General features: G+C 31.1%; 1 pseudogene; it reads right to left on the reverse strand.

Annotated features, from left to right (window-relative positions):
• Nucleotides 1–39,623: 39,623 nt before the first annotated feature.
• Nucleotides 39,624–101,893, reverse strand: LOC142326530 (rapamycin-insensitive companion of mTOR-like; annotated as a pseudogene).
• Between the last annotated feature and the right edge of the window lie 42,286 nt (nucleotides 101,894–144,179).

Below are 144,179 nucleotides of genomic sequence, written 5' to 3' on the forward strand. Positions count from 1 at the left end.
AGTTAAATTATTATTAGTATTAGGTGACTTTACTGTGCCAGCTTTTGTATGGAAAACTTAAGAAATGTTTCTTTTGCTAAATGTTGCGATACAAATCTAAATATTAAAAATGCTGTTACTCACCATACAAATGGGTGTTGAAAACAACACTACCTTACAAGATAGTGTTGTTTTCTAAAAATTGTAAGCTTGTAAGATTGTAAACAATATTAATTTTTTTTATCGCAAAATAAGCATGAAACTAGTGCATGGAACATGGAAATGTCACTTTATAGTGTATGAAAAATGTCACACCTCATCAGGATTTGATATTGATCATGAATATAAATTTATTAATAAGAAGAGAGTTCCATAAGCTACAAAAACAATATAAATCTACTTTAATTAAAAATGAAATTCATACAGTGTGTGATAAGGAGGGAAAAATAATGTTGACAACTAAATTCATATTAGACTGTGTAGAATTAATATGGAAAGGAAAGAAAGCAATGGTTCTTAATGTTGTCAAAGGGTTATTAAATATATATGTATACCTTTTATTCCCTTAATGTGTATGTTGCAATTTGTTCAAGTAGTTAACAATAAAACTACCCTACCATGGGCCAATTAGATTAGAATGATATGTAAACAATGTGTAATCTAGTACACTCAAATCTCTGCTACAGAGGAATTATTTTTTATCAGTGTTTATTTTACTGGAGGTTTTGAACTGATTTATTGCAATTCATTCAGGAAACACACACGTGCGCACACACATACACATTAAGGAATTTATTAATCTCAATTATAAAAGTAAATTTCTACACATAGAAACTTTTTTTTGTTTTTCCACAATATTTATTTTTTGTTACATTGTACAAATTTACATATATTCAAAATATCTTTCTGGGTCAATCCATTTAATGTGACCCAAGGGTTGACACTAATTCAAAAAAAATTCAAACTCACCCACTTGTTTTCCACATGTCTCAGGACCTTAAAAAAAAGTCCTTTTTTTTTATTTAAGCAGTATACCTGTGGCGGCCATTTTTGTTATGGTACACACATCTATTTTTGTGATTGTAAGGGTTTATGAAAACAATCGTAACTAAAAAACTGTTAGTCCGGAAAGAATGAACCAAAAAGCAATATATTCATATTTTTTCAAGGTGAAAGAATGGACTAGCGGTTATTTACCTATCTCTCTTCTTTCTACGAGAAAATTAGCGATAAATTTGATCTTGAAAAACAGTGAAATTTTACTTTTGGTAATTTATTTTGATGAGGCGAGGATGCCAAACACAGTTTGAATTATTTTTTTACATGTAGGTATTGTTAGTAGTTTTACCACAAATAATATCAATAGTGATATAATACTTAACCCTACATTTTTGAAAACTAATCTTTTTTACATGATTTAAGTTATGGCTTCAAATAATTTTGATGGGCTGGTAATAAAAATTTCAAATTTGCACCGCTTGCAGTGTTTTTATAGATGTTTATGGAAAATAAAATAGTTTCTTGTGTACTGTACTAATAAAAAACATATAACCTCTCAAAAATCATGAAAAACTTGCTACAAGCAATACAATTTTAACTTAATAAAAGGGATTTCTTGTCTTCTTGGCGATTTAATATTTTTATACTTAATACTACAGTTGAAATAGACTTGTTTGAACCATTCAATTGCAGTGCTCATCTTATAACAGGCGCTTGAATTCATTTCGTCAACAGGAAAATTCATGATGCAACATACTCATTTATGCTTGTTGCATTTAGCTTCGCAGTTACAGACTGGTGTGTCTGACATTAGTCAGTGACCTGTTCACGTCTTTACCAAGTGTCGTAAATTTCATTCTGAAAGAACACATTTTTCCAAATTTAAATTTAGTACCTGGAAAGTCTTTTTCTGTTAACTGTTTCAAAAGTATTTTTTCTCAGCAGAACAAAGATCTACACGAATGTAAAAACCAAGAGCAATATATTGCCCCACATCACAAAATTGAACGATTGGATGTTGGTTGTAGCATTTTGGGTGTATCACTTCCATAAAAATTAAAGTATTAGAAGCTACAATAAATATGTTCTTGTGTCAGAAGGCATTGTAAGATGTTACTTTACTTCAGACTCCAAGGACTAAGATCATCTGGTGTCAAGTATTGCACCACTTTCACTTAGGGAAAAAGACTCTATTGCTTGTGTATATGACTATCAAGTGGTAGATATTAGCCTCGAAAATGATGATCTGCGGGTTCATTTTTCCAATAGAATTATTAAAAAAGATATCACAGCCAACCACACTAAATAATAAACTTTCATTTCTACAAAAACAGGCTATTTCATTGAAGAATAACAAAAATTTTGCTACAATTTAGTTTTTCTTTGTTAGAATTTACAAAAAAATACACCAATTAAAAATAAAGATGAATTCTTGAAAAAAGATGTGGGCTACTCATTGAAATCTCAGTTTGGGTAAGTTTTACAAATATTTTTAAATCAAAATTGTTTTAGGTTACTGTTATTGGTTAATTTATAATTAAATTACTAAAAAAACTATTACTATAACTAATGTAAGTAACAAAAAACAATTTTAAAAATATTGAAAACATTAACTTCAACAGCAAAGGCGCTAAATATAAAAATATATAAAAACTGTCAAGACTGTATAAACTAAATAACTTTCACTGTGAAGGAATATACGAAATACTCCTGATTTACTAAAAAAAATTTAAAAGAATACTTTTAAGATCCTGAGACATCTGGAACCAAGTGGGTAAGTTTCAATTTTTTTTTTTGAATTGGTCAAACCATCCTTGGCTCACATCAAATGGATTGACCCATCCCTCATTTTGAAATACATGATGGTAACTAAAATTGGCTGAATCCATTTAGTTAAAAAATAACTGCAGTTTCCAATAACACCTTCATTTATTGTGTGATTTTTTTTAACAGATATACAACAGTTTAAACGCAAGTAGCATCTTTCATGGCGACAACTACAGTAATACAGTAATATTGTTGAATGTCATGTACCAAAACTACTTATAAAAAAAAATTAATTTTCGAAGCAGTTCTCTAGTGAAATTATTAAGAATTATTTAAAAATAAATTGTATGCAATACTCTTTGTCAAAGATTTTTTTTTAAATTTGCTAATAAAAATGACAACAGCAGATCTTATCCATCTTGTACGCTTTTTGAAGTGAGTATGCTAATAAGGGCGCCAATATTATATAACCTTTTCGCTTAAAAATGTGAAAGTGTCTATATTAACGATTTTTCCTTAACTAAAATTACATTTAACTGTAACGATTCCTGCATTATTTTAACTGAGAATGATACTGAAAAGGCCATTTGAGTTAATGATAACTCTTTCATAGGCCCAGAATATAATCATCCTCTTTTAGTAGTGAAGAAACGCTCTGTCTTTTTTGTACAGTTTTTAACTAAGCTCTTCAATCATTCTTTCATATCTTGAATCATTTTATACTGATTTTCGTTGTGCCATTGGTGTAGTTAATATCAAATGACTCATTAAAAAACTTGCTGCGTGTGGATTTTATAATAAATTGTTGTCTTGGATATATCCATTTCGTACAAACAGAATTCCTTATGTTAAAATTGATAATTTTATCTCTAAGCCTATTTATGTTAGATATGGATTAAGACAAGGCATGCATTTGGGTTCTCAAATTTTCCTTGTATTTATAAATTACTGTTTATTCATATGCTATTCGCATTTTTTAATTTTTTGCAGATGATATATGAAATTGTTTAAGCCGATTACAAATCTAGTTGATATTCAATTACTTCCGATCAACTTGAACTGTGAGCAAAAATAGTATTTCTGCTAACTTTAAAAAAATTAATTTCATATTCAATTTGGAAGGTTTGAAAATGTTGATATAATTGTGCAGCTGAATAATATAAAATAATACTGCAATACAAAAGGTCTCTTCTATTAAAGACTTAGCTGTATGTTTTGATAGCAAGTTATCCTTCAATGAATAAACTGGTAATACTGTAAGTCACTAAAAATGATAAATTTTATTAAGAGACTCTACAAATTTTAGGTCATGCATTTATGAAGTACTAAATTAAAATTAATAAACTCTGTTGTATGGTGACCTTTTGCTGACTTGCAATTAAAATTACCTGAAATACCACATAGAATTTTTTTTACATGTGCTGCATATAAAATCAGTGATTCTATGCCAATTCTATGATTCTATTACCAATCATAACTTTATTCATATCTTTAATTTGTTAGAAATACCAAGAATTGAGAGATTTCTGATCAGGACACATTTAATATTTGCTACTAAAATTTTTAGTAATTATTTTGACTATCCTAATTTATTGCAGTTTTTTAACTTTCATATTAACTACATTGATTGGTATAATTTTCAAAATTTTCATGGTTACATAGATTATCTATTACTATGTCACCTATACTATGTAAAGTACACTTAATACCTTATGAATGATAATTTTGTTATGTAATTATGTTGGTTTTTTAATATGATTTTGTATTCATGGGTTTCATGCCTGTCTATATCAATTAAATAAATAAATACAATTTAAAATTTAACATACTTACCAAATAGCAATTGTACAGTCTTTGTTTTAGGGTAAAAATAGAAAATTAGGCCACAACAGCAAAGACAATTGCAAAATTCCAGCAAGTACTTTAAAAGATCATTAAACTACCAAGAAGCCAAGGTAACAATTCAATTCAAAATCTAGCAACTTGAACTGAAAAATCCAAACAAAATAATTAAATTAAAATATGCAAAATCAGCCAGAAATTAAATAACAAGGTAGCAAGGGTTAATTTTACTGCACCTTGCTATTTCTTATTAATATATTTACCTAACATTATTTCATGTGTTTTATTTAAATAATAAGTTAAAAAAAAAAAATAAGACATCATGAAAACTAGAACTAAAGATCTCCCAGTTATAAGATTTGAACACTCACTATACCACTTGGTTCCTGCGACTAAAAATATACAAATAACTTACTTATTTAATAAAAATGTTTAATTAAGTTTACTACAAAACATCACGAGTTGGAAGCTGCCATTTTGGATTTAATGGAGGAATCCCCAACCAAAAACTATACAAAAAGGTAATAATAAATTCCATAACAAGCTGAACCACCAACCCACACTCTTGTTATCTAAAAACTTTTTCTAATTTGTATGCCCCATTTTAGAATTATGTGTGTGTGTATGTATATATATATATATATATAAGGCCAACCTTTGTAGACGCGTTAACCACTAGACCAGACCAGTGGGTTAAAATTAGAACAATTTACATGACTGGTTAAAGTTCACACCAATAATTGATCAACACAAAAAATTCAAACTTAAATTCTATTGATTTATATTTGAATAGCATAACATTACTTACTTATTCAGATAAACAAAGTAAACTCAAAGTACACAATAAAATTACAACGTCTACTACACCTCTTCCTAACAACGCTTTCCCACAAATTGATCAGTGATGCCAACACATGCAATTGTATACTTTAATACATACGACCTCTGGATATAATCTTGGAAAATATATATATATATATACATACGTATAATATTGCACAACATACTTAAAAATAATCTTTCATTCACGGAAAAGTTAAGTGGTTTAATGTAAAAATAAAAAATGTACTGAAATTTTCATAAAATTCTTAGAAGCGATTGTAATTTATTAAAATAAAAAAAAATATTAAGCCAGCATTTAATAATAATAACAATGTTCTCATATACTTGTTAGGAGATGTTTATTGGTCCCAGATATCTTGAAACATGAACATCTTTGTACGCGCATCGCCGACAAAATACAGAATGCATCACCCTAAATCCGAAGTCAAATATCTAAATATCTCTTAAAGAAAATGATAGAGGCCTCCTCGACCTAAAATCACTTTGTAACAGACACACTGCTTCAATGAAGTGATATTTTCTCTCCAGATCTGAAACATCATCATTCGACAAAGCAGTAGTTGCATCTGACAAGGGTTACTCCCCTCTAAATCTGAATGTTGACAATTTCTACATAGTATCATTACAACTAGACATAGGATCCAAGCATGGAAATCTAAGGCGCTCCACGGTAGATTTGTCCATTCCCACGAAAATGCTAATAAGGTCGCATAAACGCGTTGGCTGAGGGACGGACTTCTATTTAGAGAAACTGAAGGTTTTTACATGCCATCCAGGATAAGGTCGTTGCGATGAACAATTACAAGCAGTTCATAGAAAATCAGTGATGAGTGCGGGATGTGTCACCAATTATCGGAGACAATTGATCATTTTATAACTGAGTGCGCCAGTCTGGCTGACAAGGAAATCTGCATCACCACGATCTTACATTAAACACTGTTCATCAGGCGTTGGCGTTGAAATTAGGACTCGTAGATGACAGGGATATCAGGGTGTCCTTGTTATGAATATAAGGCGAGGCCTGTGCTGGAAAATGAGCACTATAGACTGTGTTAGATCTCTCGGTAAATACTGATAAAATTATTGCTGCGAATAGGCCAGACGTGGTTCTCCACAACATTAAAGAAAAGACTGCTCTTCTCATTGATATCTGATCACAATATTATTAAGGCTGAGTAGATAAAATAACTAAGTACAACCCTCTGGCAATAGTGTATAAGGAAATTTACAGACTGAACTCAGTAAAGTCATTACCGTTGTGATAACAGCAACTTGATTGATTAATAAAAATTCGAAGAAGTGGATAGAAAAGTTTGACTTGGATCCTATACTCAACATTCCAAAAGAAAATTGTAAATTTTTCTTGTATAAAAAAAAGATTAAAAGTTTTGAAGAGCAACTTGTTTGTGTAATATTGCTTTAAATTTGGTAAATACTTATAGAACCTGATGAATTTAGATCTAAATTTACAAATGTCATTACAAATTATGCTGGGTTTTAAAATCTAGCTATCATGAGTGCTTCCAGACCATACGGCTTCGGTGCTGGATACTTTGTTGTCCACATTACATTTATTTACCCTTTGCTGAATTGTAAGATGGAGCACTGAATGTGAATATAGGAGGAGAAAAGATTATGAAGGTAGAAGAATTTTGTTATTTGGGAAGTAGAATTACTAAAGATGGACGAATCAGGAGCGATATAAAATGCAGAATAGCACAAGCGAAACGAGCCTTTCAGTAACAAATATAATTTGTTTACATCAAAAATTAATTTAAATGTCAGGAAAAGATTTTTGAAAGTATATGTTTGGAGTGTCGCTTTATATGGAAGTGAAACTTGGGCGATCGGAGTATCTGAGAAGAAAAGATTAGAAGCTTTTGAAATGCGGTGCTATAGGAGAATGTTAAAAATCAGATGGGTGGATAAAATGACAACTGAAGAGGTATTGCGGCAAATAGGTGAAGAAAGAAGCGTTTGGAAAAATATAGTTAAAAGAAGAGACAGACTTATAGGCCACAGACTAAGGCATCCTGGAATAGTCGCTTTAATATTGGAAGGACAGGTAGAAGGAAAAAATTGTGTAGGAAGGCCACGTTTGGAATATGTAAAACAAATTGTTAGGGATGTAGGATGTAGAGGGTATACTGAAATAAACGACTAGCACTAGATAGGGAATCTTGGAGAGCTGCATCAAACCAGTCAAATGACTGAAGACAAAATAAAATTATGAGCAGCTTACACTCAAATTCACTTCCATTTCATTATCACTCTTTTTTTAACACCAGGAAAGGCAGTTCATCAACTTTAATATCCAGTCTCCTCCCAACTGTATTAAATCTTTGAATATTTTCTATTGTCTTATATCACTTTGTATATTGATGAAACAGGATCCATTCCAGTTTGGCTTTTAATGTTCTATGATAGAATAACTACTTCAGGGAAGATGCTTTTAAAAAGATGATAAAAAGAATTATGTGTTATCCTCAATGACAGTTCTGCATTTGACAAGGTCATAACAGCCTACTGAGGAAATTAAAATAAATACTTCCACATTACTACAACTTGATTCTCATAGAACAATCCTTTATAGTATGTGTTATATAGTATATATATTATCTCATAGGTATGCTACTAAACTGACAAAGTCAACAAAACTTGAAAATGAGTTAAAAATGCCTAACTGTTCTAAAAATATGATATCTGTTTAAAAAAATAATTGACCACGTCAATATTTGTTGTACACCAATATCAAAATGACAAAGGATCAGGACACATAATCAGAATAGATAGAATTGATTAACTCCACATAGTCATTTTTATGTGTTAGCAAATTTCTTTAATAACAATTAACAACTAAATGTGACCATCTTCTTTCTTTTTCCTGTTTAGCCTCCAGGAATTACCGTTCAGGTATTACTTCAGAAGATGATATGTATGAGTGTAGTCTTGTACAGTCTCAGTTCAACCATTACTGATATGTGTGGTTAATTGAAACCCAACCACCAAACACCGGTATCCACGATCTAGTATTCAAATTCCTATAAAAGAACTGCATTTACTAAGACTTCAACTTCCAAACCAGCTTAAACAGTGAAACTATATTACAGCAGATTTCACCTGTCCATCAGATAATTTCTAGCAATTATAAGGTTATAAAATAACTAGAAAAGGGGAGTCCCCTTCTATAAAATTTTCTTTTCATCTGATTTCCACTTATTCACTTCAATTCCTAGTCTTGAAAGAAGTGACTGGACTTCTTCAAATAAGCTTGCATATTACATCTAGTAATTCTACATAATCCATATTTCTTGATTAAATATTAGTAAAAAAAAATAAATTATACGTGTGCTGTAATAATATTGTTACAAGTAAAATAGTACCCTACAATGGTAGGGTTTTTTTTTACGTGATGGTTTTTAATACTCGAGATGAAATATCAGAATAAAACAAACTACTAATCTAATGAAACTCGGGTTTATATTTTAAACTACATATTTATAACTATGAATAATGATTTAGTAATATTTGTACAAGATAAATAAGAAACAATGAAGAACCTTGTGATTCTGACAAAAAAAAACAGCTTATATTTTATCATCATTATATACATTCATAATTAAAAGATGTTCTGATGGGGCTTGTGACTGAAGGTAAAAAGTAATTTGAATTAACAAAATTAAGCGTTAATTAATGAAGAATATGACAGGACTTAAAAATTGTGTAACTCGCATAACTGCAATGCATCAATGATCACTGTTTTAGACAGCAGTTAAAATATTATTGGTTTTGTGAGTTGTGGTGCTAAATTTGCAAACGCAATAAAAATATTTTTTCTATGAAAAAGGCCACAAGATATGGGTCTGCATAACAAGTATCACTGATAATGGAATTAATGAAGCTGATATTCTTAGTAATTGAATAAAATTTTATAGCTATGAAATAGTTTACTAACAGAATTATTGTAATTCTAACACATCTGAACTTTTAGTTTAAGTTGAGCAAACAAAAAATTTGTAATTTAGATTTTAAATTCACACAACATAATATGCAAGATGTAACAGAATCTGATACTGTAATAAGCCATCAATACTTAAACTTGAATTCAGTACTGATAAGGAATTCATAGAATGATAATGTAAATACTTGAGGGTGACATTTGTTAGGCTAGGATCAACAACAAAACTTATTCACTTAAACAATAGATGAATAATAGTTCTAAATCCATTGCTATATTGTCAGTAAATGTGGAATGTATTAATATGTATGACCGATTGAAGTATTTTTCAATTACATCATTTCTGGTGTTATCATAACATTGCTTTGTAAGAATATACTTATGTAGTTTAATATGTATTAGTGATATTTTCAGAAAAAAACTTTAAGTTAGAGGGATCACTCATTTGTATAAAAAAAATAATATAACTAAAAAAAATCTACTTATGCCAGTTGATAGTTGGAGAATGTCCTCCTTCATCACCGTTTCTATTGTAGCGTAAATTCTTTGTCTTCAGCTATTCACTCCATACTAGACAATGATTATAGTACCATCTAAGTTGGAGAATTAAATTGTAACAATTCTCTTACAATTGTAGATATTATAAATAGTTAAAAAATTAATGGAATAAGAATTTTGATTCCTATCTCAACAGAACCTTACTTTCTGCATTGAAATCAACAGTTCTTAATATTTTGTAAAAATTTTATTGATTAATAATTTTGCTTTTAATACAATTATGTTTTATATCTATAACAATTATACTATAATTGTTTACATCTATTACACGTGCTTAAAACAAGTAAATCATAGAAATCTGGTGCTACTTTTCTAGTTATAAGATTTTTAAGTTAACTTTAGCAAGTAACGTGAGTAGTAACGTGTTATATTGACTATAAAGAGTTTACTTATAGCTTAATTTAGTAGATAATATTATTTTCAGAAATAATGTGAAGTTATAAACTGGTAGAAACTATTGATCAATAATTAATAGGATAAATAAGTTAGTTTAACAAGCACATGGCTAACCTTAAAATCGCCACGTGGTCAAGAACTTCCTAGTACATAAAGGTCTGCCACCTAGTTGCTTTTTTACCAACCAAATGGATCTGAAGCCTTCTTCAATCTCTTTGATCTGGCAGAAGATTCAAACCGATCGAAGTGGGACTTAGAAACTTTTCTAAGTCTCAGGAGGGATTTTCATAGGGAAACAGCTGTTTCCCTATTATGTAGTTGCTAGGCTCTCGGCCCCAAAATCCTTAGGGTTCCAGGCCAGATCCTCAAGGTAGCTCCACCTCACTTTCCCATTTTCACAGGCGATACCCCATCCCCCCCCAAAAAAATTATTTTTTCATCACTATCACCCCCCCATCAAAAGTTTTGCACTTTCATGCAATGTGTCTACAGACTCGCTAAGAAGTGTAGAACATTTTGACAGTTTAAGATCTCTGTAATAACAAAATGGAATAGGATAACTTATCAAACATATTGACGTGGAGGCCACACCTGCGAAGATCAGTACAGATGCAACGATGCCTGATCCTACATCTGACAGGCTGCCTGTCAGCCTGACAGGTTGTTAGGGTGGATGTTGTAAACTGCCCTCAGCGATGTTACAGCTGCCTTGAAGTTTGGCGTGTCTCAAGGAACTGCAAGAGTGCAGACAGGTCAGCTGCATGGTTTAACTGTGGAGCAGCTGGAACCCAGGCGGCAGACTGCAGCAGCATGCCAAAATGCCTTTCATGTAACGTCAAGGGGCATTGGACTGGCAGCGTAACATCCCCAAAGTGGTGAACAAATAAAGTAAAGGAGAACCGGAGGAGGAATGGACAGCAATCGACAAGCAGATGAAAGTAGTTCAACTAAACATGAACCACTGTGTGCTGGCACAGGATATGCTTGCCAGACACATAGTGGAGATGGACATGGACATAGCCGTAGTTTCAGAGCCATATGCACTGCAACGCCGTCCGAACTGGATTCTATCTGAGGATGGAGGTGCGGCACTGTGGAAGTGTGTCTCGTCCTACGCAGGACGTACATTAGGGAGTTGGCTTCGTGAGGGCGAGAGTGTTTACTGCATGTGCTATCTCTCCTCCAACATCTGCTGCCCACGTAGCAGAAGAGGCCGGTGACTGGAGTGGTTCATTCAGCCCTGTTGTATGGTGTAAAACTGTGGTTGGGAGTTTTATGATATGCAAAATAAAGAGGAAAAATTGTATTTGTCAATAGGAGGTGTTGCCTTCAGGTAATATCGGCTTATAGAACGGTCTCAAAGGAAGCAGTGGAGGTCCTACCTGGACTCCCGCTCATAGATCTCATCATTATGCAGTGCTGTAGGATAAAGGAACTGGGCCCGCTGCCTACAGATGAAAAGAAACATCAGACCCAGGAAATACAGGGCGAGATGACACAAATGCGGCAGGAGCGATGGAATCGGACCACGAATGGCAGGTGGCACACCAACATATAGGAGACATCAAGGGGTGGTGTTGTAGAGGGCATGGCTTGCTAGGATATGAACTAACACCGTTCCTGGCAGATCATGGAGGCTTCCGATCAAACCTACATCGATTTAGTGACCGCAATGACAACTGCCAGGAATGGGGAAAAGAAGGAAAATATACATGTTTTCTTTGTATGCCCTAGATTTGCTGATGCGTGAAATAAGATGCTGGACAGACTGAACCGAACATGTATGTTTCACCCTGACGAAACACAAAGGATGCTTCTGTAGGACAAGACATTGGAGGGTGGTGGAGGACTACACCAAAACTGTCATGCGAATGTTACATGTTTATGACGAGACCCGAAATAGAGCACGGCACCAGAGGGCATGTGTGAGGACAGGCTCTCGGCTGAGTGCTTTGTCCTGATTTTTTCATGTATGTTTGCTATTTTTACTTTCATATATTTTGTATGTACATGCATGCAATCTTTTCGTAGTAGCAATATTTTATTATGATCTTGCTGTGCTTTCTTTTATTAGTTTGAGATGTCTCCTGTATAATTTTGATATCTCTGTTGCATATATGATTGATATGTTCCTTTGACGTAATAATGTTGATATATTATGTTCCGGAACCTTGTTGTGATCTGTCTGGATGATCATGGGTTTTTGTACATATGATGACTTTGAAAGGGGCTGATTTAAATCGATTTGATATCCTTTGATGTACTGTCTGCAATTATGTTCTTTGCTCATATGGTGTTTGATGTGAACTAGTGTGAGTTTTCTTTGTTAGATTTGTTGCATATGTTTTGATTTGATCTGATTCTGTTTGATCACGATTTGTATTATTTGTCGTTGGATGTATTATTTGTTTGTGTACCGTTTGGATGGTGATGTATGAATGTGTAAGTGCATGCATCCACCCCCTTTCTGAAGTAATGCTTCTTTAAGCAATTCCAGGTAGTCAGGGGGTAGGTTTAGTCAGTCGGTAGTGCGCAGGTACACATATGCATTTAACATCATCTTGCGGCACCTGTTGGTGACCCAGATACTGCCATATGACATCTGTAAAATTGATTTCCCACCTCTACAAAGAAAAAAAGGTTAGCTAAAACGATGGCTTGGACGATGAAGTTGTAAAAGACGTAAATTTTCCAAAACATTCTGAAGCCATGGAAATGTTGAAGCAGTTGTTGTTACCTACTTTGAAAGACAAGAAAACAGGTCATCTAGCTAACTATTAATGTTTTAAGTGTTTGTGAGATTGTGCAGCCTGGAAGCACATATCTAAATTGAAACAGAAAACATTTGTGATTTTTTAAACTGAGCATTTTAAGAATATACTGATTACAGTACGTACTGTGTATTTTTTCAACATGTCAACAAAATTTTCTAAGTTTAGGGTTTTTTGCGATTTGTTATTAAATTACTACTATTCTGTACTGCATAAATATTTAAAATTACGTTAAGTAGAAATCAATTAACATTAGACAACAGTAATTTTAATACAGCTACATTTAATAATTCCTATAAGTTTAACAACACAGTAACTATAAATTTGATTGAAATATTGCCCTATGTTTTTGTAATTACTATAATTATAGTAATTATTCTTTACTATATGTACTAAGAAAAATTTGGTTAGCTATTCAAATAATGCAACTGTAAACAATGCATTGTTTACTGAAAATGGTTCTATATAATAAAAAAAACTACTTTTTAATTTACAATAATTTTCCCAAACTTTTCTAATGAATTATATTGAAAAATAAAAATGCACTGACAGATATTATCTAAAATAATGAGTAAGTAATATTTCAGACGTTTTTCTGTACAATAAAATTGGAAAAATTTATTATTTATTTTCTTATTCTATTTCAGTGAATAGATAAATCCCGACTGAATCTTACCTTCAAGAAAATTCCTACTGTATAAATAATTGTATTTAGCTACTAGAATAACTGCTGCGCGTTAGGATGGCCATACCTATCCATGCCCATCGTCTATCCATATGTTTATAACAATGATATACCATTAAATGTTAAAAATGAGATTTTTATAAATGAAACAACCTCATAGTAATCTACTTTTTTATGTGAGGCCACCGCATTTAAACCCCCATGGCTGGAAAACTTAAGACTATGCAGATTCACAATGTAGGTCGGGAAAAGAGGGTAGCTTTAATTTAGTTTTAATTATCTAACTGGTACAGGATAAATGCATCTGGTCATAATATAATACAACAAACTGTTCTTATGAAAAGGAATCATGTACATTTTAAATAAAAAAGCAATATGTTTTTTGTCGAACTTTATTTGATTAAAAAAATAAATAACTTTGAATGTACATATGAAAATTAATCAAAAACATAATTTTTAAATAATAAGAGTATATAAATATAGTTTAATCCACTTAAATATTTAAGTGGAAGATTAAGTTTTCATTTCACATACATATTGTAAAATCAGACTATATAATTCTGAAATCTTTTAATTTATGAACAAAATATTATTTCTTAACATCACATAATAATCGCAATTTATATATTATAAACATTTCTAAAACTGAAATATAATAAACTAATTTTTTTATTACAATAAAATACTCTATTTGATAAAGATATTTATTTTATAAAAAATTGAATACATATATAATTTAATAAAAAATATTATTTTGCGATAGTAAAATTTTAGTCAATAATTTTGAAAAACTGTTGAATCTGCTAAAAAATCCAGAAAAAAGCTCAACTATTTGTAACCAGTAACTAAACTAGAAAACTCAAGTCCCCCGAATAAACAAGAAATAAAGAATAATCTGATCTCAAAAAAATAATAAAGCATCCGGGTGAGGACCCAATAACTGTGTAATTTTTAAAATTATGATTATTAGCTAATTAATCAATGATCTATTACAGAAAATATTTGGAAGACAAAAAAAATCCTGCCAGAATGGCCACTCTGCCCCAACTCATCCTTGACACAAAAGAGGAGACAAAATTTACAGTGGAATGTCTCTCCTTTCAGGAACCTTTAAAATGTTATAAAACTTGTAGAGAATACAAAGAAGAGAACAGCACATCAATAAACAAATTGGGAAATATATCAGGGTGGGTTAGAAAGGGAAGATGATTCTGTGTGGAAAAAATAAATAGTAAAGAGGAGATTTTTTTGCCTTTACAAAAGATCGGGCAAGATTCAAATAGAAATGGTAAATGTAATTGCTGAAATATATTTCTTAAATTATATATTAAAAAATTTCTTAAAGAATGTATCGGAATATACCAGTAGCAACAAAGTATGATCTAATCTTAAAGATTCATAATTTTTTTAAGTGTTAAAAAAAAATGTAATTTTTTTTACATTTTCTGATATTATATATTTTGAAAAATATTTCCGTAAATTTACAAGCTTAAATTCAAAATAATTGCAAAGTTATACACATTTAACTCTTAATTGCTGTCATCTGGTCATTTTTAACCCGAGAGGTATATTTTTGTTGGCTATGTTGCAATGACAGTTGCTACTTCCCTTATTTCATTGTCCACTCTATTCAAGGGTGTTTCAAGGCCAGCTATAGTGCCATGTACAATGAAAACTTATTAGTTTATTTTTTACGAGAGTTCACAATCAAACCGATGATAGTAGCAATGTTACTTTTTTTTTTGGTAATAAAACCGTCATTGTATTTTTTACACTTTTAACAAATTATGAGTTTACTGAGTATAAGTACCTCTTGTGAAAGTAGTAAAAGCTTGAATGAAAATGAAATTGAAGATATCTTAATGAACTGATTATCTGTATGACCGTGAATATGATAGCGATATAATACTTAGTGAATATGATAGCGATAGTGAATGTGACATAGAAAGTCCTGACAATGTATGTGAAATTAAATACAAAAATGCGATGAGTGTATCCGATGAATTGTTGAAGAGGAAATTAGACGAAAGTATTTATGAAAAAAATTGTTATAAATTGAGTACTGAACTTATTAGTTCAAGAACTTAGGTTATTAGGACTCATCTTTCTCAAATAAAAGAAACTGCTAAAAACTTGAATCTCTATTAATTCAATTTATTATTGGGAATTACTGTTTAGTGATGAAATGTTATACATTATATTAGAACATAAAATTATTAAATTAACACTAAAACTACTGCTCTGCAAATTCCTTTGTTAATTACACTCATAATATTGAATTAAAAGCTTTAATGGACTACTGTATTTATTTGGTATATTTAATTCTAGTAAAGAAGATGTGAGGAATCTACAGAAAGTGATGGAACTGGAAGTGTTATATTCAGGGAAACCGTGTCCCTTCAGCGGTTTGTATTTCTGTTAGTTTTAACGGCACTAAAGTACACTCCAGTATACAAGATGGTGACAAAACTGCTCATATTTTCAAATTATTTAAAATGTTAATCTCAAATTGCAGGTCGAATTATTCTCCCTCCAAGTATCTAATTGTAGAAAAGATGCTTGTCAGTTTTCAGGATCTATGCACCTTTTGAATGTTCATGAAAAATAAGCCCTGAAAATATGGACACATATTTTAAGAAAATCACTTGCCTTAACTCATATGAGACGTTGACTTGAAGAATCCAGACTTTCAACATCGCTGACTTTATTATTAGAAATGTATTAAAAATTAAAAAAGGAAAAATCAAACCTGAATTGCTACAGAAAAAACACAGGCGATGTCATATGTGCCCATCAATCAATGACAACAAGCATCTCAACATCTGTAGTGAGTGTGAGACCATGTATGCAAGTACAAATAAAATCAGAAGAAATAGTTGCAAAAATGAAGATCTTGAATAAAATTAATAATTTTTTTCTTCATTTAAAATTTTTCAATACATATTTGTCTCCAGTTAGTTTTGAAATATCACAATTTATTGTTACAAATACATTTCATTCAAGAATCAGACATTTTCAAATTTCATGATACATAGAAGATTTTTCGATTATTTAATTTTTTAATTACTTTGTTTATTTTATAATACGGGTAAAAAACTTTTAATCTTTTTATCAAAAAACACGTTTGTAATTTTCATACATATATCACATATTTAGATCAAAGTAGTTTTATTAATTTATATATATTCTAAACATTATGTTGAATATTTTATTTCTTAAATGCAATGATAGATATTTGAAATAATGTATATTAAGTAGTAATATTATGTTTTACATGCTACAATCAGGTAATCTAATGAAATTTTATATAAAACCACTAAAAAGCCACCTTTGTATGTTTTTGCATTGCAAATACGGTCAATAATTTTGTCAACCAAAAAAAAAATTTAATATTGTGAGAATTTCAATTTTTGGGTCAGCTGTGAACCGACAATAGCATTAATATAATAATAGCAGTAAAGAGTTAAAGTGGTACAGAAGTAGATCGAATTTCAAAGTATGGTAAGAGACCTGGCATCTCAAGTCTCTGCCCTCTATTGTTTAACTTTGCAGCTCCTATACTTTTCAAAACCTTTTTCTATTGTGAATAGAATATATTTGAGAATATAATAGGAATATTAACAACGATTTGAGACATGTATTTCAAAATGTTAGTTTCTGTTTATATTCAAGGTTATGAGCACTTTTAACCATTTTAGTGTGTAAAACAAAGAGGAAAATAACTCACAACAAGGAGATAAGATAAGAAAAATTTTTTAAGAAATTGACACATGAAAGAGGCAGTCATTCTTTTACATGTTGATAAAAAATTAAAAATGAAGTTTTTGAGGTCAATAATGACAACAGGTTCAGGAATCCTCCTATTTGTTTTTAATATGCGAGTAAACTTAAATACAAAATCAGAATGAGGTTTTAAATTCATGCAAGATCAACGTTATTTGTGAAAATGAATTTGAGAAAAACACATGTAATGTGTGATTTGTATAAGTCTCACTTGTGAACTTCACAAATGTTTTTTCTGTACCACCTTTTCTGAAATGGTAGAATTTCTCAGCACCAACCAAGTTATCTGACTGGCATAATACGTGGTTCTGGGGTTAATATATTCATCATCACGTGCATATTATACTCTAGAGTAATACATAAATCTAAACTCTTTTTAGGTCGTCTGTAGCCTTGGAGTCAGTGGTAATGATTCAGTTTTCATCTACATGTCTTGGATTCAAATCCCGGTCAGGAATCGTATTTTTCACAAATACCATGGCTACAAAACTGCTATTTTACTTAATCCTCTGATGCAATACCTAATAGTGGCAGTGCTACTACAGTGGTAATAAAATTATTAAAAATGTACTTTGTAGCTATAACTAAGCCAAACGTTAATTTTTTGTTTACCTACCATAAAACTGTTCAAGTTTCGACTTCAGATAATTTCTTCAATAATTATCCCTTACCAAAGACCACAATGTTGAACAATACCTAAGGAAAACCAATTTTTCCTTATCTTTACCTGGATAAAATTTGTTATTGTTGTTTTAAATTATGCACACTTGAAAAAATTATATTCATTTTTTCCCATAATATATTTTCTTACTATAAGATTTTTAAAGGTCATAACAATTCTCTAATATGCTCTAATATGATACTAAGATATATTTTGAACTATAACTCATTGAAAGATTTTTGACAAAGGTTACAAACAGAAATTTTTCTAATTAGTTATGAATATTAAGATGTTTTTTTAAATTGCTTTTGTGATTAAATGACTTTTGACAAAAGTTACAAACATAATTCTTCTCTTTTGTATGAATATTAAGATGCATTTTTAAACTGCTTTTGTGATTAAATGACTTTTGACAAAAGTTACAAATATAATTCTTATCTTTTGTATGAATATTAAGATGTCTTTCTAAATTACTTTTGCGATTAAATGACTTTTGACAAAAGTTACAAATATAATTCTTCTCTTTTGTATGAATATTAAGATGTATTATTAAATTGCTTTTGTGATTAAATGACTTTTGACAAAAGTTACAAACATAATTTTTCTCTTCTTGTGCGTAATAAGTTGTGTTTTTAACTTATTTTTAAGAATAAGAGACTTTTGACAAGAGTAAGAATTATTTTCTTTCTCTTTAGCATGGAAGTTAATGTCCCTCTTTAAATAACATTTACATCTGAATCTTTCATTGCAATATTCACAAACCAATTTCTTTCCTTTCTGCTGAGGTAACTCATTTTCACTACTTATATCCTTGACTAAATTTTCTGTTCTTACATCGCCATTCGCACAATTACATTCACTGGATTTTTGTTTTATAATTCCATCATATACCGAATTATTTACACATCTCTTACAATTCTTAGTAATTCCAGTGATGGTTAATTTATCAATAATAACCTGTAAAATTAAAACAACAGTTAAAAAGTAATTATGAATTAATGTAAAATTATTTCCATTAAAATAACATTATTCTATTTTGTAAAAAGCCGCAAAATATGCATAAAAAACTGAATATTTTAAACATATATTCAAAATAAACATCGTTTGGAATATTTTTTAATGATTCACAAGTAAAGTTTAACGTAATAACAAACTTTACTTATCCTATTGCATATCTATACACATAGCTGAAACTTTACAGATTGTCTGGGCTAAAGGTATCCAAAATAAATGGCCTATATTTAGGAAATCAGTCCTAATTTCTTAGTAGACTCAAATTATAGCATAAATCTCCAAGAATTGTTCAGTGTACTTTCAAATTCAGTAGAATATGCATATGATGTGCAGACAGGCTGACTCCAATGCGATTGTAGTCCATCAAGATATGGATCCCACAAAAACCATTCAGTGCATGCTTTAGTTAATGGAGTTTCAATCATGTACACATGTTTAACAGCTTGTACAAACTGAATGGAATATCAATTCTTTTACGTCAAAGTTTAACGTCCTCAAAGGTATGACTTTAAGAGACAGAAATCATCAAAGGTTACAGTTGTGATGAGGCTATGGATCAAGTAAGCGACGCATTCACTGCCCGTCCCATTAACTTTATTAGGCGACCTAGTTATGGACTGCAAATATCTCTTTCTACTGTTCACAACATTACCATAAGCACTCAGTTTGCAAGAATACAAGTTACAACTCTTATTTATAGTTAGATATCTTATTTAGTGGTGAGACAACTTTTCATATGTGCAGGATAGTTAAAGACACTCTGTCAAATGTAATGTACTTCATGCAGTAAAAATAAAATAAATAGAATAAATTTACGCTATGTAACCTGGAAAGCCAATTTACATTACTGAGTGGATTTAAATCACGCTATTTATAAAAATCATGATTATTCCTTTATTTTATATAAAAATGTGCTGCCATCTGTTGCTGCTTTTATAAGTGTCATCTTCATATTCTGTCTGAAAGTTGATCAAGTAGGAATCTTTTGTATTTATGTTTAAATATCTGAAAAATGTCTAAACTTTACCTAGTATTATTTAAATTAAATTTCTTGATATTTTCACTACATGGAAATTTTAATATTAAAATTAACTATTTACAATATTTTAATTTTTTATTATGTTTGATATGTAATTTTATATAAATATATTATATACAGCTGATGATGCAGGATCCTGTAAAGGTGCTTTTGGAATAAAAAATAAGGTAAGTTTCATTTCATTTACTTTATAATTCTGTACTTGGGTTGTTCAAGTTGAATTTTTTATTAAAAAATACAACATATATATATGTTATCATATATCATGTATATATAATCAAACTGGAAAACATGATTTATAATGTATAATTTTATAATAAAATGTCTGATACGAGATAGTAATAGCGTATATAAGTAATTTAAGTGTTTATTGTGGCGATTTTGAAACCGGGATAAAGTTGTACATATTCATTATGCAGCATTTGTATGCTTTTTATATATTTTTTTTTTTTTTTGTCTTCAGTCATTTGACTGGTTTGATGCAGCTCTCCAAGATTCCCTATCTAGTGCTAGTCGTTTCATTTCAGTATACCCTCTACATCCTACATCCCCAACAATTTGTTTTACATACTCCAAACGTGGCCTGCCTACACAATTTTTCCCTTCTACCTGTCCTTCCAATATGAAAGCGACTATTCCAGGATGCCTTAGTATGTGGCCAATAAGTCTGTCTCTTCTTTTAACTATATTTTTCCAAATGCTTCTTTCTTCATCTATTTGCCGCAATACCTCTTCATTTGTCACTTTATCCACCCATCTCATTTTTAACATTCTCCTATAGCACCGCATTTCAAAAGCTTCTAATCTTTTCTTCTCAGATACTCCGATCGTCCAAGTTTCACTTCCATATAAAGCGACACTCCAAACATATACTTTCAAAAATCTTTTCCTGACATTTAAATTAATTTTTGATGTAAACAAATTATATTTCTTACTGAAGGCTCGTTTCGCTTGTGCTATTCGGCATTTTATATCACTCCTGCTTCGTCCATCTTTAGTAATTTTACTTCCCAAATAACAAAATTCTTCTACCTCCATAATCTTTTCTCCTCCTATTTTTACATTCAGCGGTCCATCTTTGTTATTTCTACTACATTTCATTACTTTTGTTTTGTTCTTGTTTATTTTCATGCGATAGTTCTTGCGTACGACTTCATCTATGCCGTTCATTGTTTCTTCTAAATCCTTTTTACTCTCGGCTAGAATTACTATATCATCAGCAAATCGTAGCATCTTTATATTTTCACCTTGTACTGTTACTCCGAATCTAAATTGTTCTTTAACATCATTAACTGCTAGTTCCATGTAAAGATTAAAAAGTAATGGAGATAGGGAACATCCTTGTCGGACTCCCTTTCTTATTAGGGCTTCTTTCTTATGTTCTTCAATTGTTACTGTTGCTGTTTGGTTCCCGTACATGTTAGCAATTGTTCTTCTATCTCTGTATTTGAACCCTAATTTTTTTTAAATGCTGAACATTTTATTCCAGTCTACGTTATCGAATGCCTTTTCTAGGTCTATAAACGCCAAGTATGTCGGTTTGTTTTTCTTTAATCTTTCTTCTACTATTAATCTGAGGCCTAAAATTGCTTCCCTTGTCCCTATACTTTTCCTGAAACCAAATCGGTCTTCTCCTAACACTTCTTCCACTCTCCTCTCAATTCTTCTGTATAAAATTCTAGTTAAGATTTTTGATGCATGACTAGTTAAACTAATTGTTCTGTATTCTTCACATTTATCTGCCCCTGCTTTCTTTGGTATCATAACTATAACACTTTTTTTGAAGTCTGATGGAAATTCCCCTTTTTCATAAATATTACACACCAGTTTGTATAATCTATCAATCGCTTCCTCACCTGCACTGCGCAGTAATTCTACAGGTATTCTGTCTATTCCAGGAGCCTTTCTGCCATTTAAATCTTTTAATGCTCTCTTAAATTCCGATCTCAGTATTGTTTCTCCCATTTCATCCTCCTCAACTTCCTCTTCTTCCTCTATAAAACCATTTTCTAATTCATTTCCTCCGTATAACTCTTCAATATATGCCACCCATCTATCGACTTTACCTTTCGTATTATATATTGGTGTACCATCTTTATTTAATACATTACTAGATTTTAATTTATGTACCCCAAAATTTAACTTTCCTGTATGCTCCGTCTATTTTACCATTGTTCATTTTACTTTCTTCAAAACTAGCATTCTTATATTTTCTACGTTCATCCATCAGCTGCAATATATCGTCTGAAACCCAAGGTTTTCTACTAGCTCTGTTTATTCCGCCTAAGTTTGCTTCTGCTGATTTAAGAATTTCCTTTTTAACATTCTCCCATTCTTCTTCTACATTTTCTACCTTATCTTTTCTTCTCAGACCTCTTGCGATGTCCTCCTCAAAAATCTTCTTTACCTCCTCTTCCTCAAGCTTCTCTAAATTCCACCGATTCATCTGACACCTTTTCTTCAGGTTTTTAAACCCCAATCTACATTTCATTATCACCAAATTATGGTCGCTATCAATGTCTGCTCTAGGGTAAGTTTTGCAGTCAACGAGTTGATTTCTAAATCTTTGCTTAACCATGATGTAATCTATCTTATACCTTGCAGTATCGCCTGGCTTTTTCCAAGTGTATATTCTTCTATTATGATTTTTAAATTGGGTGTTGGCAATTACTAAATTATACTTCGTGCAAAACTCTATAAGTCGGTCCCCTCTTTCATTCCTTTTGCCCAGCCCGTATTCACCCACTATATTTCCTTCCTTGCCTCTTCCAATGCTTGCATTCCAATCTCCAACTATTATTAAATTTTCATCTCCTTTTACGTGTTTAATTGCTTCATCAATCTTTTCGTATACACACTCTACCTCATCATCATCATGGGCGCTTGTAGGCATATAGACGTTAACAATCGTTGTCGGTTTAGGTTTTGATTTGTATAAAATTGTTATAATTGTATAAATTTAGATTTATAAATGTAAATCTAAATTTATAAATCTAAATAAATTTAGATTATAAATTTATCGAGTATACTCTAATACTCGAGGGCAAATTCAAAATTATCATAACCCTCTTTTAATGGATAAAATTTCTAACTGGTATTGACGGTATGTATTCCTATTGTGAAGGAGGACAACTTTGAGGCTTCTTTTGGAAAAATCTACTAACAGTCTCCAGTCAGTACTTTCATAAGGAATGTTAAATCGAGTCAAAAGTCCACATATATCGGTGCAGAAGACTACTTCTCTTTCTGAAAAATATGTAAGAAAATTTGTTTCTCTGTACCTTAACCAGAAAAATTAGGTGCCAGATGCTAGCAGGTTCTTTACTTTAAGCCTTCAACCAAGCAATTCTGAATTTTTTTTTGTCAGATGTGATTCTAGAACTAAATCGTTTAGTTCAGATTGTGAATAAAGCTCTAGTGCACAGTTATCTTCATTTAAATCTCTTGTGGAACTGCATATTTCAGGTAAAATTTCTGGTGGAAATGGCACTGATAGTAATGGACCATTAGGAACCAGACGTAAAGCGTATGGCACATTTAAATAGACGATTCTTTGTTTATTCTTCAAATTGAAACCGTGAACACCACTCGAACAAAAGTAACAATCATCGGTGTGATTTCACGGCTATCGTCACACAATTGAAACTCCAAATCTGAAGGTTTTGTTTCCTTTGACCACCGTCTAAGTCCTTCAACATATATGTAGTAAACTTATTGGGATGCCAAAGTTTTATCTTGATCTTCTATTTTCATTCTGAAATATGTGAGGTACACTTGTCGAACGAAACTTCTTATATTTCCTTTTTGCTTTCCCTCCATTAACTCACCACAGATGTAACAAAAAGAATCTACATCCTGTTGAAGCCATTTGAAAAACAGAAAGTTTGCTTTATGGCCTGAAAATATATTATCTACTGACAAAACACATCTGATCGCAGAAGATGGAAAAAGCTATTTACACATGCTGATGGTTGAAACAACACTGGTATTAGGTGCATGAGTGGTGCCGATAGCTGCCAATAAATGTTACATCTTGTTAAGTCTTATCATAACCTGTTGAACAAGCTCTCCCACCGTCTCATTTTCAAGCCAATACCCTCCCCCCCTGCCCATCTCTTCACACCACTCGATTGTTTTTGCTATAAGAATAAAGCCAAAAAAGTGAATATATTAATTTATAATACAAAAAGAATATTTTATGTCTATTTTAGAGTATCATATTTTAACTTTTTTTAAATTTTGAAATTTGCGAAAACTGCAGAAGCGATAGAAAAAAATGGTTATTTTCGGATTCGGCGAAAAAAAAACACGTAGGAATCGATTATCAAAAGTTAAAAACATTCCAAGTTACAAATTATGTAGGCCTGTATTATTATACAAATTGTTAGCATAGAAATACCCAATAATTTCTCAGTACAATGTTAAGTTTTAACAGATTTTCTTTTATGATGTTTCTGTAAAGTTTTAGGTAGATTTCATAAGAAAGCTACGTATTGTAAATGGGTACCATGATTCGACTTGCAAAAAATTTTGACATAGCTTCGTGTTTCACATCCCCCCAAACCCCAAAACTACCGTCAGCTCAAAAGTTCATATATACATTTATATATATATATATATTTCACTTTCTCATGGACTCGATAACTGCCGTAATTTTGCACCAATCAGTTTTAAATTATTTCTTAAAAATAACTTATCCGAAAATCTCAGTTGAGTTCGTTGGCCAAAAATAAGAACATAGAAGGTGGAGATGGGGGTTGGTTCTTTTTCGTAAAAAAACCATCGCTATAACTTTGTTATTAAATTATATCGAATTCGTTTCAAATTCCTACTATTCTTTGGATAAGGGCCTAAAGGTTTTTGATATCACCAACCATTAGCCCAGGGGGTGGAAAAAATGGGGTTTTGAAGACAAAAAAAAAATCATACCTCCATAATAGGCACAGTATAGAATCGGTTTACAGTGGTCGTTAGTCATCTGATCATTACCAAAAAATTTTGCTATACAATTTTTTATACAATCAACCCTTACGGTAAGGGATGACCGTTGCTGTAATTGTAAGATGGGACTTGTCATATGCTAAACACGTGAAAATGTTTTTCACATGCGATCATTATCGTATCGAGTAAATTTGAAGTTTTTCTTAACTTTAACGTGGAAATAATTTTTATCCCCTACTTAGCACCGGAGAAATATACCTGTCTCACAGATCTCCAACCCCTGACCTGTTTTTGATTTTTGGTCAACAACCTCTGAACCCATCAAGCACTAATTTTTCTAAAGCCAAGATAATGGTCGGTGATAGTGGATTGAGCACTCCCATACCTGTGCCCACTTCTGATGCGATTTCTTCAACAGTGAACTAGCGATCATGTTTGATAAGCTCAAACAGCACGGATGCATCGGTTGTGAGACTTGTCCTTGGGTGTCAACCCACGACTTTAGTTTTCTATACTTTTGCCGGTGCTTAATTGTTTGGTTCCCAGAATGCTTGGTTCTGGGGCAGTGTAGCGTTCCCAAACTGTACCTTTAAACAAATTAAAAATTTAATGCTGGTTTAATGCCTTCATTAGTTACAAAAGTTGTGCAAAAGACGACAGAATCGCTTGCTCACTCATGGCTGTACTGACGACAGAACAGAGCAGAGGAGCTAACCAAGCTAGTTCCCCTCTAACATACAAAAAACATTCACCCACCAGCCAGCTCCAGAACTGTTTGCTGCGTAGAATAGTAAAACTACCATTTAAATCTGATTCACCCTAATATATGGACAGATTTCATCGATTCAATTTTTATTTTATACATGTAGTTACTCTAATAGAGTATATCAGTTTCACTTTCAAACTTGACGACTTTTTTTTGATGGCCTTATAAAACACACATTATTCGAAATAATACAGTTTATTTGCTGTCGTAAGTCTTGCCATGTAACTTAAGCGATAGATTTTTTATATAAAAAATTAATTATATAGATATTAGATTTATCTCTTTAAATGAGAAAATTTGGAAAGCTTTGACTGTGTGGAATGAATACAATATTTCTTCATTAAATTATGCTTTAGCTCATACTTAGCGGTAGACATGTTTATATATACATCTTTTAGCGCATAACAAATTACCTTTATATCAAGACAAGTTTTTCACCCATAAATATTTTTAAAATTGTTAAACGATAAGAAAATAATATTTTTTCACACCTTCAAAAAATCAAAATTTAAATAATCGAGAAAGTAGTATTTTATAGATTTGTATTGTGAATTTTATAGCTTTGTAAATTTTTTTCTACATAGTTTATTACATAATTTTGTTCGTGCCTTTTTTGGGTACCATAATTTTTTACCGAACGTTCTGGGAAACAGAAAAAAAAAATCTTGTTGAAATTTTTCACGTAAAATAGTGTAATTATATTTGCTTCGTGGAACTAACAGTGCTGGAATATCAAAAAGGCTAGATTACTGAGCGGTGATGGATTTCGAAATGATGGGTGATTCAAGAAAAAAAAAATCAACCTTGTCTCTGTATATACCTTTTGAAATTTTCTAATAAAAACATTCAACAAAATACCATTTTTATGTTTATGAAAATGCTATATTTAAAAATTTTTTTTTATTTACTTTTTTATAAATTTATTTTCCTCATTTTTGGCTGACATAGTTATGATATGATCTATAACAGTTATTTTCAGTTTCTTCTTGTTTTGACTTTTCTGAATGTTACATGCGCGTGTGTTTTTTCCCTTATAAGGTGATGTAAGGCTTGAAGATAGGTGTGCAAAAAGCAAAAAAAATCTGCTTTCTAATGACACAGAATCAAGGTGAATTGATGACATTGCTGCAGATGTTTGCGATTAGATAATTCACAAAGTGAATTTTTTAGTATCCTATTTGATGAATTTACAAATGCGGCAAAAATTTTCCCGGTTCATATGTTTTGTGAGATATGAAAGCGATAGGGACTAATCAATCTTGTCACTATGTCATCGACATAGGGACAAGATATATTTCATTTATAACAACCTATATTTGTAGGTAGTATATTACATACGACCTAAAATGCCTATACATATTGTATATAAATTACAACATATATAGGGGACAAGAGACATTTCAAATTTTAAAGAAAATATGTTGTTTTGCAAATCAATATCTGGTCGTGCAACAGTACAATGTTTTTTTGTCGTTATTTATGAAGCTGCTAAAAACCATAACATAGACTAAACCAAATGTATTGCGGTTTGTAGAGATGGTGCAAAATCAATAACAAGAGATAACAGTGGATTTCTGAAAAAATTAAAGATCATCTTACACCAAGGGCAAAATGGTTAAACTGCTTCCTTCACAGACATGCTCTTACCGCAAAAATTATGCCGGAAAAATCTGAAATTCTTTGTAAAACTATATAAATGGTTAATCTGACTAAAAATCAACAATTGCAGAATACGCTGTTTGCTAAACTATGTGATGAAACGGGTGAAAAGAAAAGTTCTCTTCCGTACAGAAATCAGATTGTTATCGCAGGGAATATTATTAACCGGTTATTGGAATTGCAAGCTAGATGATATTTTTTTCAAGATACACAAATGCCATTCTCATTGCTTTTAAAGAATAACGACTCGACGTACTTAGATGAAGTATTTTCACATTTAAACAACTTGAATGTGAATTTACAAGGATATGATGATAAAAACATTTTATTAATGACAAACTTCACGCTTTCATTAAGAAGCTTGATGTCGGATTATTCATCTTCAAAGTAAAAATTCTGATATGTTTCCAATCGCTTCTGATTACATTGAGAACGTTTGGATGAATAAGAAAGACTATCCACCACAGTTTCGATAGCATGAACATGCATTTGTGCGAGCTTTCAGGAAATAATTTCCTGGAAGATAAAAATGTTTTCATGAAGAGACGGGTACTGAATCCATTTAGTGAAAACATTGTTGCTGCTGCTGCTAAGTTACTGGTTGAGATTCACAATCGGCTCATTGAAATGTGTGCCGGATAAAATGTTACGATAACAATTCATATCTGAAGATCTTTAGATACATCTTTGGCTTTCTCTGAAGTGAATATGAAAATTTAGTCACAGAGGCGTTAAAAATATTAATCCCTTTTGCCATCCTCTCTTTACTTAAAAATAATTTGCTTTTTTGTGTGTTTCTTACACATGTATGGAGAAACTTTTAAATGAAAAACAAATGTAACTGTCTCTTTACATGTGTACTTTTAAATTTAAAGATTTATAAATCTAGGTATAAATTTTATAATAATGATTTTTTTTTCTCACAAAATGATTTTATTATTTACATGTAGTCTAATTTCACGACCCCCCAGGTTGAGAAACACCGGTCTAGGTTATTAAAATGCTGCTGCATGTTGTTGTCTGCTGAAGGAAATTATGTAAACAAATTGTGGTTTATATTTGAATATCTCTCATAGAATAGGGCATTCTATTCCTTGTTAAATATAAGTCTATGTAATCAGTGAATTACAAATGGTTTTTGTAATGAAACTAACTAACTGAAACTAAGACCAAAGAATTTCATGCATTTTAAGCCAATGACAAAATGTTTGAGTAGACAGTTTAGAAATCAAATACCAAATCAACAGAACCAGGGCAGAATTTCAAACTTGATAGAGCACAGCCCTAGTACCTAGAACACATGCATGTTTTTTTTTTTTGTAACCTCATAGAGTGTATCAATTTTAATCTAGCAGCTAATGCATATATAATTACAATGAATCACATCTTTATTTTGTCAGTAATGATAGAAAAAATTGAACCTTACTACATTAAACACTGTCAAAAAATTGATGATACTCACAGTGAAACAATTTATAAAATTAAGAGGCTTTTGAGGGATGAAACTATTAGCAGATATACAAATTAAAGCTGTTATAACAATTTTAAAAACTGTCAAATTTCATTTGGAATGTCCGATGTACCAGTTGGCCATCAATATGCCAAAATCGAAATGTTATTAACAATAAGAACAGGTTGATAATGGTAAATCATCATCTTTTTGATAATTAAGAAGTTAAAGATGCCATTGAAAGCACTCACTATTTGACAGCCAGGATGATATTATAATGAAACAGACAGCATAGCTGGAAGCCATTCCAGAAGACTACAAAACTATTTCCAGCAGCAGTGGAACTGCTGGGTTAACAAAAATTGGGTCACAAGGGAATTTCAAAGGAGATTAGATTGGAAACCAAAAGCTAAAAGTATTTTTTTTCAAGTTCAAGAATTGAACTTTTTGAACACACCATGTATTCACTTACGACACTTGACTAATATTTATTACACGACTGCCCAAATACGAGTGTAATGTATTTGAGGGTGTTTGTATGTATGTTGGTTTTACCAAAGCAGTTCAACGGCTCAATCGGTTTAGATATATGACCCTGCATTGGAATTCTTGTTTCTGGGAGTGTCATATAAATATATATATATAAAATAAATTTAAAAAAAATTACACTACATACAAATAACACAGCAAGATCAATATATTCAATGAAATGAACAATGTCACTTCCAAGATACAGGCAACAGGAAGTTTATACCAGGTGGCATTTAACCAAGTTAGATATTTTAACAAAGTCATATCGGCATAAAGCCTTCATGGATCTAACAGCAATGGTCCAAAATTTAGGGGTTTCGCACTTCTATATTACACTGTTGTGTAATGATCTGCACTGATCATAGTACTGTCCTAATGATCAGACACCCTATTTTTTTTGGCTATCATGTTTTTTTTTCATTTTTAACAGATTTAAAACTTGTTTAAAATATAATAAAGTAGATAAAATGTAAATAATTGCAAAAATATTTTAACATTTAAAGTATTATAAATAACAGAGAATTAACTGATATATAGCAATCTGCACCATATTGCGCATAGAATTGCAGTGTAAACAGACCACATTTACCAAAACAAGCAGTACATCAGTGAACTATAATGGGGAAGAAACCAGTAATACCTTTTTTAAATATTACTGAATGCATACATGCAGGAAAAAATGAATAAAAGAAAAAAATTAATACCAGGATCGATATTAGAATCTGTCATTTGTCTATTGTATGTTTCTTTTGCAGCTGTTCTAGGTAAACGTGGTTCTTCATCATCATCTGGAAACAATTCTGCCAACCTCTGAGGTAAACAAATTCCCATATAACAAGGACCGCTCCATGCAGTATCATCATCTGGAGGTTAACAAAAATAAAATTAAAAGATTGAATATTTTAATATATTTCAAGAGAAGTTTTAATAAAGATTCTTTATTTATGAAAAAAAAAAAAGAATAAAATATAACTCTCTTGGCTAAATTAATACAAAAATAGATTCTTATTTCATAATTGAAACCAGAATTTCACATTACAAAAATGGCAGTTTCATATGTCAAAATAACAGAAATTTTTATGCTGCAGGTCCTTCCTTAAATTTTACAGGAAACATAAGTTGTTTGTATATATCATAAAAACCTAACCAGACATAACCTACGCTTGCACACCTTGCTAAATATGCAGATTAAATGATATTTAACATTAATTAGATGAGGTTGGTGAGCATAGGTTATGTTGATATACATACAATTTATCAGTACACGGGAGTCAACATAATCTGAAGTGTTTGTAATTTTTATTTTTCATTAAAAAATGTACTCTTTCTACTGTAAATAAATGTTACTAATCATTTTCTCATGAAATCTGAAGAAGTTGCATCAAAAGAAGTGAAAAAAAGTGGCAGTACAATAACAAGCAAGTACTATTTATTGTCCTCTGACTTACTCCAGTTAATATATTTTTTTTTTTCATTTCAAATTAATGTTCTATTCCTTTAGCAAAATATTTTGGTAGATAATAACTTAAACATATGAAAAGTTACATGACTTTTGTCAAAAATATTTTAAATAACTTTTTTAGAGTTCGTTTCTGGGTAATGAAGGTCATTCAAGTATAAACTGGAATTTTGCCATGCGGACTGAAAGCAGTATTGTAGTGGGGTGCTGCTGGTAGAGATGAATATGTGTGGCGGGGAACAACCAGCCAGCCACATTCAAAGGTCATGTTCCCACATCAGTAGCAGAATGTTTGAGCAGGAAGTATCATCATCTGTTGAGCAATGAATTATACTCAGATTTCTCATCAATGAAGGTGTCAAATCTTCTGAAATTTGTTGAGTTCCACGTATTTGGTTTGCTGAAAGAAGCTTCAGGAGGGGAAAGATTTGAAGATGATGTTGCAGTCGAAGATTACATGCACAATTGGTTGTTGGGGCAGCCTTCCTATTTTCTTGATGAGGGGATCAGGAAGCTGGGTATTTTCTGATGGAGAAAATTAATTTCTGCCGAAGGAAACTATGTAAACAAATTCTGGTTTATATCTGAATATCTCTCATAGAATGCCCTTCCTTGTTAAATATAAGTCTATGTATGTAATCAGTGAATTACAAATGGTTTTTGTGATTATCACTGAAACTAAGACCAAAGAATTTCATGCATTTTAAGCCAATGACAAAATGTTTGAGTAGACAGTTTAGAAATCAAATACCAAATCAACAGAACCAGGGCACAATTTCAAATTTGGATATCAATGTTATAAAATTTCTAAGAATTTGAATTAATCAGAATATTCATTTGCTTCCTGGTAAAATGAATGATGTAAATTACCAGAGAGAGCAAGTCAAGAAAAGGTAAATTTTTCAGGAACATCATTTATCAAGAAAACATAATTCCAAATGTAAAAGATGTCAACAGTACTAACAATCTAAGAAATAAAAGACATTTGTTTTCTCAACAATGAAGTCCAACTTTGTAAGGAAAATGTAACACAAAAACTACAGTGGAAACGTGATATCGGCTACTTCAGAAATTGCAAATGGCCAGGTTATGTCCTTTGCAGCTGAGCACTTTGGGCTTTCTTTCAGGAATCCTGTATTGCCTCTGATGATTACAAAATGCGTCAACTAGTACTGCCATAACTCTGCTATGGAATATCTTACAGCTATTTTTCCAGACGAAGTGATATGAGCTTTTGAAATCTTATACATTCATACCCTAAAAGAATACACTCTGTTCACACCTCATACTTAATGTAGATATAACCATTACTTTAACAATAATAGTCAAGTAAAATGCAGTAAGCATTCATTCCACGCAATGTTTTCTATTTAGTAAAAGATCCCTGGAAAAGTTGGTAGAGTACCTTTTGATTTTAACACGGCTGAATGTGTATGCCGCAACAGAATGATTGCTATACATTTCATTAATAAAACAGAGAAAAAGCTATTTATACATAATTATTTACCTGGAGTCGGTAGACCTGATGGACAAGTGATACAACTATGGCTGCTTTGATATGGAAGAGTAGGAGGTACTCCAACTTCACTTAATAGATGACCTAGCTTTACACTATGAGCTTCAAACTCAGACATCCTGAACAAAAAATAAATGCATAAAAAAAGAATACATATACAAGGGATGTTTGACAAGTAAAGAGATCTTAACATTGCCTGACCTCAACAATATATTAAGAGCACCCTCTTAATATATTGTTGAGGTCATTAGTTTCCCCCATCTCTATTAGGGGCACATCAAGTTTCCATAGGATACGTTCATTATATTCTGTTGTTAGTAGCTGTTTAAGCTAATCAAATACAGAGATTAGGGAAAAATGGGTAAAAAAGAGTTTTGTGCAGTGACCAAACATTACTTTTTGAAAGGCAAAACATCACAGAAAATAAGCCAATCTGGATAATATAATAATAATAATTATGGCGAGTCAGCTCAATGATTAGTCGATTAGGAAACATTTTACAAGTGGTTTGGTTATTATTGGAAAGCTGATATGAGCACAAATGAAGGTAAATATCAACAACTTGTTGAGGTTGCAACTGCAGAAATTATTGAATGGAGATGGAGGATAAAAACTTGAAAATACATGAGATAACTAAAAAAACACGCATCTAAAATAAATAGATGCATCATATTTTAAATGGAACCCTAAAACCAAAGAACAGCCAATACAATGAGTTGTTACAGTCAAGGAACTTACTCCAAAGAAGATGGAAGCTGTTCCACCAGCAGGAAACGTGATATCCATTACCTTAACGATTGCTCATGACGTGATCTTAATTGAACAAGAGAAAAACACAGAAAGAGAGAAAGAAACAGGTAAACAGGAAAAGAGAGAAATTGTCTGGTAGAGAGTAAAATGATGACCGGACAATATTATCCATCCTTTGGCTGAACTATCTAAATAAGAAAATAAAGAAAAAAATGATAAAATTTGACAAAAAGGAAAATTATTTTTTACCAAGGTAATGCTCCAGTTCACTCTTCCGTGATTGCAATAGCAAAATTGATTTTGTAACAAAATTCTTGTGATTTTTCCTATCTGTCAGACCTAGCCCCTTTGAACTATTATCTGTTCCCAAAAATAAAGAATTTACTACCTGATAAGAGAGCTACAAGAAATGAAGTTATTGCCAAATCATTAGCATATTTAGAAAACTTACATAAGCCATATTAAAATGGTGGAATTGAAAAACTTTAGTATCAATAAACTGTGTATAAACTTGAAAAGAGGTTATGTTAAAAAAATAAAAGTGATCTTTATTTTGGCACAGACACCTTAATTGTGTATAAAACATTTCTGTATTTAATGTTACATAATTTGGATTCATATAATAATACAATATTACTGTTTTGTGGCTGAGCACATATTCAATTCTATCTTCATGTTCATAATCGATTCTATAGTCTTAATGAATTCAGTACACTTATTCAGAATGAGAACTTGTCTTTTTTACAATAATTATTACATTACATATTATCACACATCTGTTTTATACCTATTAGAATCATATTCTTATATTAAATAATTTCATAAATATTTATCTTTTATACAAGTTAAAATTGATTTTTAAATTAATAATTAGATTAATTAACAATTACTATAAGAATCCTCTACAAATTGCTTTTTCAGTAATGTTTTCGTATTGCTTTGGTATACGTTCAGCTGGATTTAAAAAAAACTTATAAGACTGTAGATTAGAGTGTAAATTCATAAATACAGGTAGAGAATTTTTTTTCTCTTAAACATAACTTATTAATTTAGAAAACTGTAATGCCCTAAATATACCATTAAACAGGTAATTAACTAATTAAAATTCACAAGTCTAAATTATAGAATTAAACATTATACACACAAATGCATTTTTAATTACATTAGATTAGTATAAATCTTTTAGGAGTATTTGTTTGTAGTTTATATGTAGTTCTTGTATCCATTAAAAACTAATATAGTTGTTAAGATAATAATTCATATTAATGTTTCTGCTAAGATCACTATAGTTTCATTGTTAAGTACATTGTTAGTACTGCTTACCTTTTTTATTCCAAATTGTCTCTGTTAACGTATTGTTTGGTTCTTTAGGGGTTATCATGCAACCAAATATTTATATAACAAAATAATAGAAAAGGCAAACAATAAGAAGCCGTTTGGGATTCATTAAATTACTGTCGTTATAAATTCACAATTCCACATTATTCCTCTTCTATTTCTACCATAAACTTTCGTTTTACTAATTAAAAAATAAAAATAAATAAGCAGTTCAAATGTAATAGATAGATGTGCTTATTTCATCTGGAAGAAAAATATCATAAGTTTTTTACCTTGCAGAACCATTTTAAATGATAATAGTGCAGACTACTCTTCAATTAATATATGTATAATAATTTGTCCATTCGGTTTAGGTTATGTGAATTGAGGTTTCAGAATTTTTTTTGGTAGTTTTTTTGTGGGCAAAAAATGCTTTCGTGTTATCACCTGGACACGATATATTTGCTGTAATAAAAAAAAGGTTATATCACATTGTATATCTAAATTAAAATAAAATTTTGTGAATATTTGAGTCTAAATCAAGATTTGGACTCTTAACTACAAAATGTTTATATATACAAATATCAAAGACGATAACTTTTTACAAATACCAACAATTGTTTTTGCTATTTCCTAACATGCACACATACACACACACACACACACACACACACACACACAAAGAATGAATTATTTTAAAAAATACTCACAGTGGCTTATTAACAGAATGTCTAGGGCGTACTAAAGGAGACATTTGTCGAAGATCCTGAAAAGCAATTAATTCAATAGGAGAAAGGGGAGATAATGCTGGTACTGTAGCAGGTAATGGTCTACGACCTCTATGAAGTATTCTCAGAGTAGCGTAACCCAATGCATCCTGGTGACTTAGCCGAGAATTACCTGACAAAAATACTTCTATAAATTCAAATATTTACATATTAAATAGGGAAAATAATTTTTAAAACCATAAACAGTTAGCATGCCACTGGTTTTAATTTAATATTTCCTTTAGGACCACAATAAATTTACAAACATAAAAAATAATTGATAAGAGTAATAAAAAAAAAGTGAACTATTCAATACGAATTCTTACAATTTTTAAACATTTTAATCCTTAATTTTCATTAACAAAATCAAACTACATTTACTTTTATTGAAAATATATACGGTAGGTTTAAAAAGTTTCCAAAATTTGTTTATTTTTCAAAAACTGCTTACATAAAAATATTTTAGAGTAAACTTCCTTCAAAAGAGTTATTTCTTTGGCAGCTACACACTTTGATCAACATCTATAAAGTTTTTGAAAACATGCCTGGAACCCATTTTGAGACAGCATTCTCATCTTCATTGCATTTGGCCATCAAGTCACTGGCATTCTAATAACTTTCCCCTTCAGAGAGTTTTTCAACTGAAGAAATGAGTAAAAGTCAACTGGTGCCAACTCAAAAGAGAATGGTGGATGCTCTAGAATTGTTACACTGTGTCATGCCAGGTACTCTTTGATCAATGAGCCAATGCATCAAGCAAAAGAATCCCAATTATTTGTTTCCCAGTTTTCAGGACTCCTTCCTTCTCACTTTATACTGTAAATGATGAGTGATAAAGACATATATTTTCTTGTTCACTGTCAGCCCATCATAATTAAATCTACAGTGAAAAATATCAATGTAAATAAAAAAAAATTGCAATATAACTTTTCCTTTACACCTTTTTAAAAGAAATTACTATGAATCTCTAGATGATATTAATTTCTATTCTGACAAAAAGTATTTTAGAGTGTGGATTGTACAAAAAATATCTCCTTTCACGATTTTTCTGTTGAAAATTTTGATCTTGATTAGCCATAGTGATAATGTCTTCTTATGGTATCATGCGAGTTTCTTGTGTTTTTTTTTTTAAATTATATGCTAAAAAATTTTTTACTTGTATTATTGTCACCATTAAGTAATATCTTCAGCCTGACTTTTTTTTATAATTTTAAGAAAAGTTAAATGATAAATGATAAAAAGAGTCTTATAAACACTTTTAATGCAGATTGACTTTTAATCAGAATTTCCAGCTAATGGTATCATTTTTTCTTTTAAAATAAACTATAAATCTGCAAAAGTTATCATTTTATCTACATAAATCAGTAGAGAGTGATATAAAGGATAGTTACAATAATATTCATATTCATGTATAATATGGTATTGTACATCAATACTCATGCTAAAATCTAAATCATTTGATATAAAAATATACGAAAGTCACCTTTATTCAAAAATATAACAAATTCATTAATGTTTTAATATGATTACCTTCTATGTTTAGATACCTTAAATGATTTATGATATATAGAAGTTTCAGCTTTTGTTAACTTTTCTGCTTAATATATGAAGCATTGCTTCCCTAATCATTTTTTCTGCAGCCACATGAATAGCTTTTAATTAAAACTGCCATATGTAAATATACTGTTTCATTACTTTGCAGAAACAAACTTTATAACAAAACAATAATACAAAATAAACTAAAAGTAAAATCTATAAAACTTCAGATGCACTAACTCATAACTAAAATAAATTTTAATAGTAGAAACATTTAGTAGGGCAGCTTAGGGCTATTTGGGCAAATTTTTTATTAACAGGTTAATATTTTAAGTAGTGAATGGTTACTGATATGTGGTAGAGAGGATAAGGATTGTTATGTAAAAGTCAGACTAACAGACTGTTAGTTTGGTAGAGAGGTTATATGACCGATGCCATGTTGATGTGAGTTAAGGTACTTGTATGAGTTATATATCACATCTAATTTGTTGTTATTAACAATTAATATCATCTCTACATGACAAACTGATATCTTACAAGATCATATTTATATGTGATCATTAAAAATCAATTTATTTGGATTAATGCATGCATTTTGAAATTACCTGTGCAACCAGATGAATTTCCTAAGGCGATTTCAGTTTTCTTTTCACCTAATGATGTTAGAAGGAGCAGGATAATTCTAATAGAGGAGTCCAGAAATTGACTTCAGTCTATACTTTGCAATGATACTTGCAGAACTGACATCCTATGACAGTTGTAATTCTTAATAAAATTACGATTGAAAGCACTGATATTCAATTTACTGTTTGATGTTGTGGTTACCAGTATTAGAGACCTATGGTTTTGTTGTGATCTGATCATCAGTAACTACCAGTTCACAAATTTCATATGGATTATTTGGCCAAAAGTAGTTATGTCCAGAAAAAATCACATTATAAAGGAAAATATAATGATAAAAATAAGCATGCTTACTTGCCAGCATCTATAAGTTGCAACCACCAACCCTGTACACTAGTTTTTTGCTGGTGCAATCTTTGAATTTCAGAAAACAACGATAATCATATCTGATAGATTCATAAAACATATTTAGGATTTAAACAGTTGACAGGGGAAAAGTGTATAATCCTCAATATTAACTTAGATCAAAAAATTAAATAAAAGATGTGATAATTAAGTTAGGATAACGTAAAATTAAACTTACTACAATACGTAATATAATTCTTAGTAACTTAATTTATAGGTTAAATAAATCAAATGAAATACTTACTTTTTCTTTTTGATACATTAGCAGTAAAACTAGATTTGCGAACTTGTCCATGGCCAGATGATTTCACTGTTGATAATGAGCCAGCACTTGGTATGGGGCTCAATGTCTGAACTCTATCACTAAAACAAACATACAAAATAAAACAAATAAATGTATAATTTTTTCTTCAATTACAAATGTAGATATATAAATACCTACAAACAATAAATTATAACCCAACTAAGTCTACTCTCTATTTATAGCAAGCAATAAAAGAAGTGAATAAATTAAAACCTGCTTAATTTCAATAATTAAACACTAAAAATCAATACGTAACCAAATTTTTAATATATGATCATTTTTTTGCTTATTTCAGTACAAAATAAAAATTTTTCTCTACAGAATTAATAACAATTCTATTTAACCTTTTCGCCACTACTGGCAAACTTTGCTGCTGTAGTAATATGTATTCCTCACAACTCACAATCTATTTTTACTAAATGATAGCTTATTTTTACACTTAAATTTATTTAAATAAATATAAATTTAAGGTAATTTATAAAATTTGAAAGCATTCTGTTTTTTAATACATATTGACTTTTTCTATAGTTATAAAAAAATAAATTAGAAAAAATTTGTTATTAAATCATGACTTAGGGTTGTTCTAACAATATAAGTGTAAACAGTGTGTGTAATTTTATGGGTTTTTTGGGGAGGGAGGAGTAGAGAGAGTAATTTTCAAAATCATTATGACAATAAATTTCAAGAATTATCATAATAAATGTGATTTTTATTGATTAGTTTATACTTTTAATTTTCAAATCATAAACATAAAATACAGATATGGATGCAAACAAAATGTTACCTTATAAATTCAGAAGTAATATTTTAGGAATCAAAATAAATATAAATGATATTTCTACTACATAATATATCTCCTGTTGATTATTATGGATGTAAAACATATTAACAATAAAAGCTGCCGAATCTAAATACGCGTAACACAAACAAAACTAAAAACTTTTCGTGCTTTTCAGTTGTTTCAGAAAAACTTTAGAAAAGTCTAATTACAATTCTGAAAGACTACTTTTTAGCATGTTTTGAAATAGTTAAAATGGATTAAAATTAAAATTAAGGGAATATCATTCTTTATATATAACATTTTGCAAATATAATATATAATATTGAAAATAACAATTTAAGATATTTTTAAATTCAAACTGTTTATTGTCCAATAATTAATATTTACAATGAAACTGCTTTTAATTTAATTTTCAATAAGAATATTTTCAAAATTTTATAAAAATTAAGTATTACAAATGAAAAAGTCACAAAAAAATAAATGCAACTGACCTGATAACTGAATTATGATGTTTACCAGCAGATATGCTTGATGAATCATTTAAACTAACACCACTTATATTAGAAATACCACCGCTACTACTGCCGGTTGTACAACTATCTGATCGACTTTTTCGGGTTACATCTCCTACTGCCCTAAAGGAAATATACACAAATGAATGTTTTTAATGAAATCATAAACTGTCAGTCAATAATAAATAAACATCTTGAATTCTAAAGGGAAAATAAGATTTTGCTGTGCAAGATAAGAAATTGAATCTTTTTACATCCTGATGATTCCATAACAATGGAACATCTCAAAATGTACAATCATGGGAAATAAAAGGGATGACGTATAGATAATATTCTGGAAGTTAATCCTACATTTAAATCAGTTCTCATAAACCAGATAAGTTAAACAATACTGTGTTAAATAATATAATTTTCTTTTAGATAATAAGACTTCTACTTTATAAATGTTTTGGTAGATTAAAAGTAAATACAAAAATGGTATAATATTATATAGAATAATAACAATCAAATTACTAAGAAAGATTGTTGTGTACAACTAAGATAAATATTTTTATATTTTTTACTTCTAATTGAAGAAAATAAATTATCAAATAGTTAATTTAATACTAAAATGTGAGGAATAGTTTTTTATTTTTTTGTCTTCAGTCATTTGACTGGTTTGATGCAGCTCTCCAAGATTCCCTATCTAGTGCCAGTCATTTCATTTAAGTATACCCCCTATATCCTACATTCCTAACAATTTGTTTACATATTCCAAATGTTGCCTGCCTGCAAAATTTTTCCCATCGACATGCCCCTCCATTATCAAAGTGACTATTCAGAATGCCTTAATATATGGCCTATAAGTCTGTCTCTTCCTTACTATATTTTTTCCAAATACTTCTTTCATCAATTTGCCACAACACTTCTTCATTTGTCACTTTCTGACTTTTGGGTGTCCCACCCATCTGACTTTTAACATTCTCCTTTGGCACCACATTTCAAAAGCTTCTAATATTTTCTTCTCAGGTACTCCGATCGTCCAAGTTTCTCTTCCATATATACTCCAAACATATACTTTCAAAAATGTTTTCTTGAGATTTAAATTAATTTTGGATATAAGCAAATTATTTTTCTCTGACTGAAAGCTTGTTTTACCTATGCTATTTAACATTTTATATTGCTCCTGCTTTGTCCATCTTTAATAATTCGTCTTCCCAAATAAGAAAATTCTTCCACCACTATAACTTTTTCTCTTCCTATTTTTATATTCAGTGGTACATCTACATTATTTTCTACTAATTTCATTACTGTTTATTTTCATGCGGTAATTTTTACATACGACTTCATTCATGCCATTCTTTGCTTCTTCTAAATATTTTTTACTCTTTCTAATTACTATATCAACAGAAAATCGTAGCATCTTTATCTTTTCACCTTGCACTGTTACTCCGGATCTAAATTGTTCTTTAACATCATTAACGGCTAATTCTATGTAAAGATTAAAAAGTAATGGAGATAGGGAATATCCTTGTCAAACACCCTTTTTTATTATGGCTTCTTTCTTATGTTCTTCTTTTATTACTGTTGCATTGTAAATATTAGGAATTGTTCTTCTATCTCTATACTTTAACCCTAATTTTTTTTTAAATGCTGAACATTTTACTCCAGTCTACATTATCAAATTCATTTTCTAAGTTTATAAATGCCAAGTATAATGGTTTGTTTTTCTTTACTCTTCCTTCTACTATTAATATGAGTGCTAAAATTGCTTCCCTTGTCCCTATACTATTCCTGAAACCAAATTGGTCTTCTCCTAATACTTCTTCCACTCCCCTCTCAATTCTTCTGTACACAATTCTAGTTAAGATTTTTAATGCATGAGAAGTTAAGCTAATTGTTCTGTGTTCTTCACATTTATCTGCTCCTGATTTCTTTGGTATCCTGACAATAACACCCTTTTTGAAGTCTGACGGAACTTCCCCTTTTTTTGTAAATATTACACTCCAGTTTGTATAATCTATCTACCACTTTCTCACCTGCACTGTGCAATAATTCTGCAGGTATCCCATCTATTCCAGGAGCCTTTCCGCCATTCAAATCTTTTAATGCTCTATTAAATTCAGATCTCAGTATTGTATCTCCCTTTTCATCCTCTTTGACTTCCTCTTTTTCCTTTATAACACCAGTTTCTAATTGATTTCTTCTGAACAACTCTTCAATATATTCCACCCACCTATCGACCTTTTCTTTCATATTATAAATCGGTTTACCATCTTTATGTAACACATTATTATTAGATTTTAATTTATGTACCACAAAATTCTCCTAACTTTCCTACATGCTCAGTCTATTTTATCATGATCATTTCTCTTTCCACTTCTTAACACTTTTTTTAAACCACCCTTCTTTAGCTAACTTGCACTTCCTGTTTATAATATTTCTTACTGTGATAGTTCCTTTTACCTTCTTCATCACTAGCTTTCTTATACTTTCTACGTTCATCCATCAGCTTTTTTTTTCTTTTTCCTGTTTAACCTCCAGGAACTACCATTCAGGTATTACTTCAGAAGACGAATGAGGATGATGTGTATGAGTGTAATGTTGTAAAGGCTCAGTTCTACCATTCCTGAGATATGTGGTTAATTGAAACCCAACCACCAAAGAACAATGGTATCCATGATCTAGTATTCAAATCAGTATAAAATTAACTGTCTTTACTAGGACTTGAATGCTGGAACTCTCAAAATCAGCTGATTTGGGAAGACGCGTTCACCACTAGACCAATTTGGTGGGTTGTTCATCCATCAGCTGCAATATATCCTCTGATATCCAAGGTTTTCCACCAGTTCACTATGTTCTGCCTAAGTTGACGTCTGCCGATTTAAGAATTTCCTTTTTAACATTCTTCCATTCTTCTTATATATTTTCTACCTTATCTTTTTTACTCATATCTCTTGTGATGTCCTCCTCAAAAATCTTCTTTACCTCCTTTTCCTCATGCTTCTCTAAATTCCACCAAATCAACTGAGACCTTTTCTTCAAGTTTTTAAACCCCAATCTACATTTCATTATCAATAAATTATGGTCGCTATCAATGTCTGCTCCTGGATATGCTTTGCAGTCGACAAACTGATTTCTAAATCTTTGTTTAACAATGATATAATCTTTCTGATATCTTGTCCACCAGGCTTTTTCTATGTGTATATTCTTCTATTATGATTTTGTTGGCAATTACTAAATTATACTTCGTGCAAAACTCTATAAGTCGGTCCCCTCTTTCATTCCTTTTGCCCAGGCCGTATTCACCCTCTATATTTCCTTCCTTGCCTTTCCCAATGCTTGTATTCCAATCTCCAACTATTATTAAATTTTTATCTCCTTTTATGTGTTTAACTGCTTTGTCAATTTCTTCATACAGAGGAAAAAATATTAAAAAAAAATTAAATCAATATGTTTCAAGCTTCTAAACCAATAATCTGGTTACAATATTAACAAAAAAAGATAGTTTTGGAGCTATTATTTATTAATTTATTTGTAATTATTTGAAATAACTATACTAATACTTATAATTTTATCTGAAGTAACTCCAGTGCAGTTGCATTGTTTTATGAGTGCCACCATTGGGATCTTGTAAACAAGGAAATATTACCAGTAACTTTAATGAGGAACTTTTCTACAATTTTTAAGTGTATGAAAAAACCCTACTGACATATTTCATATCTCTACTATTTTTCCAATACAGTTGCAAATCTCTTTTTTTTTAAACAGACAAACCTAATTTTTATAACTTTTTGATGCGATATACGATTCTTAAGATTTTTAATCTACAATTTACATACAAAGGCTAAAAATTATAAAAATAAATTTGAAAGAAATCCTAAAGAATATAAAAAATTTTTATTTTTTCATACATTGGCAATAACAGTTAATTAAGTTTAGTGTCCAGTATCTGAATATTCATTTGAACAGTGTTTCTGCTGTTACTGTTCAATCAATCATTCACAGTGGGTGATATCACAAATTTGTTTTCAGTTGGAGAGTTGATGGACATGTTGTTAATTTAGTTTAAGTATATAAAAATACTTGCTGTGAATACCAGGAAAATTATCCAGATTGAAGAATACTGGATAATAATTTTACATGAATTATAACATCGGTTTTTAAAGAACTGCTCCAAATAACCAGTGGTTCTACTAACCGATGTTCATTGTATTTTCTCCATTTCCTATTTCTAGTACTTCAGAGGGTTTTTGTTGTCAAAACATAAAGGCCTTCAATTTGTACACAGTTACTTTCTTTAAATGGAATACTTATTCTACAGTACATATTATGCTAGCTACCCATTCACATTCGTTTCATTGTATAAAAATAAGAAATAGATTTATATGTAATAGATTCAGAAAGTAATGAGATAAGGATACAGTTTGATCCTGTTGTTTTTCAACTTGTGCATAGGAATAATTGTGCAATATAAGAACCACAAAAAAAAGAAATGTATAGATTTGATGATGAAATTGTACTTTTGGCACAAAAACAAAATAAGAATTACAAGAAATACTGAATGGTATGTATTTATTATTGAGAAAGAAATCCAATCTTGAAATAAATTAAAGTAAAAAAAAAAAAAAAAACATGATGAAATGTACCAGAAATGAGGATAATAAGGATTAAGTATTAAAACTGGTGAAAACAACATACCAAAAATTTCAACTTTTTTTTTTTTACGTAGGTAATAAAGTAATACATTCATCAAAAGTAGATTGGCACAGCAAGAACATCTTTTGTGCAGAAATAATCTCTCCAATATCATATACATATCTAATTAAAAAGAAATTACTGAAAATATTAGTGTAGAGTTTAGTAATTTTATAGTAGTGAAATATAGGTAAAAGGAAAAAGTAAAAATGAAAAACAACCTTTGAAATGTGGTTTTACAAGAAAATGCTGATAATTTCCTAGGTTGATAAAATCTGAAATGAAGACGTCTGGAAGAGGACAGAGATTTTTGGTGGTTTTATAAAGAAATAACAAAATTGGTAGATTACATATTAATACAACAAATTAGTAAATCTGATGACAGATGGATCATTATGAAGAAAATTATGAAGTAATTTTTAATCGTATTACCTGGTAAATTCAACATGAATTCATCATTATCACTTGTGCTGCCAGTAGTAGTAGAGGGATCCTTTGGAAGGTAAAAGATTACACTTTTTCCGATCTAAAATAAAGCCGAGAAACTTTTCAAAACAGTATTAATATACACTGAATCATCATAACAGAAATCTTTTAACAACAAAGCTGTGTACACAAGCAAATATAAACACACAGGTGCATATACACAGTGAGCTTTCATGCCGGTTCCGAGTCACATTAATTTAAATGATCGCATAATAAATCTTATTAAGACCTTACTAATTAAGGATAAAAATTTATGCTTCCTGATTTTTGAAAGCTCAAATAGGAGAAATATGATTCCTGATGCGGGGGCGATAATCCCTTTAGAAGTGGTAGAGTAAATGACATGAAGTACTGCATAACAAATTCAGTAGAACTTTTCATTCTTAAAGATACATAAAACAACCAGACTACTCCTCAGCAACAAATTTAACAGCAGTGGCTAAAAGAAATAGTTAATTATCAGATATTTATTATTTTTATAATTAACTTCAACATTTGTTAGACACTGTTAACAGATATTATCTGAACCGGTCATAATTTTGCCTTTTAACTTCAAACAGTTGTTTGATAACGGTTTGCGGTTCATCGACTCAAAGAACTTTGATGTCTTTGCAATCCTATAGAATTAGATTTTCTATGCCGTCTAAAATATTTTTAAGCAAGGATATGGTTGAGATCATACTCAAACCTTTTTTAAAATTACATTATCATTTACAATTTAAATCATACTTTTTTAGAAAATTATACAGAATCTTTCCTTCAAACACATTAGTCGGGAGGGAAAGAAAAAAAGAAGGGGTGTTCTTTTTTTTAATAAGGTTGCTTGCTGTATGTGTATATACAAAGGCAGCTTTGTACCAGCCTTTCATTTACAATGAATCATTTGCTAAGTATATGGTTCAACGAAAAACTTGAAGATATACTTGAATCGAGGACAATCAAGTACAGTAGGAATCATACCCTTCAGATCTTCTGAAAACATTAAAATATAACTACATTAAATGTTCTTATGATTATATTATAATGCAATGTAATGAAATCTGAAGGTACATCAATGAATTTGTTGGCTATGAATGGTTGGTTGATGTTGGGTGTCTTGCATTTTACAAACAAAAATATTTTCAATGTTACATGTAAAGTACAAATTTCATACACTACTTTTCATCATTTTTTAATCTTAAATGATTAAACACAGAATAAATCAGCAATTTTATTTTAAGAGACACATTTTATATATATATATATATCACAAAGTTAGAATATCTAAAAAAAGAAATTTATTGTAACAAGAGTTTCCCAAATTCAGTTTTTCATCTATTTTAAAAGCAGGTTAAATGACATTAATGACAAATATCCTTAAGTCATTGGACAAAATTTCATAATCAGTTCATCCAGTCTGAAGATAACAAAAACAAAATCGGGCTCACTACACCAAATCCCAAAATGAAATCGCCCAAATACACAATTAGATCATCATATTAACTAACAGTATCATCTAATAAGTAAAATGTGATTTTGAGCCCAGAAATGATAAAAAAAGGTTGTTTGCCCCCACCCACAATTTAAGGATATTTAAATGAGACTAAACACCATCAAAAAGTATCTTTGCTAACTAAGGGACATTAAATTATGTGAAAAATTTACACGTAATCTATTTAGTAATCTATTAATTTTTGAGTAAAGTTTTGATACACCTGTAAGGGCTGAATATCACTGCCTGCTTGACAGATTGTGACTAAAATTAACTATCTGAAGTTTTATATTAGTAAAGTATATGATTCTGCATAATAGATCATCATCAATAATTAGACCCTAAGTTTCAATTGGTTCTGGTTTCGAACCTAAGGCACGCTCATGTTGTTTTAGTCCTGGAAGATGGACCGTGACATAGTACCATTGAGTTCTGGTATTTCTGATGTGGAAAGGTTCAGTTGACCATTTAAACCTATTTTTGCCGTAATAAAAATGACTGATTCACCATCCGGACTATCTTAACTTTGTTCAAATGAAGTGATGTAATCGCTTTCAATAACATAATCTTTATCAATGTCAGCATTATCTACATCACTAAGGTCTTCATAAAAAAAAAATCATCCGCCAAACTATTTATGATTTCAGGATCATCAGTTGAAGCATTACTAACACAAGGATTACTATTCATCATATACAATTAAAATAGTTCCAAAATACACAACGAAAAATGTAATTATCTTTTATGAAATAATAGTTTTTTACCACTACAAAAAAAAATATAACAACTTCTAACAAAAAAAAAGACTCATAACTTAAAAATAAAGAAAAGAGAATGAAGTAATTAAAAAATAGACTGTACAAAAAGAGGTACACAGAATCAACAAACATTAAAATATAGAAGTGTACAACATGATAACCAGTACAAGGAACTGCAGGATGACATTACCCTAACAAGCACTGAAGGTAACAAATAACAATGGCAACTGAAAGAAAAGAACACACGCAAAAGGTACTCGGGTGGTGGGGGCATTGAAACAGTTTATGCGCAAGGGACACCATTTCAAAATAGTCGAGTGGTATGACATATGCCACCTTGTGAGTTAAGAGTTTTAATGGAATTGTGAATTTAGAATTCTTGCCTCAGGGTGAATCAGAGAACCACGCCTACCTATCAAGGCCTTTTACAATGGTTATGTGAAAAAATCCACAGGAAGAGACCAGAATTTTGATGAGACAACTCACAATTCCTTCACCGCAATAATGCATCTGCACAATCAGCTTTGTCGATTTGTCAGTTTTGTGTCAAAAATCAAATGACTGTACTCCCTCAGCCTACCTACTTGCCAGAACTGGCTCCTTGTGATTTTTTCTTATCTCTGAAATTATAATCAGTGATGAAAGATAATCAGTGATTATAATCAGTAATGAGTACCTTTTGAGAGTATTGATCACATTAAAGCAAATTCGTCACGGTCCTTACACGCTATTTCAAATAAAGCTATCGAAAACTGCTTTGCAAAATGGTAACACCACCTGGAAAAGTTGTGAACAGGGGATGGGAATACTTTGAAGGGTACAAGGATCAATAATATGTAATAATAATAAAGATTAAAAAAATAAAGTTCCATTATACGGTTATATTCTGAACAGACCTCCTACATACACTTCTTTTACAATCCATTAAAATAAAATAAAAAACTTTTTGGATTTATGTTTTTCCTTTTTTGGACTCTTGATTAGCACTTTTGCAGAGATCTCTGCTTCTTCAACAAAGAATTATTATTTCAATAAATTAATAACATTTTTAAATTCTGAAGATAGTTGTTTATTATCATACAAAAAAAAACACAAATTTTAAATTAATATTTTCCGCAGCTAGAATGCAATTTGTTGAAATATTTATTGTCGTTTATTTTATTAGAAATTTATTCTCTATTTTTTTTTCAGTTTGTTTTGTTTTCTATTCTTGCAAATCTGCTTAACTGCCATACAGAATACATCTCTTACACATTAAGATAAAAATATGAACATGTGATAAAGTAATTGTTAAAATAAGAGAAAAAAATTTAATCTGATAACTACATTAAGTAATTCTCAAAGCAATATTTCAATAGTGACTGTGTTCATCCACCATACACTGGAAAAATAATACATATAAGCTTTAAAATTTAATCTACATACCTGATCTACACCATCGTTACTATACACACTAGTTCGATTTAAATCCTTATCATTATCAGCATTGTCAACAAGCAAAACATCTTCCAATACATCCATCGATGCCAAAACAGGCCATTTTTCATGTCGGTGATGTCTAACAGTGTGCCAACCTACAAAAAAAAAACTTCTGATAAATGATCTATTTATTTTTTTAATGTTCTTTTGTTTTTTTATTTATTGTATTATATTGTGCGGCATTTAAGAATTGTTTTATTTCAAAATTTACAAGTAAAATCATACCAATTCAGAAAAAGAACCTTTTAATTTAATTTTAAATAAATTAGTGGATAAATTTTTAAATGGACAGATAATTTATTAAAAATAGCTAAGCAACATACTTAAGCCTTCTCTCATAGTGCTGTACTATGTTACTCAAAATAATCTGGCTGTATTGCAGATAGACATTTTTCTTTAACTACTTTCCTTGTAAAAAGTGTATAACATAAAAATACACAGATTCAATTATTATAATAATGGATCTATTAGCTTGATGAGAATATATATTTTAATGCAGTATAAAATTAAAAAAAAAAAATCAATAAACAAATTTAATTTCTGAAGTCAGCAGATATTCATTTCACAACTGATATTTTCTTTCGAAAATTAAAACTTTAAGTAAAATTGTGTTCGGTTTTGAAGAAAAAATAGAATGAACTGGCTTTTTCTTTCATTCAGATCTACCTTACAAGTTACTTTAATACTAGATGGCTTCACTTATATATATATATATATATATATATAAAATGAATTCTACACAATCCTATTTTTCCATTAAATATGATGATATTCCATTATAACTCCCTCATTAAAAAATGATATATATTGCAATATATTATGTACGTGTTTAGGACTCATCTTACCCTATACATAAATAAAAAAATGTGAAAGTTCTATGACAAACACCATTTCTAGAAGAAAGAATAAATGAACAATCGTCATCCTACTTTTGCAAAAAAATAAAAACTAACCCTACAATTTTATTTATATATTGGATATATTACAAAGTACTCGTTACATAAATGTCAATAAATGATTTATATTTTCTTTATTTATAGCAGTGGTAAAAGAGACACTTACTCTTACGAATTTTCAACTTGACTTTATTCCATTAAAAAATTATATATATAAACATATTATATGCATGTATGCAACTCATCTTATGCAATCTGTACACGAAATATGAACTACACGTCATCATATTTTTGAAAAAAATAAAAAATCTAAACTTACATTTTAATTATTTTTTGGTTATATTACAAAATATTCATTACATAAATGCAAATAAATGATTGATATTTTATTTATTTGTGGTGGTGGGAGAAGAAATTGATTTTCTTACTTATTTTCAAATTGTCTTTATTCTATTAAAAACTGATATATAATGCAACATATTATATATATATATATGTATGTGTACGACTCATCTTAATTTTTATGTATATAAAATACGAGAAAGTTCTTTGACAACAATCATGTCTAGGGAAAAAGAAATAGGAACTTTACATCATCTTATTTTTGTAAAAAAATAAAAATCTAACCATACGTTTTTATATATTTTTTTGGATAAATTTCAAAATACTCGTTACATAAATGCAAATAACTGATTGACAGTTTATTTATATGTGGTGGTGGGAGAAGAAATTCATTTTTTTACAAAATTTCAAATTTACTTTATAATGAATATAAATAGCTTTACTATGTTCAAACAAACCAAGTCTCCAGCCCCGAATAAACATAGTTTTACAAATTTAAAATTCAGATAAAATCTTATATAACTCATTGGAACTTTCTCCTTAAGAAAAATAGTAGGATGTAAACAAAGTATTCCAGCTACAATACAACTCCCAAAACCATTCCACCAGTTCATAAAACTTGAAAAATATGTTCAGATTTGTGTACTTTGTAGCTCTAAACAGATAAAAAGTAAGTCAGAAAGAGAAATTAGGTCTTTATTCAAGCGTAAACAGTTTAATCTCCCATTATGTTGAGTTTGACATTTCCTTGAGTATCATGAAGAGAGAGGTGTTGAAGTGTCTCAATAAAAAATAATTGAATTTTTTATTAGTTTTTTATATTAAGTAAAGGTAGGTCTTTAAGTACAGACCAAATTTTATTGCATTAGTGATATAATAAAATATACACTGTGTGAGTCTTAACTCACACAGATAGGTTGATTAAGATCAACCCACAATCAATGTTTCTTTAGATTAATAGTTACCACCATTAGATAGTTGAAATAATGACCACGAGAGAATTAAATTAAAAAATGTATTCTATTTTTATTACAAAATTTAAAAAAATGTCTTAACCCATTAAATAGTTATAAACAGCTTTCTTTGTTAATAGTAAAAATTAATAAATTAAATATTCATAAATCTATGGTGATGATCATAAGGCGTATGATTGGATTTCCATTTTAGTATGATAGTTGTATATACGATGATTGCAAATGAATGATACTGCGAAATGGGAATGATAGTTTTATATGATGTGTGCAAAACTGTACAACTTTTTTTTGATTCTAGAACTTATAATAGGATGGAGATTTAATTGTGGGTCTTATGAACAACGATGCTTATAACATTGTAACGAGAAAAATAACGAAAACAAAATATTAGATGAAGAAGTTTTTTTTATAATTTGTTTTGTATGTTTAAAACAATGAAGGATCTACAAATTGTGAAATACAGTGTATCTGTTCAATTTTTGAACACAAGAAAGTAAAACCAGTAGATTTTCATAAACAAAATAGTGAGGTTCACGATAAAAATGCTACGACTGATGGAAATTGAAAGACAACAGATTACAAAAGACAGTTTGACAGTTTAACAAAAACTAAAAATATAAAGAAAAATGAACACAGAAAGCCATATGTTGTTAATAACAATTTGATACGGCTCATACACAAAAAAAAAATTGTAGGAATAAACAGTTTCTAATCTCATGCTGCTGCTGCTAAACACAAGTAATTTAACATATCATTTTTGACTGGTAACAAATGGATGATCATCTTTCTGAAGCCCAAATTAGCACAGAATAACTTTCATTTGCAGCCTGAAGACAATGGTGAAATCAAAAGAATTATTTTAACATCAGCTGTCTTCAAAGGTAGGATCATTTTATAAAAAGGATATTCAGAAATTGGTTCCATACATGACAAATGTCTTAATCTCAGTAGAAACTATACTGAAAAATAGTAAGTAATGGTCATTCTTGTAATAAGAAGACTGTCTAAAAATAAATTGTAATTATTTTTTAATAGTCTAATGGTGATTCCATTCTGGACATGCCTCCTGTTATAATTTACCTTTATTTGATTAATACGCAAATATTTACGGTTTGTGGTTATGGTTTATTTATTATGGATGTACACTATAAATAAAAAAACAATGTAAAAAATCATAACAGTAAGCCTGTTGTCTTATACAGTACATACATTTTTCCTAAACTCAATAATCAAATGTAAAAACTATTCTACAATCGCATCACAGTAATTATCATAGGGATAAGAAATAAAAAATAAATAAATAAAAAACAAAACCTACCAGCAGATCTTAAAGTAGTAGCTCCTTCTGGATTTGTAGCTGTAATGCTAAGCGCATAAAATGCAGTAGCTCGAACAGAATACACTTGGGAGAAACGAACGGTATGAATCATCGCCATCGTAACACGATTATTTCTAGCCCGTTTAGCCCCTTCTGGTGAACAGGAAATATGACCTAAAGCCCATAACGCAGCTTTCAACTGTAAAATTTCATCATCCGTACGACAATGACCGAGTATAACAGTCTGCAATAAAATATATAATAATCAATAATTAGTTGATAAAAGTTCAAAGATTAAAAATTACTACAAATGAAAAGTATATCTCCAAAAAAAAAAAAAACTACAGAAATTGAATATCTATGTACAAGAGCAAGTATATTAGCTAAGTACATTTAGTTCATTAAACTAGATTAGGTTAGGTGTTCATTTACTGTCACTAAATGAATACAAAGGAAATGCATTCATGAAAGGAACGCAAAGGAATGAAAACTACTGAATGCAATGGATTGCTTTTTGTCAGTGATATGAAGTCAAGCATCATCTCGATGCTACTTATAGGCTTTATGATTCAATCGCTATGGTATAATGTCTTATTTTGGCGAATATCAAAAAACCTTTTGTTGTATATTTCATGACGTATGAAAATTCCAGTTTTCTTGCTATTTTCTAGTTTAGTTTTATAAAAGAATTTTTTCCTTTTTAAGTTTCCATATCAGGCCAACATTTTTTTGTTGGTTTCTTGTTTTGTTTTACAAAAATCAGAATATATACGTTCAGATCAATTTTAACAATTTTCTCATTAAAATATTCAAATAAAATAATTTATAATTCTATTGGATTTGAGTTTTTCCTTCAGTGATCACAATAGCTCACAGTAATTTTAATTATTCACTGTTTCACCTTTAGGTGTAAAATGAATAAAAACTGGACTTTCCTACAATGTAATCATCAACTTTAGTGAAAATATGTGAATTAACATTTCTTTTCCATAGGAGTTAACAGATGTTTCCAGACTAAACTTGTTGCTTACTTTCTAGTTAAAAGTGATGAACACATATCCCATCAATGGTAATTATTCAATTCAGAAATGAATTTCCCGTCATCCTTAGAATGCTTTACGAAAATTTTCAAATAATTCTCTTTAAAATGTCTTCAGTTAACATGAAATACAATAAGCACAACCTTTTTGAAAGTTTAAAGAACCAAGGATATGTTTGTAAATACTGAGGTATGGCTTACACTCAACTCACAATTTCACCAACTTTAATTTGTTGATTATTGTGAACCATTTTTCTTTGCAACTTGTAATTATTTTGATGTGAAGAGAAGATGTATCTTTTTGTTCATCAAACGAATAAATCCTACCTTTATAAAAGTGATTAATTGATTCACATATGTTGCTTCCATTCAAACAATTTTCTCCATATTGCAGTTGCAGTCTCTGAATAATCTGATGGTTTCACCCTCCCTGAATTTTGAAAATGTATCACTGCTCATATCTCTTCTTCGGTGCAATCAGACATAGTACCACTCCTTTTAAATCCATTTATAAATAAAACCACAAACTGCTAAAAATGAAACAATACTTTCAATATATAAACTGTATGAAGTTATGATTTACCAGAACAATCAGTGTTGTGAGAAATATAATAAAAAGAGAAATAAAAATTTTCCTTTAGTTTTTAACTATCCCTTATATATAAAAAAATTACTATTTTAGTAACAGAATTTTATGATATCAATCTTACATATTTAATTTTCAAATGGCTCTAATAATATTTACTATTTAATATTAATATTTATTTATTTAATATTCAAAGGCTGATTTAAAATATATATATTCAATTTATTTAATATATGGCAACCATTTAGAAAACAAGATTGTTGGTTTTATTTTTCAGTAAAGGTAGAAACATGTTTTTTTTCATTAAACAATACCATCATTATAGTAATGCATAGTTTTATAATTTTAATTAATAGTGGAGAAACGACTGAATTTCCCCTTACAACAGCTGGAAATCTCAACCAACTCTTAAAAACAAGTTCAGTCATTCACAAAATCATGGAATACAGTACTGAACTCATTCTTGTCTATCTGACTTTTGATTAGGTTGATTTTATTGTGATACTGAAACAACCATTAGGAAAATTTATAGACAGACTTAAATGATAAAGCTCTGTTTTTACATACATTAAACTAAAAATGTCTATATTATCTTTAAACAAAAAGTTATTAATGCTACAAAACATTAAAATTGCACTATTGGAAACACTACCTTCTATGCTTATATTTTTTGTAATTTTTATATTTTCTTTGAATGAATAGCAAAGCACAATAATAATGTGCAAAAAGAACAAGATTTAATAGTTATCAAGTACATTTATTTTAATCACATTTTTCGTTAAGATATAACTTCTAAGGCAATCAATCTTTTATCATCATATTTTTCAGCTGTATTAAATTTCTCTGACTGAGTATTTATCTTAATTATCTAGATATAAAAAAAATAATAATAAATAATAAATTAAAACTAACTTTAATTAATTTTTGTATATTTTCATCTTGTTTTAATGTGTTAAACCCAGCTTCATGTTGGGTCAACTGTCCGTACAAGTGTGGTGGTAGAAAAACATCACTTGGTGAATGTTTGGCACCACTTATTCTAGCACAATACCGTCCATCTTCACCACATTGATGAAGTGTCAATGAATCGCATAACTGGCTTTCAATAAGACATACATATCTGAAATAAAATATTGCAACAAAAAAAATAATAAATAACCCAAAAGATAGATGATATAAGATATTAGATAAGATAAACTTATTTTTGTAATCAGCAATAAGGAAATATCATTTATTGAATAACAAAAGGGGCAGATGGTTTGATATTTTTAAATAATTAAAATATAAAAAATTCTTATATATGTATAAGGGTCATTCAATAAACAAATATTTTTAGTAAAGGTAAAGCTTAATGCAGGCAATTGAAACTTTTTTAAATGATGGTTGGCAATCTTGGGAAGTGTTAGTCAGCTGGTCGATTAATATTTACATAAACATAACCTCTAAAGTCTTAGTTATGATGGCCTGTCTACTTTTTAAGAACAGCGTTCTGTGATCCAATTTTTACTTTCAGAAAGTGTACAACCATCAGAAATATTCCCTCAGATGAACAAACAATACAGCAGTAGTTGCATGAACTGTGTGACTTTTTACGCATAGGTGGAACAATTTTAAAATGGCCGCAAAAGCATGGCTGACAAGCACAGTTCTGGGTGGCCAGAAAGAGTGTTGACTTTGGTGTTAGATTCTCGTATTGATTCACTTATCCAAGAAGACTAACGACTTACAGTTAAACAAATTGTTGAAAAATGTAATAAGAATTGTGCAAGGTAAGTTCCCAGAGAGCTTACTGTTCATCACAAAGCTGAGAGATTTCACTTTTGCACTGAACTCAAAAATTGTTTCAATAATAAAGGTGACACAATTTTGAACAGGATTTTAACCTATGATGAAACTTGGATACATCATTTTGAGCCGGAGTCCAAGCGTCAAAGCATGCAGTGAAAACACCCTGAATCACCTGTCCAAAAGAAATTCAAAACGCAACCATCAGCTGGTAAGGTCATGTTAACCATCTTTTGGAGTGCTTATGATCCGATTTTTCTTTGATTAATTGGAGGAGCAACACACTATCAACAGCTTATACTACTCAGCCATGATTGAGAACAAAGTCGAGCCTGCAATGAAGAGGAAATGCCCAGGATGGTAGAGGAAAGGTGTGCTTCTTCTTCAAGACAACATTCAAACTCATACAGAACAACTGATGCTGAAAACTATTGGCAAAGTGGGTTGGAAGCTCTAGACAAAAAATTGTATTTGTTTAATAAACCATTTTTGCTGTACAGTTATTTGTATGTTTAATTATTGAATAACCATCATTAAACATTTATTTTATCTAAATTTTTTTATCAAAGGAGGTATTTCTATGATAAACACTTATTTTTTATGTCTTTCTTGAAATAAACTTTTATCTTATTATAATCTACACTAAAAGCGAGATGACTAGTCCATGTGCAGAGTATACTTATAGATGATAAATCAATCAAATCTCATTCACTGAATACGGCTATAACAGTGATTGAAAGTAATATGATGTAAGCTTATTACTTCAAAAAATTTGGTTCAGTTTGTAATTAAAAAATTACTAGTTTTAAAAAATTTTCAACATCAACAAAAAAAAAAATAATAATTTTTGAGAATTTTTTACAACTCATATACAAAAGTTTTATCTAGTTTCCAGAGTGACTGGAAATACCACATTTAAAATAAGCTGTGTATTTCATGATTTAAAATGTTACAGTATACTGTAAGAAGAGAAACATGATCGTAAGGAATAATTACCCATATAATAATCTCAGGGTTGGTAAAACCAGTCCTGGTAACATGACAGTTGATTTTAATATTGTACGCTACATCTAACTTCTGTCCCATGAACTAAGTAATAAAATAAAAACAAAAAAAAAAATCACCTGATGACCAGGAAAATATCACCAGTAGAGAATAGTAAAATTTTATCTGGTGTAATGAAAGAGTTTAATATAGGAATGTGAAAGAATGTATACTGTAAGAAGAGAAACATGATCGTAAGGAATAATTACCCATATAATAATCTCAGGGTTGGTAAAACCAGTCCTGGTAACATGACAGTTGATTTTAATATTGTACGCTACATCTAACTTCTGTCCCATGAACTAAGTAATAAAATAAAAACAAAAAAAAAAATCACCTGATGACCAGGAAAATATCACCAGTAGAGAATAGTAAAATTTTATCTGGTGTAATGAAAGAGTTTAATATAGGAATGTGAAAGAAAAATAAATACTGCACAAAAAGAGATTGCTGATACAACGTGAGCCACAATAGTAATATATAAAGGCCATTTTTTATTACGCAATAAGACATTTTTTTAAACTAATTTATTCCAGTGGATGGGCGATTGAGTAATCTATCAATTCAGACGGACCTATTTTTATCTCTTACTTTACTTCTCTCTCACCCTCACCCTTTCACTTCCTCTCTTTCTCAATCAGCTCTATCTTTACCAAAGTCGCATGATTCAACAGAACTCGAGCCGCTTTACAAACATATATGGGCATGTACTATTCTTACACATATTTTCGGTGTTAAATATGTTATTTCAAACTTTGACCCCCTTTGGAGGGCTACCCTATGTTTCAATTAAAATTTCCCAAAAGACGACCCACAAATTTTTTATGGAAAATCCAAATCAGGTCTCAAAACCGAAGGGTAAGTAGCTGGATTCATCCAAACTGAATCAATAGATTACTCAGCATCAAATTTTTTTAATTTAAAAATTAATATAAAATAATTTTATTTGAAATTATGCAATAATCAAGTTCATTAAAATTATTTTTACTTTTGTTAAGACAATTTCACCACTTAAATAAGACAGTTGTGGTTACCTTACAGTCACAAGCTTCATCAAAAGCGAGTATTGCAGCATTGACAACAGCTCTATCTTCATCATACGGTCGACCTACTAAACGTTCGACCACCCAATCTATTATATCAGCATTATTATGTAGTGGAGTTCTCAATATGACATGTAATAATTTAGTACAATATAAACGGCATGATAAATTCTGTGATGAAAGTTCTTTACTGATAATCTTTCTGTAACCAAAAAATAGAAAATAAATAATTATTTTTCAGTAATTATTATTTCTTATGTATAATAAAATGAGTAGAATACTAGATTAAATATGCAATTAAAAGAATGAAATTTTTAAATACAATTCTAATCTATGCATCCAGAAATCAGTAATCAACAAAATTACTAATTCTGTAACTATTAGAATTGTTTGACTTGGTTTTAAAAAAATTGTACATGAAAACCCGTAAAAAAATAATTCACAACCAATTTTTCAAATTTCAATAAAAGTGTTATGTAGTAAGATGAATTAGGTGCCAATATCTTATGGTTATAAATGGAAAACAAGTTACTTTTGACAGGATATAAAAACTTCTAAAAATATCAAACATACCATGCCAGGCTTACTTATATTCAGATTGTTCACCATACAAACTGGCTACAAATTGAGTGTCATTACAGAAAATAATTCTCACCTCTTCCTCTTGTATTTTAGATGGTTTATTCACGTCATTCATAAGAAGACTGACACAAATAGTGTAAAAGTAATTAAAAATGAGAAAACTGGATTGTGTATTTTGAATTACACATATTCAACCAATAAAAATTACACAAATTAAAGATTTTTTTTTAATTCATCCTTAAAAAACTTCTTTAAATTTTTAATAGTTAAATTTTTAATTTTTTTTATTATCTTTGAGCTCATATCACCACCATTCATACAAGCATAATTTCTCAAAAAAAAAAAAAAAATGAAAACATATACAGTGTATAAATTAACAAAAGTTGAAGTAAAATGTATCCTTTATAAGAGGGTAAAATCTATTTCTTACAACTTATGGTGCCATAATTTCACATCCTTCAAAGTAACATCTTGAAAATTGAAAAGTGTAAAATAAGATAAAAGTCTAGGCCTAAACCATGTTAATAAATTATCTACCATAAATCACCATACTAATTAAATGGTATTGGTGCAGTCTCCCTATAAATTGCTAGCATTAATCTATTAACTGCCAAACCCAGGTTAACTTGATCATATTTTGCCAAACCCAATTATCTCTTACATTTAATGGCAGCACGAATACCTGCCTAGAAGTATAACCAACTAGATTTTATAACTACGATTAAAGTAATGTCATTTTTTAAATATATGAATCAAGCAAATTCATATCAGCTATTCACTAAACCTTCAGTGCGTGTAGAAGCAAATACGGCATTGTCTAATGATCACATATTATTGAAGATAAAGAAATGGACCTTTTTTTTGGTGAGAGAAGTAGCTGTGCTCGTGATGAAAAAATTAATGCAATATTTAACAGTCACCTACAAAATAAAGCTGATGAGGAAAGTAAATCAAACAGCTCTGACAAAGGGTAAACAAATTACTTGTAACACATATTGTAATTTTAAGTACTTTCTTAATTTTGCTTGGAACAAATTAAAGCTAATCATAATTAAAAAATTAAGCTTACCAAAATCATTATGGTTTTCAATACCTTAAATTAGGATTTAAAAAAGCTGGTCCTGGAGATAAACAGATAAAAAGAAAGCCGACAATTAAAGGATTAATTTGTAAAAAATAATAAATAAAACTATCACAAAATTTTATAAAATGATTAAAAATTAAGCTATCAAAATATAGAAATGATCTCTAGTTATCACAACATAAAACAGTGATAAGTTATCATTTCCTACTCAAAAGAAAACATGACAGAGAGTGAATCACTATGTTAACGAGTTAAAACATAGTCATAAAGTAAGGGTCATCAGCTTATATTTAAATACTAGCAGGTCTGAACACAATTTCACACATGCAGGACTATATATGGCTATTTACGAAGCCACTCCAAATGTTATTTTGATTCAGTAGTCGTTTGCCTGCCGATTAATGCAGATCGCAATGTCTGCGACAATAATTTCTCCCTCCAGTTATGAAGTGCACGCTGCGATTCGATTTTTGTGTACAAAAAGGGTCTTCAGCTGCTGAAATTCATCGGGAGTTGTGCCTAGAGTATGGCCTTACAGAAATGAGTGAAGGAAAGTTTAGACAATAGTGTCGAGACTTTAAAAATGGTCGCACAAATTTGCATGACAAAGAGCGGAGTGGCAGGTCCAGTATTCAGACCAATGAAATCATTGAACAAGTGAACCGAAAACTGTGATATGATTGGCAATTGATGATTAGTGTTCTGGCTGATGACTTTCCACATGTTGGACGCACCTCTATCTACATGTTGTCACAGAAAAGCTTGGATATCACAGATCGTGTACAAGGTAGATACCAAAAATGCTCACCAACCAACACAAAGAGCAAAGAATGTGCGGTGGGGGAGCGTTTTTGGACCGCTATCGACAATATCGATGGAGATGATTTGTTTTCCCAGATTGTTACAGGCGACAAGATGTGGATGTCCTACACCGACGCAGAATCGAAACAAGTCAGTGCAGTTGAACAACTGCCCATCTCCTGCCTGCAGAGGAGGCTTTACAGCCTCATGATGGAAGCATGGCAGCAAGAATGGCACGATACGACTAAGGGAAGATCCTTGTATAAGTTTATACAGGATTTGGGGGGATGGTATGACTCTCTTTCGTTTTTAAGGGCAGTGGGAGCCCGAATGCTTTTCAACCATGTAAATTTAAACCAATATTTGTTTCGATTCCGCCTGGAAGCTGATAAGCTGTACGTCTGCAGGGAGTCCAGTCGAATGAACACATGATGTTCGAGTGCCCAGCTCTTGGGAGGGCCAGAACTCAGGCCACCTTGGAACTTAGAGGTCAAGGGGAAGACTGGCCACTCACAAGTGGTGAGTCGATGTGGCAAAAGCTGCATTGTCGGACCATGTGGGAGTTCCTTGATGCGGTTGCTTTGTTCAACCGACATCAGTAGTTTACTTAAGGGAAAAAACTCCTACTGCGCTGTTGTAGGAAGCTAACCGAGAGATATGACTGGTTACCAGCCAGATTAAGGCTCCAAGCGCTTTAATGATGGACAGGTACTTGCTAGCATTCAGCGGCCTGGGGATGGCAGCGAACTGCTGTCTTTGACGAGATAAATTTAATTATTGATAGTCATACATGATTTAGTAAATGGCGGAGTGTGCCTATCCATTTTACTGATATATGACAAGTGGGCAGTGGGACACAAAAGCGAGTGGTGTGTGATACCATGCTTATTCTGCTTACGCTTTTAGGTTAGCTCTAGGAACTAGTTAGAACACTGGTTACAAAACTGTTTCAATGCTCAGTAGCTGTTTGTGGCACAGACATTCGGTCTTATGCTTTCGGGTGACCGAATGGGGTGGTGGCCGAAAAAATGCCAAGCAAACCAAAACAGTCAATGTAATGGCACAATTCAAGTTCCCCAAAACTGAAAAAGTTTAAGCAACCTTCATACTTGAGTCAAAAAATGTTAGGTACTGTTTTTTGGGGCAAAAAGGGCATCATTTTCATTTATTTCATGAAACATCAATCAACAATTACAGCTGATGTGTACAGAAAAACGCTCACCAAACTGAGATGTGTGAACAAAAAATGACAGTGTGGGAAACTGTCATTCAGCATAATCCTCTTTCACAACAACCCATGTCCTCACACCTCTGCCTAAACCAAGAAGATTCAAGATTTTTGTTCGGAACCTTTTGACCACCCTACCACCCACCATATAGTCCCAAACTTACACCTAGCGACTACTTCCTCTTCTTTTATTCGAAGAAGTGGCTTGGTGGACAACGATTTGAAGACTACAAGGAACTCAAGACTGCCGTTGTCAACTGGTTCAATTCCCAGGCGGCAAACTTTTATGCAGGGGATTAAAGAAACTGGTACAGCGTTAAGAAAAGTGCTTAGAACTGAATGGCGATTATGAGGAAAAGTGAAGTAGATATATAGTAAACTAAAACTGTAAGTAAAAACCTCTTCTCATGAGTTAATTTTTTTAATGACCAAATGGTCCTTCCTTTATGAATATGCCTTGTAGATTCTGTAACAATACATACAGTCAGTACAGTGCAGAAGTAGTAATCCAAAGATTATGAATTCAAATCTCAGTCAGACCTTAGACAATTTTTGTAACTTATAACTAAATGGTTAATCAACCAAGCCAAGTTACAGATCCATCATGACATTTAAAGTAAGTAAGAAGCAGTCAGCCATGGTATTAAAATGTGTGCTGTTACCATGTGAAATAACATAACCCTGTTATGTTATTTGTGTTAGTTATATCAGTAATTTATCTTTTTAGGAAGAGAGCCTTAGGCTCTGCAGATAACATCTTCCAATCTTAATTATGAACAGAATAACACTTATAACTCTGAGTTTAATAATTTTGTCTATTATTAACTAAATAATAATCCCATAAAAGTTAATAAGAACCAAGAAATAAATACAAATAAAACAAAGAAAGAGATAAATTTATGCATAAGAGAATAAAATATAAAATTAATAATAATAATAAATTTTACCTGGCTAAAGTATCAGATGTGTAGTCAAGTACAGAAACAATTATCTTGACGTAACACTCATGATTAGTTGTGGACACTAAATCATACAACCTGGAAAAATCCACACACAAGTATAAAATATTATGACAGATTAGTCCAATATTTCAAGTGTTTTCAGATATCTAGTGGAGCTTTATTGATTGTGGGCAAGAAAAAAAATAGCAAATAATGGTAAAAAATTAAAAATGCAGCAATGTTTTAAGAACGACAACTCTTGAAAGTCAGGCAGATGATGTGAAATGAAACAAGTTTAAGTGTATTTTATTCATTCAAACTAAGATGGAAATAAATTTTTAAATTATTTATTTATTTATTAACTGATAATACGATTAAATTTAATATCGTAAAATAAAGTTTTATAAGTATAAAAAAAAGAAAAAGATTTTTATAAACTACATTTACAAAGTTCATTTATGTAATATAATGGTAATAAAGATTAAATTAAATAAATAAATCTTAATTCTGGTCAGAACATAAAAATACAATACATTACATAAATCTCATCAATGTAAGATATAATATAAAATCAAAATTTAAGATATAAAAAATAAACGTTTAAAGTCCATATGAATAATTTAAGCACAAGCACATGAATTAATGTTAAGATAAATACATTAAATTTAAAAATTACTATAAAATAATTCACAATTCAGTAGCCACTCAAAATGTCAAAGCACATTTTTAAATACGTTATAGAGTAATGTTTTCATAAAAATGTTTTTAATTTACTTTAAATAATTGGTGAGAAGACTTTTGAAATAGTTCAGCGATTTATTAAAAATGGTATGGAAGCAAAATAAGACTCTTTCTTGCAAGCTGAACAAGTATTGTTTTAAATTATAAAAACACAGTTCCATTGTCTGGTTTGGTAAAGATGGAGAATCTTATTTCATAAAAATAACTGATCATTCTTTTTACCAAAGATTGTATATTCATAAATATAGATGCAAGTATAAGTAACATATTAAATTTTCTGAATATAGGACTACACAATTCATCCTTATGAGTGCCGAATAATGATCGACAACAAATTTTTTTATTTTAAAAACTCATTCTTACTTTTTGAGGGAGCCTCAAGAGATGACATTATACTTCATACATGAATATATGTAGGCGTAATAAATAATTAATAATGATGACAACTTGCTGCAAATAACTGTAGGCAGCTCCTCGATATCATAACTACTAAGAAGAAAAAATCTCTTCATTTCTATACAGAAGTCGGGTATTTATAATGGAAAAAGTGTTAACCCAATTACTGGAATCGCGAGATAAATGAATAATATTTTTCCAGGATAAATAAACACCATTCTCAATGTTTTTACAGAATAATGAGTAAATATTGCTGTTAGCTTATTTAGCTGATGTATTTTCGCATTTTAAGAACTTAAATGTGAATTTATAAGGATGTGATAAACATATTTTATTAATGACAGACAAAGTTCATGCTTTCATTAAGAAGCTTCATATCTGGATTATTTGCCTTCAGAGCAAAAATTCTGTTATATTTCCAATCACTTCTGATTACATTGAGAAAAATTTAAATGAATAAGACATTATTATTCACCGCAATTTAGATAGCATGAATTTGCATTTGCATGAGCTTTGGAAGTAGAAGTACTTCCTGCAAGATAAAAAAGATTTCTCAAAGTGATGGGTACTGAATCCATTTAATGAAAACGTTGTTGCAGCTGCTAAGTTACCAGTTGAGATTCACAACCAACTCATCAAAATGTCTGCTGATAAAACATTACAACAACAAAGGCCAAATTTTCCACAGAACCGTTCATAGGTTTTTTTTTGTATGGATTTGTTAATTGCACTGTGTGCTTGACTTGCATTTTGGACTTGTGTAGTTGCATTGAACAGGGTCAAAAGCCAACTTTATAACAGAATCATCAGTAGAATAGGGATGCATCTTCATGGCCAGTTCAAGGTCACAATGCTGGAGCAGGGGCCCAGACACTTCAGATGTGACACTACAGGCGGGGTGCCTTGAAACAGTTTATCTGCCTAGATCTAGATCTAAATCTTGTACCTTACAAAGACCTGATGTTAGGATATATCATGGTTATGTGACATCAGAGGTGTGTGTTAGATCACAATCTCTCTTATGTAGGTTCAATTTCAGCATAGAATTTAATGATCTAAATTTCTTATTTTATTAGATCTGATGTTAGGACATCTCAAGGTCATGTGATGTCGAGCATTTTTCGCCTGCAGCCGGGACTAGAGATGGGGTATTTTACTGGCCTCGTGAGATAAGGTATGAAAACGGGTATCTGTCTGTTGGTATAGCCGGTCAAGTTGCACAACATTAGACTGGTAGTGGTTGCCAAGCAGTATCGGCTTAGTGTTGGCTTTTCTTTCTTTTCTTTTCTTTTTTCCTGTTTAGCCTCCGGTAACTACCATTTAGATAATTCTTCAGAGGATGATATGTATGAGTGTAAATGAAGTGTAGTCTTGTACATTCTCAGTTCGACCATTCCTGAGATGTGTGGTTAATTGAAACCCAACCACTAAAGAACATCGGTATCCACGATCTAGTATTCAAATCCATGTAAAAATATCTGGCTTTACTAGGATTTGAACGCTGTAACTCTCGACTTCCAAATCAGCTGATTTGGGAAGACTACCGACCACTAGACCAACCCGGTGGGTTGGCTTAGTGTTAGCTGGCAAGGCTTATCCGCACTCCTATAACAGCAATACCTTTTATGCGCTGGCATTATTAACTAGCAAGTTTAGGATGATGGTAGTTGGACTTAATTACAATGACCAACACAAAAGAAATCTGTCAGCTATTTAATGCCAAACAGTCTTGTAGACAGACATTAAACCTAAGCAAATTGGAATTGAAAGAGGAATATGCTGTTACAAAAAGTTAACACTAGATACGGACGGGTGTTCGTTGCAATCTTATCAAATAACCAAAATTAATTCAAATGCATCTTGACAAACCATTATGTGACTTGATTTACTGTTTACCAGCTGGAAGAAATACCAGAGTTAAAAGTAAAACTAGTATATACAGGAAAGATTAATGGAAGATATGATATCGAATTGTTACAGAGTGAATGAATAGTATGTAATGTATCTTTGTTTGTATAAATATAAATAAATATTTATAACTAAAATATATCTGTTTTATTTATTTTAGTTTACCTATCCCAAATCAGTTAGAAATGTGTCAGAGCTTTTGCCAGGTGTACAGGAGAAGAATGGATAGCCATCACTGCGTTACGGTAAGTAAAAATTTCATGTCGTCTTGCTGTGAAGTCTGCAAAGAGGATGAAGCCACTTATAAAAAAAGCCCTAAATTTATTAGCGAAATAGAAAACCGAAATAAAATGCTAGTTGATGATTATGAGGGAGGTTAAATACTTGTATATTTTTTATCTCTTGACTGTCTACTTAAGCAATTAATAGTACAGAAATATAGTAATAATTCACAGATTAAGTGATCTGTAGATGGTATCTTTATATATCAACTTCATTTCTATGGTTTTAAACCGCTGCTATTTCTCATCTGTATAGGTATTAGCATAGTTAATCAGAACAAATACATCAAACTGTCCTCCATCGAAGTAATCTTCTTTAGTTGCTAATATAGAACGTCCATGTCGAGTCCTTACTGCTATCATTTGCTAAGATTAACTACGGCTCATTGACAATCAATTCATTAGATTTCTCGTCAGTAAACCTTTCTTTAATTTAGCAATAGCAACAAAACGACTCACAAAATCTCACTTTAGATCAGCCATTACAATCACATTAGCAACAATCATTTAACTAAACTTTTTCGTCCGTAAACGTGGTTTTACCTTGCTTTTTTTCTTAACGATTGCATCAGAACTGCTAGAGAAGTCTATCACTTTTAGATCACTAATTGTATCCATCTTATTATACTCCTACAACATGCAACATGTATTATTTATACATAACAGTATTCAAGTTACATTACATCGAGGTAAAGCATGAGAGGTCATACTGGCATGACACTATCTGATCCTATTTCATAGGCTGGACCTCATTAGTCAAAGGCGCTTACTTCAAGACCGTTTTGTAGATCAATACACAGTAAGCTGTAATATTCACAGTTATAGTGATCTATATATCAGTCACCATTGATCTCAAAGGTGACTTTTAAATCGATAGGACCCAATTTCAGCGATTTGTTTTTGTGAGAGCAATCAGCCATGTACAGAGATACATCCTTTCTGAATCTGCATAATTGTATGCAGGTTCACTTTCTTCTCTGCTGTAATACGATCTCCGGAAATCTATTAACATCCTGTACATCTTACTAGTGTCGCCTTTTAAGTTATTGTAAAGATAGTCAACTGAATTGAATGACTTTCAAGTTTTTTAAATTGCAAGAGTCAAATTTTGATTTCTCTTTGGTCACTTGGTTTTTCCTACCTGTCTGGAAATCCCGTATTACATATCTCAGTTTCTTCTCTTGTGACGTAGTCTGCACTGTCCGTGTATTGGTATCGCTTTGAGTAGCACCTGACCACTCATGTGTGGAAACCGATCATCAGTTTCTCGTTCGATTCCAGCAGTGTGTTCAAGATGATGGCCACTCTTAATCCTAGCATTACATACGGAATTATCCATGAGACTCTTGTGATCGATATTTCAGTTTCATGATTCGCTTCGGTATAAACTACCGTATTCGCATCATTATTGGCTCTTATCAGTACCAACTCCTGTTTCACTCTGGTTATGACTCGCTTGTAATCTTCAGCAAAACCTATGAAAATCTCCAGCGGTATACAGAGACTACACTTTCTAGAAATATGTTGTCATTACCAAATACCCAGCTGACATTTTTGACCGCTTTTCTGTGACTGTCTCTCAATGACAGAATATTCTTTATGAAGCTAATTACTCCTAAATTCTTAACCCTTGTGATTTCTATCCTATTCAATTTGTAACGGATCTCGCTGAAGAGGAAAGCGACCATGTTGTTCACAAACTTAGTTTTAGTGGCTTTCCTGTTATCTGCACCAGGTGGGTTCTATCAAGAATTGTCTACAATCTTTTAAAATTATAGACCTGGAGCTATAATGCAGAAATGTTTTTAAAGATTTTTATTTTCTTATTTTACCCTTTATTGAAAGGACTGCTAGATTTAGAGAAAACTTTACTGAAGCAAATTTGTTAAGCTTGACCAATATTTGAATATTATAGAAATTCTTTTCTTAAAATTTATTTCCCACCTCTCAAAAACATATATTTTGTTTTTTCTGGAAAAAAAAAATTCTTTTAATTTGTATTACTAATGGTCGGGAAAATCATACAATACTTTGCCAGATTTTTTCAAATACTTTAGAAAATACAGACAATAACAAAATAGGCTAATAATTATTTATTTACAGCAAACCACAAATAATTATTTAACATTTCTCATCAATATGACCCAATTATAAATCAAATTCAAAAAAAGTTTGATTGTATTTTGGTTTTTAAAGTTACATTATTAGTGTTAAAATTTGAATATTTGAAGTTCAAAGGGAACATTTTCATTTAAATATAATTTGTTAAAATAATATTGCATCAAAAGCACTTTTCCACTGTATAAATAATTTCCATGAACTGAGTTTCTGTCATAAGAAATGAAATTTGATGTTATGTTTTGTACTTTTCAAACCAACAGAGGATAATTCTTTTTAAATTTTTGGATGTAATTCAGAAATTAAGATTACTTTTACAATAATTTTTGTTTCATAAAAAAATTTTTAATCTGATGTGTTAATGTGCTTAATTTTAAATAGTTTTCATCGAAAACTCAAATTTTATAAGTTTTCAATAAATACACAATGTACTGTTTAATCAGTACTGTACTCATATGACACAAAATGATGGTAGATATATCCTAAGTACATTTTGACTTGATATTTAGACTCCCACACAGTCAACATTTATCACTTTTAAAAAACCTATTTTAAATTCAACCGTTAATGATAATTACAGGTTGATAATAGCACAGCTGGTGGTATCACGATCCTGACAGTCTGGTTGTATGATCATCAGTTCTTATTAATAAATAATAAGAATATGCTCAAGATCGATAGAAATATGGGTTGTGTGATCAAGTAAAAATCTTTAATACATTTACCAATAACCAATGCAAACATTAAAGATGAGTGATGACTTAAAAAATTGCCTTTATTTATAAAAATCTGATGTGGGCACTTCCTTGTGCGCCTGCTAAATTATACATATACATTTTTTTTTAAATAAAAAGTACATAAAATTTTATTTTATTAATTTTTTTTTTTGTCTTCAGTCATTTGACTGGTTTGATGCAGCTCTCCAAGATTCCCTATCTAGTGCTAGTCGTTTCATTTCAGTATACCCTCTACATCCTACATCCCTAACAATTTGTTTTACATATTCCAAACGTGGCCTGCCTACACAATTTTTCCCTTCTACCTGTCCTTCCAAAATTAAAGCGACTATTCCAGGATGCCTTAGTATGTGGCCTATAAGTCTGTCTCTTCTTTTAACTATATTTTTCCAAATGCTTCTTTCTTCATCTATTTGCCGCAATACCTCCTCATTTGTCACTTTATCCATCCATCTGATTTTTAACATTCTCCTATAGCACCACATTTCAAAAGCTTCTAACCTTTTCTTCTCAGATACTCCGATTGTCCAAGTTTCACTTCCATATAAAGCGACACTCCAAACATACACTTTCAAAAATCTTTTCCTGACATTTAAATTAATTTTTGATGTAAACAACTTATATTTCTTACTGAAGGCTCGTTTAGCTTGTGCTATTCGGCATTTTATATCGCTCCTGCTTCGTCCATCTTTAGTAATTCCACTTCCCAAATAACAAAATTCTTCTACCTCCATAATCTTTTCTCCTCCTATTTTCACATTCAGTGGTCCATCTTTGTTATTTCTACTACATTTCATTACTTTTGTTTTGTTCTTGTTTATTTTCATGCGATAGTTCTTGCGTAGGACTTCATCTATGCCGTTCATTGTTTCTTCTAAATCCTTTTTATTCTCGGCTAGAATTACTATATCATCAGCAAATCGTAGCATCTTTATCTTTTCACCTTGTACTGTTACTCCGAATCTAAATTGTTCTTTAACATCATTAACTGCTAGTTCCATGTAAAGATTAAAAAGTAACGGAGATAGAGAACATCCTTGTCGGACTCCCTTTCTTATTATGGCTTCTTTCTTATGTTCTTCAATTGCTACTGTTGCTGTTTGGTTCCTGTACATGTTAGCAATTGTTCTTCTATCTCTGTATTTGAACCCTAATTTTTTTAAAATGCTGAACATTTTATTCCAGTCTACGTTATCGAAAGCCTTTTCTAGGTCTATAAACGCCAAGTATGTCGGTTTGTTTTTCTTTAATCTTCCTTCTACTATTAATCTGAGGCCTAAAATTGCTTCCCTTGTCCCTATACTTTTCCTGAAACCAAATCGCTCTTCTCCTAATACTTCCTCCACTCTCCTCTCAATTCTTCTGTATAGAATTCTAGTTAAGATTTTTGATGCATGACTAGTTAAACTAATTGTTCTGTATTCTTCACATTTATCTGCCCCTGATTTCTTTGGTATCATTACTTTAACACTTTTTTTGAAGTCTGACGGAAATTCCCCTTTTTCATAAATATTACACACCAGTTTGTATAATCTATCAATCGCCTCCTCCCCTGCACTGCGCAGTAATTCTACAGGTATTCCGTCTATTCCAGGAGCCTTTCTGCCATTTAAATCTTTTAATGCTCTCTTAAATTCAGATCTCAGTATTGTTTCTCCCATTTCATCCTCCTCAACTTCCTCTTCTTCCTCTATAAAACCATTTTCTAATTCATTTCCTCCGTATAATTCTTCAATATATTCCACCCATCTATCGACTTTACCTTTCGTATTATATATAGGTGTACCATCTTTGTTTAACACATTATTAGATTTTAATTTATGTTAATTAATTTTATTAATAACTTCTGATATTTTTTCATTTTTTTTTATTGTTATTATTGGATTATTTTTTATTGTAATTTTTTTTTTTTACAATCAAAGGTTAATAATTATTAATAAATCAATATATTTAAATTAAAAAAAAAAAAGTTAAAAAAAGGGAAATGAAGTCTGACTCGAATCGATGTGCCTTCCCCTTGATCCAAATATTTCATTAATTAAAATTTTATTTGGCTATAACTCTAGAACCAATGAAAATAAGTACCACTTATGATATATTGTTGAAAAGCTGTCAATGAGGGCTTATTACTGCAGTAAAGAAACAGTCCAAAATCCAAATTGTTTTTGGATCTTGGGCTTTTTTGGACACTCTTTCTTAGTTCAGTTGATTGCAATCAAAAAGGGAGGTGCACAACTAGATGTTCCAACAGTCCTAAATCCAAAATTTTAACATCCTACAGCTAATCGTTTTTGCATTATGCTATACATACGTATATACAGACGTCAGACCAAAACTAGTCAAAATGGATTCAGAGATGGTCAAAATGTATATTTTTGTTGACATCTGAAAACTGAAATTTTTCATGAACACAATCATGAGCAGATTTAGATGACAGCAGAGAACCAATTTCATTTGATATATCAGTTAATAAATCTATCAATAATTTTTCACATTCAGACTGCAAAACAGGGAAAATAAAAATACAAAAAATATCACATAATAATGTAGCTTTCTTTTACAAAATCTGAATAGTGAATAAGGTATTAAAATGAGACATTTGGAATATGTAACAAATAAATTGAAACAATAATGAATTTCTATTTTTGAAGTACAGAAATCTATTTATTATTGTATATATAATAATTAAATTAACACGGCACAGCCAAACACTGGCTATACACAAGTTAAAAATAGATAGAACTTCATTGTATATCTAGTGGCAAGATAAAATGCCAACTTACACACGTTACAGTCGTGTTGGGCTATAACCACAAGATTGATGGTGAGACTAATGTTTTTTAACGTATCAGTGACTGTGTAACCTTATATGTGTAATTACAAATATATACTTTTAATTAAAAGTAAGTGCCATTCATTAAGATTGTTAAAAATAGCTACTGCATGTTAAAAGTAAAACTATTTACACAATTTCTTTTGCATTGTGTGTATATTTTAACAAACACACATGTGTACATATTTCTACATACATGTATGGAAATACTGAAGTATTTTAAGCAAATTATTGATGTGCCAACTAATTTTAATTTTAAAAAAATATAGATTTTGAGAAATCAGGGGTGAAAACTAATAAATTAGGGTAAAATCACTATTTTTTATGTTTGACATATAATAAATTTTATAAAAAATTTAAACAAAACTTGTAAAGAATTTAATTATGAACAAAATGGTATAAGATATGTTGGATAAAACAAAGAAAGAAAAGTTAGAAAAATTTGAATATTATTTATAAATAGTACACAAGACCAAAGTGGATTATACATACCAGTTTATAATAAATGTTCAAAAATGAGCCCGCCATTTTCAACAAATTTCTTGGCACGCTTCTGTTTATATTTTTATTTCTTCAGGGCTGTCCTTAAGTTCCTCAGCCAAACTATAATGCAGACAATTAATTCTTCACAAGATGTGGACCTCCATGGCCAATTCATTTCTCAGAGAAATGATTATAAAAGTAAGTCCAATTAACAAGTGACGAAAAAGTATGGAGGTGTGCCATCGAGCTTTTAGTATACTTTGTGTCTCAGCGCTAGAGAAACATCTTCAAGCAGCTACGGCAATTCTTTTTGAAGAAAGTGCAAGTATACCTCAAGCATTTAAATAGCCAGGTAATATGAATGGTCCAAACAGTTGATTGTGAAGAAAGCTGTACCGTACATTAACACTACATCAGTACTGAAAATTGCTTTCCACAGTTACATGAGGAATTACTTCTGCCCATGTACGCTCATTGCATAAGTTGTTGAAGTCATCTCGAATGAAATTTGCCTTGTTGGTAAACAAAATATTCTTGTAGAGTTGTTGATTTGTATTCCATCAGTTGCAGAACTCCAAGCAAAGCTAGCTTGGTAGACAGAATTGATACACATTGCTGAATCCGATATTAGGTCATGTGCATCACATTTTCACAAGCGGAATTTTATTGAACAAAAATAAAAGCTTCATCAAAACATTTTATATTAGACAAGCCAACTGCCTGGGGAATTATTATGATAAACAAAGGGTTAATTAAAATATTACAAAAATGTGCAGCAGAAGGTAAAAAGAAGAAGTGACAGAAAAACTAAAACTTAAAGATAAACTAAAACAAAGTGTAAACTATAAACTCAACAGTTCAGCTGTAAATGAAAGAGAATGGAGATGAAAACACAGTAGTGTTTATCTACAGTGTTAAAAAAATAAAGGTAACCATGTGATTGCTATAAAATAATTTAATAGTATCAACTACAACGCATGTAAATTAATTTCTTAAATAAATATTAAAATGTATTACCTACCTCTTCTGGACTTTGTAGTAAACAGCCAATGAGTTCAAATCCAGTTAATGTATATATATATATTGACAGCTCGTCTATCGATTCCAACATCAATCCTTGATAATTGTCGACTTTTTGGCAATAAAAATTGAACCAATTTACGTAAGAACTGCCGTTGACTTGACTCATAAAGGCAAGCTGCTTTACTCTAAAAATAAAAAAGGCCAGTTTCATAACTTAAGAATATCCTGACTTTTGATTGTTTTAATTATGCAAGAATAATTTGTTATGAAATAAAAATATACCAAAATAATAATAATCAAATGGCTTTTTGAAAAATTATATAGAAAACATCTTACATCACAACAATGTTAAAAAAAACTAAGCAAAAAAAAAAGCTCAGACTATATTACTGCTCAACTGACCATCAAAGGAGTTGCAAAATAATGAAACCACATCTTATTAAATATCAGTAATAAAAAAAAAAAAATAATACAAAACAATTTTAGAATGAACAATGTAAACAGAAACATACTAAAAGATACAACATTAACAGGGGTTTAGTCCATTCTTTTTTATTTTATAAGATGAATCTGATGGATGAACGTAGAAAATATAAGAATGCTAGTGATGAAGAAAGTAAAAGGAACTATCGGAAATTAAGAAATGCTATAAACAGGAAGTGCAAACTGGTGAAAGAAGAGTGGATTAAAGAAAAGTGTTCAGAAGTGGAAAGAGAAATGAACATTGGTAAAATAGACGGAGCATACAGGAAAGTTAAGGAAAATTTTGGGGTACATAAATTAAAATCTAATAATGTGTTAAACAAAGATGGTACACCGATATATAATACGAAAGGTAAAGTCGATAGATGGGTGGAATATATTGAAGAGTTATACGGAGGAAATGAATTAGAAAATGGTGTTATAGAGGAAGAAGAGGAAGTTGAGGAGGATGAAATGGGAGAAACAATACTGAGATCTGAATTTAAGAGAGCATTAAAAGATTTAAATGGCAGAAAGGCTCCTGGAATAGACGGAATACCTGTAGAATTACTGCGCAGTGCAGGTACGGATGCGATTGATAGATTATACAAACTGGTGTCTAATATTTATGAAAATGGGGAATTGCCATCAGACTTCAAAAAAAGTGTTATAGTTATGATACCAAAGAAAGCAGGGGCAGATAAATGTGAAGAATACAGAACAATTAGTTTAACTAGTCATGCATCAAAAATCTTAACTAGAATTTTATACAGAAGAATTGAGAGGAGAGTGGAAGAAGTGTTAGGAGAAGACCAATTTGGTTTCAGGAAAAGTATAGGGACAAGGGAAGCAATTTTAGGCCTCAGATTAATAGTAGAAGGAAGATTAAAGAAAAACAAACCGACATACTTGGCGTTTATAGACCTAGAAAAGGCTTTCGATAACGTAGACTGGAATAAAATGTTCAGCATTTTAAAAAAATTAGGGTTCAAATACAGAGATAGAAGAACAATTGCTAACATGTACAGGAACCAAACAGCAACAATAACAATTGAAGAACATAAGAAAGAAGCCCTAATAAGAAAGGGAGTCCGACAAGGATGTTCCCTATCTCCGTTACTTTTTAATCTTTACATGGAACTAGCAGTTAATGATGTTAAAGAACAATTTAGATTCGGAGTAACAGTACAAGGTGAAAAGATAAAGATGCTACGATTTCCTGATGATATAGTAATTCTAGCCGAGAGTAAAAAGGATTTAGAAGAAACAATGAACGGCATAGATGAAGTCCTACGCAAGAACTATCGCATGAAAATAAACAAGAACAAAACAAAAGTAATGAAATGTAGTAGAAATAACAAAGATGGACCGCTGAATGTGAAAATAGGAGGAGAAAAGATTATGGAGGTAGAAGAATTTTGTTATTTGGGAAGTAAAATTACTAAAGATGGACGAAGCAGGAGCGATATAAAATGCCGAATAGCACAAGCTAAACGAGCCTTCAGTAAGAAATATAATTTGTTTACATCAAAAATTAATTTAAATGTCAGGAAAAGATTTTTGAAAGTGTATGTTTGGAGTGTCACTTTATATGGAAGTGAAACTTGGACAATCAGAGTATCTGAGAAGAAAAGATTAGAAGCTTTTGAAATGCGGTGCTATAGGAGAATGTTAAAAATCAGATGGGTGGATTAAGTGACAAATGAAGAGGTATTGCGGCAAATAGATGAAGAAAGAAGCATTTGGAAAAATATAGTTAAAAGAAGAGACAGACTTATAGGCCACATACTAAGGCATCCTGGAATAGTCGCTTTAATATTGGAAGGACAGGTAGAAGGGAAAAATTGTGTAGGCAGGCCACGTTTGGAGTATGTAAAACAAATTGTTGGGGAGTAGGATGTAGAGGGTATACTGAAATGAAACGACTAGCACTAGATAGGGAATCTTGGAGAGCTGCATCAAACCAGTCAAATGACTGAAGACAAAAAAAAAAAAGATGAATCACATAATCCTATTCATTTATTATAGTAAAACAACAAGCTCAGTCACAAATAAATTGATGTTTTATAACACCAAAAAGAAGGAGCTAAGTCCACATGTCATTCTCTGTACTCTGGATATTTATCCTATTTTCATAAAGACCATCATTACTCATAATACAGTTTAATTTCAATCACCTTTCATGCATCGACCGTTTGTTTTAGTTTAACTGTTACATTGTGAACATATTTTTGCTATTTTTGCTGTAATTCAGTTTTGATTTTGAAAATAATTTTAAATGTTTAATTGTTTTTAAAATAATTTTTATTTTATAAGTAATTGAGTAACAGCTATATCAGATTAACTTACATTAGTAAAAAGAGTAAATTATCACTTCATAAGTTTAGCAATGATTACTGATGCAAATGAATTAAATGTTTTGCAGCTGTTACCAGCTGAAGGTGGAAAACAGATCCTTAAACAATTTACGATAAGTAACACAATAAGTATTACGATAACAGTATAGATTACAGTATTAAGTATTACGATAAGTATTAAGAGATAAGTAGCAATGACGAGCAAATTTCTTATTTATATCATCAAACAAGTATCGTTAGTCAGTGAAAACATAATCTGTTATGTAAAAGTTTAAGAGATACAAATAGTGATAAAAATAATATTTAACACGACAAAATTTTAAAGAGACTGAAGTCCACAAAACAGAATTTATTTCAATTTATGGAATATGCTGGAAAAAACAGAATTTTTCAAAAATCAATTAAATTTACTGATACAATGAAAATATAGTACAATGAAAAGTGTTTAAATTGCAGTAACGTGTATAAAACATGTTACTGTTATGGTGAAACAGTTTAATTCAGGCAGAACAAGTATGACTGATCTCAATCGCTCTGGAAGACCAGTTGAAGTTTTGACCACTGCGCTGCAGACCGCATAAATAGTTTTTTTTTATTTTTGCATAAATGGTCTTATTTGGGAAGACAAGCGAGTCAAAATTTTCCGAACTGCTAGTTTGTATAATATTAGTATTAGAACCACATATTCAATCATTCATGATGTGCTGAATTATCGCAAAATGTGTTTGAGATGGGTTCCAAGACGGTTAACTCAAGCACATAAAGACACCCAGATTTGGATTTATTCTGGGCTCAATGAACAGATTGAAGTCAAAGGTAATCACTTTTATCTCTGATGAAATGTAGACACACCATTTTGAGTCTGAATCCAAACAGCAAAGTCTTGAATGGAAACATCCGGATTCATCTACAACAAAAAAATTTGAAACTCATGCATCAGCCGGTCAAGGGATATTAACGACCTTCTGGGAAACACGAGACCAAATGTTTAGCGATTATTTAGAACAACATACCATGAACAGCGAGTACTATTCTAATATGCTCAAACAGAAAGTGAGACTCGTGAAAAGGCGAAAAGGTTAGGACACTCTCTCAAAAGGTGTGATTCTCTTGCATGGCAACGTGCATCTCCACATCGTTCAGGGAACGGGATAAACGCTCTAGAAGTTGGGTTGGGAAGTGTTGCCACATCCTCCTTGTAACTTAGACCTCTCCCTATCCAATTTTCATTTGTTCAGCTTACTCAATGACTTTTTATGCAGTAAAAAGTTTGACAACAAAGCGATAAAAAAAGCAGTACATGAATGGTTCAAACAGCAAACTAAAGACTTCTATGCCGTAGGAATCAGAAAGCTGACAGAATGATAGAACGAGTGTCTAAATGTTGCTGGGGACTATGTTGAAAAGTAGTATAAAGTTTCATTGTCATTAAATAAATAATTTTTTTTAATAATATTTTAATATTACTAAAAATGTATTATTATAATTTAATTATATTAATAACATTTTTCAGTGCTATTTATGATATTTAAATTATTCTTTCATTTTATAACTAACATGTAGTTTCAATTATTATAATATTCAAAGGGGAAAAATTGTATAATTTTAGCATGTAAATTTTGTATCAAGGTAATAAAAATATTTTATATTTTTGTTTTTTTATTTTTCATTTTTTTTGGATTTGATATTTAAAAAAAAACTATTTATTTACAAGTTACCTTTAAAAAAAGAACTTCTTAAACGTGTTATCATAAAAAAAGTTCTTCTGTAAAATTGACAAAATCTGACCTAAACCACTTTTTGATGTGACCCATCAGTTATAAAATGAACTACAAAAATAAAACGCTATAATTAAGTTGAAAAGATACTGAACACTTTACAAATAACCATAAAAATAAAATCCATGAAAAATAAAAAATGACTTAATGATTTAAATTATAATTATGGGTATATATAAAAAAAAGAAGAGAAAACACAAAAACAAAAACTGAATATTGCACTTATAAAATAAAATTTAATTTATTATGTTACAAATCCAAAAAATAAAATGAACACAAAATGACAAGCTATGTTTTTTCTCTTAAAGTTAAAAGAAAGAAATAACATTAAATGCATATAAATTGGAAATTTTAAAATTAAAAACGAATAAAATTTATGTTAATCAAGAAACTGTAACAGAAGGTGAATAAAAAATAATCAATAGTTTAATTCATAAACTAAAACTAAATTACCAGACACATTTACAATGCCAACTTAACTTTAACCAGTTTGACCCATTAAGACACTCAAGTAGTTCATTTTTAACTAAAAAGTGTTTTTAAAAACTTTTCTATGACTTCAGTCAAAATCAGGCAAAAATTAACAACAATCGATGATGAAATGAACCATATCCTCCACATTCCTACTATATAACAGAAATCATAGTTAATTCAAAAATGAAACTTTTTTATGAAGAGTAATATAAATATTTCTCTGACTGACCTACAGAATAAAACTGGAAAAATTACAAAGCTAAAAGATAAAAGCATTAGATTTAAACAAAAGACAGACAAACGACAAAATACAACGAAGAGGGTGTTTACGGATGAAGAAAAGAGAGCAAGATCTGAATGGATGAAGAAATTCTGGGCAGCTCGAAAGAGTAAAATAACACGCTTTTCTCAGAAAAGATCCAACTAAAATTGACTTAAGTGGTCCCATGTTGGCCGTAAAAGCATAATAAATAATAAATAAATATAAATATTTAACAAACAAAAAATCCTCACACAGTACAAGGAAACCCTGAACCAACAGAGACTGATTAAATAATTAATCTTTGTATATAACTCAAAAACAACAAACATAAGCTATAGGTAAATAGATACTCAATATTATAAAATTACTGTAAACAAAATAATCAAGAAACACTTCTTCTTTCTTTACTGTTTAGCCTCCCCGGTAACTACTGTTTAGATAATTCTTCAGAGGATGAATGAGGATGTTATGTATGAGTGTAGTCTTGTACATTCTCAGTTCGACCATTCCTGAGATGTGTGGTTAATTGAAACCCAACCACCAAAGAACACCGGTATCCACGATCTAGTATTCAAACCCGTGTAAAAGTAACTGGCTTTACTAGGACTTGAACGCTGGAACTCTCGACTTCCAAATCAGCTGATTTGGGAAGACGCGTTGCGTTCACCACTAGACCAACCCGGTGGGTAATCAAGAAACACTACACAGACATTACTTACAAGGAATGACAGAAAACTGAATCATCTTAATTTATGTCCAATTATTTATCCCAAACGTACAAATAAAATTTAGTTACCTAACTGAATCCCAGTTCCAAATGAATGGATCTTTAACAGACAACACACCTGATTCCTTTATTGCTTCATCACACTCTTTTGTTAATAACTGTAATTAAAGAAAATAATAAAAATAAATATAAGTTTAAGTTGTAATGAAGTACAGACAAAGATGTCAACACTTTTTTTTCATCAATCATTTAACTAAATGAATTAGCTGATATGATATATACTCATTTTATTAGCTGATATCCATATATCAGCTAATAAAACTCAACATAATTCAAATGTTCAAAATTCACCCACAAATGTTTCCGCTGTCTCGCCTGTCTTAAGGTTTGTTTGTTTCATATAATCTTATCACAATTTATGTTACATATTTTTTGTCAATCCAGTTAATTTTCAACACCTTGTAAAATCATATTTCTAAGAGCTCTTTTCTTTGTTTTTTTGTTTTTCCTATTGCTTGTGTTTTGCTCCATATAAGAGAGCTATCCAGAATGTAGCTTAAGTTTTCTTGTTTGTGAATGAGGGTAGCAGCATTTCGTGTTAGTCTGACTCATACACATGAAGGTCCGTTATGTGGAATTTGACACATCTTGTTAATATTTACAAGTGTTTAAAATAGATTGTTACAGAAAATTCCACCGGTCGTGAAGTGAGATCAGGTATTAGATTACTTTCATAAAAAAAAAATTACAAACTATATGATGCTTGTGGGAAAGAAATAATGAATTAACGTGCAATGAAGCGGTGATGTTACACCCGTGTGTGATTGTATTTAAAAATGGATGCTCAAATGTTCACGAAAAAATGATATGGCGGGCCTAGTATTCTGTCTGTTGAACTGGTAGCAAAAGTTGATGAAAAAAATTCATACTAATCAGTGCATTACCATTACAGAGCTTTCATTTCATTTTCCAACAATTTCATTTAGCCTTTTGCATTATGTTTCAGAACAATAGTCTTCTGGGACAGAAAAAAGGGTATTTTTATTACATTTATGAACCCTGATGCTACAATAAATGCAGGAGTGTAATGTAACACCTGAAAAAAGCTATGAAGAGCAATCCAAAACAAGCGACAGGACATGTTGACATCCAGGTTTTATTCATCTACAATAATGCATGTCCACTGTACTCAAGAACTTTTGGGGCAGTTTGGATGAAAACATTTTTGATCATCCTGCATACATCTTAGATCTGCCACCGTGTAATTACCATTTGTTTCCTTAAATGAAAAACTGGCTAAACTTTTTTGACTATGTACAAAAAAAATGTTTAACAATGTATTCTCAAATTATATTTCCCACAACTGCTGTTTTTTTAATCCTAAAACATTCGTTTCTGGACATTCATCATAAAATTTAAAAAAATTTCTTTTGTAACATCTATATTTAAAAAGAACAATGTGAATTTCTAAAAATTCTGCTCCCTTATGCTAATCTGTTTTTAATCTCTATGTTACTTTGTTTTTCCTTTTTATTTTCTTTGTCTAGAAAGCAAAAATTTGAACATACAACAGAATGTACAAATTCGGTACGTTCTAGTATTTATTTATTAATAAATAAAATGAAGAAAATGATTAAAAAAACGAACCTGAGTTAATTTATTTTTATTTGATGATGATTTTCCTTTAGTTCTTGCAAGATCAAACCAATCTGGAGATTCTTTCCGATCAATACAAGTAATAATACAGAACAATTAGTTTAACTAGTCATGCATCAAAAATCTTAACTAGAATTTTATACAGAAGAATTGAGAGGAGAGTGGAAGAAGTGTTAGGAGAAGACAAATTTGGTTTCAGGAAAAGTATAGGGAAAAGGGAAGCAATTTTAGGCCTCAGATTAATAGTAGAAGGAAGATTAAAGAAAAACAAACCAACATACTTGGCGTTTATAGACCTAGAAAAGGCTTTCGATAACGTAGACTGGAATAAAATGTTCAGCATTTTAAAAAAATTAGGGTTCAAATATAGAGATAGAAGAACGATTGCTAACATTTACAGGAACAGTAATAATTGAAGAACATAAGAAAGAAGCCGTAATGAGAAAGGGAGTCCGACAAGGGTGTTCCCTGTCTCCGTTACTTTTTAATCTTTACATGGAACTAGCAGTTAATGATATTAAAGAACAATTTAGATTCGGAGTAACAGTACAAGGTGAAAAGATAAAAATGCTACGATTTGCTGGTGATATAGTAATTCTAGCCGAGAGTAAAAAGGATTTAGAAGAAACAATGAACGGCATAGATGAAGTCCTACGCAAGAACTATCGCGTGAAAATAAACAAGAACAAAACAAAAGTAATGAAATGTAGTAGAAATAACAAAGATGGACCGCTGAATGTGAAAATAGGAGGAGAAAAGATTATGGAGGTAGAAGAATTTTGTTATTTGGGAAGTAAAATTACTAAAGATGGACGAAGCAGGAGCGATATAAAATGCCGAATAGCACAAGCTAAACGAGCCTTCAGTAAGAAATATAATTTGTTTACATCAAAAATTAATTTAAATGTCAGGAAAAGATTTTTGAAAGTGTATGTTTGGAGTGTCGCTTTATATGGAAGTGAAACTTGGACGATCGGAGTATCTGAGAAGAAAAGATTAGAAGCTTTTGAAATGCGGTGCTATAGGAGAATGTTAAAAATCAGACGGGTGGATAAAGTGACAAATGAAGAGGTATTGCGGCAAATAGATGAAGAAAGTAGCATTTGGAAAAATATAGTTAAAAGAAGAGACAGACTTATAGGCCACATACTAAGGCATCCTGGAATAGTCGCTTTAATATTGGAAGGACAGGTAGAAGGGAAAAATTGTGTAGGCAGGCCACGTTTGGAGTATGTAAAACAAATTGTTGGGGATGTAGGTAGTAGAGGGTATACTGAAATGAAACGACTAGCACTAGATAGGGAATCTTGGAGAGCTGCATCAAACCAGTCAAATGACTGAAGACAAAAAAAAAAAAAAAAAAAAACAAGTAATAAGATGATCAAGAAATATAGAAGCAGGTGCTGGACGTTTACGTAGCAACCGATGAAGTTGAGACAATGTGAAACAGCTGTTAGACCATGTTGTTGAGCCCTACTGGAATACGGTGGATCAAAATTAACTGGATCTGGTTCATTAAGGATATCATATTCCAGAAGTGGATTTGGGGATAAAGGTAACAGTTCTGGAACATTGAATATTATAGGCTCCAGTATATGTATCAAATTCAGGGACATAAGGATTGTTATCAGTGCCATTTCCAACAGTCCCTTTGCTGTGTTTCTCAGCAATGTCTGATAAAGCATCTCTCACATCACGAAGAACACTTGCTGTTCTTGAAGTCCTTAAAATTAATAGAAAAAAGGTATCTTAGGATCGATATAAAAATTCAGAACTTTAAAAAATGTCTGCATGTAAAAAAAACTCATCATATTAAACTATTTAAATGTCGGTGACACTTTGAAATTGCTTTTAGAACTCTTTCTAGAGATACAGAACAATGATGTACTGTAATGTTGTACCGAATAAGAATTAAAATTAAAAATTCCAAAAACAGTATATGTTAGTTATTAAATTTACCTGAAAGAAACTATGCTCTTAATTAATTATTTTTTGTTATTTTTTTATTTTTAAATTAAGCACTTTAATTGTGGTCCACTACAAAAATTTTTAAGTATAAAAATTATTTGTTTAAAAAAACTTAAGGAGATCCTTCATTTCTAAATTCATAAAAACTTTGGATTATATCAGTTATTATTATTTCCAGCACAACAAAACTGCTACTTTATTGGGAAGTCCACTTTTTGAAAGTTGATTTTTTTTTTTTAATTTCTTTTAAGATATTGTCTATTGAAATAAGCAGAATCCCAATCCAAAATTCTGTTTTCAAAGAACAGGAAAACATTTTGTAACTTTTTATAAAACATGAAAATGCTTTAAAACAAACTGAAGAAAAAAAAATTTGTACAGAATCTTATAAAACAAAGAAAAATATCAGTCGGACAAACATTACGATATTAATGGTCAAATTCAATTCTATAAGCAATTTTAAATAGCTAAAACATAAAAGAAAGCAAAGATTAAAATATTTATAAAATAGATAGCTGTACATTAAATTATGAGTAAGACAAAGAATAAAAGTTATGGAACGGTGCACTCTACTGTCGAATAACTAATAATAATAATAAGATTTAAAATTCCATTTTTCAAGTTTTTTTTTCTATAAAAGAAATTCATTTAAATAAATCTCAACTCACATTTTGTAATCCATTTGCAGATGGAGGTAAGATCGTTTCAGAGTCAGGACGATCAATATGACTACAATCACCAGAACTATCCGATACAGTTCTTGAACGACAACTCTGACTACTGACAGTACGTACTCTCTCAGTTCGGCAAACACTAGAAATACTTTCTTTTTTCTTTTGTCGATCATGTTGAATCGAATCTCTTTTAAAGCGTTGAAAATGTGATTCTGTATATTGTTTTTCAGTAGTCTGTATGTTTGGACGATTTATACAAGTCGCTGGACGGCCTCGTACTGCGTATGACAAAAGATTTGGAAGTGCAGGTGTTAAATGGCAACACTCTGGTGGAAGCAATAAGTGAATTAAATGCAACAATTCTCCTGTTAAAAAAAAAATACAAAAAATGATTGTAAACAGTTTTAACAAAAATAATTTTAATTAAGTGTTTACATTAAAAACAGGGAAAGAAATAAATTAATGACAGAGCGATGGCTTCTTGATCCAAAGGCAATTAATATTAGCAATCTAAAAAATTCACAGCTCCTCTTCGCTGATAGAAAAAGAACAAGATGGGTGTGGAGCTGACCATATCAAAATTCTCTATTTGAACTGCTCAAAAATCTTTAAACAAAGTTTATTCCAAAATGATGCCAAATTGAATTTTAAATTTAAAGTAAAAAGCACCATTCCTACCACCAAGCAAATCAGCATCAATAAATTCTATTGTAGGCTGATCTCTTATCCTTGTCAGTATCTGAAAATTTGACTTCTTAAAGAGATTTAAACAAATTGATACCTGATTTGAGCCGACTGGATTACTCTATGTAGGCATCAATTAAGCAGAGTTATTAAAACTGAACTTACAATTGAAATCGGTCATAACTTGCTTTATATAAAGCAACTAAATTAACAAAACAATAAAAAAATTGCAGTCTTGAAACAAGCAAAAATGTGCCAAAGAGAGTCGGTTTATATTAGCGGATGACTACTAACATTCTTTACTGACTATTTTTTAATCTACAACAATTTTAATCTATATGAAACAAGCAGATTTGGCAATGCTTCGCTATTGCTAGATCTGAGTGTATACATAGATTAAATGAACACAATTGAAAGTTTGATAAAACATTAAACAACTGAACATTACAGAACTTTATCCCTTTATCCCTAATAACCTTTCACTTTATCCCTTTTTCCCTGTTTCTCTTGTTCCCTATTTCCCTTTCTCCTTTTTTGAGGAGAAAGGGAATTTATTTTATTTTATTTTCTTATTTTCTCTTTATCCATTTTTCCTGCACATAAATCAGTCCAATAGTTTTTAGTCTATAGTAGACATACATATGAACACTGCCTTTTATATATATAGAAAAAGAAAGTCTGTCTGTGTATTTGTTTTGTGAATATCTCTACACCGGCACCACGTAGCGGGTATAGTTTTTGCAAAAAATTTTCTTTTCATGTAATACATATTACACATAATACAATTACATATATAATATATAATATATAATACAAAATACATAAATACAATTTTTCTAAATATCTCAACCCCAGTGCCACCAAATTAATTCAGAAACCTTCAAAAGTGTGCACACAACTCATCAAAGTTTCATCACAATTGGATGAATGGTATATGAACACATATGGGACAAACAAACAAACAAACATTTATTTTTATTTGTGTGTGTGTGTGTATATATATATATATATATATATATATATATATATACTATATATACTATATACACACACACACACACACATGAAAGATATAAAGAAGGATCTATGCAAACTGAATATCAATATAAATTGGTAAACCATTCATAACTGTTTAAAATCTGAAAATAAAGTTTCTTATCAATATTCCTAAAATTTATTAATGACTGTTTAACATTCAAAATGCCAATTTAGTTTTAGATTTTAAATAGTTTTTGTAAACAGTTATTAAAAAATTTTTCCAATTTAAAATCATGTACTACTTTACAATCAATCACCTTCACATTGTGATTTTCTGAACATAATATTTATTATTTTATCAATTAATTAAAAAAGTAAAAATTTTACAATATTTTTAATGAAAAAAGTAAATAAATTACCTAATAAAATGGTAGCTCTGACAGATAAAAATGTGTCATCAGATACAATCACTTCTACAATTGCATCTAATAAACCAGCTTCCAAAAAACAGTATAATAATAATGACAAATGAACTTCCACAAGATTAACTCTGAAAGAAAAAAAAAATGAAATTTTGGATATTAAAGAATTATACAATCTAATCTTTCATGGAACCTACTAAAAATAATTTACAATAGTATATTGTAAAAATAATACTGTCCCAAAGAAACAAAACTACAAGATCAGCCAATTTCCTTTATCTTTCTTTCTCAACATTAAATGGGAATCAATAAAATAGAGAAACTGACTCACTTAATTTGTTCCTAGTTAATAATGTATATTTTCCATTTTGTTTTCAATAAGATAAATAATAATATTGTTATAATTAAGAAATTGTCCCACATGCTCTTTCTTCATTTTTGTTTTTAACCACGCAGAGATCTCTACCGCTTCAAAATTTAAACTATGATTTCAGGAACACTTATAAGCAATACATACAATAAACAAACATTTAGAAAAAGGAAGTTTAGAGAACTATATTTGAGTGTTATTTACACTTCATAAGGCAGAAATGGCATCAATTTTTAATGAAAATATGAACATTCAAGCACAAGAAAAAGTAATTAATTATCAATTTAATGAAGAAACTTCACATGTTCTAAAAAAGAAAGAAAAATATTTTACTATAAAAAATATGCTATCTGGAATTGGCGCTAAAAGTATCATATAAACGTAATTTTTTTCAGCCACTGAGGCTGCAGCAGAAAGAATAAAAAATTCGTACATTAAACATAAAAAGAGAAGATATCTTTATTTTATATGTAGGTATACCTTGCAGTGCATCAATATTCTCAAAAAATTAAGCTCATATTTGAACAAAATCAAAATGTTGATGAGATTAACAGAGTGCAGAAATTTTATTATGATCATAATGATTTACTCTTCATGATTTACTGAATAAATAATAATGAATAAATATATAAAAGGAGAAAAGTACACAAAAGTAAAAACTAAACCATCTAATAAAACTTTTACCTCGATTTAGATATATGAGGTAGAACAGCTTTACCCTCTGCAGCAACAAATCCATCAGATAACCTAAATGATTCCTGATATTTAGAAGGATCAACTGCATCTAATGCTACACTAATTTCATCACTCCATTCTGGTTGAGCCAAACATAATAAATCATACAATAAATCCAACACAGCTTTCTAAAATAATACAAAAATATAATAAATATCAGCAATGTTATATAATTTAACTAACAAGAATATAAAATAATAAATTACAAATAAATCTTAGCTAATATAATTGTGGTAGAGGTTCAACTGTTTATAACTGTCAAATGTACAAGTGTCTGTTGTCATTTCATATTATAATTAATTTATGAATCTTATTTCTGTTACATTAGTACTGCAGTTCAAAGAACTAGGAACATGTTGCAGTAAATTACTAGTCTGTTAACCTAGATACCAATTTATAACTGCCATGCATTTCGTTTGTTCTTGGTCATAAGAAATGATGTCAGTAAAAATGATATGACCACAAGTTAAATTTGTCAAATTCTTTCATAGTAGATTGTAACAGATATTTGTGAGAAGTATGTCTAGATATGGTGGGGTGTCAAGGGAAATGAAACTTACAGAGTCCTAGAACAATGACATTGAAGAAACCAATTGTGTTCATGGCCAATGGGTGATCCCTAACAAGAGGTTTTTGGAAGTGCATGTTACAAAACAGACAAGAGTTTCCAATACAATGCAATGAATTATTAAGTCAATCATTACCTTAATCATTTTGACTGCAATGATAAAAAATGTCATGGGATGACAATATATTGTAATTCATGTCATGTTTATAACACAAATAAAATTAAATCTATGGTATCCAACCATTTCAATTACAATTTTATAGATACTCAAACATGCACTCTCGTACAAATGAAAAATTATGAAGTGCTAATGGCTACCCCTGTTTTCACATGAATTACTTGGCATGCAGCTTGAGCCCTTTAATGTTCATATGTTTGGTCTTGGCAGCTCTGGATACTTGAAGTTCAACCTGTGGGTTATTATGTGTGTGTAGCTTATACATTTTTCTATAAAAAAATTCATCAAAATTGGTGCAGTAGTACTTGCTCAAAGAAGAAATTTACTCATTTCACAAACTGATAGATTTGTTCAAAATTGCATAATTCTTTATTTTTTTAAAGATTAATGTAAATCAGTTTTTTTTAGTCTATATGTTTCTCAAAAAAAAAAAAAAATAAATAATTAAAAAACATTCAAATCAGTGAAAGTTTTTGCATGATTGGGAAAAAACTTTAGATTTATACATAAGTATGATGAGAAATTTCATAATAAAACATATTACAGCATAGCAGTGTTATAATGTAACATGTACTATTTTATTATACACAAACTGCATTTATTATACCCAACCTGGTCTACCTCTACCAGTTCTTATCTAACATAAAAAGAAATCTATATTAAACATTCTAAAAAATGTTTCTTATTTGAAACATATTTCATCTGCTTTAATTCTTCTTTGACATATTTTATCAGAAAGTTATCAATAAGGATTAATTTTTTTCACTTACTGCTTTGTTTTTTCCTTACATTTAGTACTTTCACAGAGATCCACAATTCATCAGAAAATTTTGTGGAGATTATATTACATCCCAACCCCATAGGGAAAGACCTTGTGACGTTACCGGTTGCCACACATCCCCCCTTCCAAGGGGCCAGATTATATTACACTGTTAAAATATGAAAAATAATAATATGCCTACCATCTTGGTTAATGATATGAAACGAAACCATATCTATTAATTCAAATAATAAGAAACAGCAAAAAAACTAATGATCAAGTAAAATTTAACATTACAAACAATACATTTAAGAAAACAATACATTTAATTTAAATTATTCAAATTTTGAATTAAAAATATGTAACCCAATTACAATATGAAAAACAAGAGTTCCACTATCTGCAACAGATCAGATCATAGCAGTAGCAGAATAGTTAATTTTATATCAGATACCAAGACAGTAAACATAAAGAAAGTTTTTTTTATTCTAAACTCTACATAACGAACAGACAGTAAATGTTTAAATAAATAATCATGGGATAAAACAACATGCAACAAGATAAAGTGAAAAACCTTCCTGTAAAAAATTTAAGCACATTTAAATATTAACTGCAGCCAGCAGCAGGATCAATTTACAAAGCAAGGTTAACATCTCTTAGAGCAACAGTTCAGTTAAATAACTTAACTCATTAACTTATAAAATATTAAAGAATAACTTACCCTAATTTCACGTTGATTTAAATAAAGAGTATTAACTATTGATCTTAAACCATCTTTCTCAGGATGACAAAAATTTAGAACACCAGGCCAAGATCGTAACAACGAAACAAGTACAAAATGCGTCCACTGCAGCTGTGTTTCAGTCGAGAAGTTAGTTTCACTAAAATAATAAAATTATAATAGGAAATAAATGTATAAAAATATTTTTTATTTTGTATATACAAAAAAAATTACACTGTTATCATCATAATTGAGGCAGAGGGATCTGGAAACCTCATTGCTATTTATCTTTAACACTGTAGTCTGCCAGCTGAGTGACTCTTAGGATAAGAGATTTTCTCTTACTAAGTGACAATGGCATGTGAGGGCAGATGGAGTTGGGGCACTGTATTATCCTTCGAATGAGAAAGAACTCTTAAAGGCAAACTACATTAAGGACAAAGATGGATATCCTTAAGAAATAACATGGCAGTCCAAAACTATGATAGACAATGACAAATAACAGTTACGCACATGAAAAATATCAAAATAATTATACTTATTTGCTTATAAATGCAATTTCATAAAATTACGAGGTCTGTTCAGAAAGTAGCCAAACTTTAAATTTTTAATCTTTTTTATTAATTTTACAGATTACTACCGGTCCTTGTCCCATTTTAAGTATTCCCCTCCCTTACTCACAACTTTTCCCTGTGGTGTTTCCACTGGTGAAGCAGTCCAGGATAGCTTCATTTGAAATGGCCTTTAAGGTCAGCGATGAATTTGTTTTAATGTCATAAACAGTCTCAAAATGGCGTCCTTTAATCACTGATTTTAATTTCAAAAATAAGAAAAAATCACAAGGAGCTAGGTTTGGCGAGTAGGAAGGCTGAGGAAGGACAGTCATCTAAATTTTGGTACAAAATTGACTAATTGACAGAGCTAAGTGTGTAGGAACATCGTTGTGGTGAAGGAACCATGAGTTGCCTTGCCATAATTCTGGTCTCCTTTTGTGGATTTTTACACATAACCATTGTAAAATGCTTTGACAGTACACACAGTTCACTATTTCACCTTGAGGCAAAAATTCAAAATGCACAATTCCATTAAAATCAAAAAATAAACAGAGAGCATCACTTTGACATTGGATTGAGACTTACATGCTTTCTTGGGGCATGGAGATCCTTTACCAATCTATTGTGATGATTAAACATTTTTCTTGATGTCATTGCCATATCCTAAACCCAGCTTTCATCTACCGTTATGATCCTTTGTGTAAATGTTTCACCATTAGTGGCTTGTTCAAGAAGTTGCCAATAAACGTCTACTCGATGTTCTTTCAGCTGTTCGGTCATCAAACGAGGAACAAACTTTGCTGGAACTCGATGCATGTTCAATTTTTCAGTCAAAATGTCATGTCATGATCTAATTGAGATGTTAACCTCTTCCGCAAATTCTCTGACAGTGAATCAGCGATTTGCATACACCAGATCGTTGATTTTCTGAACATGGGTGTCATCAGTTGAAGTCGAAGGCCTTCCTGGTAGATGGCCATCTTCAATTGACTGACTATTACTTTTAAATCATGAAAACTATTTGTAACATTGCATACAACCTACAGCATCATTTTCATAAACTTGTTTCTGTGAAAATCTTCTCCAGTTTTACGAAAAATTTTACATTATACTGTTGCCCCTGAAAATCATTACAAAAATTGTTACCAACACTTAAACACATTGCACTCGAATAACAACAACACGAAAACTAAATGAGATATCAACAATCCAAGAATATGTGATTACAGAGAAGGTTTTGCAGAACACAATGCTGCCAACCGCACATCAATAAATACCTCCATTGACATGTAATTAAAAATGTTCGGTTATTTTCTGAACTGTAATGTCTGTCAGCAGTGATTGCTTTTAATTATTTTTATTTTAATCACAACTGTCTGGTATAATTGGAAAGAAAACATCACATCTGCTGATTCCTTTCACTACACTTGAAGTAGATTCAGATGATAAAATTATTTTTTGTAATATTAAAAATAAGTAATATTTTATTCACCGATGACAACAGGAATGGGAAGAATGCTACTCTAGAATTTGCCTGGATGGATCAAAGGAAACACCATTGTAATATCTTGATAAAAACAACAGTTACAAATTACAAAATTAATTTTTTTAAATACTAAGAAATTGTAATAAAAAAATATGTAAATAAAATAAACAAATAAAATCATATAAAAAAATACCAATTTTTAAGACAGTAAAAATTGTCTGAACGTGTATTTTATACATATTAAACGATAACACAGACTTCAGTCTAGAAAAAAAAAATTGTATTAATTAGAAACTCATCCTAAAATTGGTGGTTCTGTAAGTTAAAATCAAGTTTTTTAACTTTTACAATGATTCATATATTTAAAAAAAAACAATGGAAGCATAATAAACCCAAAGTATCTAACTGGGCACAAGTAGATATTATTATAACTTTTTTCTTTATCTTATAAATCATTTAAAGTACTCATTACATCACTGAAAGTTTTAAAAGAGATATTATATTTCCCATAATAATATACATAGGTATAAAGGTAAAATAAATATTTAATAATAGTAAGTTTAACTCATTATTAAAATAATTTTAAGAAAAAGAATATAGTTTAATTTTATTGTGCAGAAAATCAAATTATGTTTGTTGGAAATGAGAAAAAATTTGATTATCCTAAGAGAATTAATCAACTAACAAGTTATCCAGAAATTACATATTATGAGCAGCAGAAATTTTATTACATAGAAAATAAATTACATCGATCAATTCATATGACATTCCACAGGTCACTGGACATCTAGTGCAGATTTACTGATTCTGGAAGCCAAGTCTTGTTCTGAAAATTTAATTTACTTACAGCTTATTCACGGCCACCATGTTACAATCTGCTGTTAATTTAAATCATCTGACATCAAAAACAAAATAGTGGCTGGAGACATATTACAGACAATATTTTAATAAGCTAAATTAAATTCAATTAATTAAAAAAATTTTAATTCATGTAAGTCTCATCTTGAGTAAGTCTCACTATTTATTTATTTTCCTACTTTCTAAACTATTACTGTTATAAAGTATAATTTTACTTCATTAAGTACAAGAATAATTTAAATATACTTAAATTATATTTAAATATATTATATTTATATATATTTAAATAATTTAAATATATAAACTATAAGTTTTTGAATTATAATAATCAACACAGATGCCCTGGAAACATTTTTTTTAAAAATAAGAACTCCTTTCATGCAACCTCTTAAATAAAAATAAGTAACCTTAACAATAAAAATAACTCTCCATTAAATTCTTGACTGATATATAGCAAATAAAAACTCTTCTAAGGTTATACTGGTTGTTTTTAAATTGATAAAAAAGATAATACATTTACCTTTTTATTCTACTAACAAAAGTTAAATGGAAAATAAACTGAAGTAGGGATATAATCAATTACTTATATAACAACCTATGTAATTATAATATCAACAACTATAATTAAATAAATTAAAAAATAATAAACTGAAAGAGTGAAAAAATATACAGAAATTATTTTATACACTAATAATATGATTGAAAACATAACTAAAACTTACAATAAAGAAACATTTAAAACAATATGCAAACCTAATAATTAAATAATAAAATATTCAAAAAAACAAAAATAATAATAAAAAAATAAACAATTTTTGTGGAATTTATAAAATTAAATGTAATGATAGTGGTAGTATTTATGTAGGAAAAACAAATAGATCCTTTAAAACTAGATTTCTTGAACATTATAGAAAACAGCTATTGCATGTCATCTATGGATTCATGTGATGTAAATAAATAAAAATCAAAAGCATTTTTAGAGAGTTTTTAAACTCACCTAGGTCTTCCAAGTGTATGTGGATCAGTATATGGTGAAGCTAAGCAATCAAAACTTATCATTGCTTTTATTCTTGTTTCTGGCTTATTAACTAGATATAGCAAAGCTCCAATTACAGTTTCACCGATGCGAGATGATGCTCCGACATTACAGTGCTCTAGTCAATGCCTTTACGCCACCGCTACTAATAAAAACTTCAGGATTCAATACACCTATAAAAAACACAAAATGGAAAACCTATAAACAAAAGATGGCTTAACAATCTTTTTTCAACGGGTGATCAACTCTGCAGTATTAAATAGTGAAGTAAATACTTATCATAAAAGTTTGAAATTATTGTACAAAACTGCTTATAACCTAATTTTAGTAATAAATCACACAGGACAAGTAAAATAATGAAAATATCAAAATTAGGCTGATATAAAGGTAGAGAGAACTTACTTGGATTAATGTACTGATAGAGCTAGAAATTAAAAAAAGCATCTTTATAACACCGTAGGAGAATTATTTTATGGTATGAAAACAAGAAAATTAAAACAAAGGAAAAATGTAACTTTGCAATATAGTTACTGGATAATAATCTTAAAAATTAGATGACTGATAAATCTAAAAGATATTTTAAAATGAATTAGACAAGAAACAGAAATTTATGAGAGAACTTATAAAAAATAGACGTGGTTGCAGGATAATGTAGCATTACATTCTTGGCGAGTTAATATTTTATTTGTACCAACAGATTCAATGGTTAAAAACTGCAAACTGAACAAAAAATACAATATTTATAAAACAGATAACTGAGGATATAGAGAAGATACCAAATATTTTTAGATCAACCCTTTTAGTAACAAGATCTTAAAGTACATACATACCGCTGTCACATTTAAATCACAAAGTAAGCTTCCAATGAAAAATGGAAAATATGAAATGACAGCTCTACTTAAAATTCATCTCCAGATGGTAAAAAAAAATCTATTCCAGCAGTATAAGGAAAGAATCCCTTTTTGAAATTTCAGGAATAATTTTCAACTGTTATTTTTCATTAAATGCATCCTAAGCAGGTAAATTATAAAACCACTTTGTAAAAAAGTGGGTGAAACATCTTGTACCCCATTCAAAATGAAAAAGAAAACATCCAAGTAAAGTTGTTTCTAATATTACTTTTTAACTGGTGAAATTTTTTATTAAATGCAACTTCAGTATCTAAATTTTAAAAAAATCACCATCACCAGGACGGTGGGTTTAATTTTTTAATCAATACCTTATTTTTAAGTACATTATTAGTAAGTAAGTAGTAAAAGCATATTTTTCATTAAAAATGAGCTGTTCACTGATAAATAATTCAAGTGAAAATATAACAGACAAGTAGTAATTCAATTATGCAAATTGCTAAGTTTGGTAAAAATTAGTTTATTTTCTTAAAAGAGGTTCTGCTATTCATTGCAGTCTCATATGAACTGAAAAACAAATGCAAATTAAAATAATGATGATAATTTTTCTTCAATTTGTATAAAATGTAAAGAAAATATGAAATTAAAAAAGCACTGTAACTTTAATTTCATACAATAAAGAGAGCATATATATGATGAACCTATTATTACATCATGACATTTGCATACAATGTAATTTATTTGCCACCAAATGATGAAATCCAAGGTCTATGTGCCTAAAAAAAATTCAGTAAAAGGCAATTTTCTTGTTTTTCACCCTCAAATGAAAAAAAAATAAATAAAAATAAATAAATAAAGAATTATTATTTTACATAAATAACTCAACGAGTGTACCCAGAACTGCTCGAATCATTCGATCACGTATATCAGGAGGTGTCATAGTAAGTGATACAAGACATCGTGCAAGACTGATTGGAAACTCAGCAGCATTTAAGGAAAGTAAACGTCATACAACACGTAGTGCTTGAGTCCTTTCACAATCATTATCCAGTAAAAAATATAAAGATCTATGGAAAAGAAAAACAAGCTTGAAATATATATATATATATATATATATATATATATATATATATAAATCGGTTTGCGCCTCCACGTTGGTTCGTCTGGATAACCAGTTAGAAACGTGGAGATTTCTACTGGTGAACTAAATCGGAATCACCTCTCTGGATCACATCCAGAGTTGTAACTCGGGAATTTATTCCCACCCAAGGCTGACTTGTCTTTGAAAGTCAAATATGGAAGGTCTTTTAAGAAAAAATCCACCGTCTGGTAAATACCAGAGAAGGCTGCACTCAGATCCAGTGGGCAGCTGCTTAAAAGATAACAATGAATCGGAGCGTTTGGAAACACCCAAAAACAACATAACTTCAAAATTGAGGATAAGACACAAGCAAATAAACTACATTGCCACTCACAACATTAATTCGCTAACTCAACCCGGCAAACTAAAAACTCTAACAGACATAATGGACAAACAAAATATCCTAATCGCAGGACTTAAAGAAATGAGAAACACCGATCGAGAGCCGTTTGAATCTCAGGGTTACAGAATTTACAAAGGAATCCCCGGGAAACGTGTGATGAAGAATTGCCCACAGTTCGGAACAGGATTTGCAATCAATCTTAAAATAATTGACTCGGTCGTAGAATTTAAGTCTTACTCCCCTAGGATTTCAACCTTAACCCTAAAATCAGCCGATAAATTCTACGCCATAATAAATGTCCATGCTCCCACCAATGACAAAAACAATCTTAAAAAAGATAGAGAAGAGATGGACAAATTCTGGGAACTTCTTGACCAAACTGCAAACAACGTAAATAAGACCCACACGAAGATTTTAATAGGGGACTTTAATGCCCAACTTGGTAAAGAACGAAGATATCGTGATATTATCGGAAAATGGCCTGCCCAAAAGAAAACTAACAAGAACGGCCAAAGACTTGTCGAATTTTGCAGAAACCATAATATGATCTCAAAATCCACCTATTTTATGAGAAAACCAAACAAATTGAAGACTTGGAAACACCCAGATTGGAAAAAAGGGGAATGGCAACTGGATCATGTTTGCATGGACCGGAATTATCACAAGGAGATTTTTAATGTAAAAGTCTTGAGAGGAACAGATACTGGATCGGACCGTTACTTAATTAAAGTTAAAATAAAATTCACCCCGCATAAAAAGAAAAAATCCCAACCTAAAAACAAAACAGCTTATGATCCACATAAATTAATAAACAATGCCATCTTTGAAGAAACAACAAAAAAAATCAAATTAACTAATAATTTAAAAGAACTGACATCCCGACTGAAAGAAATAGCTGAAGAACTAGCCCCTATAAACCCAAGAAAAAAACACCAATGGTGGAATGAAGAATGTGACAAAGCAGTCAAAGACCAACACCGGGCTTGGATCAACCACCAAACCCAGAAAACTGAAGAATCTAACCCTGAATTCACCAAACAAAGGAAAATAACTCAGAAAATTATAAGAGGAACCAAACGACAAGCCCAAAAAAACTTGATTCAGCAAATAGAAGAAAGTTCCAAGAAAACTAACTCCCGAGACTATTATAAAATTTTTGGTCAGGCTCTTCAAAGATATGAACCACCCACCCTTATGCTGAGAGGAAAAAAAGGAAATATGGCCCACACCAATAAAGAAAATGCTGAAATTTTGGCAGAAACCTTCAATAGACTCCTCAACTGTGACGACCCCCCAGAGCTTTTTGAGATTGACACTGAAACTCCAGTTAAAACTTCACCGGTAAATATCAACCCGCCAACAATTCAAGAAGTTCTCACAGCCTTAAATGAAATAAAAAACTACAAAGCAAGCGGAGAAGACCAGCTTTTCGCAGAACTCTGGAAACACTCATCAGTTTATTCAGTCAAAACTTCCCTACATCTATGCCTCGTGAAAATATGGAACAAAGAAAAACTTCCAGAACACTGGACCACAGCCCTCATCCATCCATTACATAAAAAAGGGGATAAAACTAATCCGGAAAACTACAGAGGCATATCTCTCCTGGATTGCACATACAAAATCCTGTCGAGAATCATATACAACCGATGCAAAGACCAACTTGAACTGGAACTTGGGGAATACCAAGGGGGATTTAGGCCATGGAGAGGTTGCCCGGAGCAAATAATATCCCTAAAACTTATGATGGACTTATATAAAAGACGGAAAAAACAACTAATAATCACCTTCGTCGACTTTAAAAGGGCCTATGATTGTATACACCGACCATCCATGCTGAATATTCTGAGAAACCTGGGCCTTCACCCTAAACTCGTAAACATGATATAATTAACTTTAACCAATACCCAGTCCAGAGTGAAATTCGGAGGTGAACTCTCTCAACCCTTCTACATAAAAACTGGATCGAGGCAAGGAGACGGCCTCTCACCACTCCTTTTTAACTGCGCCCTCGAATTTGTCATGAGAAAATGGTATGAAATAAATCCCAAAAATATAAAAACGGGTACTAAGAAAAACTCCATCGCACTAAATCGCCTAGGATTTGCAGATGACCTCGCTCTTTTAGCAAATAATATTCAAGAAGCCAAAACACAAATCATGAGCCTTCAAAACCTAGCACAAAAGATAGGGCTTCATATCTCTTTCGAAAAAACTGAACTGATGGCCATAGATCCTCTGGTAATAGAGCACATTACGGTAAACAATCAGAAAATTAAAATAGTAAAACAATTTAAATATCTAGGGGAAATAATAACTTATAATTTAAATGAAAAAGTGACATGGGAAAACAGGATAAATAAAATGATTAAATCCCAAAAATTAACTCGGTCAACATATAACAAAAAATGCCTTTCTGCTAAAACAAAACTTAAACATTATAAAACTGTAGTACAGCCAGAAGTCACCTACGGAAGCGAGACCCTTTTCAAAATCACTCAGAAAAACCGAATCGAAAAAATTCTGAAAATAGAGAGGAGAATTGTCAGAACGTGTATCAATAAAAAACACCAAAAAGAAGGCCAATGATGGATTGTGCCAAATGAGGTGGTGTATCGAGAAATAGAGCCTGTTACTGATACTATGCGGAAAAAAAGAATCTCTTTCTTCGGTCATCTCATAAGGACGCCGCAAACAAGACCGTCAAGAAATATCATTGAAAAGCTCTGGTTCCAAAAGCTAGAAGTAGGATGGATCAAAGAAATTAGAGAAGATATGAAAGAATTGGGAATTTCCCTGACCGACCTACAGAATAAAACTGGAAAAATTACAAAGCTAAAAGATAAAAGCATTAGATTTAAACAAAAGACAGACAAACGACAAAATACAACGAAGAGGGTGTTTACGGATGAAGAAAAGAAAGCAAGATCTGAACGGATGAAGAAATACTGGACAGCTCGAAAGAGTAAAATAACACGCTTTTCTCAGAAAAGATCCAACTAAAATTGACTTAAGTGGTTCCATGTTGGCCGTAAAAGCATAATAATAATATAATAATAATAAAAGAGAGCATATATATGATGAACCTATTATTACATCATGACATTTGCATACAATGTAATTTATTTGCCACCAAATGATGAAATCCAAGGTCTATGTGCCTAAAAAAAATTCAGTAAAAGGCAATTTTCTTGTTTTTCACCCTCAAATGAAAAAAAAATAAATAAAAATAAATAAATAAAGAATTATTATTTTACATAAATAACTCAACGAGTGTACCCAGAACTGCTCGAATCATTCGATCACGTATATCAGGAGGTGTCATAGTAAGTGATACAAGACATCGTGCAAGACTGATTGGAAACTCAGCAGCATTTAAGGAAAGTAAACGTCATACAACACGTAGTGCTTGAGTCCTTTCACAATCATTATCCAGTAAAAAATATAAAGATCTATGGAAAAGAAAAACAAGCTTGAAATATATATATATATATATATATATATATATATATATAAATCGGTTTGCGCCTCCACGTTGGTTCGTCTGGATAACCAGTTAGAAACGTGGAGATTTCTACTGGTGAACTAAATCGGAATCACCTCTCTGGATCACATCCAGAGTTGTAACTCGGGAATTTATTCCCACCCAAGGCTGACTTGTCTTTGAAAGTCAAATATGGAAGGTCTTTTAAGAAAAAATCCACCGTCTGGTAAATACCAGAGAAGGCTGCACTCAGATCCAGTGGGCAGCTGCTTAAAAGATAACAATGAATCGGAGCGTTTGGAAACACCCAAAAACAACACAACTTCAAAATTGAGGATAAGACACAAGCAAATAAACTACATTGCCACTCACAACATTAATTCGCTAACTCAACCCGGCAAACTAAAAACTCTAACAGACATAATGGACAAACAAAATATCCTAATCGCAGGACTTAAAGAAATGAGAAACACCGATCGAGAGCCGTTTGAATCTCAGGGTTACAGAATTTACAAAGGAATCCCCGGGAAACGTGTGATGAAGAATTGCCCACAGTTCGGAACAGGATTTGCAATCAATCTTAAAATAATTGACTCGGTCGTAGAATTTAAGTCTTACTCCCCTAGGATTTCAACCTTAACCCTAAAATCAGCCGATAAATTCTACGCCATAATAAATGTCCATGCTCCCACCAATGACAAAAACAATCTTAAAAAAGATAGAGAAGAGATGGACAAATTCTGGGAACTTCTTGACCAAACTGCAAACAACGTAAATAAGACCCACACGAAGATTTTAATAGGGGACTTTAATGCCCAACTTGGTAAAGAACGAAGATATCGTGATATTATCGGAAAATGGCCTGCCCAAAAGAAAACTAACAAGAACGGCCAAAGACTTGTCGAATTTTGCAGAAACCATAATATGATCTCAAAATCCACCTATTTTATGAGAAAACCAAACAAATTGAAGACTTGGAAACACCCAGATTGGAAAAAAGGGGAATGGCAACTGGATCATGTTTGCATGGACCGGAATTATCACAAGGAGATTTTTAATGTAAAAGTCTTGAGAGGAACAGATACTGGATCGGACCGTTACTTAATTAAAGTTAAAATAAAATTCACCCCGCATAAAAAGAAAAAATCCCAACCTAAAAACAAAACAGCTTATGATCCACATAAATTAATAAACAATGCCATCTTTGAAGAAACAACAAAAAAAATCAAATTAACTAATAATTTAAAAGAACTGACATCCCGACTGAAAGAAATAGCTGAAGAACTAGCCCCTATAAACCCAAGAAAAAAACACCAATGGTGGAATGAAGAATGTGACAAAGCAGTCAAAGACCAACACCGGGCTTGGATCAACCACCAAACCCAGAAAACTGAAGAATCTAACCCTGAATTCACCAAACAAAGGAAAATAACTCAGAAAATTATAAGAGGAACCAAACGACAAGCCCAAAAAAACTTGATTCAGCAAATAGAAGAAAGTTCCAAGAAAACTAACTCCCGAGACTATTATAAAATTTTTGGTCAGGCTCTTCAAAGATATGAACCACCCACCCTTATGCTGAGAGGAAAAAAAGGAAATATGGCCCACACCAATAAAGAAAATGCTGAAATTTTGGCAGAAACCTTCAATAGACTCCTCAACTGTGACGACCCCCCAGAGCTTTTTGAGATTGACACTGAAACTCCAGTTAAAACTTCACCGGTAAATATCAACCCGCCAACAATTCAAGAAGTTCTCACAGCCTTAAATGAAATAAAAAACTACAAAGCAAGCGGAGAAGACCAGCTTTTCGCAGAACTCTGGAAACACTCATCAGTTTATTCAGTCAAAACTTCCCTACATCTATGCCTCGTGAAAATATGGAACAAAGAAAAACTTCCAGAACACTGGACCACAGCCCTCATCCATCCATTACATAAAAAAGGGGATAAAACTAATCCGGAAAACTACAGAGGCATATCTCTCCTGGATTGCACATACAAAATCCTGTCGAGAATCATATACAACCGATGCAAAGACCAACTTGAACTGGAACTTGGGGAATACCAAGGGGGATTTAGGCCATGGAGAGGTTGCCCGGAGCAAATAATATCCCTAAAACTTATGATGGACTTATATAAAAGACGGAAAAAACAACTAATAATCACCTTCGTCGACTTTAAAAGGGCCTATGATTGTATACACCGACCATCCATGCTGAATATTCTGAGAAACCTGGGCCTTCACCCTAAACTCGTAAACATGATATAATTAACTTTAACCAATACCCAGTCCAGAGTGAAATTCGGAGGTGAACTCTCTCAACCCTTCTACATAAAAACTGGATCGAGGCAAGGAGACGGCCTCTCACCACTCCTTTTTAACTGCGCCCTCGAATTTGTCATGAGAAAATGGTATGAAATAAATCCCAAAAATATAAAAACGGGTACTAAGAAAAACTCCATCGCACTAAATCGCCTAGGATTTGCAGATGACCTCGCTCTTTTAGCAAATAATATTCAAGAAGCCAAAACACAAATCATGAGCCTTCAAAACCTAGCACAAAAGATAGGGCTTCATATCTCTTTCGAAAAAACTGAACTGATGGCCATAGATCCTCTGGTAATAGAGCACATTACGGTAAACAATCAGAAAATTAAAATAGTAAAACAATTTAAATATCTAGGGGAAATAATAACTTATAATTTAAATGAAAAAGTGACATGGGAAAACAGGATAAATAAAATGATTAAATCCCAAAAATTAACTCGGTCAACATATAACAAAAAATGCCTTTCTGCTAAAACAAAACTTAAACATTATAAAACTGTAGTACAGCCAGAAGTCACCTACGGAAGCGAGACCCTTTTCAAAATCACTCAGAAAAACCGAATCGAAAAAATTCTGAAAATAGAGAGGAGAATTGTCAGAACGTGTATCAATAAAAAACACCAAAAAGAAGGCCAATGATGGATTGTGCCAAATGAGGTGGTGTATCGAGAAATAGAGCCTGTTACTGATACTATGCGGAAAAAAAGAATCTCTTTCTTCGGTCATCTCATAAGGACGCCGCAAACAAGACCGTCAAGAAATATCATTGAAAAGCTCTGGTTCCAAAAGCTAGAAGTAGGATGGATCAAAGAAATTAGAGAAGATATGAAAGAATTGGGAATTTCCCTGACCGACCTACAGAATAAAACTGGAAAAATTACAAAGCTAAAAGATAAAAGCATTAGATTTAAACAAAAGACAGACAAACGACAAAATACAACGAAGAGGGTGTTTACGGATGAAGAAAAGAAAGCAAGATCTGAACGGATGAAGAAATACTGGACAGCTCGAAAGAGTAAAATAACACGCTTTTCTCAGAAAAGATCCAACTAAAATTGACTTAAGTGGTTCCATGTTGGCCGTAAAAGCATAATAATAATATAATAATAATAAAAGAGAGCATATATATGATGAACCTATTATTACATCATGACATTTGCATACAATGTAATTTATTTGCCACCAAATGATGAAATCCAAGGTCTATGTGCCTAAAAAAAATTCAGTAAAAGGCAATTTTCTTGTTTTTCACCCTCAAATGAAAAAAAATAAATAAAAATAAATAAATAAAGAATTATTATTTTACATACATAACTCAACGAGTGTACCCAGAACTGCTCGAATCATTCGATCACGTATATCAGGAGGTGTCATAGTAAGTGATACAAGACATCGTGCAAGACTGATTGGAAACTCAGCAGCATTTAAGGAAAGTAAACGTCATACAACACGTAGTGCTTGAGTCCTTTCACAATCATTATCCAGTAAAAAATATAAAGATCTATGGAAAAGAAAAACAAGCTTGAAATATATATATATATATATATAAATCGGTTTGCGCCTCCACGTTGGTTCGTCTGGATAACCAGTTAGAAACGTGGAGATTTCTACTGGTGAACTAAATCGGAATCACCTCTCTGGATCACATCCAGAGTTGTAACTCGGGAATTTATTCCCACCCAAGGCTGACTTGTCTTTGAAAGTCAAATATGGAAGGTCTTTTAAGAAAAAATCCACCGTCTGGTAAATACCAGAGAAGGCTGCACTCAGATCCAGTGGGCAGCTGCTTTATCACCATTTTCATCAGTTATAATTTTAACAAATCCATTTAAATAACTAATTTGATGACTTTCTGAAACACCATGTTTTTTTGATACACTGATCAATATCTCCTTTACATTTTCAGCAACTCCTAGAGAACAAATAGAATTGATATTTATAAAACAAAATTATTTATACAATATTAGGGAATTATTGGTACTCATTTATTGCGAAGTGAGTAAAACATTTTTATTTTACCAAAGTATTAATTTGTACACAGTTTGTTGTTTATGAATATATTCCTGATGACACACAAACTTATTCATAATACCTAACCTGTTATACCTACCTTGTCATGAGACCTACCAACCATATCACTCAAAGATCAAGCAGAACTTAACATTTTAAGATTCATATTAATGGATACACAACCCGATCACTGACTTATTCCTTTGGTAAATAAATAGAAATAAGAACAAAGAAATGAAATTAAATACATGTTACACTAAAATATAAGAGAAAAATACACTTAAAAATATAAGTACACAATTCTTGAAAGCTTGGTACCTAGCCTTGTAAAAAGTGGAGAGAGAATATGGATCAAGAGGAATGAAAAAAACCATGAAGGTTTTGAAATTTGGTTATAATACGAAAAGGAGAAAACAAAATGAAATTATAGAATAAGAAATGAGAGAAGCATTAAGGAGAAGGGGGAGGTATCTGTTGAAAGATATTAAAAAAGTAAAATGTTATTTTCAATCATATGTTGTAGAGGCACCTTTCAGAGAAGAATTGTAAAAGGGAAAAGAGAATGAAAAAGGACTAATACCAGGGTCATTTGGAGAGTTCTCAGCTTGACAAAGAGATGATGCAATTATGACCAAATCACTATGTTTTTATCAAGTATGATCCTTTAGATGGTGGGCTGCAATGTTTCAGCAGATGCATACGTTTCATCTTTGTAGTGAATAAGCAATGGAAATAAGTTCTGACATTTACTAAAAAATGGATAAAATTGATGATCGAGTTGCTATAAAGAACTTTTATAAAAGATTTAATCCCAACAGACATATAAAAAAAGTTCATTTTTACAGGATTCTTCCCCTTTGTTTTCGTTGGTAAAAAAAGCAAGCTTCTGAATTTTAATGTGGTCCGTACATCTGTCCAAGATGATGAATGATCAGTGCAACCAAAAACAGTTACCAACAAAATGCCTCAAGAAATCACAACACCATATTAAATGACTGATAACATGACTGAAAGTATGCAAGCTGGATGACATTGCAAATATCTAAATAGACTGTGTCTATTTCTATTTTATTAAATATTTTGGATGTGAAAAAGCTTTTTACTCTATGGAAAAGTTATTTTAGGTCAAATTTATTAACAGTTGACCAAAAAAGCAATTGACTGAACACTTCTGAAAGGTGTTTAGACTTATTTAAACTGGATTTTGCTGAGTTTCTTCATTTTATAACAGTAAATAACTGATAGATACACCATTACATGCTAAACACCAAACAGAAGTCAAAACCGGAGTGCGAGTGGGTGAAAGTGCGCCAAAGAAAGCGAAAACGGGTTTTCCAATTGTGGGAATAGTTATGGCTACAAGTTTTGGTTTTCTTATAGAGTGGTTCTATTAAACTTCCTGTAAAAAGGCAAGACCATCACCAGGGAGTATTATGCTTCACTATTAGACCAATTGAAGGTTGTTATTCAGGCTGAACAGCCACACTCGCAAAAAAGAAAATGCTCTTTCACCATGATAATGGGCCTGCTAACATGTCTCCAGTTGTAGCTGCAAAATTTCATGATTTACATTTCAAATTGCTTCCACATGGACCATATTTCCCAGATTTGGTTCCCAGGGATTACTTCCTCTTTCCAAACCTGAAAATATGGCTCCCTGGACAAAAATTTACATTAAATGATGAGGTCAAAGCTGACATGCGCTCATTTTACAGAGTCGGACAAATCCTATTACGTTGAAGGTATTAAAAAGTTGGAATGTCATTGATCTATATATATCAAATTGCAAAATGGCTATGTTGAAAATCTTTTTTTAATTTCTGATAAGTTTTGTGTTTTCTTTGTCAGACCAAGAACTTTTCAAATGGCCCTCATATACACATATAAATCAAAAAATCATATAAATCACATATTAGATTGTTTACAGAATTTTTTTCTGATGATGAATACTTTGATAATTGTTTATTATTCTATTTTATTTAATATTCTTCTTCTATTTTTTCTAATATTTTAAATTATCAAAAATACCTCAGTTTAAGAATATATAGGTAGTTTAAGTAATATATATATAGGATAATACATTTAGTAAGAATATTTAAAAATAGTTTTAAAGTTCACAAAGACAAAATAATGTTATTCCTGTGATCATATGCCATTATTATCTATCAATATATCTATGTTATAGCACTTCAGCAGAATGCTCACAATTGGGGGTTATTATTTCAATATCAATCATAATTAGAATATGAATACAACTAAAGACCCTACCTAACTAAGCACTAACAGGGGTCAGCTACACAACAACGTGATTGTCTCCCCAGTACTCTACTCTTCTTTCACCAGTCAAACAAGTGCGTATCCAGTTACTATGCATAGTTAATTTTGTTGGATTATACTATTATGAATATTAACAAAATATTAAAATTCTGTTCTATCTTTTCTTCATACAATATTGTATATCCCTTTGTTAGATTTGCGTAATTTTTGTCAGTATTCACGTAAATTAATTACCTCAATAATAATTCATTAACTATATTTACTTATCACTCGTCAGTATTCAGTAACATGATATGCACAATTAATTGTTTAAAAATGTTGTCCTTATGATTTACTTGTAATAATGAAAAAGGCATAAAAAACTAAAATCATATAGAATGATATAAAATGTGAATACTAATTTACTACAGACATAGATCTACTTATAATTACAGATAACGCTGATACATTTGCTATAGGAAGTTTACAATGCTAAGTGGCTAGCAATCAACATTATTAACTAATTATTATAAATTACATATTACTAGCTGTAAGTTATTTCAAAACATTCCCAAGTTTAATTAAACTCATACATCGGGGTTTAAAAGTAATTATACACTTTTATTTGATTTTCTATTAAGATATTAAAAAAAGACAAAATAATATTAAAGTAACAATATAACTTTTAATCATATAGATCCTTCTGATGACTGCTGGGTAACAAGATGAAGAAACAATAATGTATTTTTAAAAACACTAAAAATACTTATTTTACTTATATCTGTTGACCCTGGGTTTCAATCATTGATCGTGCACCTAATCTTATATCTCAGATTCAGTATTTTAGCATTACAGAAACTCAATCCTTTTTTATTTCTTTTATATGAATATTTTAATGAATTTTTACATTACTTTGACTTATTTCAGGTACATTAAATGTAGCAGACAGAGTATAATTAAGAAAAATCTCAGTTCAGATGTTAAAAAAATAAAACAGGAAAAAGAAAAATTAAGACTGTTAAAATACTGACGCAGCATATTTAAACATAAACTTGAAGACTAAGATGTAAGTACTAACATTCATGAGTACATAATCTTGTGTTTTTATATAATACTACAATGTATAGGTTTCTGTACAAAAAACCTAAAATAAATAACTCTGCGATTTAATAATGCGAACAATCTACATTCCAGAAATAAAACATCTTAGTTCCACATCCAAAATATGTTTTTCCATAGCTTCACACAACTAAACACAGTAAAACACTAAAATTATTGAATAAAAATAAAATTACTACCGCTGATGTAATTTTTAAAGAAAATCTATAAAAAAAAACCTAAGAATACTAATTGGTTAGGCTTGTGTAACCAACAAAATTTAGTATGTTATTATAGAAAACAAACAGCAAATTCACATCTAACATTCAAGAAAACATTGAAAAAACCAACATACCTCTACTAGGATCCAATTTTATTCTTTTATCGGTGCCAGTGGAACCTGAAAAAATACAAACAATATAACCATACTGAACGAAACACAAAACGAATACTTTTAATCACAGAAATAACAAATAATTAAAAAAATTACCTCTAGTTCCACGACTAGAAAGAATATTTCTAACCATCCAACTGGAAACCCCCATAATTCATTAATTATACTATCGATTAATTATACTATCGATATTATACTATCGATTAACCGAATAAAACGATTGCATTCCAATTACAAGAAAAAATTTGTCAGTAAACATACTGAAAGATAAATTGCTCATAAATGAATCGTTTCTTTCGTGACGTAAATGACGAATGATAGGATTGGATTGATAGTAAAGGTAGTTACTTTTATTCGGATTTGAATACTAGATCGTGGATACCGGTTTCTTTGGTGGTTGGGTTTCAATTAACAATACATCTCAGGAATGGTCGAATTGATACTGTACAAGACTACAGTTCATTTACACTCATACATATCATCCTCTTAAGTAATACCTGAACGGTAATTCCCGGAGGCTAAACAGGAAAAAGAAATGGTAACTACTTTCATCCGGAGGCCCTGGGTTCTAATCCCGGTCAGGCATGCCATTTTCAGACACACTACAAATCATTCATCTCATCCTCTGAAGCAATATCTAACAGTGAACCTGGAGGTTTACAAAAAAAAAAGATTGCTAAGTACGCAATAAGTTCTATTTTTAAGGCTAAAACTCATTATTATGCTCACTAACTTCCATGTAAAATAAAACTAAGAATGATTTTAGAGGCAGAAAATGCTGAAAAGTTGTAACATCGTTATAACTTATTTATTGGGAGCAATTTGTGATATTGTTGTCAACTAACATGAATTACATATACTTCTGAAAAAGACAAAAGTAATTCTCAAGAATACCAAGAATCCTGTACTAATTATAAGTGGAAAGTGAGGACAGATGTGACAACTTTACAAAATATTTTTAGCTTTCTTAATTAAATCAAATATGCTGTCACACAACAGCATATCAAGCTCACCAAAGTAAGATGCTACTTGTCACCACAAGCCACATCTCCACTCTTTTCAATACAAAGATTGCCTGGGTATTTAATATCATCATTTTCAGAGAATGGATCACAAAAATACAAATAGTCAAGAACAAAAAAAAAACAAATAAACTGAAGATACCAACCTAATAAACATATGGGGTAAAAAAACCTATTTTTTATGTTTGAATAATATTACCTATTGTTAAAAAGGCAATAAATACATAAAATGTTTAACCGAAACTAGTAACGAATTTAATTTTGAGCAAAATGGTGTAAGATAAGCTGAATAAAACAAAGAAAAGTTAGAATTTTATTTACAAACAGTACATTATTATATTTGTCAGAAAAGTACTTATTTAATGTAAACAAAACCCATCCATATAAGCACGGACGAACGGCGACTCCACAGCGGGCTGTCTATCCTCCCTTCGTTTCCTGCTGTTTTCCCTCAATATCCCCATTATGTATTTTGATATTACCTCGAAGGTTTTGGTCCCGGAAGTATTGTAGACACTATATCCTGTGTGTTTAACTTTCCCGTCTTCCCATCATAGTCATTCCTTTGCACAATCCACCTCTGGCAGTCGAAGGCCACGTGCTCCAGAGTATCTCTTCACCGCAATAAGAGCAGGTATCATCTTTTACCCTCCTCCTACTATGCAGGTATACCCTGAACATACCATGGCCGGTCAGGAATTGGATGAGCCAAAAATTTAGCTCATCGAATCCCCTCTCTTATCAGCTGATACGTCCACCTACCCTTACTTGACGTGTCCCAACTTTTCTGCCAATTGCTCTTCATTTCTTCCAGTGCTACTTCACTCGTTCCCCCTTCATACAGAATTGCTCTCATTCTCGTCAGCTGCTGTAGGGGCGGAATACCATATTACAATCACATATTTTAAATTGTCTTATCTACACTGGGGAGGAACAAAATTAAAAAATTTCACTATTTTCAAATTTTAATTATGTATTCCATAAAACAATAAAACAGGAAACATCTTTTGCCTTTTGTGATTTTTTCAAAAAATTCATTTTTTTCTAGATATAAGCAAACAACTTGCTCAGTAAAAGTTAGCAGGAATGCATCACAGCTAGTACATACATACATGTGTTCATTTTCATTCAAATTTATATTTAAATAGCACGTTACTAAAAAAAATAAAAACTTATACTAGCATCGTACCTAGGTGATTAGATAATATTGAATAACAAGTTATTAAAACAACAAAAAAGCTTTAAATAACATAATTTAAAAAAATTTACTACTAATTATACATACCTACGTAGAATAATTATGAGAAGTGAACAAAAACTAGTTAAACAAGTTTTTATTTCTTTTCTTACAGACAATTTTTTATATTTGTAGTAATACATTGTGAGGACTGTAGGAATAGATCTTCAAAGTATTGCAATAAAGTTAATTCAAAATTTATTTTTGTTAAATATAATAATAATTTATTTGATGATGAATTTTATTCTTTTTGAAATGATTGTAAAACTCTTTGGTGCTTTGCCATTTAAAAATGAACATCAAAATTCATAAGTAGTACTATATATTGCTGATAAAATACATGGAATGCTGTTATAAACAATAATTACATTGAATTACATACATGAAATAGGTACAGTTAATATTTCCGTCGTTCAGTTTTGATAAATCTACATAGGGCTGTAATATAATAATATGAAAAAATTTGTATTGGAGTTCATAGAAAAATGTAATGAATTAATTAATTCTCTGCAATTACAAAACAGAATAAAAGATTAAAAAGTTAAGAAGCATATTTTCAATTGTTTTGTGATTATTTTTTTATCAGGTAGGTTTATTATAATTAGCTAATAAACTAACAGGTTATGTATTTGTTCAAACTTAAATATGTCCCAAATGCGACAATTTTTCTTGTTTACATACCTACAAAAGGTGGAAATGTGCTTTGTTGCTATTGATTTTCTTACCAAAATTGACATCCATTTGTCGATTTTCCAGTACTCCATCAACAAATATCTTGCATTTCAAATGGCCATCTAGCTTCAGTTCCTGGTTCAGCTGAATTTTAAACATGTGCATATGCAGATCTTTCTTTAAAAAATTGCACTGTGCTTTTTGAAATGTCCAGATGCAATGACCAATGGTACATTGAGGTTTTGGGATCCTATACCACAATATTGCTCAAAATGTTAATGTTTTTGAGCAATACTACAGAAATCACGTTGCCCCTTTTGACATGAAACAAAAGGCTGATAAGAAATAAAATAGGTTTCATATTTTAATAATAATTCACTTTATTATTATTAATTTTAATAATTTATTTGTATCCTCTCTTATAAGTGCAACACACATATTTTTAATTCTAATTCTATTTTTGTTTTAAAAAATAATTAAAAAAAGAAATTTCTTCATTCAAATTTAATTATATATCAAAATTTGCTCAAATATGTTTTATTAATCCCTTTTGCATTGTTGTTATTTGTTTAATGCTCCATTATATATGCATTTTGTAACTGCAGAGGGTTCCTAACTAACAAAAACAGTACATAAAATAAGGCAAAATTCTTATAACAATAAAAACAAAATCACAAAAGGATTAGTGTTTTGTGGTATAACTATGACTAGTAAATTAAACAAAGCTAACAAGGATGTGAGGAATTCTCGTTTTCATTAAATAATAGATATGAACTAAAACGGTTTAACAAAATATAGTTTGCATTAGAGAATATGCCTTAAATAAACAAGCATTCTATTTATCATGTTATAGTCATCACCAACCAATTAGCTTAGAAAAGGAAAGTTGAGTTACCTCACTCAAATTTCAAACAGCAAAGAGAGCCATCAGGTGGATTTCTGAGAACCATAGGAATCTGTGGGTCAAAAGATTGTATCCTACCTTTAACTACTTCCTAACATCTATTACCTCAATTTGACCATTGCTAAAGTAAAGCTATGTCTTGATATAGTCACAAATTTATGTGAAAGCATGATTAGAGTAATTGGACAATGCTAACAGAATAGTGAGAAAATCCATGCTGAAAATCATTATAGTCTGTTGATGATGAAATTATTTTGAGTGCTTTATAACTCTGCACATAAAACACTATGAAAACGAGTCAAAACGTTGTCATGCTATCTACAACAAATGTAGAAGTAAAGTTGTTAAATCTAGATCTGTCGATATAAAAACTAATATTTTGTTCAGTGCTAATAATAATTTCATGAAACAGTTTTTAATATGAGATTAAGGATGTTCAGTCACTGTGATAAATTAACAATGAAAAGTTGAAATAAATATTAGTTACTAACCACAGTGGATAAACTCTGGGTCAAAAAAGGTGATTAAAGATTGAGTAAATTAATGGCATTATCAGGCCTAACACTAAATGGTGGTGGAGGGGAGTGATGATCATTGTTTTGTGGTCAATTGAAAAGGGCAGTATAAAAAAGCAGGTGATCAGATCAGGGCAAGTTCTTCCACTAACCAAGAAAGAATAGATTCTATATTTCTAAAAATTTAGAAGTTGTAAGGCACTGTCCACTTATATACTTGATAAAAAGTGAAGTCTAAAGGTGCTGGTTGAAAATTGAATGAAGAAATTCTGGGTGAAATCCAATATCCTCAAAGCACATAGTCTAAAAGAGAAAGCTGCAGCCCCATAATTTACATATAACTGCCTTCTACTGCTGAATACAAGTATTGGGAGAAGGGAAAAAGTTTCTTTGTATTTACACAGTAGGTGGATTTAGGATTGTGTAACTCTGGCAGTACTTCTATGCTTTTGTAATGTGACATATCGCTGAGTATTTTTAGAAAGGTTATGATTATAGAAGCTTATATAATTAAAAGTTACTCAATCTTGAAAATAAAGAAGAAATTTGATATATTTTGAAATTTTATAATAAAAGGGGAAGAATGCAACAGGCTACTAAAAACATTTGTGATGTTTATGTCATGAAGTAGTATGTGTGGCATAAAACTGGTTTAAGAATTTCCAATCTGGAAATTTTTGTCAATGATGCATATTTCTCTGGTCGGCCAATGACTGAAAAAATTGGTGAAATCGTGAAAAAAATTGAGCAAGACTGGCTGATTATCAGTGTTAGTTACAAATTAAATATGGACCATGAAACAATTTAAAACCATTTGAAGAAGGATGGATAAAAAAACTATATGTGGGTGCCACATGATTTAACAACAAAAAATTTAATCGACAGAATTTCCATCTTAAAATTACTGCTAAAATGGAATCATTTTTAAAATGGCTCATTATGGGAATAAAAAATGAATCATACAACAAAATAATTTATGGAAAAGATTGTGGTTGAAGCAAGGTGAAGTTACACAAATGATGGCGAAGCCAAGATTAATGCCAAGAAAACCGATGCTTTGTATGTGTGGTGGTATTGGAAAACAACTGTGAGATGCAGTAACCTGGTCAAACGATTAATAGCATACTATTATAACAATGGCAGATCCCAAACATCTTAGAATTGAAAGAACTTGGCTGAGAAGTTTAGTTGCATCACTGTATAGTTCTGACCTTGAACTGTAAAACTACCATTTGTTTCTAGCTCTAGAGGATTTTCTTAACAGTATTACGTTGGCTTCAAAAAAGGCCTATGAAGATCACTTGTCACAGTTTTTTGTCCAAAAAACACAAGTTCTAAAGATGGGATAAGATTTTATCTTAAAAATGGCAAAAGATGGTCGATCAAAACTGCACATATTTGATTTAATAAAGTTCATTTAAGATAGGGCTTCATATCTCTTTCGAAAAAACTGAACTAATGGCCATAGATCCTCTGGTAATAGAGCACATTACAGTAAACAATCAGAAAATTAAAATAGTAAAACAATTTAAATATCTAGGGGAAATAATAACTTATAATTTAAATGAAAAAGTGACATGGCAAAACAGGACAAATAAAATGATTAAATCCCAAAAATTAACTCGGTCAACATATAACAAAAAATGCCTTTCTGCTAAAACAAAACTTAAACATTATAAAACTGTAGTACAGCCAGAAGTCACCTACGGAAGCGAGACCCTTTTCAAAATCACTCAGAAAAATCGAATTGAAAAAATTCTGAAAATAGAGAGGAGAATTGTCAGAACGTGTATCAATAAAAAACACCAAATAGAAGCCCGATGGTGGATTGTGCCAAATGAGGTGGTGTATCAAGAAATAGAGCCTGTTACTGATACTATGCGGAAAAAAAGAATCTCTTTCTTCGGTCATCTCATAAGGACACCGCAAACAAGACCGTCAAGAAATATCATTGAAAAGCTCTGGTTCCAAAAGCTAGAAGTAGGATGGATCAAAGAAATTAGAGAAGATATGAAAGAATTGGGAATTTCCCTGACCGACCTACAGAATAAAACTGGAAAAATTACAAAGCTAAAAGATAAAAGCATTAGATTTAAACAAAATTTAGACAAACGACAAAATACAACGAAGAGGGTGTTTACGGATGAAGAAAAGAAAGCAAGATCTGAACGGATGAAGAAATACTGGGCAGCTCGAAAGAGTAAAATAACACGCTTTTCTCAGAAAAGATCCAACTAAAATTGACTTAAGTGGTCCCATGTTGGCCGTAAAAGCATAATAATAATAATAATAAAGTTCATTTGAAATAAAAAAAAAATTGTTTTACTTTTATATTAAAATACAAAAGAAACCTTTCCCCCAACCCTTTATAACATTCATTTTGGTTTGTCCTTCACAGATGAACACAAATTACCAAATATACCTGTAATTTTAACTTTAATGTATGTTAAAAGTTAAAACCTGCACTGTAATGTGTTACTTCTCATTACATTTATCATTTATATTAATAATATCATTGTCTGGCAAGGCATAAGACTTTTTACATACTCAAGAGGAGGAATCTTTAATATTTTTAACAGTAGATTTACCAATTAATTTTTTCCATCTGCAATGAGGTCATTATGAGTACTAACTTATCTAACATCCTGACCCACATACGGAAAGACATCTGTCTTGTGATGATCCTGGTTGCTACCCAAACTCCTCTGTTGCTAGCCTTGATGAGCTTTACTGGAGGTTATCTTTTAGAACCTCTAAACCAGATAACACATCAAAGTCATCAGTTTGGCCTCTGTCAGGATGCCATCAATGCAAATGCCTTGGTAGACATTTCCATTAGTGCGCTTATACTACTTATTATTGCCTTTGTATGGCTTCTTCCAAGCACGACCACCTACTGTAACTTATAACCCTCAACTATAAAATTAACCAAAGTTTTCACACAAGAACTCTGCCCTTATCTATCTTCAATTAGACTATGCACTCAGATCAGTACTTGATACAGCATTTTAAACACCAAAAATACTATTATCATAACAACAAAACAAGTGTCGATTAGATAAATGATAATCTTTTCCTACAATTCAATTTACTCAAAGTCCTCTTTGATTTACTCAAAAATCAAGAAACAAATTTAATAAACTTCTAATGAAAACATTCTTATATCTCTCTGCTTTGGTCCATTTTCAGGAGTGAGATCAATGCCTACACCCTCCCATACCACAGTTCCATCACATCCTAACAGCAAATATCTAAACTGAAGGGGGCTTAATGCCGAAACGCCTATCTTGGTGAAGTAAGCACTCAAGTAGACTCATAGCCACTCGTGTTAACTTATGTAACAGTTTTCAATCAAAAAGGTTTACAAATTCCATTACAGGAACTGCCTTATATTTACACAGAGAGTGGATGCACTCTCAAACAAGATATGCCATTTGCTACTTCTTAAATCAAAAAGTGACCTTCCTATCACATCCAAGCTTCCCAACTGGTATAGTTTTCTAAAAGAGATTAGTGTGAAGCCCTGAGTGTAGTATGTTTGTGATATTGTTTAATGAATGTCTCTGTATGTAATAGAAATGGTTTATGTAGATGTGATATGTAGCCTTTCTGCAGTTTGAAGAAAGTCTGACCCAGTTAGAGTACCCCAGAATTGTTACGCCAAGTACTCTAAATATTTGAGGATCCCTACGGCCACAAACTGATGGTAATGCCTTTGACCCCCCATTAGATTTTTTTTTTTTTTTTTTTGTCTTCAGTCATTTGACTGGTTTGATGCAGCTCTCCAAGATTCCCTATCTAGTGCTAGTCGTTTCATTTCAGTATACCCTCTACATCCTACATCCCCAACAATTTGTTTTACATACTCCAAACGTGGCCTGCCTACACAATTTTTCCCTTCTACCTGTCCTTCCAATATTAAAGCGACTATTCCAGGATGCCTTAGTATGTGGCCTATAAGTCCGTCTCTTCTATTAATTATATTTTTCAAAATGCTTCTTTCTTCATCTATTTGTCGCAATACCTCTTAATTTGTCACTTTATCCACCCATCTGATTTTTAACATTCTCCTATAGCACCGCATTTCAAAAGCTTCTAATCTTTTCTTCTCAGATACTCCGATCGTCCAAGTTTCACTTCCATATAAAGCGACACTCCAAACATACACTTTCAAAAATCTTTTCCTGACATTTAAATTAATTTTTGATGTAAACAAATTATATTTCTTACTGAAGGCTCGTTTAGCTTGTGCTATTCGGCATTTTATATCGCTCCTGCTTCGTCCATCTTTAGTAATTTTACTTCCCAAATAACAAAATTCTTCTACCTCCATAATCTTTTCTCCTCCTATTTTCACATTCAGTGGTCCATCTTTGTTATTTCTACTACATTTCATTACTTTTGTTTTCAACTTGTTTATTTTCATGCGATAGTTCTTGCGTAGGACTATTAGATATCTAAATAAAATAAAACCTTCAGAATATAATGAATTAATAGGTACATAATTCAAAGCACAATACTTTGTTCATAAGTAATTTCCTGAAAATATTTTTTAAATTATTATACAAGTGAACAGAGTTTTTTGGAAACATAATTAATATAACATAAATAGGAAAAACAATACATAAATATGTTTATTTATATATAATGAATTCTAATTCATTATTTTTGTAAACCAAAAATATACAAATGTACATATTTTTCAATAGTACTTAATAATAATAATAATACAAACATATTGCAAAAATACAACCTTTGGGTATATAAAATTTAAAATTAATTGTATATATTAATTTAAAAATCCTTTTTTATAACCCTACTATTAAATTATTATACTCAACATCATTCAAAACCAGTATCCCGTGTCTTTGTTCTTAAAATTTCCATGCTCAAGAATTTGTACTAACACAAAAAGGTTGATTTTGAATTGTCACTTGTATATACCATTCAATAGAAAAAAAATCAAGTTTCAATTTATTTGAAGAGAAGTGTAAGAATTACAGTAAAATTATTACATTAAATCTCAGAACAAGTTATGACAAACTACTGGACTGAAGGTAAAATTAATTAAAATAATTAAATATTAGATCAAGATGGAAAGGAGAAAACTTTGTTTTAACCTCACGACTTACAGATGTACCTTTGGTATAGTCAACACTTTTTCATCTTTGAATCTGCAAGTTAATCAATTACATGCAATCTTAAACATGAGATTCTTAACTTTTATTTAATATACTTAACACAAAAGTGGAACTAAAAGTTCGCACTTTTCGCCGGCTGCCTTTATGTTGTATTATGGTTTTTATTCCGTTTCACAAAATAAAAAAAATTATACATCCTGAAATTAATACGAATTTAAATCTAAATAAATAAAAATGTAAATGTTAATTTGTTAAAAATCTTTAAAAAATCTTAATCTATTTATATACCTAAGAAAACAGCATTATCTGTTGGATGTAAACGCAACACATGCTATACTAAATATTTTACAATTCCATTTCAATGTTTTCGATATGTGTATCTGCTATAGACTAAAAAACTACTGGACAGATTTATGTATGGAAAAAAGGGAAAATCTAAAAGGTAAAAGGGAAGAAGAGGAAAATGGAAAAAGAAAAACAGTAAAAGGAAATGGGAAAGGAGAAAAAATAAAAGAAGGGCGAAAGGGAAATAAGATAAATAGGGAAAGGAAAGGGTGATGGGGAGTATGGGAAAAGGGAAAATGGGATAGTGAAAAAGAAAAGGGAAAGGTTAAATTATGTGAAGTTCCATAATGTTCATTTTGTTAATGTTTTATCAAACTATCAATTGTGTTCATTTAATCTATATATAAACTCGAATCTAGCAATAGTGAAGCATTGCCAGGTGTACTAGTAAAAAAACAAATCTTTTTATTTATTTACCATAAAAAAATTTCACCATCAGTTTCTCTATGAATATATATTTTGAAAAAGTTACTATACAATTTGTAGATTAGAAATAATTAAAATAACTGTTATTTTTATAAATATTTATGATTATATTTTTAAAATTCCATTGTAAGGAATAACAGATTATACAAAACCAATTCAGCTGTCTATGTTCATGGTAAAATAGTATTATACCATTTTAGTTGAAAACTATTAATAATTTTACGATTAATTTTTCAATTACAAAAAAATTAGTATTAAAATGTTTAGTCAGTCGATTCACATACCGGCACGATTTAACTTTAGTAGTTAGGCAGAATAACACAATACATAAGACTCAAGACGATATATTGCAGCTGATGGATGAACGTAGAAAATATAAGAATGCTAGTGATGAAGAAAGTAAAAGGAACTATCGGCAATTAAGAAATGCTATAAACAGGAAGTGCAAACTGGTGAAAGAAGAGTGGATTAAAGAAAAGTGTTCAGAAGTGGAAAGAGAAATGAACATTGGTAAAATAGACGGAGCATACAGGAAAGTTAAGGAAAATTTTGGGGTACATAAATTAAAATCTAATAATGTGTTAAACAAAGATGGTACACCTATATATAATACGAAAGGTAAAGTCGATAGATGGGTGGAATATATTGAAGAGTTATACGGAGGAAATGAATTAGAAAATGGTGTTATAGAGGAAGAAGAGGAAGTTGAGGAGGATGAAATGGGAGAAACAATACTGAGATCTGAATTTAAGAGAGCATTAAAAGATTTAAATGGCAGAAAGGCTCCTGGAATAGACGAAATACCTGTAGAATTACTGCGCAGTGCAGGGGAGGAGGCGATTGATAGATTATACAAACTGGTGTGTAATATTTATGAAAAAGGGGAATTTCCGTCAGACTTCAAAAAAAGTGTTATAGTAATGATACCAAAGAAATCAGGGGCAGATAAATGTGAAGAATACAGAACAATTAGTTTAACTAGTCATGGATCAAAAATCTTAACTAGAATTCTATACAGAAGAATTGAGAGGAGAGTGGAGGAAGTATTAGGAGAAGACCAATTTGGTTTCAGGAAAAGTATAGGGACAAGGGAAGCAATTTTAGGCCTCAGATTAATAGTAGAAGGAAGATTAAAGAAAAACAAACCGACATACTTGGCGTTTATAGACCTAGAAAAGGCTTTCGATAACGTAGACTGGAATAAAATGTTCAGCATTTTAAAAAAATTAGGGTTCAAATACAGAGATAGAAGAACAATTGCTAACATGTACAGGAACCAAACAGCAACAATAACAATTGAAGAACTTAAGAAAGGGAGTCCGACAAGGATGTTCCCTATCGCCGTTACTTTTTAATCTTTACATGGAACTAGCAGTTAATGATGTTAAAGAACAATTTAGATTCGGAGTAACAGTACAAGGTGAAAAGATAAAGATGCTACGATTTGCTGATGATATAGTAATTCTAGCCGAGAGTAATAAGGATTTAGAAGAAACAATGAACGGCATAGATGAAGTCCTACGCAAGAACTATCGCGTGAAAACAAACAAGAACAAAACAAATTTAATGAAATGTAGTAGAAATAACAAAGATGGACCGCTGAATGTGAAAATAGGAGGAGAAAAGATTATGGAGGTAGAAGAATTTTGTTATTTGGGAAATAAAATTATCAAAGATGGACGAAGCAGGAGCGATATAAAATGCCGAATAGCACAAGCTAAACGAGCCTTCAGTAAGAAATATAAGTTGTTTACATCAAAAATTAATTTAAATGTCAGGAAAAGATTTTTGAAAGTGTATGTTTGGAGTGTCGCTTTATATGGAAGTGAAACTTGGACGATCGGAGTATCTGAGAAGAAAAGATTAGAAGCTTTTGAAATGCGGTGCTATAGGAGAATGTTAAAAATCAGATGGGTGGATAAAGTGACAAATGAAGAGGTATTGCGGCAAATAGATGAAGAAAGAAGCATTTGGAAAAATATAGTTAAAAGAAGAGATAGACTTATAGGCCACATACTAAGGCATCCTGGAATAGTCGCTTTAATTTTGGAAGGACAGGTAGAAGGGAAAAATTGTGTAGGCAGGCCACGTTTGGAGTATGTAAAACAAATTGTTAGGGATGTAGGATGTAGAGGGTATACTGAAATGAAACGACTAGCACTAGATAGGGAATCTTGGAGAGCTGCATCAAACCAGTCAAATGACTGAAGACAAAAAAAAAAATAAGACTCAACCACACAAACTATCAATAATCCTAACAATCAGTTAAGTCTAGGCACTGTTTATATTTTATACATATTTAAGGACACAAATAACAATTTAATTCCTTAATGGAAGTCATTGAGAAGTGGAATAATGATAATATGTAAGTTAATCAAGACCTTAAGCATCTGTACTAGAAATAAACTCCTTTTGCTATAAGTTAATCTCTAATGCAAATAAACATGCATTAAAAAAAATAAAAAAAATATATATATATAAAATTACAAGCATAGCAATCGCAATGAAAGACTGAAAGTAATTACACAACATAGTAAGATTTAACATTTTGATGAATAGGAATCACTTACTATGATTAATTTAAAGAATGCAAGGAAAAAATTGTGGCCTCTCGTAGAACAAATATTAAAAAAATGATTGTATGTGAAATGAAAATAAAGAAGAGAGCCAAATATTAAATGAGATGATTAATATTTTTTTATAAATTCCAGAGTTTTATAATTGTCAAATATACAAAAAAATGGTTACAAAATAATACTGATATACTGTAAATAATACTGAATATATTAATATTGTTTTAAAATTACAATTATTTTTTTAAAATTGCAGTGAGTTTGTGAAATCAGTAAAAGAAACTTGTGCTGGGGATTTCAAGAAGGCGTAAACATTAAGGCCTGCTCTTCCTAAAGCAATTACCGGATTAGACTTCACCAGCTTAGTATGAAAACTTAATTGTATATGACACAACTGCTTTTGCTAAAGAAAAAAAAAGACACAGATCTACGAGATAACAAAACATTGCTTGCTTAAAGAAAAATCAATTTCAGTAGCTTATTTAAAAATATGTTTTCAGTTTTCTTTTTAAAACCTTTTTTATAATCTTCGGTACAATATACATATATACTTAACACAAATAAGTTACAGTAACACATATAGTTACATATACTAACAGTAAAAAGGAGAGTACGAGAGTAAAAAGGATTTAGAAGAAACAATGAACGGCATAGATGAAGTCCTACGCAAGAACTATCGCATGAAAATTAACAAGAAGAAAACAAAAGTAATGAAATGTAGTAGAAATAACAAAGATGGACCACTGAATGTGAAAATAGGAGGAGAAAAGATTATGGAGGTAGAAGAATTTTGTTATTTGGGAAGTAAAATTACTAAAGATGGACGAAGCAGGAGCGATATAAAATGCCGAATAGCACAAGCTAAACGAGCCTTCAGTAAGAAATATAATTTGTTTACATCAAAAATTAATTTAAATGTCAGGAAAAGATTTTTGAAAGTGTATGTTTGGAGCGTCGCTTTATATGGAAGTGAAACTTGGACAATCGGGGTATCTGAGAAGAAAAGATTAGAAGCTTTTAAAATGCGGTGCTATAGGAGAATGTTAAAAATCAGATGGGTGGATAAAGTGACAAATGAAGAGGTATTGCGGCAAATAGATGAAGAAAGAAGCATTTGGAAAAATTTAGTTAAAAGAAGAGACAGACTTATAGGCCACATACTAAGGCATCCTGGAATAGTCGCTTTAATATTGGAAGGACAGGTAGAAGGAAAAAATTGTGTAGGCAGGCCACGTTTGGAATATGTAAAACAAATTGTTGGGGATGTAGGATGTAGAGGGTATACTGAAATGAAACGACTAGCACTAGATAGGGAATCTTGGAGAGCTGCATCAAACCAATCAAATGACTGAAGACAAAAAAAAAAACTGCTACGGAAATGTATACGCGAATGTAAAATGTGTTATTTTACTGAATCGGTTACATTTTATCATCGATGGTCCTGAAAACGTCTCCAGCATTATTCTGTTGTCGAGTTCCGTTAACAAAATATCCTACCGTGGAGAATATGTTTTATGTAAATAGGTAAAATCGGTTTAAAACAGCAAGATAACATCTTGTTTTACAACGTAAACATCCTGTTACGTCGATAAAAAATGCATTTGTTTATAACTTTATTTTTAGCGCTTACAATAAAATATATATTTTTAATGCTTTTTATAAAATAAAAAATAATCTGTTATACTCTGCGATCGTCTATTTAAAACCGTATCGAAGGATGTCGTATTTGTTTTAGCGGTTATTTCTAGTTAATTTGTCTCGTGTTTTACAAGTATTTTTACTTCAATACAAAAACAAAATAGAAAATTATTTTTTTATACAAACTGTAAGAAATTTGAATAATAATATTTAATATTAAGAGAAATAGTACGCGATTAAATAATGCGATGGAGGGTATAATATACCAGCTGTCTTGGCGACAGCTAGTAACGGCGTCGCACACAGGTCAGAATTGTAATAATAAACAAGCTTGGGTTATGTTGTTTATAACACAATTCACTGATTTGTTGACAAAACCTAGTCCGTTTAATGCGTTGTTTTTTTTCGAACAACGTTGTGTCAATGACCTTGACTAAAAACTGAACAAACAGCTTTCACTAAACATATACCTTATATTCTGTAATATAAATTCATATTTTGATAAATAATTAAACGAGTAAAATAATATAAATTAAATTAAAAATTCCAACCGTGTCTAAGATTCGAACCCGGGACTTTCCGGATGAAGCTTCTTACTTAGGAGGTCGGTCGGCAAACGGTTTAGTTGATCTATTAAATAACATTATATTTTATGTTCTTATAAACATTAAAGAATTGCATAAATGTAGGAATGTAGGTTGTTTATAGCGTGTAACGCAACATTGTATTTATCTGGCCGTCTGTTACGTTATTTATTAGAAACATAAATAATCGATTTAATTATAAGTTTTACTGATTATTTTTTTTTATCCTTAAATGCTTTATTTCAAAGTAAGTTTTTATAAACTTACTTTGAAATAAAGTATTCCTCGCTCGTTAAACTACACGTGTAGGATATTACGAGGTCGTATTGTAAATAAAACAGGAGAAATTTGATCTGTTATAATTTATTGTTAGATTTTTTTTTTACTTTACAAAACGAATATATTTTATCGTAATATTTTTAATGTATTTATTAAAATTAAAGGAAATTATTAATATTATTTTAAATAAAATGTAATCGATTTAAAATAATGAACTAATCTTGATTTAATTTAATTATATCGAACGTCTATATAAGAAATAGTGATTGCTATTAACTTTGTTACTCGTTTAGAAGTGATGACCGTTACGTTAACGGTTGTATTTGAATTGTGGCGTGATCAGTACTGTCCGACGGTAGCCAATCAGACGCGAAGGAAGACAGCTGGCCGTTCTGTTGTTCGTGTTTAACAGAGGGACAGCGCGACAGAGGCGCAGCGGGTCAGTGAGGGGGGTGATTCCCCTCACTGTCGCACTCCACCCTGGCATTAGTAACCGACTGACATATCTTTTCTTTTGGCGCGTCATCAAAAAATTAAACGAAAAAATAATTATCTCTAAAATTCGTCTTTGTAAAATAGTCCTCTATCAGCTATGACCGATAGAATTTTATAAATTATATTTGTCATCGGCTATTGAACTATTTTGTTTTTTTATTTATTAGTATTAAAAAATATTTTATTACATTTATTTATAAACATTTTGTTTTAATCGCAATCTGGATTTTTTTAAATGTATTTTAATAATATATCGCAAGCGATGTATTTACAATAAATTAAATAAAACTTAGATAACGATGATGAAAGATTAGCTTTTAATAAAATATTTCAAAGCAAATCAGTGTGATTTAAATGAAATCGGGTTATTACCCGATTTCATTTACAGTGGGTCAAATTTTCATTAGAATAATAATTATAATGAAAATTTATTATCTAATTAGACGGTCCAAACATTTTACATTATGTATAACAGAAATTTTACTATTTTTGACAATTATATTTATATATTTCTTACTGAGAAGTGGATCACGCAAAATTTATCCGTATTTAAAAAAGTTAGGATTTGCACGGCGTATCGATAACTTTATGTAAGAATTCAGTTTCCACGAGATGGTTTACAAAGGTTTATTCTGTTTTGTGTTGTTTATGTTTGTCGAACATGTCCAACTTGCTTGATACAGTGAAATGTAGAACAGACTACAATTTAATTGTATACTCAAATTTGTGACGGCATATATTTAAGTAGGTTTTCAAACAGTGAGAGTTATTTTCTATCATAATAATAGTAATATCACTAAGCAAACTTTCAAAGTTCTGAAAAAAAAGTTGTTTTTTCTAAGTATACTTCTGTAAAATACGTTTGGAAAAATTCATTCTGTTCTTCGATAAACGGTAAAATTAATATTTTTTCACGTTTCAGGGCCGGCCCTTGGCGGTAGGCAAGGTAAGCGATTTATTACTTCAATTTTAAGTCGCTCACCCGGTATTACAATAATGAAAAAGCTGCTTCAGAAGACTTTGTATGTTTCTCAAAACTCTGTATAAGTGTATATTTATTTATACATCTATTCAAATATTAGACATATATACATATAGTTTTATCAAGCTGGAACATTCGATTTTATTAAATAATAGAAAGCAGATTATGATAAAAGCCAAGTGTTTAATAAAAATAAAAAATTAAATGAAAATGTAAATATAAATAAAATAAATTTAATAAATAAATTCTTTATAGTAATAAATGCTTTAATAAAAAAACGGTAGTTCAATAGTAGCCAATGATAAAATAAAACGATTATTTATAAAATTGTCATACGCTGACAGACGACTTTTGTTAAGAGGAATTTAGAGGTAATTCTTTTTACGTTTAATTTTTTTGGGATGACGCAACAATCTGTCAGACTGTGTCTAGACGACGATGGTGTGACGGCGAGAGGGGGGGATGAACAAAACGTTGCCGCACTTGGCGGCAACGATGGCAAGGGGAAAGAAGAAGTCACGTTAAATGGCAACATAGCATCTGTCTATCACAATTAGTACCGTTTCATATACAAACTCCCTATTAAAAATAATACTCTATATTTTAACCGAAGTGAACGGGTGTCAAATAATTTTGAAGTAATTTTCAGTTTCGGTAAACTTTATTATCTCTTAATAAATCAATAATTTAATATTTATTATTAATAAATTTATTTATTTGTTTAGTCACACACGCGCGCACAATTTTAATTATATATAAATACTGAAATATACTTTTCTATATTAACATAATTTTTTTCTCACTCAAAATCTGTTTTAGCTAAACCTTTGTAATTACAAAAATATAAATTGATAAAATTTTCTATTTTTTTTTTTTTTTTTATAAACTTCGTTAAAATTCTATTGGTAGCTCCGTTCCTTTCCTTCTGAAAAATTATAATTCTCCACAATTAAAAAAAAAAATATATATATATATATTAATGAAAAATTATAAGTTAAAATTAAAATTTTTCCTTGAACTAAAGGCTTTACCGTAAAGAAGAAAAACAATAAAATACATATACCTAAAAATTTCGAAGCCAAAGTAAAAAATAGCCTTATTCTCGCTCACCATTTTATAACTGGTAGGTACAATTATAAACGAATCTACTACGGGAATATCTACACAAAATACTTATGCCGATCGTGAGAAAATTTATAAATTTAAAAACTCGCATGAAAATACCTTTCATTCATTTACACGAGGTGAATTGACATATGCGAATTTCGCTTGCGGTGGTATCTCGAGAACGGTTGGACCTAGACGCATGAAACTACTGGCTATCGTTCCAGGAACTTGGAAAGTACCCTTTCGAATAAGCCTTTCAAAATTGCGTTAAAAATCGTCTAGACGCGCCGTTTTTTGAGATACGCTCTTTTTTTAGAAATCATTTAATATAAGATATTACCCGTTTCTTATGTATAATATATATATAAGATAAAGTTCATTAGCTATCTCAACAATAAAAAAAAATTTAAAACCTTTTATCACATATCTTCCCGATTTCGCTGAAAGTAATGATGCCCGATTTATTTTCAAAAATCGTTATAAATTTAAAAGCGATCAGAACTGTTAACTGAACGGTTACTAGATAATAAATACTTATCTGTATTTTATTTCATCATCAAATACAAAAAATATTTGAGAAAAGGACGTATCTCGAGTACGGTTGGACCTAGACGCATGAATCTACCGGCCATCGTTCCAGGAAGTTAGAATGTTTGTCCAGGAAGACACAATTTAGTTTGTCCTGGATAATCTCAAGATCTAACGGGCCGATCTCACAGAATCCTTCACAATTTAAAAATGTCTTCCTGAGTGAAAGACCTATGATAATTTCGTGACACTGCCTATTCCCCTTAAATTACTATTATTCTGATAGTTTTACTAAAAAATCTAACAGTACGCTAGGAATGTCTCAAAATGAAAAACAGTTTACCAGATATATATATTTGTGATGCATAATTCCTTCTTAAACACATAATTAATTAGATAAATCACTCCTGATAAGAATCGCTGAACCCGTTCCTGGAATCAAACCAGAACCTTCGACATGTTTGTTTGATCCAGTCAACCCACTGAAGCGATTTTTTTGTGCCTTATAATACACTTTAAAAGGAAAATCAATTAAAAAAATTACCGGTAAATATTTTTTAAAATGTTACGAATAAAATTAAAAATATTTTAACGCTCGTTCTGAATATTTTCAAGGAAAAATTAATTTTCGTATAATTTACGAGTAATTTTTGTTTAAATTTTTAATTATGAGTAGTTAACGATATGTTTTGTGACCGATAAGATATGCCGAATGATGCCGGGATTCGAACCCAGGATTATTGGTGTATCAGTCGGTTAATTTACCAACCGATCGATCTAAAGGTCATTAAATCTTCCTAAAAATCATTTTCCTCTTAAAAAAAAATGATAAACTAAAAAAAAATTAAATTAAATTTGGAAAATGTATGTGATGATACCGAGCCCTTACCGGGAGTCGAACTCTGAACCTTACGTGAATTATAAAGTATTGGTTGCTCTTTTACAAACTCACTACCGATCATATTTTAATAAAAAAATAATTGTAAGAGAGGAAAGAGATTTTACATAAAAAGATGTACATATTTATGTTTAGAAAGGCTCCTGGAATAGACGGAATACCTGTAGAATTACTGCGCAGTGCAGGTGAGGAAGCGATTGATAGATTATACAAACTGGTGTGTAATATTTATGAAAATGGGGAATTTCCATCAGACTTCAAAAAAAGTGTTATAGTTATGATACCAAAGAAAGCAGGGGCAGATAAATGTGAAGAATACAGAACAATTAGTTTAACTAGTCATGCATCAAAAATCTTAACTAGAATTTTATACAGAAGAATTGAGAGGAGAGTGGAAGAAGTGTTAGGAGAAGACCGATTTGGTTTCAGAAAAAGTATAGGGGCAAGGGAAGCAATTTTAGGCCTCAGATTAATAGTAGAAGGAAGATTAAAGAAAAACAAACCGATATACTTGGCGTTTATAGACCTAGAAAAGGCTTTCGATAACGTAGACTGGAATAAAATGTTCAGCATTTTAAAAAAATTAGGGTTCAAATACAGAGATAGAAGAACAATTGCTAACATTTAAAGGAACAGTAATAATTGAAGAAAATAAGAAAGAAGCCGTAATAAGAAAGGGAGTCCAACAAGGATGTTCCCTATCTCCGTTACTTTTTAATCTTTAAATGAAACTAGCAGTTAATGATGTTAAAGAACAATTTAGATTCGGAGTAACAGTACAAGGTGAAAAGATAAAGATGCTATGATTTGCTGATGATATAGTAATTCTAGATGAGGGTAAAAGAGATTTAGGAAGAACAATGAACGGCATAGATGAAGTCCTACGCAAGAACTATCGCGTGAAAATAAACAAGAACAAAACAAAAGTAATGAAATGTAGTTGAAATAACAAAGATGGACCGCTGAATGTGAAAATAGGAGGAGAAAAGATTATGGAGGTAGAAGAATTTTGTTATTTGGGAAGTAAAATTACTAAAGATGGACGAAGCAGGAGCGATATAAAATGCCGAATAGCACAAGCTAAACGAGCCTTCAGTAAGAAATATAATTTGTTTACATCAAAAATTAATTTAAATATCAGGAAAAGATTTTTGAAAGTGTATGTTTGGAGTGTCGCTTTATATGGAAGTGAAACTTGGACAATCGGAGTATCTGAGAAGAAAAGATTAGAAGCTTTTGAAATGCGGTGCCACAGGAGAATGTTAAAAATCAGATGGGTGGATAAAGTGACAAATGAAGAGGTATTGCGGCAAATAGATGAAGAAAGAAGCATTTGGAAAAATATAGTTAAAAGAAGAGACAGACTTATAGGCCACATTCTAAGGCATCCTGGAATAGTCGCTTTAATATTGGAAGGACAGGTAGAAGGGAAAAATTGTGTAGGCAGACCACGTTTGGAGTATGTAAAACAAATTGTTGGGGATGTAGGATGTAGAGGGTATACTGAAATGAAACGACTAGCACTAGATAGGGAATTTGGAGAGCTGCATCAAACCAGTCAAATGACTGAAGACAAAAAAAAAATTATGTTTCATAAAAAGTACAGCCAGTAAATTTATAAAAATATTTTTACAAATTTATTAAGATGTTTATTTGTTACTTTCATTCCTTTTATGAAATACACTGATTACATCAGTACAGTTAAATTCGATATACCATATATTTTATTTCCTTTGTTAATTAAGGGTCAGATAACCAAACATATAACTTGTTTCGTTTTATTTATTTTTTCGATAATATTTCTCTGCTATTTGATACAGTATTAAGATAAATAATTAATTTATTTTGTAAAAATAAACAAGTGTAAACTTCTAACATTTTTAATCTAATAAATATTAAAAAATGGAGTATTTGAGTACACTAATTTAGTAAATAAATGGTAGTTTATAGTGTGTAAATAAAGACGGTTTTCTGTGTAATATCGCACTTAATAAAATCTTGTATGTGTGAAATTTTATTAAGGTAACTTGAAGTAAATTTACATTATACTGAAGTATGTTCTCTTTAGTAATTCTAATCTTTCTATGAAAGAATTTCTATTAAAAAGATTGCTTAATTTACTCGTATTTTATTTGAATAATACAAACAAAGAATAAAACAATTGCAAATTATTGTTTAAAAAATTGTAATAATATTAAAACAAAATAAATAAAACTCACTGTAATCAGTAATATCTCAATAAATAGAAAAGTTGGATGACGGTTACTAGTGGATTACGTTAGGTTAAACACACTGTTCACTCGAAGCATTAACTGACTGTGTTTGAGTAATACAAGACAGACGGCTGGCTGCGTTTCATTTTTTTTACGCGCTACTACGGCAACGACCTTGATAGACATTCACTTTTTTTAAACAACAATAATGAAAAATTATCATCTAAACTTTGGTTCGCAAACTGTTTCATTCGATATCAATTTTTTTTTAACAATAGACCATTTGCGTTGTCTAATATTAAATTATTTTTGTTATTTTTAAAACTTATTGTCAATCTTGCGGAAATTATAATTACATTAAATATTAAAGAGAATAACTTTTCGCTTAAACTTTGATTTTCACTTATTTAATTACGTTTAATAATCCGTTTTCCTCAGAAAATCACTGAAATTAATTTAAGATAATACAATTCTAATTGAAAATAAAAATTTAAAGCATTTTTTAGTGAAAAAAATTATTAATTACATTTAAAAAATAAATTAAATTGAAAGTAACACCGTATTGAATGCAGGTATTGAATATGACTGATAAAAGTTTCACATGCTTAGCATACGACGAGCCCCATCTTACAATTCCAGCAATATTTTGGTCATCCCTTGCCGTAAGGGTTGGTCATATCAAAAATTGTTTCAGACAAAAGGTTTAGGTAATTTTTAGAGGACTAATGTCCACTTTAAACCGATTCGATACTGTGCCTATTAAGGGAGGTATGATTTTTTATGTCTTAAAAAACCCCATTTTTTCACCCTCTGGGCTAATAGTTGGTGATATCAAAAAAATTTACTTATATAAGTTTTAGGCCCTTATCCAAAGAATAGTAAGAACTTTAAACAAATTCGATATTTTACTTAATAAGAAAGTTATAACGATATATTTTTTATTTCGAAAAAAACACACCATTTCCAACCCCATGGTCCGTTTTTTAAAAACTTTTTTTAAAAAATTAAATGGCAGAAAGGTTCCTGGAATAGACGGAATACCTGTAGAATTACTGTGCAGTGCAGGTGAGGAAGCGATTAATAGATTATACAAACTGGTGTGTAATATTTATGAAAAAGGGGAATTTCCATCAGACTTCAAAAAAAGTGTTATAGTTATGATACCAAAGAAAGCAGGGGCAGATAAATGTGAAGAATACAGAACAATTAGTTTAACTAGTCATGCATCAAAAATCTTAACTAGAATTTTATACAGAAGAATTGAGAGGAGAGTGGAAGAAGTGTTAGGAGAAGACCGATTTGGTTTCAGGAAAAGTATAGGGACAAGGGAAGCAATTTTAGGCCTCAGATTAATAGTAGAAGGAAGATTAAAGAAAAACAAACCGACATACTTGACATTTATAGATGTAGAAAAGGCATTCGATAACGTAGACTGGAATAAAATGTTTAGCATTTTAAAAAATTAGGGTTCAAATACAGAGATAGAAGAACAATTGCTAACATGTACAGGAACCAAACAGCAACAGTAACAATTGAAGAACATAAGAAAGAAGCCATAATAAGAAAGGGAGTCCGACAAGGATGTTCCCTATCTCCGTTACTTTTTAATCTTTACATGGAACTAGCAGTTAATGATGTTAAAGAACAATTTAGATTCGGAGTAACAGTACAAGGTGAAAAGATAAAGATGCTATGATTTGCTGATGATATAGTAATTCTAGATGAGGGTAAAAGAGATTTAGGAAGAACAATGAACGGCATAGATGAAGTCCTACGCAAGAACTATCGCGTGAAAATAAACAAGAACAAAACAAAAGTAATGAAATGTAGTAGAAATAACAAAGATGGACCGCTGAATGTGAAAATAGGAGGAGAAAAGATTATGGAGGTAGAAGAATTTTGTTATTTGGGAAGTAAAATTACTAAAGATGGACGAAGCAGGAGCGATATAAAATGCCGAATAGCACAAGCTAAACGAGCCTTCAGTAAGAAATATAATTTGTTTACATCAAAAATTAATTTAAATGTCAGGAAAAGATTTTTGAAAGTGTATGTTTGGAGTGTCGCTTTATATGGAAGTGAAACTTGGACGATCGGAATATCTGAGAAGAAAAGATTAGAAGCTTTTGAAATGCGGTGCTATAGGAGAATGTTAAAAATCAGATGGGTGGATAAAGTGACAAATGAAGAGGTATTGCGACAAATAGATGAAGAAAGAAGCGTTTGGAAAAATATAGTTAAAAGAAGAGACAGACTTATAGGCCACATACTAAGGCATCCTGGAATAATCGCTTTAATATTGGAAGGACAGGTAGAAGGGAAACATTGTGTAGGCAGGCCACGTTTGGAATATGTAAAACAAATTGTTAGGGATGTAGGATGTAGAGGGTATACTGAAATGAAACGACTAGCACTAGATAGGGAATCTTGGAGAGCTGCATCAAACCAGTCAAATGACTGAAGACAAAAAAAAAAAAAAAATGATTTTTTTTGTCTTCAAAACCCCATTTTTCCACCCTCTGGGCTAATAGTTGGTGATATCAAAAAAATTTACTTATATAAGTTTTAGGCCCTTATCCAAAGAATAGTAGGAACTTTAAACAAATTCGATATTTTACTTAATAAGAAAGTTATAACGATATATTTTTTATTTCGAAAAAAACACCCCATTTTCCAACCCCATGGTCCGTTTTTGCCCATTAATGTATTCGACCGAGAATTTGGATTTTTGGTTATTGTTCATTATTTTGTGAAGAAAAACAATGACACAAATAAATAAATAATATGAAAAAAAAAATTTAAAACATCGCTCTTAAATTAAACTCACTAAAAGTAAAAAATAATTTTAGGACGGTATCTCAGAATGGATTTGACAACAAACTTTTATTGTGATATTTAAGATTATGTAAAAGTCGTAGCTTCAAATTAAAAATTTGATTTTTTTGTCAATTTTTTCTTATGCGTGTGTGCCCCCCCCCCCACTCTTAAGGTCATCACGCATAAGAAAAAATTGGCAAAAACATCAAATTTTTAATTTGAAGCTACGACTTTCACATAATCTTACATATGACAATAAAAGTTTGTTGTCAAATCTATTCTGAGATACCGTCGTAAAATTATTTTTTACTTTTAGTGCGTATAATTTAAGAGCGATGTTTTAATTTTTTTTCTTTCAACGTTTTATGGCATTTAATATAAGAGTGGTTTTTAAAAACTTCTTTTATATATTTTTTATTTTCTGTTTTTTACTCTTCATAAGTTTATAATTTACAGCTGCGCTAGCGCACAGGTTTGGGCGTATTTATCGAAAGATCGGATCGATACGTTTTACGGTTGGTGAGTGCAATCAAAACATAGGACTAAACGATTTAATTTCCGGATAACCAACATCCGGTCGATCAAGAGTGTTTGCGATGCGTTAACCACTTAGCACTCGACCTGCCGATACATACGCCGTTTGAATCGTGAAAATCGGACGAGCGGTTGCCGAGATATTACGGCAACCGCTTATTGAAGATTTGAGTTGATTCTCGTTTTGGACAGAAATTTGTCACTTAAAAAAAAAAAAAAAAAATTTCTGTAACATAAAGGGATCAATTTTCAGTTACATTGTACATAATCATGGTCAACGACTATAAACATTATAATCGCAATCTCTACTGGTTTCTTATACAAATAAATATTTTTTACATCGACATCTATATATAAATTCATAATAAAAGATTTTATTATGAAGGTGTTAGGTTCGAGTCTCGTGGTTAGACAAAACCATCGGCAGTTGTTTAGCTAGGTTTCATACATTAAAAAAAGTCTTGAATTCAATTTTTGACTTACAAGTATTTTTTTTCAATAATTTCAATCGAAATAATGGCCACAACCAATATAAAAAAATAAATACATCGGTGATGAAAACGTTTGTAGTGTTAAAGGGTTTAATTTTATATTTTTGGTTAGTTATAATTTTATAAAATACAGTAAGTGATGCATTTACGTTCTAACTGTGTAACCTTGAAAGGTTGTATGTAGCGGAAGTAAGGATTCGGTTTCCTAGCAACCGCGGGTACAGAGTTGCCAGACTTACAACCTGCAACAGACATTGCCAGATTCATAGCTGTCTAACCTTGAAAGGTTGTAATAGACAAAGTGAGGACGGGAATTCGGTTTCCTAACAATACGTTACATACAGATAGACAGCGGGTGAATAAAAATTGTTATGTCTTCCGCGTTTACTAAAACAAATACTCTACTGACGCGTCAAAATGCATCTATTAACAAATTTGAATCGACAGCATATCAACGTTAAATTATTTTTAATTTTTTTTATTATGAAATTAATATTTTAGCATATTCAAAATACAAAGGCTGTCAGGGATTCGGCACCTTTCAGCAACATTTTTATTTTAAAACTAATTATTTTTATAAACACAAGAGTCAACATTGTATTAATCTTTTATATTATACGTATTTTAAAGTTTATGTAATTTAACATTACATATTGTGTAGGGTGCTGATGAGATCATAAAATAATAATAATAATGAAAATATTTTATATTGAAACGATTTTTTATACTTTCTTGCATTTGAGAAACGCGAAACATATGCTTAGATTTAATACATAATTTACTACGCAAATAAGAATCATAATGTTATTATATAATTTTTTTTCGTAATTTACATTATACTACACACTCGCACATTTACACTCCAATTTTTTTTTTTTGTCTTCAGTCATTTGACTGGTTTGATGCAGCTCTCCAAGATTCCCTATGTAGTGCTAGTCGTTTCATTTCAGTATACCCTCTACATCCTACATCCCCAACAATTTGTTTTACATACTCCAAACGTGGCCTGCCTACACAATTTTTCCCTTCTACCTGTCCTTCCAATATTAAAGCGACTATTCCAGGATGCCTTAATATGTGGCCTCTCTTCTTTTAACTATATTTTTCCAAATGCTTCTTTCTTCATCTATTTGTCGCAATACCTCTTTATTTGTCGCTTTATTCACCCATCTGATTTTTAACATTCTCCTATAGCACCACATTTCAAAAGCTTCTAATCTTTTCTTCTCAGTTACTCCGATCGTCCAAGTTTCACTTCCATATAAAGCGACACTCCAAACATACACTTTCAAAAATCTTTTCCTGACATTTAAATTAATTTATGATGTAAACAAATTATATTTCTTACTGAAGGCTCGTTTAGCTTGTGCTATTCGGCATTTTATATCGCTCCTGCTTCGTCCATCTTTAGTAATTTTACTTCCCAAATAACAAAATTCTTCTACCTCCATAATCTTTTCTCCTTCTATTTTCACATTCAGTGGTCCATCTTTGTTATTTCTACAACATTTCATTACTTTTGTTTTGTTCTTGTGTAGGACTTCATCTATGCCGTTCATTGTTTCTTCGAAATCCTTTTTACTGTCGGCTAGAATTACTATATCATCAGCAAATCGTAGCATGTTTATCTTTTCACCTTGTACTGTTACTCCGAATCTAAATTGTTCTTTAACATCATTAACTGCTAGTTCCATGTAAAGATTAAAAAGTAACGGAGATAGGGAACATCCTTGTCGGACTCCCTTTCTTATTAGGGCTTCTTTCTTATGTTCTTCAATTGTTATTGTTGCTGTTTGGTTCCTGCACATGTTAGCAATTGTTCTTCTATCTCTGTATTTGAACCCTAATTTTTTAAAAATGCTGAACATTTTATTCCAATCTACGTTATCGAATGCCTTTTCTAGGTCTATAAACGCCAAGTATGTCGGTTTGTTTTTCTTTAATCTTCCTTCTACTATTAATCTGAGGCCTAAAATTGCTTCCCTTTTCCCTAAACTTTTCCTGAAACCAAATTGGTCTTCTCCTAACACTTCTTCCACTCTCCTCTCAATTCTTCTGTATAGTTAAGATTTTTGATGCATGACTAGTTAAACTAATTGTTCTGTATTCTTCACATTTATCTGCCCCTGCTTTCTTTGGTATCATAACTATAACACTTTTTTTGAAGTCTGACGGAAATTCCCCTTTTTCATAAATATTAAACACAATAAAAATTATGAATTATTATAAAGCTAATCATCGATTTTTATTTCTCGTCATAATATCTAAAACTTCATTAGGATTAACAGTAATATCTCTATGTACTGACAAATAAACTAATGAACATAATCGCCCGACCACTTTGTTCGGGACTATAGCCCTCTAGAGAGAGAGAGAGAGAGAGAGAGAAAGTTTGGTGAAGATAGCTCAGTAGTAGAACATTTATTGTCCAATCCGAAAGTACCTGGTTAGAATCCGTAAATATATTTTACCCTCCTTAATGATACTCGCAACAATTCAATTGTAATTAGTGTCTCTTCTTCAGTAACGGTGTCCGAGAAGAATGATTAGGTGCGGTGCTAGTGTCAAAACTCGTTATCTACCATTCGGTTCAGCAGATTATTTAGTATCTTTAATTATATATTTTCAAATTACTTACTGGTAAGCTTTTGAGAATGGAGGTACGGATAATCGAGATTTTGATAGATGTTAATTAATGAATATTTTGAATATATTTACTTTTCTATTTTCCAACAAAGGAAGTTTTTTTTTATACTATTAATAATTCATAAAAGTAAATTTTACAATAAAAAATATGTGCATATTTTACGGATAAATGAATGCGGAAGTCCGGATAATTGATAGTCGGATTATAAAAATTACTGAGTATAATTGTATCATTTAAGTTTTTTTTTTATCGCGGTGATCGGAGCGGAAATGTAATTATATTAATTATCTAATAGTTTCTTTTTTATTATCTGCTTCTACAAATCGTACTTGTCTATGTGAGAGAGAGATATATATAGAGGGAGAGGAAGAGAGAGTATGAGTATGGACGTGTTTTTTTGACCTCAATATCTATTCGCTAGAAAAAATTACAAAAATGTATATTTCTATGAATATAAAATATTAACACTCTGATGTTATTTTACTGAATCGGTTACATTACTCAAAACTGTCTTCGGCATTATTCTGTTGTAGTTTCATTAACAACATATCCTAGGCTGGTGGCATGTTTTAAATAAATAGATAAAATCATTTATTTCCAGTCTTCACTTTTCCTTGTAAGCCTGACATGAGAATTTGTTATTCTTAAGTTGTTTTCAGAAGCGACTCGTGTCGTGTCAGATCACTTTCAACCATTAGATAAATTAATTTTTTACACACACACACATACAGGCTGGTACGAACTGAAGAGTTTTGATTATAATTTCAAGGTGATCGAATATTCCGTAAACGGATGTGGTTAAATATTAATTTATCTGTTGGCTTCTGTTTAGAAGCCCTCTCCATAAGTCATTCGTGTACCGTCGGCCGTATTTTTATTTTATTTTAAATAACGCTTTGAGTTACGTATGTTTATGATATATAACTTTTATATACTGATTTGACCGCCAGAATGTATTTAAATAAATAATTTGTTTATTATTATAACAGTTAACACCTTGGAAATCAACTTAATTAAGTACACCTGGTTACTTCGTATCTATAATTTTTTTCTCGGGAAATTATTGAAATTATTTCAGATGGTACGATTCTGATCGATTAAATTGAACCAAATCCCAACTGTCTGTTAGAAATTCCTTTTTTAGTTGTAAAACTTATTTATTAAACCAAAAATTACCATTTTAAACATTATTATTATTATTGAAAATATTTTACGATAATATATACTGTTTGATTGAAAATTTAAACCAAATAATTCACCGTTAATATAGAAGTATTAGTAAAAAAAACCATTAAAACAAAATAAAAATATATTTAAAACATCGGTAGAGAAAAAGTGCGGTGTAACTTTGTTCAGCGTGACTGCGGGAAATTTTCAATTTTTTTTTCTCCCTTTGTCTTTTTTTTAAATTGTTTTGTGTGCATTATTTACCGGCTGGCTGCTTTACCCGGCTCGTTCGCTGTAAGTCCGATTGTATTTCATTCATTATTTCTCTCTTTTTACCCGATTCGTACCGCAATAAAAATATGCGATAGGTTTAACTAACTAGAAATTATTGAACCCTGCATTTTAAAACTGCACGGGAAGATTTTGATAAAAATGTAACATCAATTTTAACTAATTCAAACCCAACAACTGCAGGAATTTTAGAGCTACATAAATATATAAATAAATTTCTCATCTCAAGAACACAAAATCCTCTCTCTTAGTGGAAATAAAGGAGATTAATTTATCCAAGATTATTCAAAATAATGCAAACTAGACTTTCCATTCCTGCAACCGCTGTTTCCAGTGAACGACTTTTTTCAAAAGCGGGACAGTTAATAACTAAAAGTCGTAGTAGACATACTTCAAAGAATTTCGAAAAAAAATATATTTATACATGTAAATATGTAAAATACTATACAGTTTATTTGAAAAGTATTAACTATTTATTTTACTTAAATTTTTACTATTATTTTTCTTTTTTTTTTGTGATAATAGAACCAAACATTTTTAAAAACAAAATGTTTGTGTTTGTCTATAAGTAACTCTGCGGTTAGTAAAAACATAAAAGTAAATTTAAATGATAACTATCGATGTAATAAAAAAAGCAAAAACGGAATGAATGGCTCGCTCAAAGTAAAGTACAGTACATGCTATATTATTTTTAATTATTGATTTTGCATGTATAATTTGTTATTGATGTCAACTTAATTTATGTCATGATTAATAATATTCATTTTGTCATGTATAAATTTATTGAAATTAGTTACGATAAAGTTTTTTTTTTTTTTTTAGATTTTTTTTTTTTGTCTTCAGTCATTTGACTGGTTTGATGCAGCTCTCCAAGATTCCCTATCTAGTGCTAGTCGTTTCATTTCAGTATACCCTCTACATCCTACATCCCTAACAATTTTTTTTACAAATTCCAAACGTGGCCTGCCTACACAATTTTTTCCTTCTACCTGTCCTTCCAATATTAAAGCGACTATTCCAGTCTATACTATTCCATAAAGCGACTATTCCATACTATGGCGATGCCATAGTATGTGGCCTATAAGTCTGTCTCTTCTTTTAACTATATTTTTCCAAATGCTACTTTCTTCATCTATTTGCCGCAAAACCTCTTCATTTGTCACTTTATCCACCCATCTGATTTTTAACATTCTTTTTATAGCAGCGCATTTCAAAAGCTTCTAATGTTTTCTTCTCAGATACTCCGATCGTCCAAGTTTCACTTCCATATAAAGCGACACTCCAAACATACACTTTCAAAAATCTCTCTCTCTCTCTCTCTCTGTCACTCTCTCTCTCTATCTCTCTGTCTCTCTCTCTGTGTCTCTCTCTCTCTCTCTCTGTCTCTCTCTCTCTGTGTCTCTCTCTCTCTCTGTCTCTCATTCTCTGTCTCTCTCTCTCCCCCTCTCTCTTTCTGTCCCTCTGTCTCTCATTCTCACTCTCTGTCTTTCTCTCCGTCTGTCTCTTTTTCTGTCTGTCTATCTCTCTGTTTCTGTATGCCTTTCCCTCATTCTCTCTCTCTATCACTCTCTCTCACTCTCTCTCTCTTCCTCTATCTCTGTTTATCTCTGTCTCTCTCTCTCTCTTCTTGTGTCTCTCTGTTTGTCTCTCTCTCTCTTCCTCAGTCTATCATTCTTTCTGTATGACTGATGTCACCTTCAAACGCTCACAATTTCAGCTAAGCTCTTATAGGCGTCACCCTTCAGGAGCAGATGGCCAGGATGACTGCTCATTGTCGCCACCAATGGCTCCTGCGGGACGCATTCCTGTTGTCTGAGGCCGGCATAGCTATAGTGTAATTTCTGAGCTGTATATATTATTAATTGTAAATACTGAGTGTAAATGCGTTATTTAAATATTGATGTGAATGAGAAGTGTACCTGTGACACGGATGGTGCTGATGTGATGCCTTTACGTTCATTTCAGTACCACTTTCCATGAGAGAGTGATTCTTTGGTGGGTTCCACCGCACAGGGAGTGAACCCGATGTACCCAGTATGTGTGGGCTGCTGGGTATTTGGTTCTGGCGAATTTTCCTAATTCGTATGGAAAAAAGCCAACCCTGGCGTCTGCTACAGAAAGTTCCTTGATCGTTCCCTTTTCTGGTTTAGTTGGTAGAAGGAATATGAATAGGTATTTTGGTTACCTATTCCATCTTTTGTAATTTACTTTCTTTTTCAGGTTTCTATAAATCCAGAATATTATTTTTATTATTATCTTTTATTAGTAATATTATCACAATTATGAGGATAATGTACAGTACCGGTGTTCAGGGGGTAGAGCCTTCTTGGCAGATAAGAATGGCGACCGAAGCAACGTTTGACTAGATATCTGGTGGGTTAAGCCTCGCGGCTACACCAGTCTGCCGAACATACAATTAAAATTTATACTATGTAAATTGTGAAATTACAATACTTTAGTTAGGGTCGACTGTTGCCGTTACTACTGCTACACCTTTGACTAGGAACCTCGAACGTTAACACTCGCAGCTACACCAGTCTGCCAATGATAAAAGTGAAATTAGTTCTATGCAAATTGTGAAATTACAAGACTTTAGGTAGGCCCGACAGTCAACGCTAGAAACTCTTCACTTTTGACTAAGTACTTGGTGCGTTAAGTCCCGCTGGCACACCAGTACGACTACCGTACAAGTGAAATGTACTGAAATGGATGTACAAATGGATGTACTGAAATTGCCATACCTTAGTTAGGGCCGACTGTCGTCGCTTGTACTGCTACACCTTTGACTAGGTACCTTGTGCGTTAAGTCTCGGCAGTTATACTAGTCCGCCGACCATACAAGAGAAATTTGTTCCATATTATTTTTGAAATTACCATACTTGAGTTAGGACCGACTATCGACGGTAGAACTGCTATACCTCTGATTAAGTACCAGGTGTGTTAAGTTTCACGGCTACACCAGACTGTCAACCATAAAAATGAAATATAATTATGTAAGTTTTGAAATAAAAATACTTTAGTTAGAGCCGAATGTCGACGCTAGCATGGCAAAACCTCTTGACTATTTTCCTGGTGCGTTAAATCTCGCGTCTATACCAGTTTTCGACTTTACAGGCGAATTTTAGCTTTTGGAATCTGTGAAATTACAATAGTTTAGTTAGGCCCGAATTTCGACACTACCACGGTAAAACCTCTGAATAGGTACCTGGTGCGTTAAGTCTCGCGGTTACACAAGTCTTCCGTCCATGCAACTGAAATTTGTTCTAAACAAGTTTTGAAATTACAATACTTTAGTCAAGCGTGACTATCGACGCTAGCACTGCTACACCTTTGACTAGGTTCCTGGTGCGTGCGTTAACTCTCGTGGCTACACCAGCTGCCGACCATAAAAGTGAAATTTTTTCTATTTACTTTGTGAAATAAATATATAATTGTTAGGCCCGACTGTCTAGCACTGTGACGCTAGCACAGCTACACCTCTTAATAGGTAGCTGGTGCGTAAAGTTACGCGGCTACACCAGTCCGCTGATAATACAAGTGAAATGTGACTTATGTAAGTTGTAAAATTACCATCCTTAGGTTAGGCCCGACATTCGGCGTTAGTATTACAACTCATTTCACTAGGTGCCTGGAGCGTTAAACCACGCAGCTACACCAGTTTGCCGACCATAGAAGTGAAATTTGTTCTATGTAAGTTGTGGAATTACAATACTTTAATTAGGCCCGACTAGCGACGCTACCACTCCTACTCCTCTGAGTAAGTACATTATGCGTTAAGTCTCGCGGCTACACCAGTCTACCGACCGTACAAGTTTAATGTGACCTATGGAAGTTGCTTATACATGTTGCCTATTCTAGAGCCGCTTGTTGTTACTGAATATTATCGTTCTCTGTATGAGTTTGTGTGCACGCACATTCTCTCTCTCTCTTTATCTCCCTCTCTCTCTGTCTGACTCTCCCTCTCAGTCAAACTCTCTCTGTGTATATGTGTGTGTGTGTGTGTAACTGTCTCTCTCACAATCTCTCTTTCTCTCTCTGTCTCTCTCACCACTTACTGTGTATGAGTGTGTGTGCACGCACATACTCTCTCTCACTCTCTCTCTCTCTCTCTCTGACTCAAACCCTCTCTGTGTATATGTGTGTGTGTGTGTGTGTGTGTGTGTGTAACTGTCTCTCTCACCACTTTCTCTGTATTAGTTTGTGTGCGCGGCACACACACACTCTCTATCTTTCTCTCTCCGTGCATGTGTGTGTGAATGTTTCATTCTTTCTCTCTGTTCCCTTAAATTTTGAGAAAATTGAAATAAAACCTCTTTTTTTCATTTCAAATTATTTTATCATATCATAAAGGCATTTACTTTTCGGTGAACAAAAATAATATTTAAACAAAATGCAATAAATCATAAATATACTTTAATGGATTTAGAAAGACCATAAAATTAATAATATGATTCGAACCCCCCCCCCCCACACCAACTAATGAGCAATTTATTTTGTATATAATCGTATAATTGAGGGTACAAATTAAAATAAAGTTCTATATAAATTTTATGAATGAATTTATTCATACGTATTAGAACTTTTACAGTGCAATAAATTCATAAAATAAAAAGCTGAACTTTAAATTCACTTTTGTAATTTCCGCTTCCGTTCTTGGTATTTTTATTAAAATATTCCTTTCTTGATTGTAATTAGCATAAATTGTATTACACCCTACGATGTAATAAACAGGAAATTGAAATATATCATCTATTTTAATGACAATTGAACTCCTACCAGAAAATAAACGCTGACAACACAGTTGTAGGATTTTCCAGTAACGCGAATTTTTTCTGATGTAACTTAATTTAAAATATTTATAATTTCATTTATATAAAATATTTATTTAAAAATTTAATTCAATGATTTTAGACTAAAGTGCGCGCGCATACCGTATTTTATGCATGCGTGGGTGGTGGTACTAGGGGTAACTATAAATACTTTTTTATACTTAAAATATTATTCATTAATTTAATTCTACCGCTCCATATTTATCTATAAATACAGGGTGATTCAAAAGGAAGGAAAACAAATATGGAAACTGATAACGCAACTTGAAATGTTCATATAAAATTAATATAGTGGTTTCTAAATCAGCCGATCTTGGTTTTAATTCCTGAAAAGGGTTCGATATTTTTCACAAATCATTTTAAACATATTATCTTAGGCTTGTCACCCATTGACAAACAGCATGAAACCAGTTCCCGACAAGAAGTTGTTTCCCTTTGGATGATAGCGAGGAAGTAAAAAAAAGCCGCAGTTTGTCGTTTGTTTGGGGTCAGTGGTCTTGAGTGGTCTTGATATGTTGTCGAAGAATAACTACGGCTTTCTAACTATCACTAGTCGCCCGCCGGCAACCAACCCCTTGTCAAAAACTGGAACATGTTGCGTGTCACCCAAAGGCTCAATGAGCCCAGTGTCTCAACTGGTGCCCAGCCACCCATTGGTGTGCCATGGTTTCATGGCACAACCACCCAGTGACAAGCCTCGACGATGTAGTATCTGCTCTTTCAGAATAGTAAAGTAAATATGAATTTTATATTAGTTTCACGTTTTAACTGTTGCTATGAAACAGAATTTATAATAATTTTATTGTTGCTTTAATTTTAATTTTATAGACTTTGAATTATTATTATTTTTTTACTTTTATAAATTGATTTTGTTTTTGAATTTTTGTCTTTTTATTTGAATTTCTACTTTGTATCTCTCTCTCTATATATATATATATATGTACTTAGTAAAGGGAAGTTGTATGTGTTTGTTTCTGATTGACTGTGTGTGTGTCGCTCCCTCCCTATTTCTCTCTCTCACTCTCTTTGTGTTTCTCTAGTCTGTGTGTGTCTCACTCTCTCACTGTGTGTCTGTCTCTGTTTCTCACGCTTTCTGTGTTTGCGTATGTCTGTGTGTGTATGTGTGTGTGCGTGTGTGTATGTCTCTCTTCTCTCTCTCTGTTTGTATGTCTCTTACTCTCTCACTCTCTCGCATCTTGTGTTTATGTATGTCTGTCTCTCCCTCCCTAACTGTGTGTGTGTGTGTGTGTGTGTGTGTGTGTCTGTGTCTCTCATTCTATCTCCCTCTCTGTGTGTTTGTGTATGTAACTCTCTCTCTCTCTCTTCCTCTGTTTGTTTGTGTGCGTAAGAGTGTGTGTCTCTGTCTCTCACGCTTCCTGTGGTTTCGTATGTGTGTGTGTGTGTGTGTGTGTGTGTGTATGTCCCTCTTCTCACGCCCTCTCTCTCCCAATCTCTCTCTCTCTCTGTGTGTGTGTGTGTGTCTCTCTGTGTGTGTGTATGTTTCCTCTCATTCCCTCATTCTGTCTCTCTCTGTGTCTTTCTCTCTCTGGCCTCTTGTGTTCGTGTATGTCTCTCTCTCTCCCTAACTGTGTGTGTGTGTGTGTGTGTGTGTGTGTCTCTCACTCTCCCTCCCTCTCACTGTGTTTGTGTGTTTATCTCTCTCTCTCTCTCTCTCTCCCCCTACCACGCTCTCTCTGTGTGTGTGGTCTCCAGTGTGTATGTCTCTCTCTCTGTGTGTGTGTGTGTCGCTCCCTCACACACTCTCTCGCTCTCAGTGTGTGTGTGTGTGTATGTTCCTCTCTCTCCCTATCTCTGCGTGTGTCGCTCTCTCTCACACTCTCTCTCTCTCTCTTTGTGTTTGTGTCTCTCTTCTCACTCTCCCTCCCTCTCTGCATGTCTGTATGTCCCTTTCTCTCACTCTCTCTCTGTCTTCTCTTATTATTCTTGTCGAATATCGAACACTCGATATTATTTACTCCCAATTAGATTAGGGTCTCCTATTCTGGTTCCGCTATATCATTTATGATTAGTTTAAAACAATATTATAAAATATCTTTTGTGTTCTTATATTTCTGTTGAATTTCACAAAAGATCTCATTTCCTTCATAAGAATAGAAAAAAGCAATCATTACTTGTAGATAAAACTAGCGTTGGTGCTGCTCCAAAAACCTTTTTATGGCTCATAAAAAAATTTGTTCAACAAATTTATAGGTAAAGGATTTTCTCAAATCTATATGCGATTAATATCGCTCCATTATCGATAGTTTTGCTTATTCAGATTGGGCCGCTTCTACATAAAAGTCGATGTTTCAATAAATTTTATCGAATTAAAACCACCATAATGTATTATAATACTTAATGAAGTATATAATCTTGTGCAGGTCTCAGGTCGACCATTCCTGAAATGTGTAGTTAATTGAATCCCAACCACTCAAAAATATCAGTAACTATGATCTTGTATTCAAATCCGTATAAAAGTAAGTGCCTTTACTAAGATATAAAACTAAGAACTCTCGATTTTGAAATCGGTTGATTTTCAATGACGATTTAACCACTAGTCTAACCCGGTGTGGTAAATGGATGAAAATTATTTCAGGAAATTTAGTGTTTAATGATTTTCTAACATCTATCTGCCATTATTAACGCTGCGACATCGATAATTTTAATTATTCAGATGGCCGTTTTAACATAAAAGTCGATGTATCGAAAAATATGATCGAATTAGTAAAATTTTCTTCTAAGTCTAATTTCTTATTATGTATTACAATATCATAGTACGAAATTGTCGATGGTTAAAACCATCGAAAGGAAATTTGTTATTATAGCGGTAAAATACATTAAAATTGTTCACACAGCTCCTTTTACGTTGATTTATTGTTAACACGATTTTTTCATCATGGCAACTTTGAATGCTTATAACTCTATAATGAAGGATTTAATAAAAAAACCGGTTACACCATCGTTTTTCTTAGAAAATTGTAAATGGAAATTTGGTGTATTTAATCCATATTCGTATTTTAAAAAAAAATTACGTTTGATTCAACATGGCGGAAAAAATAAAAAAACTATCGTAATGTAGGTTTTTTAAAAATCTATATAGAACTCCAGTTCTTTGGCTCTCCAAATATACCTGACGTAGCTTGGATTTTCTTCCGGAAGGGGGTGAGTGATAAGGGGGCTGATGAAGATGATAAAATAATAATAAGGGGGGTGGTCGGATATCTGGTGTAGCCGCGTGACTCAACACACCTAGAACCTCGTCAGATATCTTGCTGTGCTTGCTCCAATAGTCGGGCAGAACTAACCTATTGTAATTATAGAGCTTACAAAGAACAAATTTCACTTCTACGGTCGGCAGACTGGTGTAGCTGCGTAGTTTAACGCTTCAGGCACCTAGTGAAATGAGTAGTAATACTAGTGCCGACTTTCAGAACTAACCTATGTATGGTAATTTCGCAACTTACATAGGTCACATTTCACCTGTATTGTCGGCTGACTGGTGTAGCCGCGAGACTTAACGCACAAGGTATCTAGTCACAGGTGTAGCAGTGGTAGCGTCGACAGTCG

Source organism: Lycorma delicatula, chromosome 6, assembly GCF_047948215.1.
Source record: "Lycorma delicatula isolate Av1 chromosome 6, ASM4794821v1, whole genome shotgun sequence".
NCBI lineage: Eukaryota > Metazoa > Arthropoda > Insecta > Hemiptera > Fulgoridae > Lycorma > Lycorma delicatula.